This window comes from Meriones unguiculatus, chromosome 7 (assembly GCF_030254825.1).
Source record: "Meriones unguiculatus strain TT.TT164.6M chromosome 7, Bangor_MerUng_6.1, whole genome shotgun sequence".
In the NCBI taxonomy this organism is placed as follows: Eukaryota; Metazoa; Chordata; class Mammalia; order Rodentia; family Muridae; genus Meriones; species Meriones unguiculatus.
The window spans coordinates 18,194,058-18,331,832 of record NC_083355.1 but is presented as its reverse complement, the minus strand read 5'-3'; the positions used below and the strand labels follow the sequence as shown (position 1 = coordinate 18,331,832).

General features: G+C 50.3%; 2 protein-coding genes, 1 long non-coding RNA gene and 1 pseudogene across 7 annotated transcripts; 2 read left to right on the top strand and 2 right to left on the bottom strand.

Annotated features, from left to right (window-relative positions):
- Window positions 1-12,421: 12,421 nt before the first annotated feature.
- LOC110545631 (large ribosomal subunit protein uL15-like) lies at window positions 12,422-12,895 on the top strand (annotated as a pseudogene).
- A 33,996-nt stretch (window positions 12,896-46,891) lies between these two features.
- Arhgap27 (Rho GTPase activating protein 27) lies at window positions 46,892-75,913 on the bottom strand. Of its 4 annotated transcripts, none has more exons than XM_021631907.2 (18): window positions 75,787-75,893; window positions 74,710-74,910; window positions 72,804-73,472; window positions 55,052-55,471; window positions 54,542-54,724; window positions 54,309-54,389; window positions 54,153-54,236; window positions 53,818-53,885; window positions 53,426-53,516; window positions 52,806-52,910; window positions 50,631-50,729; window positions 49,641-49,749; window positions 49,390-49,512; window positions 49,219-49,317; window positions 48,957-49,034; window positions 48,729-48,863; window positions 48,531-48,636; window positions 46,892-48,415 (listed from the first exon to the last, which is right to left on the bottom strand). In XM_021631907.2, the coding sequence occupies exons 3-18, from the start codon at window positions 73,452-73,454 to the stop codon at window positions 48,238-48,240; spliced, it is 2,610 nt and encodes an 869-aa protein (XP_021487582.1). In that variant the 5' UTR covers window positions 73,455-73,472; window positions 74,710-74,910; window positions 75,787-75,893; the 3' UTR covers window positions 46,892-48,237. The 4 variants fall into 4 exon arrangements, 3 of the variants coding, with proteins under 3 accessions (XP_021487582.1, XP_021487580.1, XP_021487584.1); XM_021631905.2 differs by having other exon boundaries at window positions 74,710-74,842; window positions 75,787-75,888; XR_009592751.1 differs by lacking the exon at window positions 46,892-48,415 and having other exon boundaries at window positions 48,967-49,034; window positions 74,710-74,842; window positions 75,787-75,913.
- Window positions 75,914-77,642: 1,729 nt separating this feature from the next.
- Window positions 77,643-126,899, bottom strand: Plekhm1 (pleckstrin homology and RUN domain containing M1). 2 transcript variants are annotated; one of them, XM_021631901.2, is made up of 12 exons: window positions 126,763-126,898; window positions 118,776-118,861; window positions 112,699-112,946; window positions 110,592-111,215; window positions 101,502-101,892; window positions 94,024-94,306; window positions 90,611-91,531; window positions 87,898-88,043; window positions 84,546-84,739; window positions 80,843-80,906; window positions 80,282-80,439; window positions 77,643-79,556 (listed from the first exon to the last, which is right to left on the bottom strand). In XM_021631901.2, the coding sequence occupies exons 2-12, from the start codon at window positions 118,818-118,820 to the stop codon at window positions 79,445-79,447; spliced, it is 3,186 nt and encodes a 1,061-aa protein (XP_021487576.1). In that variant the 5' UTR covers window positions 118,821-118,861; window positions 126,763-126,898; the 3' UTR covers window positions 77,643-79,444. The 2 variants fall into 2 exon arrangements, with proteins under 2 accessions (XP_021487576.1, XP_060242574.1); XM_060386591.1 differs by lacking the exon at window positions 80,282-80,439 and having other exon boundaries at window positions 126,763-126,899.
- A 52-nt stretch (window positions 126,900-126,951) lies between these two features.
- On the top strand, window positions 126,952-136,716 carry LOC132655114 (uncharacterized). The gene is made up of 3 exons (XR_009592752.1): window positions 126,952-127,761; window positions 130,371-134,649; window positions 135,623-136,716. It is a non-coding gene; the product is annotated as an uncharacterized LOC132655114 (long non-coding RNA).
- The last annotated feature ends 1,059 nt before the right edge of the window (window positions 136,717-137,775 follow it).

The following is a 137,775-nucleotide window of genomic DNA, read 5'->3' as shown; positions in this document are numbered from 1 at the left end:
ACAGCCAAGGCTACACAGAGAAACCCTGTCTCAAAACACAACAACAAAAACAAAACAAAACAATAACAACAACAACAAAACCAGAAAGATACTATGAATATGGCCTGGGTCGCAGGATAATGGCTTTCAGTGGAGAGAAGTGGGGGGGTGTGTGTGTGTATGTGTCAGGGAATTCCAGGCAGGAGTTGGAATTTTAAGGAACATGGGTGATGAGAATCAGATTCCTTCCTGGGACTGCAGGCAAATCCACCCAAACACTATTACAGGGAAAATCTTGCTAAGGCAAAAAGCGAAGGTCATCAGTGTATCCTACTGATGTCATGACACAGTAATTGGTGGAGCCTTAGCCTGTGACCTCCCATGGGACAGCAGCCTGGGCTGGATGGGCCCACTAGTGTGTGGATGAATGTGTGTGGAGAGGTACAGGTCAGGATGGAATGGCATTGGGAAGAGCTCTTTGGGGGGCACCAAGCAAAGGCAGGTGACTGTGAGAGCACATCTGTGCCCTCGCTTTGTCTATTTAGCTGCCCAGAGTAGTTCTCTGCTACCTTCCTCCTGGAAATATCCCCATCTCTAAATCCTCAGATAAGGTGGCTTATTCATTGACTCAACAAATATTTATTGAGTACCTGCCGTGACAGGCCTGGGCCCTGCAGAATCGGTGATGAGACAGACTTTCTCTGCCTCTCGAGGCTTTCGATCTGCCATTATTCAGTGATTACAGTGAGCAGTGACAAGTGCTGTGACCCTCGAAGTCTCCAAGAGCTCATCCTACCTGGACGCTTCCCAGACACAGGCAGTGCCTGAGGCTGAGCTCTCCCAGCCAACAGAACCTGAGCTGGGGAAGAGCGTGTGGGAAGCTGGTTTGGAGGCGTTGGGGACCGGCTCCAGTCGCAAGGAGAGGGCAGAAGCAAGGCTGGGCAGGGAGAAGTTAGACAACTGCCTCAGCTAACCCCACAGAGCACCCAGGGCTAACGTGGGCTTTTCAGTACCATCTCAGTTACAGCAGCCCCTGGCTGCTGGCTGAGCTGAGAAAATCTCCAAAGAGAGCCAACAGCTGAGGAGTCTCCGTAGCATGTTCTAGAGCCCAGGTCTCAGGGCATGCCTCCCAGGACGGGCCGCAGGGGAGCTGTGAGCTGTCATGCCCAGCCCATGTGGTAGATATTAGGTGTGTGCCTGATGGGATGCTTCAGCTGGGACACCTGACTGGGTGTCCTTGCTGCTTCCTGTGTGGATGTGGGGTGGCAGGAAGCTCCCAGACATAGGAACAATCTGCTGTTTTCCTTCGCTGTTTCCTTTGAAAGCAAGTGTCTCCGTGGCCATCCACGCACCATTTCACGTCAGCATTTACTTTACCTGCATTACATCATCTGCGTCCCCTGCATAGCATTTGGAATAAGGCAGGTGTCATTATTGTTCTCATCCATCCATCTGAATTATCAGGAGGTCCTTCCATTGTTGCCAAACTGCTCCCTTCCTCTGTCTCACCATCCTGCCCATGCTATTGCCATCTCTCTCATAACTGCTAACAGCATTTTGTTTTTTAGTTGAGGTGGCTGATAACATGGAGCTCCAAAGAAAACAGGTGACAATGGAAACAAATGAAAGCATGGGAGGAGACCCAGAGAGAGAAGATCCACCGGGGAAAGTTCAGAGGTGCTCAAAACATAATGTTTGGATGAGGAAAAGGATTTGGAAGCTTAAAAAAAACAAAACCAGCCTACCAAATAAACAAACAAAAAAACAACTCTGAAGCCTGGTGTGCTGGCACATGCCTTTAATGCTGGTACTTTCTATGAAAGGCAGAGGGAAGCCAGGCACAGTGGCTCACCCCTGTAATCCCAGCACTCAGGGAGGCAGAGACAGGCACGGATGTCTATGAGTTCAAGGTCAGTCTTTTCTATACAATGAGCTCTAAGCCATCCATGGTTACATAATGTGATTCTGTCAGAGAGAGAGAGAGAAAGAAAGAAAGAAAGAAAGAAAGAAAGAAAGAAAGGAAGGAAGGAAGGAAGGAAGGAAGGAAGGAAGGAAGGAAGGAAGGAAGGAGGAAACTGAGCAGGGCATGACCAGGACAGCCAAGGCTACACAGAGAAACCCTGCCTTGAAAAACCAAGAGAGAAAGAGACAAGGCTTTCCTGAACATGCCACTCAGGTTAGAAGGTCTGAACTTGTATAAACTTGGGCCTGGTGTGTCCTATGCTGGAGTGTCCTTGTCTTCTATATCCTATGGGTCCTTGAATTTATGGTCAAGCTGCCCTGTGCTTTGTTTTGCTGGATGTGTAAGGGTCCTTCTGCAGTGTTTGTTTGTTTGTTGTATACAGAGCCTCCCTTCCATAGTCTAGGCTATTGTAGAATTCATAATCCCTTTGTCTCACCTTCCAAGTTCTGGGCTTGCTTTCCAGCTACTTCTTGTCTTTGGGTTTGAGTCTTTGGCTAGGAGTAATGTCATGATGTCTCAGACCAAAGGGGCTTGTCAGGAAAGGGGAGGCAAAGGCTCTGTGCAGCATGAAGCCCTGTTGTCTCATGTGGGCCCATTCGCCACATAGATCCTGACATGGCTGTGACACTGTCCTCAGGGCCTGTGCCTACTCTTCCTGCAAGCCCTGTGCATCTTGGGGAAGAAGAAATGGGGGAGAAATCAATGGAGAGGCCTGGGGCAGATCAAGTGGCAAGAAGGAGTGAAGGAATGCAGGCCAGTCAGGCTAGAAGTGTTGAGGGGATGCTGATGGCTATGGTAGCAGGTTAATTCATTAATTCACACTCATGAGCTCAGCACTATTAGTATCGGGGATGGGAATTGGGGAATAGTATTTCATTGTATCGCCTCTGGCCTAGATAAAACTTATCCTCCTGTCTCAGCTTTCCTGAGTGTTCAGATTAAGGATGCATACTGCCCCACCTGTCTTTTTTTTTTATATATATATTTTTTTTCTTATTTTTATTTGCATCAGTGTTTTGCCTGCATGTATGTCTGTGTGAGGGTGTCAGATCCCCTGGAACTGAAATTACAGGCAGTTGTGAGCTGCCACGTGGGTGCTGGGAATTGAACCTGGGTCCTCTGGAAGAGCAGCCAGTGCTCTTAACCGCTGAGCCACCTCTCCAGCCGACCCCACCTACCTTTATTGTGCCCGTTCTTCAAAGGTGACAGAGACAAGGTGAGCTATGCCTAAAGTCTTACAGCTTGAACCGGCAGAGCTGGGATTTGAACTTGGAGAGGCTAGGCTGTACACCCTGGACGAGGAAGGGCATCCTGAGGAGACAGGTACTCAGCACACGGTAGGCACTCTGTGGTGTTGAGTGGACAGTGGTGCCAGGGTACGGCCTGATGGTTATGGGCTGGCTCTTTGTCTAAGTCCCCAATTTCTGTTGGCACCAGCTAGCAAGGTGTCTCATTGCTCTCATGCACTTACTGCTCAGCCACTTCCATCAAGGCCCCATGATTTAGCCCTAGAGGGACTCCTGGATTTCCCGGGCATTGTCCACACCAGCATGAGAAGGAAGCTGTGGGAACGGGCCGCACATTTGCTCATTTCTGGCAGCTTTTACACGTATCCTCACTTTCCCCTTTGCAAAAATCAGGCTACTAAAGTTCTCATGTGGTGGAGGAGGGAGAGATTCAGGGGAGGTCTCGGAGGTCGTTGTGAAGATGAGATAACAGAGAAAGCCCCGCATGGGGCCAGGATACAGTCAGCAAGTGTTGTTGTCACCACCGAAGCTCCTGTCACAGACCATACTCACAGGTGGCCACTGGGGTCTTTGTGGCAGACAGAGCCTTCTATGTTCCTAACCTTTCGAACTGGAACCTCCTTACGAGCAGGAAGCTCTGTAGACCCCCTCTCTCCATTTCATAGGTTTGTACACTGAAACCCAGGTCAGAGGGGACCAAGTGGCCGACAGTTGGAGTGATGGGGCCTCTGCAGAGGGCAAGGAGGGGCCAGGGGCTGGGCGTGGCTCAGAACCCCCCTTTCTCCACATGCCTGGGACCTGTTGCCCTCTGGGGTCCCGGCAGCCCTTTCAGCAGCGGGCTGACCTTGTCCGCTTGGAGCAAAACAGGAAGCTGGGCTCTGCCAGGAATTAGAACCCAGCGTTCCTTGGCTCTGGGCTGCAAGGAGGCTGGCCTGGTGAGGGGATCTGGGGACAGACATGTGGGCTGGGGGCTCTCCAGGGTCCATCAGTCATCATAGCCTTTGAGACAAATAAAAACCTCTGAGGCCCGGTGTGGTGGCACATGTCTCATGAGATTTCTCACCTTGTTTTCCCAGCGCTGGGTGCCCTGTCCAAGGTCATGTATCTAGATGAGGCAGAGGTGAGACAAGACTTGAGATCTGTCAGTTCTGGCTTCTGTTGGCAGACACCCCTAAAGTGTGTGTGTGTGTGTGCATGTGTGTGCATGAGAAAGCTTGGGTCTAGGTGCTCATGCACACGGGTGTTTGTGTGTGAGGGTCAGAGGTCAGCCTTGAATATTGTTGAGCAGGAACCGTGCACCTTGTTTCTTTGAGATAGGGTCTGTCACTGGGACCTGGGCCTCACTGACTGGCGAAGGCTAACTGGCCAGGAGGCACCCGGGATCTGACTGTCTCTGCCTTCTGGTGTCTGATTATGGGTGTGCCACCGCACACAGCTTTTTACGTGGGACCCACGCTTGCGCGGCAAGCACTTCACCAACCGAGCTATCTCTCCAGCCTCATAATTGTTATTTATTTTTGCTTGTTTGTTTTGTTTTGTTTGTTCTGTATCCCAGGCTGGTGTTACATTCATGATGTAGCTGAGACTGGCTGTACTGATCCTCCTGCCTCCATGTACCAAATTCTGGAATTACAGGTGTGTACCATCGTGCTCAGCAGATTTTTGTTGATTTGTTTGTTTGAGGCAGGGTCTCACTCTGTTATCCTGGTTGGCCTGAACTCACAATGACCTGCTTGCTTTTCCAGAAAAGCGTTTACTACCTTCCAATATGTGTAATTTCGCAGATAGAAATATGACCGGAAGTCATCGCCTGTATAATGTTCCAGCAGATTTTGGCTCAGATGAAATAGTCCCGAGTGTTAATTGCTTCAGTACCTCTAAGGCTGGACTCGGGCCTGCGAGAGAAGCTGACGCGGAGAGCAACTCCCATCTGGCGGTGCTGGCCTGGGGTAAGGTTTTAATTTCATCGAGATTTCAGATGGATGCCTTCCAGCTCTGACCGAGTTAAACCGCTTTGCTGTCTCCTCATTTCCTCATTTCCTGAGAACCGACCGAGGCTGGTGGCACACATGGTCCTTGGCCCGTCAAGCCCTTGACTCCGTGGCTCACCCCTCCCCTGCTGGGAAGGCTGGGTGAGGTGGCAGGGCCTGTCACCCTGATGGTGGGTACGGAGACAGAATCGGCTGGTCGGGGAGGACCCTCGAGGGCTCTGGTCCCAACCTGCCATTGAGCTGCTGGCCATGAGGGTCTTGTGGCGGCTCATCCTGGAATCAAGCTGGTCTCTTTTCCTTGCTCCCTGCCACTGTGGCTAGGCAAACCCTGTGGCTTCTCCCAGGCCCAGCCTCCCGTTGGCTTCCGTGACAGCCCTCGGTGTGGAGAGCTGTCCCATTACTGTGTACGAGAGTGGGTACACAGCGCCCTCGCTCTCTGGTTCAGGAGGACCAGAGGGCAAGTCTTAACCTGCCCAGCTCTCTGCTTCACTCCCAGCGCCAGGCCCTCAGAGGCACCCGACAGAAGGGATTCAGGGAACATTTCCTTCCTGGAAGAAGGGCTTAGCAGAAATCCTAGTCTGGGGAGTTTGTACTTCATCTCAGCAAGGAGTTGCTCAGCCACCTGAGTCTCATGAGCCGGACGTGGTGGCGCACATCTGTAATCCCAGCTCTTGGAAGGCTAGGGCAGGACCGGTTCTACAAGTTTAAGGCCTACAGTCAATTCCAGGCCAGTCTAGGCTGAAAATGAACCCCTGTGTTGAATAAGCAACCAAAATGGGGCTAAGAATTCCACTTAGCTGCAAGGGCAGCTGTGGAGAGATGACAGTTATATAAAACCCTCGGAAGGATGCCTAGTGCAGTGGAAGATCCCTCTGGTGACAGGATGAGTGAGATCCACAGGACAGGCTGATTCAGGACAAACAGACAGAGCAGAAACAAGGTTAGAAGCCTGAGGTGCCTGCACTGGGGAGAGACATGATCTGTGCTGTTCCTCTGAGCTGGAGAAGACCCTCTAGTTTCTCCTGTGGTGGTCAGGAGGGAGGCTCTGAGGGTCAGCTCAGCAAGGGGAGAGAAGAATGGGGAACCGCCATGTAGCCCAAGCAAGGCAGGCCAGGCCTTACTCTTGCAGATCCGTAGAAAGCCACTGTAGGTGGAGAAAGTACCACTCTGTCCTGTTCAGGGGACTCTAGTTCCCCTCAGCTGTACGGGCAGAGGACTTGGTCACTTGCCCAAGGTTCTCATCACAAACTTCAAGCGACTAGAAGAACTTCAGTAAGTCCCGGCGGTGGTGGCACACGCCTGTAAACCCAGCACTCACTGAGGCAGAAGCAGGTGGATCTCTGTGAGTTCAAGGCCAGCCTGGTCTCAAAACTATACAGGATAGCCAAAGCTACACAGAGAGAAACCCTGTCTCGAAAAACAAAAGAAGAAGAAGAAGAAGAAAAAAAGAACTTCAACAAGGAACTTAAAACTCTGGGCCTCAGTTTACCAATCTATGACACGAGGAAAGACATAATACTCCTTTTGCTAGGTGTATCGATGTACACCCATGATCTCAGTATTTGGGAAACTGAGACAGGAGAATCTAGAGTGGCCAACCTGGGCTATAGAGTGAGTCCGTGTCTCACCAAACCAGACACCAAACCCACAAACTCTTCTCAGCAATCAAGGGCAGCAATGAGCATAAATGGCCTATGGTGCCCTGGTGAGTGGGACACTACTGTATGTCACCAAAATACTAGTGACCCTCAGTGATAAGATGCATCTCTTCCGTGTGTGCCTGTAGGCATGCATATGCCACACTGTGCGTGTGGGAGTTCAAGGACGACATTTGGAAGTTGGTTCTTGCCTTCTACTTTGTTGGGCAGGCCTCTCTTGTTGCTGTACCCAAGAGCTAGCTGTCCCGCAAACTGCCAGATGATTCTCCTGTCTCACCTTCGCACGTCGATTACCTGTGGTGGTGTGTGCCTGGAATCCCAGACCACCGCATCCAGCTTTTTAGGTGGATTCCTGGGCTCAGACTGCAGTCACGGCAAGCGGTTTTACCTGCTGAGCTCTCTCCCGACGCACACCTCGCTTTTAAAGATATAAGTAAGTGTGAACAGCACATATCCCTAGAATTGAGGAGAGATGGTTTCTCACGCGGTTTTCATGGAGAACATCAGCAAACACTGGCAATCATGACAAGTTCCCGGACTTCTTCTGTGCACCAGGCACAGAGCCAATCCCTTACACGTAATTGTCATTTAACTCTTAAGTAGCCCTGTGAGGGCATTACAACATTACCTTCCGTTTTCAGATGAGGTGACTTGCCCTTGCTGATCGAAAACCTTTCCCTGCACAAACGGTGGGCATTCATTCACCTACAGCCAAGGCAGCTCCACCCTTAGCTGGCTCCATCTGATTCAGAATCATTCAGCCTGGCACTGTGGCCTGTAATCCCAGCACTTGGGGAGGCAGAGGCAGGAGGATCTCTGTGAGTTGGGGCCAGCCTGGTCTACAGAGTGAGTCCAGAATAGCCAAGGCTACACAGAGAAACCCTGTCTCGAAAAACGAAAACAAAAACAAAAACACAGACTCATTGGACTCCATGGTTCCGAACTTGGCTTGCATCACTGGGGAACTTTAAGAAACCTTGAAGCCCGGTCCCCAACTGAAAGATTATGATGCAATCAGAAAGGGGTATGGCCTGGACATGGGGAACTTTTGAAGGACCTCAGGTGGTTCTACAAAGCCGGTTCAGAACAGTCAGGGCTACACAGAGAAACCCTGTCTCAAAAAACAAAAAGAAGAAGAAGAAGGAGGGAGGAGGAGGAGGAGGAGGAGGAGGAGGAGAAGGAGAAGGAGAAGGAGAAGAAGAAGAAGAAGAAGAAGAAGAGGAGGAGGAGAACTTCAATAAGGAACTTAAACTCTGGGCCTCAGTTTACCAGTCTATGACACAAGGAAAGACACCAATCCAGAGAACTGCTGTCTCCTTTCGGGGTGACTTTAGGGGCCTCCTAATCTTACTTGGGTATCTTCTTGGCTGCCTGAAACTCAGTCCACAGGAAACAGAGGTGGTGGTGTGCAAAACATAAATGACATAGGACGTGGACAGGAAGAGCTAACTGGCTGCACATACAGCTGTTTAAGTCTCTTTTGCCTTCAAAGTGAGCTGGGAAGTAGAAGTGAGAGGCTGGGCCTGGGAGGGAAACCGTGGTGGAAGCTGATGCCTTGAGGTGCCTGTCCTAATCTTGGCTCTGCTCCATGTATTTAGTGTGTGTGTGCGTGCATGCATGTAAGTGGTGGGAGTGCATGTGTGTGCATGTGTGTATGTGTGTGTGTGTGCGCGTGTGTGCGTGTGTGCGTGCGCGAGTGCGTTTGAGAGTGTGGATGTATGTTGGTGCGTGTTGGTGCCTGTTTTAGGGATTGAACCCAGGGCCTTGAATATTTCAGGCAAGCACTCTGTCGCTCAGCCACACCCCAGCTTTAACCCCCCCCGACCCCCATAAATAAGGACAAATCCCATCCCCACCCCCACCTTACAGTCTCTGCTGCCCTCTGGGACAGGGCATTCCTGTGAGAGCTAAGAAACGGGTTTCTAGCAGTTTCTAGCCTGCACATCAGCGTAGCTTCCCCAGGGTCCTGCTTGCCCTGTTTTCTGAAGTTTATTTGTTTAACACAACTGGAGCAATAGCATTGCCTCCTTCCCAGAAGACACTGCTGTGCTCGGAGCATTATGAAGCAACTCAGAGGAAATTTACGAGGTGTCGATGAGCAAAGGCCATGGGGACCAGTGTTTTACCGCAAAGACACTTCTGTGATCAGCTGGAGGCTTATCTGCAGCACAGGGAGAGAGTCCCATCACTTCCTTTTCTTTGCCAATTGTCCATGGAGCCACCATAGTTCAAGGGAACTCTGCTCTTGTTCCCGTGGTTACCAGTTGATCTACAAGGTTTTATAGTTTCTTGGAACGGGGAAGAAGTGGAAATTCCGAGGAAGAGACAGGCGATTTATAAAGCGCCTTTAATGAGACGCAGGAGTGTGTGAGTGGCGGCAGCAGGGCATCCTGGAGTCAGGCGTGGCCAGGAAGTTGTTCCTGGGTAACTTGACTTTCAGCTGTTTTTCCACAGTCAGGGCTGAGGGCCTCCCAGCTCTGGAACCTCATCAGGCCAAATTGCACAAATTGCAAACATCTAGCCCGAGCCCAGTGAGGCCCCAACCGAACTGCTCAGAACGTTACAACTTGCACATTTGAGGTCAAGCTCCATTGGACACAAAGAGGAAGGATATTCCCGACAGGGCAAACTTTTTTCCAGGAATGCTTTGGCACACAGCCCTCCATACCCTTTTACTCCAGTTCCTATCTGGGAACACATCCAAAGTGAGGAGACAGCAAAAAAAAGGCTCCTCAGGGGGCTGGGAAGACGGCTTAGCTTGTAAAGGAGGCACCACATGAGCATGAGGACCTGGGTTTGAATCTCCAGTACTCACATGAAAGCCTGACCCCAGCGACTGGTGTCTGCAGCCCCAGCACTGGGGCTGGGGGTCTGGGAACGGAAGCATTTCTAGATCTCACCGGTCAGCTAGCCTGGCCAAATGACTGAGCCCCAGGTTCTGTGAAAGACCCTGCCTTTCTCCAAGGCTAGAGGGTTGGCCCAGTGGTTAGACCACTGGCTGCTCTTCCAGAAGGCCTGGGTTCCATTCCCAGCACCCACATGGTGGCTCACAACCATCTCCTAACTCCAGTTTCAGGGGGATCCAATGCTCCCTCCGGCCTTCTCGGGCACCAGGCACACAGGTGGTGAGGGCAAAACACTCATACACATAATAAAATAATTAAAGAAAAGAAAAGAAAGAAAGAAAAAAGTCCCTGTCTCAAGAAACATGGCAGAAGTGCAACTGACAAAGACACCGGATGTCATGAACGGCTGGCTTTCACTTGCACATGTGCACACCCGTAACCTTCCCGACTATGCTGCCCGGAGTCCGTGGGGGAGCTTCCTTGATGAAACCCATCCAGATGGCAACAGCTTGCGTTGACCAGTTTCCCTGGGCCTCATAGTGGGTAAGATGCTTCCACAGGGGCTGGGAGGTGAGGAGACAGCATGGAGCCTCTAGGCACATGGGGTCTCCAGTCTTTGCTTCTTCCGAGGTGAGGGGAAGGGATCTGTTCCTCCTCTAATGGGGTTACAGGCGCCGGTTGGGGGGTGGGGGACACAGGCCTGGTCTGACTACCCAGATAGACTGGTGCTCAGGCCGTGGGGATCTTTAAGCGCCTCCTGTACTCCTGGGCCCCACCCCTACACCACCGGCTGCCTGGCAGGTTGCCAATCTGTCTTACCAAGCTGACCTCCAAAAAGCAATTGATCCTGACCATTGAGTTTTGGGTACCTTTGGAAAGTTGGCTTTCGAAGGGAATGCCTAAGTCTCTCCACCTAAAAAAAGGCCCAGGCTGGCTCCTGCTGGATGGAAATGTGCAGGAACAGCTGCAGGCCAGAGGCGATTTCTGAAAAACAAAAACAAACAAACAAACAAAAACAACCTCCCATGAGGCTACAGGGATGGTTAAGTTGTTCCGGGTCTGAGTGTCCCAGAGCGGGTGTCACATACCACCAGGGCTGTGGGTGCTTCTCCAAAACTAAAAGGGTATGTAGACTGCAGAGTTTAGGAAACTGTGTCCTTAGCTGCCCAGTGAGAGAGTCACTGGGGATCGGAACAGCCAAAGGGCTCTGAGGTTCTTGGGTTGTGAAATGTGACTTTTCTAGTTCAGTCAATTTGGGTAGGTCTGTTCTGTTTATTTGTTTGTGCTGGCCAGTTTCATGTTAACTAGGATCTTTTGCGAAGACAGGCTCTCGGTTAAGAAAATTCCTTCATAAGATTTGCTTGTAGGAAACTCTGCAGCTCATTTTTCCTTCCTCCCTTCCTTCTTCTCTCTCTCTCTGTCTTTCTTTCTCTCTCTCTCCCTCTCCTTTCCTTCCTTCCTTCCTTCCTTCCTTCCTTCCTTCCTTCCTTCCAACAGGCTTTCTCTGTGTAGCCCTGGCTGTCCTGAAACTCACTCTGTAGACCGGGTTGGTCTCAAACTCACAAAGATCCACCTGCCTCTGCCTCCCAAATGCTGGGATTAAAGGCATGTACCACCACCGCCCAGCCCTGTGTTGAATTCTTTAAATTAGTGATTGAGTGAAGACCCAGCCCTTTGTGAACGGTGCCATCCCTGAGCAGGTGTCCCTGAGGTGTATAGGGATGTAGACTGTGTGAGCCATGGGGAACGAGCCAGCAAGCAGTGCGCCTCTGTGGCCTCTGCATCAGTTCCTGCCTCCAGGTTCCTGCCTGGAGTTCCTGCCCTGACTTTCTTGGATGATGGACTACAAGCTATCAAATTAAAAAATAAAACAAACCTTCCCCCGCCAGGTTGCTTTTAGTTGTTGTGTTTGGTCACAGCAAAAACTGAGATGTTTACATTCATTTATTTTTGAGGTAGGGTCTTACTAGATAGCCTTGGCTGGCCTTGAACTCACATAGAGATCTGTTTGCCAGGAGTAGTGCTGGGATTAATAGCCAGAGTTTTAAAGGGAAGTGAGAGTACTCATCTCTGGAACCCAGGAACCAGAAATCTGCTTTGAACTGTATCCAGTTGCTTTTGATGCGAGTTCAAGTTGAGAACTCCATGTGCACTTTGTTGGCTTAATTAAAAAAAAAAAAAAAAAAAAAAAAAAAGGAAAGAAAAGAAAAGGAACGTTATGAAGGCCAAGAAATCAGGCTGAACATGAAGTTAGTAAAAAAGAAGCACAGGGACTAGGGAGGTGTCCCAAGTGGTAATGTGCTTGATGAACTGTCAAGAAGACCGAGTTCGAGTCAAGAGTTCGAGTCCCTGTTACGCACACAGAAGCTTGGTGTGGCCAAGCCTGCCTATAACACTGCAAGGGGAGGTAGAGGCAGAAGGGTCCTTGGGGCTCATTGACCTGCCACTAGTTGAATCAGCAAGCTCTAGGTTCAGTAAGAAAAATTGTCTCAAAAATAAGGACAAGAGTACTTGCCGATTTTGTAGAGAATTTGGGTTTGAATTCTGGCGCCCAAACGGCAGGTTACAACCATACATAACTTGAGTTCCAGAGAACACAGTGCCATCTTCCGGCCTTCCTGGGCACCAGGCATACATGTAGTACATATACAGACATGAAGGAAAGACAAACACACACGCACATAAAATAAAAATAGATCAGCAGAAAGGGGGGGGGGGAGAGCTTGGGGTTGGAGAAATGGCTCTTCAGTTAAGAGCCCTGGTTGGCTCTTTCCTTTCTGCTGCTGCCGTGCTATCCAGACTGAGGAAGGCCTGAAAACTCTAGGGGCGCATAAGCCACAGTCACGGCTGCATCGGTAAGCATGGTAAGTACCCAGGAGGCCTCGGGAATGCTGGAGGCGTGCATCACCACAGGACCAACTTCAACAAATACCATCCAGGTCACTTTGGGAATGTTAGTATGAGGCATTATCACTTAAAGAGGAACCAGAGCTTCTGCCCAACTGTCAACCTGGATGAATTGTGGACACTGGTCAGTGAGCAGACACAGGCCAGTGCTGCAGAAAACAGGACTGGATGTTGTGCGATCAGGCTGCTACAAAGTTCTGGGGAAGGGCAAGCTCCCTAAGCAGCCTGTCATCGCAAAGGCCAAATTCTTCAGCAGAAGAGCTGAAGAGAAGATTAAGGAGGCGCTTGTGAACTGGTGGCTTAAAGCCATCCAGGGAGTTTAATTAAGTGCTAACATTAAAAAAAAAAAAAAAAAAAAAAAAAAAAAAAAAGCCTTGGCTGCTCTTGAAGAAACCTGGGCCTGATTCCCAGCACCTACAAGACTGTTCACAACCATCTGTAACTCCAATTCCAAGAAATTTTGTTGTTGGAAATAAATTCCTATCTGGGCTACCTTTCAACCATTATATTATAAATACTTGCTTTTATTCTTCATCTGGGCCTTTCCATGCCACTCCATTCTAACCCACCATGGTGTCCTTCTTTCTCCTCTTTTCCTGTCCGGGTCTGTCTGTTTTCAATGATTCTCCTGTTTCCCAAAGCCTGGGAACCTTAGCAATGCCTACCCCATTCTGCCCTGCCCATATTTTAGGCTTTTTAGTTAACCAGTCGTGTATAATGTCTTCTGCAGGTTTACACAACGAGGATAGATGTAGCCAAACCAATCTTGAGGGCCAATAATTAGCATCAAAATACAAGCATCAGACCAACCCCCGATGGGATCTCTTGTTTTTTTCTGGCCTCTGTAGACACTGCATGCATGTGGTACATGGATACACAACATGCATACCAAATTGCCCCACACAGAAAATAACAGTACATACATCTTTTAAAAAGTATGGTGGAAATGAGTGACATCTGATGCCCGCTTCTGAACTCCACATGTATCCATTGGATTGTCCTGTCATAGAGGGCAGCAGAGATTGGAAGGTGGAGGTGGGATAGGATTTGTCCTTATTTATATGGGCCAAAGCTGGGGTGTGGTTGAGCAGTGGTGTGCTTGTGTAAAACACTCAAAGCCTTGGGTTCAATCCCCAACACAGGCACACATGAATATGTGCTGTGTAAACCGTTTTATCTGAGATTAAAACATTCCACCTTGCAGGGAAGCTCCTTAAGCAGGAAGGCAAACAACTCAAAATAGCTGAAGGGAAGTCCCTGAAACTGACCAGAGTCACTAGGCTCCTCCCAGCCAGAGTAAACAATAAAAGCTGAGAATTCCTCTCAGAGGAAGTGAAACCAAGTGACAAAGAAGATTCAGACAAACGAAGCTGAAAAGATTCTGAGACTGGGACCAGCTGCCTGGAAGAAACAAACCAGCCAAGCTGCCTGGAAGAGGTTTAGACCTGCTGAGGCACCTGGAAAGGATGCTCTCCAACCTGCTGAGCTGCCTGCAGGCTGTGCCCCCGGTTCCCAGCTTTGTGAGCTGTCACTGTGCTGGGGTGAGGTTTGGTGATTCAGTGGTGTCTGAGTGATTTCTGCACCTGTAAGTAACCCCTTGACCGTATTACTGTAAGTAACGCCAATAAAGCTCCATGGTTCACTGTTGTCGTAATGTCCCTGTGGACTGGGTTCAGTTTACCCTCGTTCATTCAAATGCTGGTTTCTCTACCCCACTATCTGGTTCCAATCCCGACACTGCATTGTGATGTTTATTCTAAGCAGCACCTGTCTCAAGTTTGTGTAAACATGTCACCATTTGTTCTCTGTATTGCCAGTAAAACCAACTAGCCAATGCTGAGCAATGGAGAATAGGGTGGGAGGGGAGAGGAGGAAGAGAGAGTACGGGGGAGACCCTAGAGGAGAGGATCAGGAAAAAACAGGAGAAATGAACCAGACTTAAGATATGACTAAAAAGCAAGAATAATTCGGGAAATCTGCTTGGAGGTTTAGGATAGCATAATTATTGCCCAGCTTTGTGCTCTACGCTAATTAAATATCATCTGTGTGGTTATTTGGGTATATAGCTGGTTAAGGAATAACCACTACTTTACTAAAATATAAATCAATATTTAATATTAATAATCCTTCAACAGCTCACCAAGTTGGACTTGGTGGTTTCTGTCTTTGGTCTGTCGTGGGTTCCTTGTGTGGGGTGTGTAGATGAGGGTGTTGCGTCTCCCCAGGAAAAGTTTGTCTCATAACAATATGTGCATCTCCATCACACATACACAAATACAATAATAAAAAGGAAATTTACTCACTTCCCCAGCTCATTCTATGAGTCAAGTATTACCGTATTACCCTGATATTAAAACCAGACAAAGCCATTATAAGAAAACTAGATCAAGGCATATTATGATTGTCAATGTGCATCTTGAGCAAAACACTAGACGCCCAATCCAGCAACACGTGAAAAGAATTAACACCACGATCAAGTGGGATTTATCCCAGAACTCAAAGCTGGCTTAACATCCAGACTGATGTTACCACCGTGTCAACAGAACAAGAGACAAACACCATGTCACCATCTCAGAATATACTGAAAAATGCATTGACAGAATCCGATACCCTCTCGCAGTAAAAGCACAGACCAAGAACTGAAGAGTAAGGAACTTCCTCATTTTCATAAAGGGCATTGAAACCGAGAGAGATTGGAGGGAGGAGAGAGAAACATAAACTAATAGTAACAGACTAGACTTCAGGAGTAAAACAAGGACTTAACTTTTGTACTATCTAGTCAAGGAAACTACAAAAGAAGCGAAGTATCAGGGAAGGGAAGGGAAGCCATCTATACTTTCAGATGGCTTGATCTTTTAGATGGGAAATTATTAAGGTTCCAGTTAACACACAACAGCAAAACCTCTCAGGGTGCTGGGGAGATGGTTTCACCAGTAAAGGGCTTGCTGCAGGAGCGCTGGGACCCTGGGACTGGAGTTCGATCCCCGGCACCGGTGGAAAAGCCAGTCACGGTGGCTTGTGTCTGTAAACCCGGGGCTAGGAGTAGGTGACTGGACAGGAATACCTCCGGGGCGCACGGGTGAACTTGAACACACCACATGCACATTTACACGCAAACACACCCAAACAAACCATTAATCAAGGTGTGATGACACACGCCTAGAATTCCAGTGCCCGGAAGCTGAGGTAAGAGGATTGTGACTTCAGTACATCCTGGGCCGTGTGACCTTTCAGACAGATCAACCGCCTTGCCCCCGAAACTAATAGGACCGATAAGCAAGTTCAGTAAGATCGCTCGTTTAAAAAAAAAAAGTTGTGGGCTGGCAGGATGGCTCTGTGGGTGACGGTGCTTGCTGCTAAGCCTGAGGGTGTCAGTTTGGTTTCTGGGCCCCACAGGGTGGAAGGAAAGAACAGACACCCATAAGTTGTCCTCTGACCTCTACACATGTGACAAAAGTGCACACACACAGGTACATCACACAAAGACACCACACACACGCACACACCCACACACACAGAGAATTAATGTAAAACTAAAAGTTAAGTGACTCCAAAAACATTTTTACTCCAGCTGATGCCAGCCACTTGTAGGGTGTAGAGAGTTTAGCCCATGGCCCTGTTGAGGAAAGTGTAACTTTTCCTTCCTTCTGGTTCTTTCTGATACCGACCATCGCCTGGGCATGTTTTCCCTGACACTCGGGGTTTTCTTACTCACCAGCAACCCCCATTTCTGCCATGTCTCTGCTTGCTGACTTCCGTTACAGCTGCAAGGCTTTCTCCCATCCTTTCCTCCATCGCCACTCTGCCCAGGAGCTGCCAACGTTACAACTGGCCTGCCCTGTGCCTTTCCCTTCCACTCTAATAAAATTCCCTTGAGCTTAAAAAAAAAAAAAAAGGTGAAAGGCAATTCATAGAAAGGGAGAAAATGTTTGCAAATTATGTGTGTGATAAGGGCCCAGAAAACTGTAAAGAAGCCTTTCAATTCAATAAAGATGGTGACTGGGCTGGGGGAAATGGCCCAGTTGTCTGTAAGATGTTTGCCATGTAAATCAAGGACCTGGGTTTACACCCTATAACACCCGTCAGGAATATAGGCAGGTCTTGTGGCTCACGCTTGTAATCACTGCCCTGCAGAGGAAGGGACAGGTGGATTCCTGGGGCTCACTGGACAACCACCCTTGCCCCCTCGGCGAATTCCAACCTAATGACATCTGAAGGATGACAGCTGATGTCTCTGGCCTTCACCTGCACACACAGAGTAAATAAAAGTAAAAGATAGGGCAGCCCAATTTAATAATGAGTAAATGACCTGAATAGAAGTTTTCTCAAATAAGATATACAAGTGGCCAGTAAGCATGTGACGAGACACTCAACAGCGCCAGCTTTCACTGAAATCCAAATCAAAACGTGACTAGACGTTGCTTCACACCGGCTGGGATCCCTGCAGACAGTACCAGCTGTTGGTGATTCGGAGCCAGGACAGATGATGGGCATACAAAAAGATGCACCTGCCTCGGAATGCAACCTCTCGATTTTCCATGGTGAAAATGGGCTACATCTATTTCCCAGTTTCGGTCCATGTCCTGTGGTAACAGGGTCACCTTGTCAATGAGAAGAATGTTACAGTAGCCTTTCTCAGGGCTTTGTGGAGGCCCATAAGGGAAAGCTATTTCTCTAGCCTGGCTGTATACCTAACATTTCATGCCGCCCTGATCAGAGTTACCATGTGACCCGGGAACTCCACCCCAAGGTGTGTATTCAGGAAAATTAAAAACATACACACATACGCAAACACTCATACACGAATGCTTACAGAAATATGGTTCTAAATATCCCAAAGAGCCCAAGTGTCTATCAACTGTTGGATGGCAAATAAAAACAATTATGTGTACAATGGAATCTTATTCTTCAGTGAAAATGAATGAAGTGCTGACCTGTGTTTCCACCTAGATGGACCTTGAAAACATGCTAAGTGAAAAAAAAAAGAGAAACACACCAGGCCATGTATCCTGTTTCCTTGGGTTGCAGCGCTGGAGACTGAGCTCAGGGCCTTGCACGTGCTGCCAGTGCGCTTTGAAGGAGAATGGCCCCCATAGGCTCATAGCCCCTCTTGGTGGAGCTGTTTGGGAAGGATTAGGAGGTGCCACCTCGTTGGAGAAGGCGTGTCACCAGGGGGTAGACTTTGAGGTCTCAGGAGATGCAGATCATTCCTGCTGTTTTCTCTTTCCCTCCTGCTTGGGAATTAAGGTGTGAGCGCTCAGCTGCTCCCGCTGCCAGGCTTCTGCTCCTCCAGCGTGGACTCCGATCCTCTGAAACCTTAGATCCAATCAAGCACTTTCTTCTGTAAGTTGCCTTGGTCATGGCGTTTTGTCACAGCAATAGAAAAGTAACTAAGACACTGGACAAGTACTCTGCCACTCAGCCGTACCCCGAGCCCGATTTATAATCCCTAGAACCAAATAGAACAACTTACATTCCAGGCCAGGGCTCCACCACTGAACTATAGCCGTCTTACTAAGTCAGCCTGGGCGGTCTCCAACTCGTGTTGCCCACTCAGGCCTTGAACTCTTCATCCTCCTGCCTACGTCTTCTTGAATAGTTGTATTAAACAACCCTGAGCCGTTAATCCCATTTACATAAAGGTATACAATAGATTGTCTCTTCCTCCTCCTTCTCTTTCTCTCCTGAGACAGAAGTCTTGCTATAAAAAGCATAGGCTGGCCTTGAACTCATTATATAGCCCAAGACAACATAGCCTCAGACTTGTGGCTATCCTCCTGTCTTAGCTTCCCAAGTTCTGGAATTAACGATGTGAGCTGCCATGCCCTGGTAAGGATTTCTTCCTGAGGTACTGAAAGTATTCTAAAAATTGCTATAGGCTCAAGTGCAGTTGTGTATACCTGTAATTCTGGTGTGTAGAGGGTGGGGGCGGGGTGATGAGGAATTTGACATCGTCAAGAGTTCTTTCGAGTTCCAGGCCAGCCTAGGCTACCTGAGTCCCTGCCTCGAATGAATGAATGAGTGAATGACTGACTGATTGACTGATTGATTGATTGCAGTAGCTGTCAACCCTGTTGATACACTGAGAACTACTTTATTGTGTACTCTGTTGTGTGTGCATACACCTGTGTGTTTGAGAGTATCCGCACACACGGAAGTCAGTGTCTTCTATCGCTTTCCACCTTATCTTTAAAGGCAGAGTCCCTCATTGAACCTGGAGTCACTGATTGGCTAGAATGACCAGCCAGGAAGCCCTAGGGGTCCCGGCTCCACCTCCCCGCGCCGGGATTACAGGAGCATGTGGGTTCTGGGGATCCCAACTCCGGTTCCCATGTTTACACAGCAACCTCTTTACCCACTGAGCAGTCTCCTCTGCCCTAGTGAATACTTTAAACATGAACTGTATCGAGGTCAGATTGTGTCTTAGTAAACTATCACAAAAAGAAGAGAAACGCTCAGAGATGAGCTCCAGTTGCTCCTTACCTGCACGCTGGCGGCCCCATGCTTTCTCCTGCCCTGCCTCTCCTACCTGCGGCTTCACAGCCAGAGCTCCCAACCTCCATGATAAGCCAGCAGCGCTCAGACTGGGCCCTCTGTCTATGCCTCTGGCTCTTGCCAAGCATTCCCTCACACCAGCAAGCATTTATGTAGAGTGTGTGTTCCACCAAGCACTTTGAAGCAAACAGATCCCGGCGTTGCCTTTAAGTCGCCTGCTGCCTTGTGGGCGAGATCAAACATCATTTAAGAGTCATTCTGTTGATACAGGGGAAAATCCAGATGCAACAGTTCATTAGAAGTAAGATTGTTGGGTGGTGGTGGCCCACACCTTTAATCCCAGCAATCTGGGGGAGGAGGCAGAGGCAGGTGGATCTCTGTGAGTTCAAGGCCAGCCTGGTCTGCAGAGTGAGTGCAAAGACAACCAGGGTTACACAGAGAAACCCTGTCTTGAAAAACCAAAAGAAAAAAGGAAAGAAAAGATTGAACTTAATTCTCTCACACAAAATAGAAGCCTGAGGCAGGTAGCCCAGGGCTGGATCTGTGCTTCTTTGAGACAATGGCTGAAGGAGGTTGAAGAAGGAGTGGGAAGTGAAGCAGAGAAAGCGAAGAGTGGCAGTTAGCTGCGTGTCTATGTGGAGTTGAGGGGGTTGAAAGGTTGTCCAGGTGGGTGAAATGATGCAGTTTGGACGGAAGCTGGGGGTAGTAGGGGAGGAGGAACACCCTTGGAGGTGTGCCTCTGTACCCTTTTCCCCTTCTAAAAACTTGTCTGTCTGTCTGTCTGTCTGTCTGTCTGTCTGTCTACCTACCTACCTACCTACCGTGGGAGCATGTGAATGCATGTGCCGCAAGCATGCATGTGGAGGTCAGAGGACAACTTACTAGAGAACCAATTCTCTCTACAGTGTGGGCTTCAGGAATGGAACTCGGGTCTTCAGGCTTGAGGCAAGCACCTTTACCTGCTGGGTGGTGTCCACCTGTTTCTAAAGGGCCAGGGGACACAGCCTGTGAAATATGCATGGAGGAGTGGGACGCTTGGCTGCTGTGAGAAGAGTGCTTTTCTCTCCCTGTGCTTTTTGCAGCTCACAGCCCAGAGTGTCCTAGAACTCCTTCCACATTTACCTTGAACCTGCGGTGTGGGTAGATGTGAGCCTCTGCACCCATCGACGGCTTCTAGTTCATAACCGAAGATTCTCCTTCCTTCTCTCCCTCCCTTCTTCCCTCCCTCCCTTTTTCCTTCCTTCCCTCTTCGTCTCTTCCCCCGCCTTCCCTCCCTCCCTGTCTTTCTTCCTTCCAGAGCATTTATTGAGCATCAACCGCAGCTCCATGAGCTGGGGTCACAGCAGTGACTGAGGCAGAGTTTTCATAGAGCTCACACGTTCCCCTGGGTGGAGAGAGTTGACCAATAGAACGTCTCATTGCAGTTAGAAGGCAGTAAATGTTACTTAAAAACAAACGAACAGCAAAGCGGGCCAGAAGGCTGGGTGTTTTCTTGGGAAGGGAAGAGGGAGTGAGGGGGGCTGGAGAGGAAGAATGGGATGATGACATTAGGGAGGAGGATTGGGATGGTGGCATTAGGCTCTCTCCACAGAGCAGTGGTGTGGGAGGAGGATGAGGGCCAGACCGCAGAGAGGTGGGAAACGGTGTCTGACTTTGGAGTGCTGCGGTTGAGAGGTCAGAGGTGGGAAAGACCCAGAGTGTGCTGTGTGAATGGGCCATGATTTTGATTAGAGTAACAGATCTTTGGAAGTGAGGGGGTCATGTGACCGAGATGCCAACTTCTTACGCAAGTAAAGTGAGATCTCAAGTGTTGACAGGGGTGGAGGGTAGAGAGCAGAATGTCTTGGCGCCCAAGACAGTGAACTGGGAGGCGGGTCAGGAGCACTGCCAGGGACTGCAAGACTTCAAAGGATATAGAGTTCTTGAGTGAGGGTGAGAGAAATGACATGGAGGGGAAACGGGGGTGAAGACAGCACCTGTCTGCTGCCCCTGCTGGCTCCAAAGCACTTGGAGAATAAGAGAGAGAGAGAGAAAAAAAGCATCTTTTGGAGATGTGGTCCTCTCAGGGGAAGCTTGGGCTCTGTGAGAGCCAGGAGGTAGGGGAGGAAGTTTCTAGGAAAGAGTGAGAATGTGTGTTAGAAGGGGAGCTTCAGGGAGCCTAGAGGGAGGAACTGGACAGGGAGAAGAGAGCTGGACATTTCAGCCGCCCCCCCAACACCCTGTGTGTGGGTAAATAACACAAATCCAAGGGTCTCAATGGTCTCTTAAGAAGGGAAATGGCTGGGGCTGGAGAGATGGCTCAAGGGTTAAGAGCACTTGCTGCTCTTGCAGAGGGCTCAGGTTCCAATCCTAGTACCCACACGATGGCTCACAACTGCCTGTAACTCCAGTTCCAGAGGTTCTGATGCCCTCTTTTGGCCTCCTTGGGCACTGCATTCATGTGCTACACATAGATACATATAGGCAAAACACCCAAACACATAAAATAAAGATGGACAAATGAAAGAAAGAAAGAAAGGAGGGAGGGAGGGAGGGAGGGAGGGAGGGAGGGAGGGAGGGAAGAAAGAAAGAAAGAAAGAAAGAAAGAAAGAAAGAAAGAAAGAAAGAAAGAAAGAAAGAAATGGTCCTGATTGTGTCCTGCCTTTTATGAAACAAGTTCTGTGGTGAAAAGTTCCAAGCATAAAAAAAAAAAAAAAAAAAAAAAAGTAAAGGGCCTGGGGAGATGGCTCAGTTGGCTTGCCTTGCTAGCATATGGACTTGAGTGAGCACCATCCCACCAGAAAAAAACAAACAAACAAGCAAAATCCAAACTGATAAAAGAAAAAAAACACTCAAATGTGCACACACTCATACCCACGTTAAAAAGACGGAAGGGTAATGGAGAAACATGTTACACAGTTTGCTCTAATTGCTGAATCATATAGCTACACATCCTCCTTTCTAGCCATCTGTCCATCTATCCATCCGTCCATCCATCCATCCATCCATCCATCCATCCATCCATCCTCCATCTGTTGTTTTGTCTTAGCTGTTTTGGAGAAAATTGCAGCATCAATGTATTCTATCCTCAATGTATTCTATTTTGATATACACCATTGGAGTTCAGTGGTGGTGTGTAGGAGTGTGTGGATCAGCCTGGAGCCTCATGTGCCCTAACACCCTGCCACTGAACCATACCCCGGTCCTTTCTGTTGACTGCTTCCAAGGTTAAAAATCACATACAGGAAGTGCACTGCTCGCTTTATTTTGTGTTTCCCTGATGACAGATGCGATTGAGTGGCTCTTTTGTGTGTTTCTTGGCCACTGGTGTATCTTCCCTTAGAAGTTTCTGCTCAAACGTTTCACCTGTATTAAAGGCCGTTCTTGATCTTTTTGTTACCGCGTTGTGGGGATTCTTTTTAGTTTGCGTACAAGTCCCTTGTCTCCTCTGCCAATTGCTTCTGCTAGCGCAGAGGTTCTCAACCCATGGGCCCTGACCCCTCTCCTAGGGGTCTCATTTCAGATATTTACATTATAATGTATAACAGTAGCTGAATTACGGTTATGAAGCAGCCAACAAAATGATTTTATGGGGGAGGGGTCACCACAACATCAGGAACTGTATTAAAGGGCTGAAGCGTTAGGAAGGTTGAGAACCACTGTTCTGGTGTGACACTTGTATACGGTTTTTTATTTTTGTAGTTTTCACGGAGCCTTTCGATGCATACAGCTTCTAAAATCTCAGGTCAGTGGGGCGGGTCAGCGGGTGGAGGCACTTGCTGTCAACTCTGACGAGCTGAACCTGAGACCTGCATCCTGGACGGAGAAGACTGACTCCTGTTGCCCTCTGACCTCCACATGCTCACCATGACACCTGCGTATGTGTGTGTTCTAAGACACACACCCATATGAGTGGTGCGAGGAAGAAAGGTGCTGGTGCTTACTTTTGCTGGGATGAGCACGCAGCCGTTCTGCTGCAAAGTGGCGCTAGCGTGCACACAAGCGCGCACACACCAGCACGGGAACCCGAGGCTTTGCATACGCCGGGCAAGTGCTCTGCCAGGGAGCCGCGTCCCACGCCGGCTTTGGTCTCCCTGAATACCTCTTAGCAGCCCTTCTTAGTCTCCACTGTAGAGGCCTCAGACGTCTTCCGTGGAACTTATTCCTAAGGATCTTGTGCTTTGTTAAAAAACACACTTGTAGGGCAGAGGTGACTCAGCGTGTAAGGCCACTTGCCACCCAAGCTTGGTGACCGAGTTCCATTTTCAGTCACTCTGCAGTAGGAGAGACTGGACTCCTGCAAGCCGTGGTCTGGCCTCTGCATGCGCGCTGTGAACTGTACATTTGTGTGTGTGGGGGGGCACAAAGTTAAACACATGTAAAAATATTTCTAAATGCTACGAAAGCAGGGTGTGGCACGCGCCTATCATTCCAGCCCCCGAGACTTGGAGGCAGAAGATCAGGAGTTCAAAGCCAGCCTCAGCTATACAGTGAGTTTGAGGCTAGCCTCAACATAAAAAAAAAAAAAAAATTTCACGGTGAATGGAAATTATTTTATAAGTAATCCTGTCTCTAGCCACAAACCAGTAGCACAAGAGACAGTTCGTCAAGATAGTGTAGGTTTGGGGAAGTGGGAATCGGAGAGGGGATGATTACTGGTAGTTGTAGGTCTGAAGGGTGTGGGGGGGAGGTGGTCATGTGACGGGAGGGAGGCTGATGGCGAGTAGCGTGAGACGCTGACTTCCTTATCCCTGGCAGGTGTCCTTTCCTCAGCATTCTCCTGAAAGGAGAAGTCAGGGCCGTGCTGAGGGGCTGGGGTTCTGTTCCCTAGAGGCCTCCTAGAAATGCCATCTGCCCGGCCCTCAGGCAGAGCTGCCCCCCCACCCGGGCTGGGACGAGCCTGGCCCTTGGTGGCTGCGGAACTAGTTGAGTGACATAGGTGGTCGGGTTCGCCCTTTTATGCACCGACTCTGCGCTGGGCTGTCTCCACTTAGGGGGGAGACGGAAACCGAAACCTGGCCTTGCCTACTCCTCACTTGCAGACCGGCTCTTACTGCTCCGGGCCTCTCCTGGTTCCACGGCCACCAGCTCCGTCTCTTCGCAGTGCTCCACCCAGTTCCAGCGTCGGCTGCCCACGTCTCTCAGAGCAGCCAAAACTCCCAGCTCATGCAATGAGGAAAGATTCTCAAGAAGCAGAAAAGTGGGACAAGCCCCAACCCCACCCGGCCTGGGTCCCATCACTGTCTGGGTGGGAAGGGCGTGGTTGAGGAAGGAGAGGAGAAGATGCCAGGAGAGCTTTCCTGTTGGAAGGCAAAAAGGGTTGAGGTGGGGGTGGTGTCAGAGGGGGCCTCTGTCCCTCTATCCCCTCACAGGGCACTCACAGCCCTTTAAGGAAAGGCCCACCCACTGCGTGTTAAGTCCATGCTGGTCGCTGTCACAAACAGACCTTCAAGCATGCCACGTCTACCTCTTAGTCACTAGCAGCTCACCCACTTGACAGGCAGCTGTCCTCCATGCAGTGCCATAGAGACCAGACTTTTCATACCTGAGGCCCTAAGTCTGCCCCTTCTCCACCAGACTTGTGGGAGCCGCCACTGCCACGTCTCAGAAGCTTGGCCCGGGAGGCTGGGGAGGTGGCCCAGTGGGTTCAGCATTTCTGTGCAGGCTTGCTGACCTGAATTCAGATCCCCACACCCACGTCAAAGCTGGGAGTGCCATGGCGTGTCTGCAACCTCAGCCCTTCGATGGTAGTGGCCGGGAGACAGGCCGACACCGGAGCTCACTGACTATAGTAGCTGAATGGGTGAGCTCCAGGCTCAGTGAAGCGAGAGGGGTAGAGGAGGAACTAGGGCTTCCACCTCTGAAGGGCACAATGCCACACATGTGCACGCTCACACAGGTACACACACGTACACACACACCTCGAGCCCAGAAGGGACACATGCCGTTTCAGCTCCATTGGTAAGAACCTGTCATGGGGCCAGAGAGGTCTGGGAATGTCCCAGCTTCTTAACGGTTTCCCAGTGACAACTAGTGCCAGGAAAGGAGCTCAGGTTTTGGCTCCCCTGTCAGCAAGCATGGCAGAGTCCTCGCCAGTCCTGTGGCCTGGCTTTGTAAACTAGAGGGGGCCGTTGGGAAGCCAGGGGTTGTCTGCCGCTCCATTGCCGCCATCGTGGGCTCTCCACGCTCTCTCCATCTCTGACATGGCTTGGGCTGCCCTTCAGCCCCCTCCACTTCCACTCTGCACTCTGCCATCCAGGGCATCACCTAATCTGAGGCCTTCTAAGAAGCTTTTCAGGGAGTGGAGTGTCCGCACGGGAGGCACCCATTCTGGAGGTGCCCCATTTGTCATGAGTGGGAGTGGGAGTAATGTCTGGGGACACAGCCCCCATCTCACTGGCTCCCTGCTTGCCATTTCTTCCCTAGTTACACCAAGGCTTCACCTGTGTCCTGGGAATAGGAAGTAGAGGCACTCCTTGCTAAGAGTTAGAAGGGATCCTTTTAGAAGGGAGGGGAAGAGATCGTGAGACCCCCCCCCCAGGCAGAAGCAGAAAGGGGTCCCACACTTATCTAAACGGAATCTATGTGTCTAATGCACTCGCTGATGTCATCTGTAATCCTCCCCCTTCTCAGTTTCCCCCTCTGTCCCCATCTCCTCTCCTCTCCTCTCTCCTGGTAGTGATTGAAGCCATACCTCCTGTGAGGTAGGCTATTTCTCTACTATTGAGCCACAGCCAGACCTCTGCTGTGGTTTTCAGTCTATGCTGAGCACCATCAACTTTCCCAGAATGAGCTAATTAGTCCCGTCCACTTGTTACTGGCTCCCCGAGGGCTGGCCATTAGCAGGAGCTGGTCTGGTTTTGCAGCCGTTCATGCAGTGGGAACTTTTGCTTCATCCCCACTTTGCACAGAGGGGAAAGAAAGGTTCAGAGAGGACACAGTCAATCTCCCACAGTCCCTCCGCCCATGACAGAAGAGCTTAGCTTTAACTTGGGTATCCAGTGCAATCTGTGTTCCTTATGTGCCTCTGTTTCCCTTTCTCAGAGATCATCTAGTGTGCAAGCACTGGATCTCCCGTGATGCCCCAATCTCCAACTCTCCTGTTTCCTCTGTTCCCCTGCAGCTATGGCGATCAAGGCTTCAAACGGTGGCACCAGTAGAAAGGCAGCTGCTGCTGGGATCCCTGGGTTATTGAGCAAGGGACAGCTGACCTGAACACTTGCCAGATTTGTACTGTCTGGAATGGGTGAAAAAGACACCTGTTTAAAGAAGTTTATGCTGGTTTCCATGGAGATTGGCAGACGAGTCATTACAGCATACCAGAGCCAGGCTCCAGGGCTCTGTTTGTTGGTGGCAAGATGGCCCACACATCACGTAAACTCTGGGTTGCTCTAGAGTGGAGATGGAGCTGAAGAAAGCTGCTGGGAGCAGAGCAGAACACACCAAAGGTCTTCCACTGGTGTCTGGAGTTGCCAGGCCTTGGCTTCCTGATCATCAAGCTGGGCCTTCTGGTCTACCTTCCTTCTGGCCTTCCACACTTTGGCACAGTCCCCTTATCTCTGTCTCTGTCTCAGCTTCCAGAAGAGAAACCTGGGCTCATAAGGCCCATTCCCAGTACTGGTCGCAGCCCCTGGAAGCCTTTTACAAACTGCACTGTCATATATATATCCTCAGGGACACAGGGCACCTATAATCCAGGCAGCCGCCATGTTCTAATACTGCTGATGAGGGAGCCACCCTCTGAATGTTTGAAATTTCCAAAATGTATCTGGGGCTGAAGACGGAGCTAAATGGTAGAGGGCTTGCCTAGCTTCATGCAAGGACATTGGGTGTCAGCCTCAGCACTGGAGGAAGGGTGGAGGGAGGAAGGAGGGAAGTCAAGAGGGAGGAGGAGATGGGGAGGGAGCTCCAGCAGGCTTGTGATGGACTGCTGCTCTTCTAACTCAGTAATGAGACAAACGGCCAGGCATCGTGTCGCACCCCTACAATCCAGCACCTGGCAGGCTGATGCAGGAGGATGGTACTCTTGGGCAACAAACACACTGCGTCCTGGGCCAGCCTAAGCTCCTCAGCTCTGTCTGTCTCAGACAAAGCAGATCAGAACAGAAATAACGGAAGACACAATTTAAAAGCAGAGAAAGGACTCCAGCAGAGGTTTTACCAAAGTTATAGAAAGGGCTAATTGGCACTCGGAAATGCCCAATGCCATCCTTTGTTGGGAAAACCCAAAGTCACAGTGAAATGGCAGGCCCCTGCTTGGCTACACATTTCAAAAAGTTCAGTGAGGTTATGGAAACATTAGGACTCTCATCTGCTCCCGGTGAGATGTAAGATGTTTTAGCCATTCTGGGAAACAATTTGATGTTTTCTTAAAATTCATAGACTTGGGTAGGAAGAAGTAGTTCCATGGCAGAGTGCGTGCCTAGCATGTTTGAAACCCTGGGTTTTATCTTTAGCAAAACCCACATATGTGCAAATGCACCCATGCATGTGTACACACACACACACACACACACACACACACACACACACAGGAACTTAACAAGACAGCCTAGTAGTTTTATTCACTGGCGTCTAAGAGAAATACAAGTATATACCCCAAGGACTTAAACATGAATGTTCCTAATAATAATGACAAATCTGGAAACATCAAAACGTCCGTCAGCTGGCGAACAGATAAGCAAAATATGAAACATATGTCATGAAACACAGCTCCACAACGAACAGGAACAGTGCGGAGTAATTAATAATTAAACATGTTCAACAATGAGGAATAACTCCAGAAGCATGTCATTCTATATGGATGACTCCACTTATATGAAAATTCAGGAAGAGGCGGGCCGACAGAGGCACGGAATCAGCGGTCAGCTGGGACTGGGATGGGAGTGGAAATGAACCCTAGTGGACCCAAAGGAACCTGATGGGACAATGGGACCATGCTCAAACTGGACCATGATAATTGTCGCGTGGCTTCATGCAATCTTTGTTAAAGATTGCTGACTGCTAAGTATCCTTACTGTGGATGACTCCGTCCTTAACGGGGCTGTTTTGGTGGGGTAGACGGGAGGAGGAAGCTAGTTAAGCAAAGGTCCTAGAAAGGTCTCCAAGTTGCATTTTTAATAGGAAAGGCAGAGCCTCCTAGCTCAAGCAACTGTTTGCATTTTTTTAAGGGAAAAAAGGGACACCCTCTGCATAAATTTAGCTCTGCACTAATGTCTGTATGGTTTAGATCTCCCTGGATATACAAAACGGGTGATGACAGGTTACGGTGTGTGTGTGTGTGTGTGTGTGTGTGTGTAGTAGATGGCTTGAAGGTGGAGTTGGGGGAGGGGGATTAGCCCTTTTCATGTTCTCTTTTAAATTGTGAAATACTCAATGCTTAACCCTTGAGTCATTTTTTTATCCCTGTTGTTGGGGTAGGTCCTCATTATAATGCCCTGGCTGATCTCAAACTCTTGTGCTCAAGGGAGCCTCCCTGCTTTAGCCTCCCAAGCAGCTGAGATCACAGGCCCATCTAGGCTTAGCCATTTTTAGGTGTACAGCTCGGTGGTATTGGATTAATTCATATTCTCTCTCCCTCCCTCCCATCATGTGTGTGCCCGTGACGTGAGCACTCCAAACTATGACCACCATCCGTTTAAAGATTTATTTATTTGTTATTTATACAGCACTCTGCCAGCATGTGTGCCTGCGCACCAGATCTCACTGCAGACGGTTGTGAGCCGCCATGTGCACGCTGGGAATTGAACTCAGGACCTCTGGGAAGAGCAGCCAGTGCTCTTAACCTCTCAGCTGTCTCTCCAGCCCCGCAGAGACCTTTTGGTCTTGCTGCACTGAAACACTACGTTTTAGATCATAATGCTGGCAACTGCCATTCTACTTTCTGCCTCCATGAGCAAGGCCACCCTGGGAGGCTCCTGTAAGTGGAATACATTATTTTACTTCATGTGTGTGTGATGAACTTTTTCTTTTTAAGCAGGCTTCATGTTTCATTCATATTATAACATTTCAAAACAGCCATCTTTAATTTTTGAATTAATTCTTAACATCTATCTATCTCTGTCCATCTATATCTATCTATCTATCTGTCTGTCTGTCTGTTTTAGATAGATAGATAGATAGATAGATAGATAGATAGATAGATAGATAGATAGATAGGCTCTCACTCTGGATGCTCAGTCTAGAATAGCCCAGGCTGGCTTGGAACTTGCAGCAGCCCTCTTGCCTCAGTCTCCTGAGTGCTGGGATTATAGGCCTGAGCCATCATGCCCTCGTTCACCAGTCTTAACGCTAACTGATTATACTGCTTGTCTGTACACCCTGAGTCCTGTTAAGGCATTTATCCCGCTGTGGCACTCAAAGCGTCCACCCCTGGGCTCGCATGAGCAGCGCTGGTCTGAACACAGGCGTGCAGCTATCTCTGTGACTGATGTTATCGTACAGTTTCCGAACAGGAATGCATTACGTAAAAGACTTAAAATTAAACCAGGTGTGATGGTGCATACCAGCGCTTGGGAGGTTGAGGCAGGAAGAGCATGGGGCATTCAAGGCCAGCCTGGCCCACAGAGCGAGCCCATCTTAGACAAGAACAACAGCTTGGAAAGGACGGCCCAGAATACATAGAAACAAAGTGTGCCATTTTTCCCGTGGTCCCTTTTGGAGGCTGCTGAAGAGCTCTTAGCCTCAGAGGGGCGTTCCCCTAGGAGCTGGGGATTAGACGGTGTGTCCCCTACCAAGCTCAGCAGCGGCCTGGCCCGGCTGCGCCCCCGGGGGGTCTCTCTGAGTCACCGGGGAGCTGGCCTAGGCTGTGCCCTCGCCCTATGCTCGCCGCCCACCGGCTGCCCTTGGCTCGCCGCCTTCCTGAGCTCCACTCCGCCGCCGCCGCCGCCGCCGCCGCGGGCCGGTGACTCAGGGCACAGGCAGCCCAGGAACGCCCGCTTGCAGGATGGGGGTGCAGCCGGCCCCGCCACGTCGCGCGGGCGCTCGCTGCCACCGCTTTTCCTCTCTGGAAACTCCTTAGCCGCCACCTCCGCTTGCAGCTAGCCACCCTCGCGGGTCCTGCTGCACCCACGCTGGGGGCAGATGGTGAATCCCCATCCAGAATCCATGAAGGAATTTGGGTCGCTGAATCTTGACACGAACTAACTGGGGGACAGGGAGAGGCCAAGATGTGGTCCTCATTTCCCTACTTAATGAGAACGCTGAGGAGGTTCACTGCAGAGACAGACCATGCTGGAATACAGACAGGAGCAGTCAGCACCCCCAAGGTGCCGTGAAATGTTCAACCATGTTCAAATGTGGAGCCATCTCAGCCCCTGGGAACTTTGGGGCCCACAGACTTCTCATTATTTCTCCTCCTCCTCCTTCTCTTCCTCCCTCCCTCTTTTTCCCCTTTCCTCCCTCCCTCCCTCCCTCCTTCCCTCCCTTTCTCCCAGAGTCTTCCTTTGTATCCCAGGCTATCCTCCCTCTTCAAAAAGCTTAGAATTGTCTTAGTTTCTTTTCTTCTTTCGGTTTATGTCGTCCATGCATATGTGACTACAAGTGTATGCAGTCCAGAGACGGTCTTCAGGCCACTATTTAGTTTGCCTTTTGAGACCCGGGGCCGGTAGATCAGGCCAGACCGCCTGACCAGAAATTCCTGGGGTTCTTCTTATCGCTCGGACCCTTTTGTCTCGCCTCTCCAGTGCTGGGGTTAGAAGGGGGCCACTGAGCTTGGCATTTTCCACATTGGTTCTTGGGGTTGGACTCAGGCTCCATGCTTCCGTACCTAGTGCTTCCCTGAGCTATGTCTTCAACTCGAAAGCTTCTTTCCAAAGTCTGGGGAGTTCTGACTTTCAAAACCCACCTGGTCCCAGGGTCTGGAAATAGGGATGCTCCAGATGTGTATATCTGTTTCACAGGGCAGAGTCAAGCTCACATGACTGTCTGCTGCAGGATCTACTCCCCCTTCTCCCTACCCCCCCTTCTTCTGCTTCCCCTCGAATACACTACTTGTCTGGTGACGTTTCCCTGTGGGTTCCAGAGCCTGGCTCTGGGCCCCTATTTATGGACATGGACGCTTAACCTGCTCAGATGAACAATGTCCTCAGGTACCATCTGAAGCCTATAGGGGTGTTTCCTCCACTTGCTGGACACACCTACTTGTGGTCCCACCCAGGCTTTTGGTGAACGTTTTGAGTGACAGCTTTCTTTGTCTTGTGCCTAAGGAAAGCCCCACACAACCACTTCCACTGTGGACTGCTGGCCATGGATATTTAAGTCAAGAGCCATCACTCATTTTCTCTGAGGTGAGAGCTGTGTTGCCCTGTCGACGGTTGCAAGTTCACGGCCTGCCTGGCTGACTTAGTGAGACAGTCTCAAAACAAACAGTAAGGGAAGGCCTGGAACCCCGGCAACTGGGAAGGCTGAGGCACGAGGGTCAGGAGTTCAAGGCCATGCTCGGCTACACGGTGATTTCGAGGCCGCATGAGACCCCGAGTGAAACCAGACAAAATGGCTGAGGGGGTAGCTCGATGGCTTGCTAACCTAGCCTTCACAAGCCCTCAGCTCAATCTCTAGCTCTACAAGTAAGCTTTTCACCGCCCAGGCCTAGCCTTGGCTTGACTTTACACGGATTACTTGTTCCTTCTGTGCCCTTGAACCCTCACCTGTAAGGAGAGTAGTAATAAACAGTAATTTCGCTGTCCCAGGGTGGCTGTGAGTTAGGAAATGTGACTTAGTCCAGGGCTGTCAGAGACCACACGTGTACATGGCTATTTCAGGAGCAAAACGAAAAACAAAAACAAAAACAAAACAACAACAAACAAAAGGCCTTGCTCATTATTTAACTGCAATTCAAAATTATTCTGGTCAGTAATCAGCGTTACCACGTCAAGCTAAAAAAGTGTCTACGCTGTCATGATAGTCAGACACGTTTAATTGGGAATATAATTTTCTTTTTCTTTGACGTACCCTAATGGGTTAGCTCAGTAATAAATGCGTGGAATCTTCTGGGGAGAAATAAAACATATTTAACTGCGCATTTCTGAATTTGTCTTTTGCTAAGCTTGGCAAATTTATCCTGTTATGGATTGAATCCCCAGCATACATTAGCTGGTGTGTAAACAGTTAAGTGTCGAGGGGCTGGAGGGGGGGTTGTCTAGCTCAGTGCTTGAGCCTGTACTTAACTATTCACAAAACCCCGGTTCAGTTCCTAGCACCACTGATGATGATAATGATGATGATACTGACTGGCATGAAAAACTTTTTATCACAACATTTGTGTGTATCTAACCCTCTTCTCTAGCGCTTCAAGGCATTTATTCATTTACTCCTTTAACATCACGTACTGACATGGACACCTCCTGTATGCAAGTCACAGCTGCCAGCCTTGGGGACACAGGAGTGAACCAGCCCCTGGTGCCCGTCTCCGTTGGTACTTCCAGCCTGGCAAGGAAGCAGAATTTTAGATTCCCACAGCGATTAGTAACTGTTGTGACAAGCTCCGAGAAGTCCCAGATGCAATGACGGTCTATCAGGTCTATCATGGGCCCCACGCTGGGCTGGAGGTAGTGGCTCAGGCTTTCCCATTTTTTCCCTCCACTGCTGCGCCTGGCGGTGGCACTGAGGGAGAAATCTTGGGAGGGATACCCTGGCCCAGAGTGGGCGGGGCTCTGCAGTGGCCTACCCTTTGCCAGCCTCAGCAAGCTGGGAGCCGCAGGTGGAGCTAAGGAGTGATCATGTAGAGGGCTTCCAGCTGGGCAAGGCCTTCCTCCAGCCTGCAGGCTCTGGGTGGAGGGGCGGGGGAAGGGGCTCAGTGACTGATCTCCGTGATGTCAGGGCGGGAGAGGACCTTCAAGATCAACCCACCTGACATTTGACGGATGAGGAAACAGCTCTGAAGAGGGAAGTGACCTCTGTAGGTCACACAGATCTTTCTTGGTGGCGTTGTCACCGAAAGCCAGGCTGACTCCCCACCAAGCCTCAGCTGCCTCACCAGAGGTAGAGCTAAAGGAGAAGGGCCTCTGAGAGCCTGGCCCTTTCCCGATCCCTGGGAATCCCCCACGCAGGGTCACCAGAAAGCTCTTGGCCCCTTCTTTCCCACATCCCCCAGGCCAGTTTCACCAGGCCGGCTCTGCCTCAGCGTAGGGGAGTTACTGACAGCCAGCCTCAAATAACAAAGGAGGCCCTGAAGGAGTTTCATTTCCTAGGGGCTGAGGTGGCCTTGATTCCTGATGCTCAGCTAGCCAGCTCCTGGCAAAAACCCATCCCTCTGAATGCCCAGTGCCTGTATCCACTGCCTCAGGAGGAATCTCCTCTTCCCCGTTGCTGAGATGCTGAGATGCTGAGATCGTGGTGGTCCTAGGGCCCAGAGTGCGGACTCCGTCCTGAGTCATCCCACATCTATGTCCAGTGCCACCTACCTCTCTTTGCTGTGTTTGACAGCTCTGAAGCTCACCTCTGGGAGCTGGGGAAGATGGCTCAGCCTGTAAAGAGCTTGGCTGGCAAGCATGAGGATCCAAGTCTGAGCCTCAGAATCCATGGCTCAGAATTCTGACCCTCAGAATTCAGGGCCCTGGCTGCTTTTCTACCTTAGACAGTTGGGGGTAGTCTGACAAAAATGGCCTCAGCCTGGGTCTCTACAGAAACAAGGCTAGGAGGGTGGACCTTAGGACAGTTCATCTGCCTTCATCTTTTTCAGGAATGCCCACTTCTAGAGCCCTGAGCTGCCGTATGAACATGGCCAGGGCACTGTGCTTCAAGGAAACCCCCAGCCATAGGTCATGGTTTGGCCAGCGGTCAGAGCTATGGGCTCTGCTGACAGTGGTTACCAAAAGCCGGCAGACTGGAAAGAGTTGAACTTGCGGAGGAAGCATGAGCAGCTACTAGGGATGCTGGGAGTTCCTTGGTTCAAGCTCAGACCATTTTCAGAAAAGCTGATTAGTTTGTGCCAAAGGCTTGTGACTTCTCACCGGCCTTGGGAACCTCCATCCTCCTCAGTGTGCGTGGACATCTTTGTCCCAAGGCCTCTATATCATTTTTACCATCAGGGTCCCTGACTGCTCTTCTGTTTCAACCAGGTCCAGAATCTGCCAAGAGCATCCTCATCTTGGCCCAGCTCCATCACTAGGCCTTCTTTTGGACTCCTTTGCAGTCCTTTCTGGGGGTCTTCCCACCCACTGGCCCTGTGGAGGCTTCCCAGAATTCCTCCCCAAAGCAAACAACTCAGGGTTGGGATGTAGGGGCTGGTTCTCTCTGCAGAAGTCCTGCTTCTCTCTGCAGCTTCCAAGCCCTTCCTCCTCCTATCTCCTGGCCTGTATTTATTTTGCAGGGCTAGGATGGAAGCCAGGGCCTTGCTTGCGCTAGATAAGTGCTTTTCTGTTAACTATACCTCAGTTGAAAATTATTTTGGGACGGAGTTTCACTGTATATTCAGGCTGGACTCAAACTCAAAATCCTCCTGTCCCGGGTTCCCGAGGGCTGGCATTAGAGGTATTCATCACCATACCTGCTGACTTCTGGCTCTTCGAGACACACGCTAGCCATCCGTGCCCGGGGTGGGGTGGGGGGCGCTCCACTACGTCCCAGCCACTCCCACTCAGGACAGGGGTTGGGGCTTTGGCTCTTAGCTCACTGCCTGGCATTCACCCCAGCCTCATTCTTGATGATTCTGGTGCACACATTTCTGACCTTTTCACTTCTACAGAGTGCTTTTCCCACACTCATCCCGGTCCTCGATGGTAACTGCCAATAGTTCTGCCCCAGATTTCCACTGACATTGCCTCCCGTCCTCAGCTCACTTTCTCTGGAGCAAGCTTCTTCTAGGCTGTTTTCCCATGGGACATCACCCCCATCCTTCTCTGTTCGTTTCCTATGCTGGCATCTATGCTCTAGCATTCTTGATCACTCTTCTGCTGAAATCCTGGCCATTGCCACCCACTTGACAGCCTCTTTGCCTAGCAGAGCCTTGTTCACCTAAGCCAGTTGTCTATGGTCTCCCTAACCTGTGCTGGGGACATGGGAAGGGACTGAGGCCATGCCAGGCAGCCTAGGTACCTGGCATCAAATGTGCACTCAACACTGCTTGGGAGCTCTCTGGTTCTCTGGTCTGGATCCCAACAGAGCAAGCCAGAGTGGGGAGAGTAGGAAGGGAAGAACACAGGTAGGACTCAGAAGTGCCAGGCTGGGGGACACAGGCGCTGCTTCCTGGGCTGATGGAGAGTAGCCAAGGCCCCAGCAAGCAGTGAGTCCTGAAGGTTCAGTCTTGGTCCAGACAGATGTCCACTGTTTCTTGCTCAGCCCCATAGTTCTGCTGACTATCAGTCTAAGGTGGCTGGATGTGTAGACAGAGCCCTTGCCCAGCACGCAAGTAATCTTGGGTGCCATGAACAGTATCACAAACACAAGCCCACAAAGACAGAAAGCCAACCAGAATGCTGTCAGCTCACTTCTATGTAGCCTCTCAACGGGATGACATCCCACCGTAAAAAAGAACCATCAAAAAAGAAAAAATTCACAAGCTTTCCCCATGCTAGCAGCCGGCTTCCTCGTTTTCCTTCCACTTCTTGGTCCCCAAAGAACATTCCAGTTCTCCAGACATCAGTCACCTTCCTTCTGTCCCTCAGGAGCCTGGACGCTGCCCAATTCTCGTTTGTACTCGCTGAACACTTCTCTTCTCCATTGTATCCCTTCCAGCGAGCCTGCTCTGCCAACTGCCCTGGTTACTCCCTAGTGTAACCCCCACCCCGTTTGTTGTGTTACCATAGAACTGTTTCTCTTGGGTCCGTGGTTTATGTGTGTGTCCTCCCCTCCCCCCGTGGGAGGGGGTTCTTGTTCTCCTGGCTCCCTGTCATCATATACTCAGCTCCTGACAAATGTTGAATCCTCAGTATCTATTGTTTTAAATAGATGAACACGTGGCTTAAGGGGCTGGGTGCAGGGGGCGGGGGGGGGAGGGGGTGTGGCTCCCATCTGTTGCTGTAAGGATGCGGGTACCAAACCGGAGGGATGGGAAGTCCTTCCGGAGGCAGGCTGGGCTGCCTGTTTCTGCATCAGTGCCACAGTTGGCACAAAGTAGGTGTTCAGTGGATGCTGGTGAAGGAAGTTAGGCCGGAAGCAGAATTTCAGGGGTGAAGTACCAGATGAGACAGCTGGGGTCTCCTGAGAAAAGGGGAGATCACAGCCTCCAAATGTGCTGCCCCCTTTTTGGCTACCAGCTTTGCGTCTCCAGACTCTGCCTCTCCCCAGTGCTTGCCCAGTACACAAAAGGCCCTGAGTTTGATCCCTAGCACCAACCACACAAAAACACCCCTGAACGCTAGCCTCCAGGGAGCTTTCCCTTGCCCTGCTCCAAATCACGCCTGTTTCCCACAGACAGTTGGCCCCTGTCGTACATGTCACCTTATGGATGACTTTCTGTCTGTGTTTGCCTCCATGTGGGAGGCTGGGACTTCTGCCTCTCCCATCTTACTTCCATCAGCACCACAGCCATTTGTGATTGTCACCAAGCCTGTGAGCTGCACTCCACAGTAAAAAAAAAAAAAAAAAAAAATGTGGCTAGGGATAATGTAGGCAGACGATGTACAGTGACAGTGCCTGTATATTATGGGGAGAAGGATGAACAGACACAAGAGTGTCATGCTGGGTCTTGAAGGGCAGTGAGGGTTTCCTATAGTGCCTTTCTCTTTCTTCATTTCTTCTTTCTTTCTTTCTTTCTTTCTTTCTTTCTTTCTTTCTTTCCTTTCTTTCTTCTTTCTTTCCTTCTCTCGCTCTCTTCTTTCCTTCCTTCCTTCTTTCTTTCTTTCTTTCTTTCTTTCCTTTCTTTCTTTCTTTCCTTCCTTCCTTCTTTCTTTCTTTCTTTCTTTCTTTCTCTCCTTCTCTCCCTCCCTCCCTCCCTCCCTCTTTCCCTCCCTCTCCCTCTCTCCATTTCTTTCTCTCTCTCTTTCTTTCTTTCTTTCTTTCTTTCTTTCTTTCTTTCTTTCTTTCTTTCTTTCTTTCTTTCTTTCTCCTGATGTTAAGACAGAGTCTCACTGTCTAGCCCTGGCTGTCCTGAAACTTGATCTGTAGACCAGGCTGACTTTGAACTCACATAGATCCACTGGCCTCTGCCTCTCGAGAGCTGGGACTAAAGGCTCACGTCACTACACCTAGTTTTTTGAATATGTACTTTCACACTTATTTATCCATTCGTTTATATTGTACGTGCGTGTGTGCACATGCACACACATGCCACAATGTGTGTGGGCAACTTGTGGGAAGCTGGCTCTAGGTTGTCTCCTCCCATGTAGGTCCTGGGAACTGCATTCAGGTCCTTAGGCTTTGACATGCACCTTCTCTATTGAGCCCACGGTCCTTTTATTATTATTGTTGTTATCATTATTAAGAGGGCCTGGCTCAATTTATGCAAGTTCAAAGGGAATCTCAGGCTCATCCACATATGAAATCACATGTGAAACAGTCACTTCCTCCTCCGGAGAAAGCTCAGCACAGAGTGCCTGCTTCTCAGCAGTGAGCACCTGGCTCACAGGGAAGCTGGGCTGGCGGGCGGCTAAGCCGAAGCTGGAGGTGCCCTTCTGGGTGACCTATCCATATAGGGCACTAAAGGGAACCAGGATGGGTCCGGGGCATCCCTAACCTTTTGATGCTGATGTCATCACGAGAAACACTCGCCCGAAACACATCTCGTGGTATGCCAGTTCTCTGTAGAGAGAGGTGAGGGCCCAAACTTGGGGCCACGTGTCTTGTGGTCTTATGAGCACTCCGCCACCACCCTCAAAAAAACTTGCTTGGATTTGCTTCAGCTGAAGAGCCACTCATTCTTTCATTCTGTAAACATGCAGGTCTTAAGAGCCTGCTCTTAGCTGGCTGTGGGGACACACGGCTGCCACCCCGATACTAGGAGGCTGAAGAAGGGGGATCATCTCAAGTTCGAGGCTAAGCTGGTCTACATAACCAGTGCCAGTCTGGCCAGGGCTATAACCGTGAGACCTCGTCTTAAACAAAACAAAGCACACAAAACCACGTCTGAGCTCAAACCACCAACCAAGATGAACTTCTTCATAGCATGAGGCAGAGGCCAGAAAGACAGAAAACTTGAATTTGGTCCCAGGTTGCTAAGCTCCCCAAATGCCTGCCATGGACATTCTGCCAACAAGGCACTTAAGTCTCTCAAACTTTCATTTTTCTTGATGTTTCTTTCACTTTTTTAAAAACCTAAGTTTAAGAATTTTTTTTCTTTTAATTATTTGGTGTGCAGTGTGTGTGTGTGTGTGTGTGTGTGTGTGTGTGTGCGTGTGTGTGTGTGTGTATGTGCGTGTGTGTCTCCTAGGGATGTCTTAGTTATTTGGTTAGGTTGACTGGCCTGGGAGTCCTACCATTTCTCCTCTCTCTGCCTCCTTGGTGCCAGGATTATCAGCCTGTGCCAACACACACCTCGTGATTGTCGAAGCAAGCAATTTACTGCCTGCTGCGCCCCAGCTCTTCCTGCTTTTGAAGTTCACATGCATGGGAGCATAGAGGCTGTTCTCTTTGCTCATCTCTGTCTGGGCCTCTTTGGCTGGTTCACACTTTTGCACAGTCGCCCATCCTGTGGGTACGCCACAGCGCACGCTGCCACTCTGTCTCCATGAGCACGCAGACTGCTTCCAACTTGCAGCTCTTAGGAACCAAGCCATTTTGAACATCCTTGCTCGTGACTTTTGGTGAGTGCTCTATACTCATTTCAGAAATTCCTGGCTTCCTTCATGTGCTCAGCTTCAGTAGACGGAGACAGTTTCTCAAAGTGCGCGAGCGCGTGCACACACACACACACACACACACACACACACACACATGCACGCACATGCACGCACACACACCTTCACACCCTGCTTCTAGACAGTGGAGTTCCAATCATTCTACATCCTTGTCAACATTTGACACCAAGTCTTTCTTTTTCTTTTTCTTTTTTTTTTTTTCGAGACAGGGTTTCTCTGTGTAGCCCTGGCTGTCCTGGATTCACTTTGTAGACCAAGCTGGCCTCAAACTCACAGAGATCCGCCTGCCCCTGCCTCCCTGAGTGCTGGGATTACAGGCATGTACGGTCACGCCCAGCTGACACTGTCTTTCATCCCTGCTCTAGCAAGTATGTAATGAGACCACGAGGTTCTTTTAACTTGCATTTCTCCAATGCCTAATAAAGTCGACACATTTATTATCCTCTTACACACCCTCTTTTGTGAAGCATTGAGTTGTTTGCCAGTATTTCGATGTGATTTTCAACAATTTCTGTGGATTTTTCCTACAGGTAAGTAAGGGTTCAAAATATATTCCAGATATTATTTTTTTTTTTTTTTGGTGTTTTGAGAATGAGTTTCTTCGTGGAGCCTTGGCTGTCCTGAAATCATTCTGTAGACCAGGCTGACCTCAAACCCACAGAGATCTGCCTGCCTCTGCATCCTGAGTGCTGGGATTAAAGGCGTGCCACCATCACCTCCCGGCTCAAATATTAATCTTTTTCTGGGTGTGATTAAGGTATGATATGACCTCTCCAATGAACTCTACTTTATGGGACATTGTTATTGTAAGTAGGAGCCCAATAGCATATGGCATAGTTGCTGTAAAAAAATCAATAAAATATAAACAGAATGTGTTATCTTTACATTCTAGTCAGCTGTCTTGCTAGCGGGCAGCTGTGACCAGCATCCCGGTCCATATTAACAAGAGTGTGGAGCAAGTGAAAAAAGAAGAGGTTGAGGAGATGGCTCAGGGTCCTTGTCCTGAAAGTGCAGAGACAGAGTTTGGATCCCCAGGGCCCATATAAAAGCCAGGCAGGTGTGATGGCCACCGCCTGCACTCCACGGAATCCCTGGAACAAGCTGGGTAGCCAGACTGACCAAATCAGCAAAAGCTGGGTTCAACTGCACGACCGTGTGTGTCTCATTGAGTGAAGTGGCAAGCCAGCCATAGAGGAAGAGAGCCAGCATGAAGCCTTCCAGCTCAGGTCTTCAGGTACGCGTGCACACACAGATACATACACATGCGCGCACACACACACACACTCACACACAAGCACACACGCACGCACGTGCGCATATACCCCAAAGTAAAAGGAGTAAAAGTCAGCTTTAGAAAAGAGGAATGAAAAAAAGGAGGTGCTAAGGACCCCTGGGAACTTTCTCCTTGATGGAACGGGAAAGTTTCACAGAGTTAAAAAAGGAAGCAAAGTCCAGATGGCAACACCCCGTGTTCTCTGTCATCCGCTGCGCCCCTGTCACCGTCACTCTGAAGAGGAGGTCCTGCTGCCTCCTGTACTCAGGTGGTTTGGTGTCACCCTGAGCGTGAGCCTTACACACGGCCCAACCGGCACTGAGCCATGAATGCAGACGGTCTTCAGAAGGGGTTTATAGAACAGATTGGACAATAGAGAAAAGCTGACCGTGTGACAGGAAGACACTCGAGCTAGGAGGGAGCAGGGACTGGGGTGGGGACCGGACACACAGGAGATAGACTTGGAGAGGCTATGGTGATTAGCAGGTGTGAAGGAGGGCAGAGGAGCTTCTGGGCTGGCCCTGGGAACTCTGAGCTGGAAGGCTGAGGAGAGAGAAGGCTTGCTGAGGGAAGGAGATTCTGGACTCAACCTGAAGGAAGAGTCATCATTTCATCTGTTCACGTGTAGGGGGCAGGGCGCCGCAGCTTCCCAGACAGACAAAAATTCCTGTTCTGATGGAATCTCAGGTTTACGGAAAAGTCAGACTGGAAAAGGCAAAGACTTCTCAAGCGAAGAGGAGTCAGTGAGAGTGTTGAGCAATTTTTCCCAGGGAGATGTGAACACATAATCCACTTACCCATGGATAGGGCACCGACAACTTGACTCCCGCCAAGTCTGAGTCTTGTTTGTGGAGAAGGTGCTTATTGGGTTTCCTTTTCAGGAGCATGGGTGCCTCAGGCAGCTGCATCACGAAAAAAGCCCACCCCAGGCTGGGTCAGGTGACTCATACCAGGGACATTTCCAGTTAGTGTCACTTGCAACTTTGTTGTGAGCTCTTAGGCCTTTCTTGAGAATTTCCAGGTCCTCCCTCTATCCCTCCCTCTACAAGGAGGGGTGCTTCCACCTGTGGCGGGTGGAGCACAGGGGGCTGGGGAGAGTGGTTGAGTGGGTGCAGGGGTCTAGACTGCAGGGTTGGCTCAGACCTGGCAACTGAGAGGATGCAGTCCCACCTCAGGGGATGCCTGAGCCTGCCCCTGGATGGGTTGAGGGAGCCTAGGAGTGAGAGAGCTAATGGTATGCGCTCAGGGAAGAAATACGAGGAGACCCTCTGGAGACAGCCACCCCTTGGAGTGAAGGGGTGTGGTGGAAACAGATGACAAGGAGAGAATTTCTAAGATCCGATAAGAGATGCTTTCAGTCCAACTTCAGCTGCTCTTGTGGGCAACCAGAGACGAGAGGGAAGTCTCTTAGGGAGATGGGTGTGTGAATTACAGTTACTAAGCAAAGTGCATGAGCAAGATTCTATGACAACGATCTATGACCGACGTACACGAAACACCCACCGCGAGGTTACACAGGACAGACTCCCATTTGTGTAGGATATGTGTGTGTGTGTGTGGTGGGGGGGGGGGGTGCACATGCGTGCGTGCATAGGTGGGTGCTCGTGTGTACGTGCCTGCGGAGTTTGGAAGTCACCCGGTAACATGCCACCAGCTGGAAAGGGACCGGAGGCTCTGCATTCCAGGGCCCCGGGGACGTCGAGGGCATGGCTTCCTCCCAGGTCTTCCGTGTTGTCTGGTGCCAGCTCTCAGGAAGGCTCATTAAGGACCTTCACCCAGGCGAGATGCACCCGTTGAGAGCTCGGAGCGAAGGGGGTCTCGGCAGAAGCCCTGGGTGGGATGGGAAATAAAGGGCTAAAGGAGGAGCACACAGGCCACGGGGACTCGGGAGACCCGGAGGTGTGGGGTAGGGTGGGTAGGAGGAGCAGCTCAGGCAGCCTGAGCAGCACCCACCCTCTGCCTGAGGGAGGCCCCCACCTTCTCCCTTTCCAAGCTTTGTCTCTTCTTGGGGTGGAGTCAGCCTCACCCCAGGCTTGGAGCTTAAAGCCGGACTGAAACCTGTGGGTTAGGACACAGCGGACAAGATGCTTGGGTTCTCTTGGCTCACACGAAGTCCCAAACCTCCACTTCTGGCTCTGGGTGTGTCTGAGGAGTTACCTCTCGGGTAAAAGGCCTCTCCTGCCCCCTGCTGGCAGCTCTGCCCCAAGCAGAGCAGGCACTCGCCTCAGGTGGTAAAAGGCAAGGCCGGGTTCAGGCTGCAGGGGTGGGGATGGGGAGGTGGGAGGGGAGAGGGAGGGTGGGGTGGGAGCGGTCTGCCAGGGAGGAGGATTGGTTTGAAGTAATTATCAGGACCCCGGGAGGCTTCCTAGTTGGTTCACCTCCCTTTATTCTTTACCCCCAACGGGAGCCTATCAGAGGCAGTCCTGGGAACCGCGAACCTAGGCTTTGGCCCTTCCGGGTCTGAGAAATGGGGAACGCCCGATTGCCTACTGAGTCTTGAAGAGGCAGGGATCTGAGGATAAAGGGACTCCAGGAAGGGGGCAGAAGACATGGCTCAGCAGTTGCTCTTGCACAGGACCGTGGTTCAATCCCCATCACCCTCATGACAGCTCATCCTTGTCTTTAATTCCAATCCCGGGATATCTGGATGCCCTCTTCTGGCACAGGTAGCCGCCAGTCGTGCGTGCAGCGCACATATTATATACACGCGGACAAAACGCACTCATACACATAAAATAATAAAAATAAAATAAAAGGGAATCCCACCCCATTCCTGCTTTCTGAATTTTGGTGCTGGAGATCAGCCCAAAGCCTCTCACATTCTGAGCTCATGTTCCTCATGTAAGCTGCTGCCTGCCAAGAATTTATTTTTTTGTGGGGGGGTGGGCGGGGGGAGGAGCAGGGTCTAACTCTGTAGCTCTGGCTGGCCTAGAACTCACTATGTAGACCAGGCTGGCCTCAGGCTCACCGAGACTCACCTGCCTCTGCCTCCCAAGTACTGCGGGGTTAAAGGTGTGCACCACCAGGTCAGGCAGAAATGGGGTTTTTGGAGCGAGGGAACCACTCTGTTCGATTCTGTGAGAAGGTGTGTCTGCGATAAAGTCTAGATTTCTACATAAAGGCACACTGTGAAGAGTGCGCAGAGGCCAGAGGGGTAGGTGAGCTCCCACAGCGCAGCAGGGTGTATGTAGCCCGTGGCCTCCCAGGATTGATGTGCACGACGCAGCCGAACGGGCGCTGAGACATACAGGCGCATAAATAAAAATAAATACATCTTGGAGGAAGAGGAGGAAGAGAAAGCATCTCGGTGTGCCGAGATCCCAGCCGTTGGGGTGTGGAAGCAGGAGAGTCAGAAAGTCAAGGTCATCTTCGGCCATGTAGCAAGTTGGAGGCCAATTCTGACCCCATCTCACTGTCTTCAACGCATAGTCCTTCTGACATCGCCACCTTGTGGTGAACGTGAGTAGTGCAGGATGAGGCGTGTTCTGCCGGGGCGGGGGGGGGGGCCCTCCACCCCTTTTTAGTTAAAGAAATCTACATGCTCCCTCACCCTTCCTCCAGGCGCTCTTATAAGGCCTATAGCAGGAGATCACCAAGGCTTGAAAGGCCCATGAAGGCAGGCGCTCCCAGCCTTCTTGCCAATCCAGTGAGTCCCCTCTGCTGAGGTCTGACAGCGTTACCTCAAATACTCATGCCTCAAAGCATATAGAGAGTCGCTTTCCTGAGACGCTGCGGGGCTGAGATCTTCGGAAAAGACTGCTCCGGGGCCCTGGGATCAAAGGACTCACAGGCCCAACATGACAGTCCGGTGGCTGTCACTCTCCTGGGCTAGTTTAGAAACCCAGGAATAGAGTCTCCTGCGATGTCACAAATGTCCCCGCACTAGGTTCAGGGCTGGGGAAGCCTCGGGCGTCTCACTGCGCAGCCACAGGCAGCTTCTGAGGCAGGTTTCCAGCTTTATGCATGAGTGCCCTGGTGCAAGCTACCTGCTCAGATCATTCAGTAAGACATGTCATGGGGAGCTGGAGAGGAGGCTCAGCCGTTGAAAGCACTTCCTGCTCTTCCAGAAAGCCTGGGTCTGCCTCCCAATATTGACATCAGTGCCTTGCAACCGCCCGGAACTTCAGTTCCAGTTTTCCCGACACCCAGGTCCTCAAGGTTGGCAGCAAGGGTCTTTACCCACCGAGCCATCTCTCCCACCCGCGAACAACTATTTAGTGATATGTTGGTCACTATATTAAGTACCGAGGATGCAGCAAAGTCTCCTCCCTCTTGGGGCTTGTGGTGTGGTGGGGCGAGGGAATGATAATGCATCGTGATACACGGACGGAAGAGATGTAGTGTGTAAGTCTCTGATGGTGTGTGCCAGGGAAGGTGGCCCAGGTGGGAACTCAGGAGCTGCTGAAGAATGGTGACTTCAAAACAGTGCCGAAGGATGGCTGCCAAGCGAAGGGAAAAAAAAAAAATGGAAATGAACACAGAACATGCAAAAGTCCTAGGGCAGGAAGGAAGGGACACGGGACATTTGGGAAACTGACAGGAGGCCATTGTAGCTATAGTTAAAAAAATAAGGCAGTTGCAGGGTATCGTGGCACACACCTGTGATCCCAGCACTCAGGAGGTAGAGGCAGGCGGATATTTGTGTGTTTGAGGCCAGCCTGGTCTACAGAGTCCAGGATGTTGGGATCCATAAGCAGGCATCTCTAGGGCCAGCCCCAAGGGACCTGACAAACCGGATATCAGGCATCTGTGAAGCCACCTACGGCCCACCTGGAACCACCTGCGCATGCTCTGGGTCACCTTCTAAGAGAACTGGAAGCTCCTCCTCTCTTTTCTCTCCTGCCTTGTCCAGAGCCCGTCTCTGCGACCCCTTCTCTTTCCCCTAATAAACCTCTCACATGGAACCAGTCTCTCTCGTGGCGTGATTTGTGAACCCCCTGTGTAACTCTTCTGCACAATTCTATCATTGATGCATTGGCCGGGAATAGGCACCTCCAGCGGCCACACCGCATGGTGGTTGCCAACACCCCACTTTCCACTTCCCTTCCTCTGTCCCTTCCCTCAATAAACCTCCCACATGGAACCAGTCGCGTGGTGTGATTTGTGAACCCGCCGTGTAACGCTTCTGCACGATTCTATCACAGGACAGCCAAGGCTACACAGAGAAACCCTGTTTCAAATAAAACAAACAAACATAAACCAAGACAGTGTGTGAGTGTGTGAGGGCAGCTCACAAGGGCTTGTCTGGGTGTGTGCTCTGGCCGAAAGGTATTCTCAGAACTTTGGAACTATCAACTCTTTACACCACCCTGTGGAGTAGGCACTGCTTTCACACCCCCATTCTGCAGATGAATACACTGGGGTGCAGAAGAGAAAGGTCAGTCTGGGTCTGGATCCAGGCAGCTTGGCTCCAGGGCCCTGCCGCTGTCATTCTGTGAGACCATGACCGAGGCGAGGCAAGGGCCAAGCCTGGTGGGCTAGCCCCAAGCTTTCGGTCTTGTTTGAGACTTATTTAAGATAAAAGGAAAAAACAACTTATTATATTTTAATTGGGGGGTGGGGAAGCATCAAACGTGGAGGCCAGAGGGCAACTTTTGGGACTCAGTTTTCTCCTACACTCGGGGAGTGAACCCCTTTACCTGCCGACCTACCTCACTGGACCCAATTCCAAGGTTTAAAATCAGGACAAGAAGCTAACCAGGGCTGTGTTTTAAACTGAGGCCGGATGGCAGGGTGGGAGGCCAAAAACACGGGATGGGGGCTACTGGTATTGCAGGCAGATGTTGGCTCCCTAGACTCGGTTGGTGGGAGGAAGAGAGCTGGTAAGGTGGAGGCCAAGGATGAAGATGTGGGCTGGGGGATGACAGAGCTGCATCTGGACATGGGCCCCATCCTGTGGCCTTCATCCCTGTGCACCAGGCTGACCTCCCTGCTTCTACTTCCTGGTAGCTTCCACCGGGCACAACAGCTCCATATGGGGGAATCACGGAGAGCCGTAGGAAAGAAAGCCAATTGGTCATCCCCAGGGAGATGTGGAGAACTGGGGAAAGGAGGAGGTGGGCTGGGCCCCACTGTGGTTATTGTGCTTCCGTCCTTGCTGGGGGCAGAGGCCAGGCATCTGTGGAGAGGGGCTCTGACGGAGATCTAGTGAAAGAAAGCCAACGATGGGAGAATGCAGCCCCCATCCCCCACTGGCTGCTGCTGAAGATGGTGTGTGTGTGGGGGGGGTCCCCAGCAAGTAAGATTCAGGGATCACCGCGGGACCTAGGAACAGCGGTGTAGCCAAGCGGGTGGAAACACACATGGACTGGAAGCTCACATTGATTCCAGAGCCCCAGAGTGACGGTGTTTGGAAAGGGGCCTTTGGGAGTGGCTAGGTTCAGGCAATGTTGATGTTGGGATCTAGTCCTCATCCCACCCCACCCTGCTGCAGCCTCGTCTGTCTTCAGCATCCATTCCTCCGGCTTCATGAGGAATACGTTTCTGTCGACTGAGCCGCCCGGTCTGCAGTGGTACGGCAGCACCAGCCTTCTAAGCCAACGCAACCACGGAGAAACCTGTGCGGTGGTGTCCGTCCTGACAGCCTCCAAGAGGATACAACCCCCAAACCCTCCGGCTGGCAAGTGAACTGAGAAAAGGTATCGGCTGGGCCTGGCGATGCAATGTCAGCACTTGGGAGGTGGAGGCAAGGTGGTCAGGAGTTCAAGGCCGGCCTTTAGCTGTACAGTGGTGGGTCAATAGTTCTCGTACACCTAAGAGTGCAAGATGTTTATGCTAGAAACTAGCCTCCCAGACCATTGTCAAAGTATAGTCGCCAAAGTAGGAGAATAGACATTTTATTTAACAGTTACTAGCTTGCTTTAGGACTTTTAAATATACACGTGTATGGCAAGAGGCCTCCACTTGTTCTCTTCTTGGGCCTACTACCATCAGGGCTGGGCTTGCGTTAGCCCTACGGGGGGGGGGGGGGCTAAGCTCCAGAGAGCACTCGTAGAAGCCCTGTCCTCAGAGCACAGCGCCTGGCACACGAGGACCCACAATAAATAGTGGCTGCAAGAAACCAAGGGAGTAATCCGAGTAAAAGCTGGCGAGGCAGGAACGCTCAATAAATATTAGCTATTATTGTTTGTTGAGTCAGTGAGGTGGGGAGGGGGGTTAGTTAGGGGCTGAGTTCCATAAACTGAGGTGGTGTGTGCCTGAGGAAGAAAGGAGGCGGCCGACACCGGTTCAACTCTGTTTGTCTGAGTCCGTGACCTCCCGGACAGGCCTCTCCTAGCTCTGCATGCTGGGCGCCAGGTAGGCACCGGGGCCAGGGTGCAGCCGGGCGCTGGGGGTTTTCCTCCCCCCAGAACAGCCAGGGTAGGTTTCCTGCTGCCTTCGGGGACCCCCAACCCCTAGCCCACACAGAGGATTTACTCTAGTCTACCCACAGGCTGTGCTGCACTGGGGTTGGGGCACCGCTTCCTCCTCCGGGAGCTGGGCTTGCTGCGGGGAGAGCCCTTGCAGGCAATCGGATCACCTGCGGCACCCTGAAGTCACCGGACTTCCGCAAGCCCCCCTTCCCCGGATCCACATGTACGTAGTCGCTGCCCTGTAGGCATGCGGTGGGTCTGAAGAACCCTCGTAGAGAACAGGCTGGCCCGGGGAGAGGGGGAAGCGAAGGAAAGCTCTCAGGTGGCTCGCATCAGGAGGGCACTGGAGCGCAAGGCTGAGGAAAGCAGTCGGTGGGCTGGGCTGGCAGCCAAGGGTCAGTCCTCCCCTGGCAGCAGGGACAGTGTCAGTAGCTGCTTCATGACCCCATGCACAGCACAGGGGCCTACAGGGTCTCCTCCGCCAAGGCCCGGCCGGGCTCAGGCCTGAGGAAGCCAGAATGCCCTCATCCAATCCCTCCTCCCAGCCGCGGCCCTAGAAAGCAAAAGTTCACCCCGACCCCCAGGCACATTCTCACGTCCACACAGTAGGCGGCGCTGTAATCAGGGAAGGGCCCCAAGGAACCCCTAAAGGGGACGCAACAGGGAGAGATCACATTTCATCAACTGCCCACCAGGGGTCGCCGTACCCTCTGACTCGAGGGGCGCAGTACAAGTCACAGTGCACAGTGCTGCGGGGTGGGAGGCCCTCAGAGGAGGCCCAGCCTTCAGACCTCCGGCCGCCCAGGGTCCCCAGTCAGTGCGGCGGGAAGATGTCTGCGCACTGCTGTAGGATGAGCTCCACCACCTGGTTCTGGAACACCATGGTCATGGGCATGCTGGCCTCCTCCGTCTCGGGCCGCAGCAGCGTGGGTCCGAACACGATGGCCACGTTCTGCACGGTCATGCGGTTCTGCTCGCCGTGCTCGATCACCCTGCCGTGGGGTCGGTGGGATCGAGAGCTCAGAGGTCGGGGGGTCTCTCAAACAGGGGCGCCAGCCGCGACCAGCCCTCCCCTCTTTTGTGCCCTGGGGAGCCTGGCTTGCTCACCGGCACAGGTGCTGGATGAGCGCTCGGAGCGTGTCGTGGTTGGGGGCGGGCAGCGTGCGCACCAGGTCACGCACGCAGCGGCTGCGCTGGGCCGGGTCGTGCATCTCTGGGTGACGGAAGGGGACCCAGAGCTGGTGTGCCGGCTGCGACAAGGGCGGGCCAACCTCCCCACCCCCCTCCTCTTCCCAAGCCGCTCACTGATGGCTGCTATGAACTGGTGGAAGTGCGAGAAGGGGAAGAGGGGTTCCGGCAGCTCTCGGAAGAAGAGCTTCAGCGCGCCCGTGATCACGTGGACGTCTTCCCAGCGCCCGTCGTCCAGGTCCAGACGCTCATCTGCAGGGGGAGTAGGGGCGGGGGCCACGGGGAGGCAGTCAGCATCCAACGAGGCCTTCAGGCCCCAGGGCGGGCACAGGGGAAGGACCTCACCATGATCCACCTTATAGCGCAGCTTCTGGATGGTGGCCAGGTTCCCACTGATGCGGTACAGCCCGTCAATGTCCAGTCCTGCCGGAAAGGGAAGGGCTGACCCTGGAAGGCCTAGGCTCGCTAACGCTTTCTACTCAGGGTACCTACTGAGGGTCTTTCTGTCTCCTCCTTGCCCCTGCGCTCACCACCCGGGGTCTCCACCCTTTGCTCCATCCTAGAAGCCGGCCCTGGAGCGCCGCCCTGTCTGCGCATGCGTACGTACCCCGAGCCTCGACCGTGCGGATGCACTGCAGCACGAAGCGTGGCACGGGGCTCCTCTCGCGCTCACACAGCTGAGCCAGCGCGCATCCAAACACCTGGTCTGGGGGAGAGGTTGGTCAGCGCCGCCCAGCCCCGCGCCGGCTGAGCCCAGATCCCGGCGAAGTGCGGGTACCTTTGATGTAGCCCTTGTCCCGCAGAGACTGCAGAGTGGGTCTTCTCTGTAGAAACTTGCGGAGCTTGTGCCGGACCCTGCTCAAGTCGCTTTCCAGGCCTCCGGGGCTGAGCGAGGGGGAGGCTGCCACAGAGCGAACTCAGTCAGTGGGTGGCGGTGCTGGCCTTGGCCCTAGATCCCAGCCAGGGAATCGCTTCCCGCCCCTCAGAGGGGAGGCTTTGGCCGTCTTCCCACCCGACCCCACTGCACACCTGCATTCTGCGGCCGCACGTCCTCCTCCCGCCAGCTTCCGAGGCGCTCACTGGACCCAAAATCAGCACTGCTGGGCTCGCTGTCCTCCCCCTGGAACAGGTCTGCGGACTGCAATCAGAGAAGCAAGGCCGGGGGCCAGTTGGGACCCCTCCCCAGCAGCTCTGGCCTGGAGACGCCCCAGGAAAAGCCCGCTTTCTCTTGGCAGGTTCATGTCCGGGACTGAGAACTGCCACCTTCCTGGCTGGAGAGTCCTCCGGGGGCCGAAAGCTCACTCTCTCTCCTCCCTTTCTTTCCTATCCAGGCCCTCTCTAGCTTCCCCCCAGCTCCTGGCCTCCGCACATTTCACCCAACTCCGTACATCCCACTAGGCTGGCTCCCGCTCAGGAGCTTGCAGTTCCAACTTAGGCCAGACCACTGCGGATTACAGCAACATCACGATCCCTACTTCTGTTAACAACCGAAATCTGTCCTCGGTGCTAAAGCGTATGGGATCGAGAGTCAAATACGATCGGGCCATCGCCTTAGAAATAGCTGTTGATTTTGTCTGTCAGAGCTGGGGATCAGACTCAGGACCGTTTGCATGTGTGACAATTCCTCTGTCACTAAGCTATCTCTACAACTCATAATTGACAGTACTGGGACTGCGGCTCAGCGGCAAAGCACTTGTCTGGCAGACACAACAAGGCCCTTGAATTCAGTCCCTTTCGTGTTAGAGCTCATCCCTGCCTGGTTCTTGAGAACCATTCCCGAGTATGGTTCTTGGGTATTAATGTCCTTTCCCACCTGTCACCCTTGAGATGAGAAGAGTCTTCGGGCTGTGCCTGGCCCCTCCCGTGGAGTCCTGCAAGACCCCCCCCCCAAGGGCTGGATTCACATGCCTTTGGAAAGCTGCTCTATCGGTGTATGTGTGTGGCAGGGGGTTCTCTGTGCACAGCCGAAGGCCCACACCTCTCCCCTCCCCTGCCCGGGAGGTCCCAGGCTCTGCCTACCAGCTCCTCGATGCCCTCGGCAATGGCCTTGTGCCAGGTACTGATGATGGCTTCTGAGTCATGCTGGATCAGGTACTCCGAGCCATCTCGGCTTCGCAGCTGGAGGGACACAACTCAGTCAGTTCCCTGTCCCCTGGATCTACCTTAGGAGTAGGCTGTGTGTGTGTGTGTGTGTTTACTGGGAGGAGGTGGCCCATCCCTGCCCCAAGCAACTCAGAGCCTACTAAAGCAAAGGCCTCAAGCCAGGCCCAAGTTTTCCTCTTTGTTTAATGCTGTGAGTGACCGTGTTTGTTACAGGTGGACTAAGGTGAGGTCCAGGACATTTGAGTCACTCTCTTCATGGGCCGGTGGCGACAGAACAGAGTTCAGCAGGGCTCATTCCTGCCCACCACAGAAGAAGCAGGTCTCCCCACGGGCAAGGGCAAAGTGATAGAAAGTGCCTTTGGGAGATCCTGGCTGCTGGAACAGCAGAAAGAGATCATGGCTGGCCCACGGCTGGTCCCAGACACATGGAGGCTATGCAGTGTCCCCAGCTGTGGTGCCTGGCTTTAGAAGTCTACACCAGTCTTGCCCTTCGGTCCAGAGAGAGGCAGAGAGCAGAACCTGGCTCAGTGGGGAGCAACTTCTAGAGTGAGAGGAAACTGTCTTTTGGCTGTTCTCCTTTTAAAATTACAACTAAGAGGCTGGAGAGATGGCTCAGCCAGCAGATAAGAGCACTTGTTGCTCTTGCAGAGGACCCGGGTTCGGTTCCCAGCACCCACAAGGTGGCTCATAAACATTGGGTTCCAGGGAATCCAATGCTTTTTTCTGACTTCTGTAGAGTAACAGGCACACCTGTGGTGCACATACATACATACACATACACACACATACATGGGGGCAAAACATTCACGCATATAAAACATAAATCCAGAAATAAATAAAGCTTATCATCGAAAACAAAAAATGGCCCTGCAAAATGCTTGGGCTATGCTTCTGGCTTTCTTCATAATATACTATCTGAAGCAGTCCCAAGTCCCGGCTCAGCTTCCATGGAGCTCTTTAGAAGGACAATAATTCCTCCAGACCCCAGGTTCATAGAGCTACAGATTAAAGCCCTTTAAGAACTGAGGATTAGGAAGCAGCTTAGATTCCCTGGAACCCAGAGCGGATCCCCTCCCTAAGAGAAAAGATCGAGATAACCTATTGCACACCCCCCCCCGTTGCTGCCTGGAGAACTAGATCTAAGTTTCCCTCAGTGGGCACCAGAGCACCTCCTATTCATCTGGGCCCCTACTTCCTCCTCATCCCAGACCATCCTTAACTTGTTTTGCCAGCTACTGGCTACTGGTTTTTGGGTTGCTTGCCAACAGTTCATTGCCTGTGGTGTATGTATGTGTGTGTTTGTGTGTGTGCATGTCCATGTCCATGTGCCTGTGTATTTGTAAGTGCGCATGTGTAAGTGCAGGTGGGAGGCCAGAGTCCAACCCCACGCGTTCTGCCTCAGGTGCTGTCTACTTGGCTTTTTGTTTGTTTTTGTCTTTGACAGGATCTCTTGCTGACTCGGAATCCAGCGTTTAGGTTAATTACCTGACTAGCAAGCCCCAGGGAATCCACGTCTCTACTCCCCGCCCTGGCATTACAAGCATATACCACCACACTAGGCTTTTACATGGGTTCTGGGGATCATCAGGTCCTCCTGCTTGTGTGGTAAGTGCTGGCCAAGCTATCTCCTCAGGCCTCACAGCTCTCAGGGACCATCAAAACCCCTAACACTGAAGGGTGTGGTCCCATTCGATCTTGCCAGAGTCTTCCTGCTTGACCTGCTCGGGAAGCCAGACTAGCTTGCCACTGGTCTATTCACTGGGGACCCAATAAAAACTGGAATCTGGATTCTGGCCAGTGAAAGCAGGTCCCCGGCTCAGCCCATCACAGTGAGCAGCTTGAGAGAGAGACCCTGGTCTCAGGCTGAGATGAAGAAAGCAGTTTCACCTCCCAGAGACCTGCCTCTTACCCTCAGTGGCAAGGGCTATCAAGCCTGTTCCCAGAGCGGGGACTTCAGACAGCGTGACCATGGAAACACCAGGCCCACAATGGCACAGCCTTGACTGTGAGTCTTGAGAACTCCAGCCCTACTTTCCTGGGCCCCGTCTGCAGTGGGATTCACAGGGCCGCCTCCCCTAGCCCACAACTCACCTCTAGCACATTCTTCTTGCTGGATTTGTCCTTGGGGGCCCAAGAGAGAGAGGCCCCCTTCAGTTCGACTGTGTACTCGGGGGTGGAGAGCTTGGAAGGTTGCCTCTGTGAGGAAGGAAGAAAGCAAAATTATAAGGGGCATTCACCCAGGTGGGTTTGCTGCCCGCCACACCTGGCTCTGGCATGCTGGGCTCCTGGTCTTTGTCCCAGAACCTGCTGGCCAGAAAGGAGAGAAGGAAGAAGCCCAACCCCCATTCTGAGGGCAGACATGCCAGCCCCAGCCTCCCCGCTCTCCAGACTGCAGCTGTCCATGCCCAAGGAATGTTCTTCAGGCCCAAAGTGGCTGGAGCGGTTTGCACGGGAGGGAATCTGCCATCATTGCCCCTCTTTGCCAATGCACAGCGCCTGTCCCTGAGCCCTGTCACCCACCCAGCTGCTGGGAGGAAGGGTGATGTCCCTACAGGACAGGGAGATTTCTCCAGGCTTTCCGTGCTCCCCCGACTCTGGGGCTTATAGAAAAGGGAGGAATAAACTCCACCTATCCATCTTTTAGACCAGCCTTTCCCACGCCAGACCAGAAAGAGGGCAAAAAGTGTCCCTTGCTCAGGGACAGGTCTCACCAGGCCGCCTGCAGCTGAGGTCTTTGAGTCCTTGAAGAAGGTCAGGACTCCACCCTCCAGCACCGTCCAGGAGGCACTCCAGTGTTTCTTCCTGAATGAGGAGGGAAGTGGGGGTGGGTGGGGCCTGGATTTGGGCGGGAGGACTCACAGTCCCAAGCACGCAGGCTAGGACATAGAGCTTTGAGAACACTGGTTGGGGCGCTGAGAGGAAAGCAGGATTCTCATCCTAAATAGCTGGTAGCCAAGGATCTTAGGAGCCTCAGTTCCTCACTGGACCTCACAGGAAGTCGTTACCAGGATTCCTAACAGTGTGGCATATGGGAATCTGGCACTTGGGGGACTTTGTCATCGAGGCCCACCCTGCCACGGCTGGGGGCTGGGCAGGCCCTTACCGAAGTCTCTTGCCCTTGTCCACAGTCTTGGTACGATGGAGCACTCCGGCCTTGTCCAGGGTCTTGATCTAAGGGAAGGCGGGAAGAGGGAACAGTTATGGGGGAGCGGGGCAAACAGGAGGGGACAGAAGCTTTGCCCCCTCAACTGGAAGTCCCCCACAGGCGGAGCCCCCTGAGCCCTGTCACCCACCCAGCTGCTGGGAGGGAGGGTGATGTCCCTAAAGGACAGGGAGATTTCTCCAGGGCTTCCGTGCTCCCCCGACTCTGGGGCTTATAGAAAAGGGAGGAATAAACTCCACCCATCCCCGGCCCCAGACGCCACGGCCCTCTCCCACCTTCTCCTCTGGAGGGCTAGCCGGGGCTGGAGTGTCGCTATCCTGGCTGGATTTGCGGAGGCTTCGAGGGGCGGGGATTGGGACCTGGGGAGAGACGCACTGTCACCTATCCTTCCTTCCGGGCTCCCCAGCTCTCTCCCTTCTCCAGGTGGTTACCTGGGGCAGCTCCCACTGAACAGAGGAGTCCTCCAGATTGTAGAAATACGGCTTCCCATGCTGGTCCTCCAACCTTACCCACTGCGGACACAAGGATGGTTAGGGCCCTCAGCCAGAGTCCGGGATGGAGCGCCGGGCTCAGGGCCGAACGGCATAGGGTCTGCGCTTTAGCCCTGAGGGGAAGTCCCAGTGGCGCCGAGGTTGTCTAGGTTTGTCTGCTGGTGACGTCCTACCTGCTCTTGTGTAAACTGGTTGATGTAGAGCATCTGCTTCTCTGGGGTAACGTGACAGGACCAGCCAGGGGGTGCAGCCAAGGGAGAAGCAGGGCCAGGATCACTGAAGGAGCCCACAGGAGAATAGTCTTCCTCGGGGTAACTGGCCAGTACTTCCGGGTAGTCTGTTGCAGGGGTCGGGGGCTGCGGGGACCAAAAGATGGAGTCAGAGGTTCTCTGTCTCCTGCCTCCCGCACTTTGTACCAGACCCACCTATTCCTTCCCAGTCCTTAGGGCCAAGAAACAAGAGATTAGAGACCCTCAGACTCTAGCAAGAGGTGGGGCCAGAAACCGCTCAGAAGGGGCCCCGTCCCCATGCTTTGGTTTCTGATTAGCATGAGAAGGGGTCAAAGATGTTCAGAAATGCTCCCCCACCCCCACCCCCGGTTTCCCCCCACACGCTGTCCCGCCCTCCAGTCCCTGAGAGGCAGGAGGTGGGATGGGAGGTGCTGCGGCGGCCCCGCCCCTCACCCTCTGCGGGCCCGGGCTCCGCGGGCTCAGGCTGGGCTGCATCTCCAGCTGCTCCAGGGGCTCCTCCTCCGGCTCCTCCGCCTCGTCCTCCCAGGCCGTCTCACCGGTCAAGTTGTTGTAGAAGAACACCCTGCGGCTCTCCTCATCCCAGTACTGGCCCCACTCTGTCTCCAGGCTCTCCCCGCTGCCCACGGAGGCCCGGGAGGTGGCCGGGCTGGTGGCGCCTTCGGATGCCTCGAAGGGTGACTCCCAGGTGGTCACGCCCGTGTCGGGGTTGTAGTAGTAGGGCCGCCCCGTGTCCGCGTCTGTGTGCGTCTCCCACACCGGGCTGAGGCGGGAAGGAGCGGCCGCAGACCGCGGCGACGCGGCCTGAGGTTGCCTCTCTACGTTGGCGTATACTGGCTCCGAGGGGTCATCCACCTGCAGAAGACGGAGGAGACCACTCTTGGCGCAACTCCACGGTCACACAGAGTGGCCCTGGACGTTTGCAACCTGGGCAGCCTCCAGCAAGCTCCGGTCCCTCTCTGACTCAGTTTCTCTGGGTGGAAAAATGTGCTTTGGCCATCCCAGAAATTGTGGGTGAAAAAAATAAGGAAATTTTTTATTTTTATTTTTTTTGAAAGTGCTGCGTGAAGCAGTGGGTGCCACAAGATGGGAAGCTCAGTGGAGCCTGCGGTCAGGCGCTAAGGGGAGACGTTGGCAGGAACAGGCCTTGGGCCTGTTCTTTCCTGGGCCTCATTTGAGGTCCTTTTGCGAGCCAGATGGGCTGGAGAATGAAGGGTCAAAACAATGAGTGGCTCCTTTCCCCACAAAGGAGTGGGGCCTCTGGGGTTTCATCTGGTTAGTCATGGAAGAGTAGCTCCAGGTGTGATTCACACTTTCTGCCTCCCGGCTAGTGGAGGGCCAAAGTTTCTCTGGCCCTCAGCCCTGCAGAGGCCATCCATCACCTGCCTGGGCTCTGGCTCTATTTCCGGCCCCTCCCTGCCCCTGGACTTGAACTTTAAGCTTTCACAGCAGTAACTGCACAGCAGTTACTGGTCTCCACCCCTCCGTGCTGAAACTTCTGCAGGCCCAGTGTGTTCAGCTCCCACGCAGCCTGTGTCCACCTCCTCCCGCTCACCCAGCCGACTGAGCCCTCTCCCCACATCCCTCCAGCGTCACCACCACACGCAGCCCGGCAACACCGGCCCCCTAGAAAGACAGAGAACCTCACCATCCAATGCAAGAGAGCCATACCAGGGACTGATAGTTTTCTAAGAACACACGGTTCTCCCAGCAAACCACACCTCAAAAAGCTAATATGGGTGGGCTGGGGAGCTCACCTAGCATGCAGGGAACCCTGGATTCGATTGTAAGCTCTGCACGCGACCAGGCATGCTACTATGTGCCTGTCGCTGAGGAGAAAGGCAGGACTTCACAGGTTCAAGGCCTTCCATGTCTACACGTGGAGTTTGAAGCCAGGTGAGGGTGCGTGAGACCCTGTCTCAAAAAGACCCAAACCAAACCAAACTGCTGACAAAGGATCCATCTGGGCGGTGTGATTATGGGGTTTAGGTGGTTTTTTGGGGGTGGGGGGTGGGGTTTGTAGTGGTGCTGGGTAACTGAGCCCTAGGCCTCAAGTACAACAGGCAAACAAGTCCTTATCCATCGAGCCCTAGGCCCAGGCCTTTTTCCTTTAAAAGTTTTTGAGGCTTCCAATTTCAGTAATTAACACACACACACACACACACACACACATGCAGAGTGGGCTGACAAGATGGTTCATTTGGTAAAGGCACTTCCTACACATGAGTTTGGTCCCTGGGACCCACATGGTGAGTGAAGAAAACTGACTTGCACAGGTTTCCCCCTACATGTACACTGTGACACGCACACACTATGTAATAAAATCATCACAAGCGTTCTTCCTCTGTCGCTGAGACGCCTGCGAGAGGGGAAGCATGTCCCATTCAACCTGGCTTCTCCCAGGGTTTTAGGAAGAAACGTAAAAATCCCTCATTTGGGGTTGGAGAGATGGCTCGGTGGTTAAGAGCGCTTGCTGCTCTTCAGAGGACCCTAGTTCAGTTCCCAGAATGATGGCTCAGAACCCTCTAACTCTAGCTCCAGGGGAACTGATGCCCTCTTCTGACCTCCTGGGGCACCAGGCACACACCTGGCACCACAAACAAACACCCGAGTGTTGTACTTAAACGCATAAAAATAGGTAAATCTTATCCCCACAGTCACTCATCCTACAAAGATTCCTCTGCTCTGTTCCGGGGCCGGGACCGAGCCAGGCGGTGGGAATGAGGCAGAGAACAACTGGACGTAAGTGTTCACATGGCAGGTGTGTGTGTGTGTGGGGGGGGGAGAGTTGGTAAGTGCTGAGAAAGATGGCAAAGGTGAGAGTGATAAATGGCTCAGCAGGTACTTGATGCCAGGTCTGACGGCCTGAGTTTGAACCCCAAGGCCTGTACGGTGGAGGGATAGAGGTGACACTGCCCAGGCTGTCCTCTTGCTTCACACTTGAAAAGGCACGGTGAGGCACGGGAGGCTACAGCTGTGACACGCTGGCCCGTCCCCAGGATGCAGGTGGGCTGAGTGCACCAATTCTTCTCCTTCACCCCTCCAGGCGCCTGTGGTGGAGACGGGCCTTTCTGTCCACTTCTTCTTTCTCCCTCACCCCAAACCTCACCGGGCATCCTGTATTTCGGCTACAGCAGGCTGCTGTTCCCCCTCCTCTCCAGAAGAAGGTACCTCTCCACTTCCTCGTCTTTCCTTAGGCCGTCCCCTCGGCCTGACTTCCCTTCCCTCTGCCTTCCTGCCTACTCTGACTTTGCTCCCAGAGAGCCTTTAGTCCCAGCCTCTCTGGCGAGAGGTCCAAGCTGTTGCCCCATCATTTTGTGAAGGGCCGGTGGCATTCTGCCTTGGAGGTTGGGTAGCGGGTAGCTGCCCACCTATGTGACCACCCTTCCTTCTTTCTATCTTTCTTTCCATGTGTATGTGGTGTGTGTGTGTGTGTGCGTGCACACTCGGATAAGTGTGGGTGCACATATATCTGAGGTTGACAGTGGCTATCTTCCTTATTAAACTCCACCTTATGTATTGAGGCAAGGTCTCTCACTTGAAGCTGGAGCTCGCTGGTTTGGCAAGTCCAACTAGCTAGCTCGCTCTAGAGAGCCCCTGCCTCTGTCTCCCCAGCACTGGGATTACAGACAGACTACCACGCCCTCCTGGCTTTCGCATGGGTGGCAGGGATCCGAACCCTGAGCCTTACGATCACACAGCAATCACTTTACCCACTGAGTCATCCCCTAGTCCCAGGCAAGCATCTCTTGTGAGCGTGATGTAGGATTACGGGCCACCGTCCCCCATCTGATGAAGCAGCGCAGATCTATTCAAACACTGCTTAAATAATAAGAAAGTCAACCCTGCGGCAAGTGCTGGAAACACAAACACACACACGCAGAGAGAGAGAGAGAGAACAGAATGTGAGAAAGGACAGCCCCTGGGACAGGATAGAAACCATAACGACAGGGAGCAGAGAGGGCAGCTACCCTCCTGCCCTACAGGTTGGACGCACCAGGGCTGTGGCCATGCCTATTCCAGCCCTGGGGGGTTGGAAGGGTCTGTGGGTGTTTGCAGAGCTGCTGTGAAGCTGCCAAGCTCTTTGGAGCAGGGATGTATGCTGGACAGGCTACTGGAGATAACAGGGATCTCCCACACAGGACACAGCAGCAGGTATGGGGGATACTGAGGAGAGAAAGGTTTAGGTCGCTAGAGTGACTGGGCTATCACGAGAAGAAGCAATGCAGAAGCATGTGGTGGGGGGCAGGAAGCATTAGGAAGCCAGGCTGCCTCCCGCCCAGAGGTGCGGTAGAAGAGAGGGACACTCCTAGAGGCAAGCAGGCAGAACCCTCTCCTTTGAAGTGGTCTGGAGGCTGCAGCCAAGGAGCTGTAGCTGTAGTTCTCAATGGACTCTCAAACTCTGGACCTCTCCTTTGACTCCCCACCCCCAAGCCCAGTGATGGGCTTAGGGGCTTTTGTCTTTTGGCAGGGTTCTGCTGTGCTCTCATCGCTCCTGCGGGCTGCACAGGCCCTTCACTGTGCTTTCGGGGCTCATGCTGGCCCCCACTCTTGGAGACCGTCATGCAGCCATAGTCTAAAAAATAGTATCTAAGTTGTATCCTGCAGATGCAGGGACCGATTGGGGAAGAGGGAGAGGCCTCCCCACCTCAGGTCAGAGGACTGACAAGACAGACCTTTACTGTCACCACTGAGATCCCCCTTCACTTCCTTATGGTCGCGCGCCCCTTGTCCACAGCGGTGGAAGCCCTGTTTCTCTTTCCCCAAGCTGCAGATCTCAGATCTCTCTGGGCTCCCTAGGACAGGAAACGCCTCCGAGAAGGAGGATGCCTCGACTACCCCAGATGTCCCGTTCTGAGCCTCTACAATCAGCTCCTAAGAGAGTGGGGTGCAGGCCTGCTGCAGCTCCAAACCCAGAAGGCCAGCCATCAGAGGCCGAGCCTGCCCTGAGCCCTCCTAGCCTTACCTGTGCCCGCAGGGCCCGGCTCTTTCTCCTGGCCAGTTTTGCAATCATGTCCACCATCCCGGCCCCTCTGAGTTGCTGGGATGGAGCCTGGGAAAGTTTAGGGGGTGGAGCCCAGGACCACAACTCTGAGCTGGCACAGGGCAACTGGGAAACAAGAAGTTGCCTCGAGATGGCGGGAGGCTAAGGCTGCGGCTGATTTCCTGTCAGGGCTGCGGAAGTGCCTGAGACAAAGTTGCCTGATGGGTGGGGGGTGGCGCAGGTTGGGGTGTCGTTGTGTTTCCTGGGCTCCGCTGGCTGTCCACCTGCGCTCAGCGCTCTGATGACAGAGATCTAAATCGCAGCCCCAGATGCAGCTGGGAGCAGCCTGTAAGCGCTCACATGTGTAAGTGATGGGTGGGATAAAGATGAGGTTCCCACGCGGACAGGAAGGAAACACTGAGGAGGGGGCTTCAGCTCGGGCTAGCCTGGGTCAGTGACTAGCTCCTGCGGCAGACACAAGACAGTGAGTGGCTGTGAACTCCCCCAAGGCCCAGGAGGATGTGACGGGGAAAGAGGAAGCCGTGGAAGGAGGAGTTTCAGATGAGGAAGGGGTTTGGACACATGGGTGTGGGGAAGCTGGTGTCCAGACTCTGCCAGCCAGGAGAGCAGAAGGGTCAGTGACCACACCGCCAACTTCCCACTCGACCGCCCGTCTCTGTCTTCTCCAGACTTGGCCACCGAGCCACACATGCCCTCTTCCGCCTGGGTGGCTACACGCACCCATCCCTGTGTGTGCAAATCAGTGCTCCATCCGAAATCCAGTCCCCAGGGCACACTGTCCACAGCCGACTCCCCAGGGAAGCCAGTGCTAAAGCCGCTTCCCCTCTGCCAGCACCTGACCACAGCCGCTGCCCACAAGCACACCATGCTGAGAGTTACACAGCGGGAGGGGGGCCGAGGCCACCTGCACAGACCAGCTGCCTACCATGCCATCTCCCCTGCCCCCAACCTCTACTCACCCACCCAAGCCTCACTTTCCAAACCCTCTTAGAATGGGGAGGGGTAGGAGACAGTACAAGAGGAAAATCCTGCCCTCTAGCTTGAGAGGCAAAATAAATGTCCCCCCAAAATACTGCAGGGAATGAATGGGGCATGCCCGTAATTCCAGCACCCAGGAGACCGAGGCGGGGCCAGAACTTCAAAGGTAGCCTGGCATTTGCCCATTTTAGCCTCTTGGCTATTTAGTGAGAATCTGTCTCTGAAGAGAAACAGAGGGTTAAAGAGAGATGGGAGGGAGGGAGAAAGAGAGGGGGGACCCAAATTGAAGACTCAGCCAGGGACCTGCCTCTGAGCTCACTGAGCCTGCCTGCTCTTTGCCGCCCAGACTGGGTGGAGGGGCAGCAGGAAGGAACTGTGCCTTTCACCTCAGTGTTGTCCCACGGTGGGTCCCTCCCCCACCACACCTTCTGTAGGCCGCAGACTGAGTCTCCCTCTATATCCTCCTAGGCCAGACCGAGGGCTACACACTCGCTACTGTACAGGGGCCATCCGGGAACAGAAAGGGAGGTTGCAGTGCAGAGTCCTGGACAAAGCCCCTCATGGCTACCTGGAGTGAGTGTGAAGCCCTGGGCAGGTGCCCTACCTCAACAGAACCCGGAACGCAATGGGGGTAGGGCTGAATTATCTTGATAACCTCAGAATGAGCAGACATCCAGAGGTATGGGGGCTCGGACGCTATGATTTGGCGTCTCTCTGAGCAATGGCTGGAGTTTCTGAGCCTCGGCTTTTCGGCTATTGCATGGGGCTGTCCTCCTCCCCACCCCCTGCGGCTGGTTTCTGTGAAAGCCCAGTTAGTTGCCTGAAGACTTCCCACACCCACAGGGCCCTGGGGAGAAAGCAGGGTGTGTTTCTGCTTTTTCTGATTCTGGGTTTCGGATTCGGCACCCTGGGCATCGGACTCTGCCCCAGCCTCTGGGTGACCTCAGGGAGCCTGCTAGGCCTGCTCCTCCTGGGTGGGCAGGATCTGGGTGCGGCTCCTCGCTGGCACATTCTAGATATACTGCTGGCTGACAGCCTGCAGAGTCCATCAAGGAACTTCTGGGCTGGCCAGCGAAGGCTGTGGTTTTGAGCCAAGCTGTAGCGGTAGGAAAGTGTGGCCAGGGACTGCCTTCTACCCACCCAGCCCTCAGACTTCTCCCCCACTGCCATGCAGAAGACAGGGGCCTCCTGTTCAGGCCAGCTTCCCCAGCCTGGATCTTTAGAGCCTCCGCTGGCTATGGCAGCCTCACCTCCAACCTCCATCCACACCCCTCTTTTTTGATCACCCTGATCCTGCTAATGTTTTATGAACTTAGGTTTCTCCTGTGTATGTGTGTGTGTGTGTGTAAGAGAGAGGGAGGGAGGGAGAGAGAAACAGAGAGAGAGAGACACACACACACATAGAGAGCAAGTGAGTAAGAGAGATAGAGTAAGAGAGATAGAGTCTCCTACTCCTCACTCCCTTCCAAATGCTAGAATTACACCTGTATCACCATGCTTGATTTATGAGCAAACCTAGGGCCTCATGCACACTTGGCAAGCATTCTACCAGCTGAGCCACATCCCTACCCAGGTCTGTCTTAAAACAAACAGAAAGCCGGGGGACTAGGGAAAATGGCTCAGGCGGTGAAGAAAGCATGTGCCATGTGAACACGAGGACTGGAGTTCACGTCTCCAGAACCCAGGTGAAAGCTGGGTGGGTGTGGTGGCCCACCTGGAAGCCCAGCAGGGGAGGCGAGGACGGGCCTTCCCCAGATCTGACCTAGAAGCAGGGAGCTGAGACCCTATTTGGTTACATAAGGTAGTGACTGAGGAAGGTACATTCAATCAGCCTGGGGTCTCCACTTGCGTGCCTGTGCACACTCGTGCACACACATACACGAGAACAGAACCACACACACACATGCAGAAGAATAAAAAGGGGAAGATAAGGAATGAGGGCTGGAGCTCAGTGGTGGAGAACTTCCCCCGTGTGAGGCACTGGGTCCAACCACGCAGTCAGTCCTTGGTCCCATTTCTGCAACCCTTTTATTTGCTTGCATTTCTCTCTTTCTCTCTCTCTCTCTCTCTCTCTCTCTCTCCCTCCCCGTGTGTGTATGTGTCTGTCTATCTATCTATCTGTCTGTCTGTCTATCTAAGGACAGGGTCTAGCTATATAGACCAGGCCGGCCTGAGACTCATTATGTAGCCCAAGTTGGCCTCACACTCTTGGTGCTGGCTAGGTTCATGTCACCTTGACACAAGCTGAAGTCGTCTGGGAGGAGGAAACCTCGATTAAGGGAAGGCCTTTATAAGACCCGGCATTTTCTTATCTGGTGAATGATGGGGGAGAGCCTAGACCACTGTGGGTGGTGCCTTCCCCTGGCTGGTGGTCCTGGGTTCAGTAAGAAAGCAGGCCGAGCAAGTCATGGGGGAGCAAGCCAGCAAGCAGCACCCCTCCCCTCCATGGTCTCTGCATCAGCTCCTGCCTCCAGTGCCTACCCTGCTTGAGTTCCTGCCCTGGCTTCCTTTGATGATGAACAGCGCTGTGGAAGTGTGAGACAGATATATCCTTTCCTCTCCAAGTCGACTTTGGCCATGGTGTTTCATCACAGCAGTACGAGCCCTAACTGAGACCTTCTCCGTCCTCTTGTCTCTACCTTGGGCTGCTGGGATGATGCCATATGTCTTGCCTCCTTCAAAGTTTTTTAAGAATTATTTTCCACCCTCACGGCTCCTCCCATTTCATTCATCTTGCTCATTATTTTTCATCTGGCCAAGAGGGCTACTCCTACAGCTCAGCCAAGGCCTTCTGAAAAAAAAAAAAAAAAAAAAAAAAAGACACATAAAGTCCGCCCCACTGACTGATCAGCAGCTGGGAAGAGACAGGAAGGACAGCCAAAACCAGTCGATGCCATGAGAGGCAGGGTGTAAAGCCAGAGCACATGCAGGTAGGTAGAATGCACAGTGCACAGGGCCTGACGCACATGCATTTGCTTTCTGCCGTAACTGCGGTTCCCCCTTCTGCTTAGGGCGGGAACTGTACTGGGAGATGGCTAGCAGCCTCAAACACCTGGTTACTGTGTCTCCTGATCACATCAGAAAGTCATGCCCAGTGACCGACCTGTTTGCCATCCGGGCTTGTTCAGGTCCACCCTCGGACACCACGAGACGATGAAATCACCTAACAGTACAAGTCTCAGAAGGTGTCCCCATGGTAGGTGATGCATGACTGAGTGTGTACACATAAAACCTTGGTACATTTGTAACAGTTTAACCAAGTCTATACTAAAGGGTTAAAAATTAAAAGCCACAAACTAAATGACAATACATTTGCTATTTTAGGTGGCACTTGGTCTTGAACCCAAGGCTTCTTGGAGGCTAAGGCAAGGCCTTTACTGCTCAGCCACACCCCAGCTCCTTTTATTCTTTATTTTGAGATAGGGTCTTGATAAGTTGTCCAAGTTACCCTCCAACTTCAATCCTCCTGCCTCAGACTCACAAGTGCCAAGACTGCAGACGGGCACCAACCTGCTGGACTTACATAAATGTGATTAAGGAATATTTTTTTTTCTTTTTAAATTGAGACAGGATCTTACTATGTGGCCTCAAACTCATAGAGATCCACCTGCCTCTGCGTCCAGGGTGCTGGGATTAAAGTTGCTAACCACACCTGCCCAAGTCTTATTAGGTTGTTCAGACTAGTCTCAAATCCCTAGGTTCAAATGACCCCTCTGCCTCAATCTCCAGAGTTGTACAAGCACATGATACTGTGTCTGGTTTTAAGGAGAAAAAAAAAAATATGTAAGGTAGGATTTGATCTCCAGCACTGAAAAAAAATTCTATAAAAACTAAAAGTAATAAATGGTGGCTGGAGAGATGGCTCAGCAGCAAAGAGCTGTGTTGGTCTTGCAAGAGGATCCAGGTTTGGTTCCCATCACCCACACTGAACAGCTCACAACTGCCTGTGACTCTAATTCCAGGGGCTCTGCCACCTTCTGAAGCATATGGTGCACATAACCCCCCCCCACACACACATACATGCACGCATGCACATGTGCACAAACATTTTAAAGTCTAGGAAAAAAAAGTAACATGCTAGTGAGATAGGGGGAAGAGGAATTCCCCTGGAGCATGGGTGAGGTGTAAACTAGTTGGTATGCAAATCAGCTGAGGACTCCTCAGAAAAGCTAGAAATAGAACTGCCTACCCGGAGGCCACCTCACCACGGGCACATATCCAAAGGAACTGAAGCCGGCCTGTTAAGGAGACTTCTGCACCACCACAACCATTGTAGCCCTGTTCACAAGAACCAGCATACAGAACCAGCCCAGCTGTCCGTCAACGGACAAACGAGGAAGACACGCAGTGGAAGGCCACACACACTAGAACGCTATGCAGCCGCGGTAGAGTGAGACTGTGAAAAACCGCCATGAATGTAACCGGAGGACATTACGCTAAGTGAAATAAACCAGGCGCGGGGCAACAAAATGGTGTGGGTGTGCGTTCTCACTTAGATGAGGGAGCTGAAGGGCTGGCTTTGAAGAAACAGAACAGAAAGGCACTGGTTACCAGGGCTTGGGAAGGGTTGTGCACAGGGGTGACAGGGAGAGAACGGTCAGCGGGTCTAGGGGCTCAGTTGGATGGAGGAGTGAATTTCAGCACTCCAGAGCACTGACGGGCACCTAGCCTGGACAGCAAATAATCGTAGCTCTAAAAATAGCCTGTAGAGAGGATCTTGAATGTTCCCAGCACAAATGAGTGTCTGTGACAACCAATACGATCACACTAACCGTTACACTTTTTATGCGTGTGCGGAATCTCACCCTGTGAATGAATGCTCCGTCAGTTAAAAATATCTGGGCTGGAGAGACGGCTCAGCTGTTAAGAGCACTGGCTGCTCTCCCAGAGCACCTGGGTTCAATTTCCAGTACCCACTCGGTGACTCACAACCATCTGCAACTCCAATTCTAAGGGATCCAATGCCCTCTTCTGTCCACTGTCCACTAGCGCACAGACATCCATTCAGGTAAAACATCAGCACACATAAATGACACATTTTTAAAGGTGCAAAATAAGCATGATGCTGTACACAGGCCTACAACTTCCTTTGTGTAGGAGACACAGAAAGTAAAGTTAGCCAATCCTTTTTTCTTTTTCTGGTTTTCGAGACAGGGCTTCTTTTTGTAGCCTTGGCTGGCCTGGACTCACTTTGTAGACCAGGCTGGCCTCAAACCCACAGAGATCGGCCTGCCTCTGCCTCCCCGAGGGCTGAGATTACAGGCGTGAGCCACCACACCCGGCACCCAGTTCTTATTTATAGTAGTTTGTGTTTGTATAATGAGAAAACAAAAAAGGATAGAGGGGCTCAGGCCAACAGAGGCCAGGCAAGGAAGCAGGGAGGGGCTCAGGTAAGGATTTTACTACATGCATAAATATTAAAATATGATTAAAAAAACCCCAGAACACATATTTCCATTAAAAACCCCAGAACACATATTTCCATTAAAAAATTTAAGGCTGCTGGATGGTCATGGGTCACACCTTTAATCCCAGTACTTGGGAGGCAGAGGCAGGTGGATCTCTGTAAGTTTGAGGCCAGCCTGGCCTACAGAGCAAGCTCCAGGACAGCAAAGGCTACACAGAGAAACCCTGTCTTGAAAAAACCAAACCAAACCAAACCAAACCCAAAACATTTAAGGCTGTTATCAGAAAGAAAGGCTGGTCAAAATGGGGTTACAGCTCAGAACTAAAAATGACAATACTTACAGAGACTCAGATCAAGCAAAAAGTTTTAAAAAGGACTTGAAATATATCCTTGCACTCACTGAAGGAAAAGATATTCACCACCAGGTTCAAATTTGTGGGCTCAAGTACAAGCAGAAGAAATTCTCCCCAATGTTATAGCACAAATAAATACAAAGTGACAGGAATAAAGATGGGAAAAGATAAACCCGGTGGACCAACTCAAGTGAAAGAAAACAAAGGAAACAAACAAACAAATAAAACAAACAAACAAAAAAACATACAATAAGGAGTTTCTTACGCTGACAGGGACCCAGGCTGCTGACCAGCAGGTTTAATACGCACCAGACCCGACACAGAATTCTCATTTGATTAGGGATGCAAGGAGGAAAGCAGAAGCCAGGAATGGAATGGAAAATATAACAGAAGAAAAGGGAAGGCAATTACAACTGGACCAGAGGGGGAAGACCACAAGACCAACCAAGAAATGCAAAACACGACAAGAAAGCCCAGTGGAAATAAAATCCAGCAGAGGGAATCAGCTGTTAAACGTAACTCGAGCAGAATGAACATTCCTATTAAAAGACAGCAGCTGGCTGGGGCTTATTTTTGTGCTGATATGCATTTTCGTAAGTTGTCCCAGCCAGCTTTGAACTCTTGATTCTCCTGTTTCTGTTTCCCAAGCGCTGGCATGACATGTGTGTGCCATCATCCCCAGATCGTACTAAATCTCGGAAGTGGAAATTTTACAAATCTAGGGGACAATGAATACTTTCCTAATAAAATGTCAAACAGCCAAAATTAACTAGAAAACTAGTAAAGGTATTGGAATAGACCGACTACTAGAAATGATGCGGAAAATAGTTGCCATAGGAAAGTGCCCCGGCCTGGAAGGTTTCGTGGGAAAAAAAATTACAGAATCCTTTAGGACTATCTGTGACATCACTTTTGTCCTCTAGGAAGTGTTCTGAGATGTTTCCTGTGAATCCCATCACTGGAGAGAGGGACCTTGGGGACTCATTTGCCACATAACTCCTAAGGGTACATTTGTTGGCTTGACTAGCCTCCTGGACAATAAGCTACCTGCAAACCAGGAATCTTCTTTCTTTCTTTCTTTCTTTCTTTCTTTCTTTCTTTCTTTCTTTCTTTCTTTCTTTCTTTCTTTCTTTCTTTCTTTCTTTCTTTTTTTGAGACAAGGTATTCTGTGTAGCCTTGAACTCGCTCTGTAAACCAGGCTGGCCTCAAACTCACAAGAGTCTCTGACAGCCTCTGCCTCCCACGTGCTGGGATTAAAGAAGTGTGCCATCATCTCACACACCCAGGTTGGCTGGGTCTGTCCCTGAGACCTTAGTTCCAGGAAGCATACAGGACAGGGAAGGATCAGGTAGGGCTTTACTTTCATGGCCTTCCTGGTGCCAAGTACAGTCCCTGCCATTTCTGACTGAATGAGTACAACTGCCTTCCCACATCAGCCAACTGAACGGCCTTGTGGCAAACTCCCAACTAGGAAGCCTGGGGAACAGGACAGATGCGTGGAGAGGACCCCAAAGCTAGCAGAAATAAGACTACAGTTTACCCATTATCCCAATATTTAAAAGGAAGTCAGACCACTTTATAGGGGAGGGTACAGAATTCACACATTCAATCAGGCTGGGGAACATTCCTGCCTGGGGACGAGGAAGAGGGAGGCAGGGTTCGGAGGCTGCCCCTCTACTTTGTAGGTTTAGACCAAGACCTGTAGCCTCCCGGGAGACCTCCGGTCAGGAAGAAAGGATGCAGGATAGGGACCCGCAGGAGCCTGCAGAGGAGCTGGGTGGGAAGGCAGCAGATCTGGGAAACCCCTCGACACCACAGTCCTTCCTCAATTTAGAAGCAGAGCTTCCCCAATTTCACCAAGCATTCTTATGCCCCAGAGCCACGGACCTAGCTGTTTCTGCTCCCCCAGACGTCAACCAATGGCCACTGTGCCCTTGCCCAGCAGCCCAGATCCTCTTTCTGGCATGGAGCCTGGCGCACATTCCAGACCACCAGCTACCAGGACCATGAGCTTCCTGTGCCTCAAGACCTAGCACTGGCCACCCATCCAGATAATATTGGGCACTGAGGACTGGCCCCTCCCACTCCTGAACAGAGTGAAAAAAAAAAAAAAGTCCAGGGTTCAGATGGAAGAGGCAGGAGTGGGCTGGACCTGGGATCCAGCGTTAAGGCTGGGTGAAGGGAACCAGAGATCAAGAATTCAGGCCCCTAGGATTTAAAGGAGATTCAGGGTGATCATCCAGCTTGCAGGGGTGAGGGCAGCGAGGAGGAGCCCACGTAAGTGAGGTAAATAAGGCTAGTGGGGAGAGGGAGGAGGAAGGGAGGCTGCTCTCCCTTAAGGCAGACCATGAGGCTGCCATGAGGTCCTAGGGCTGCTGGCTCAGCAGGCTGGAAAAGATCGGGGCAGGAATGAAGAAACCAGCTGAGCCCACCCAGGGCAGCTGCCCAAGCGAGGGATTCAGAGAGCTGCTGGGAGACTGCGCAGTTGGGGCTGGGGGTCTCCTCCGGTCTCCTTAACTTGGCCTGTCCTCCCCAGCTTTTCCGAGCACATGGTTGGCTGGGTCTGTCCCTGAGACCTTAGTTCCAGGAAGCATACAGGACAGGGAAGGATCAGGTAGGGAATCCAGGAGGAAGGTAAGTAGGAAAACTAGCTTCACCCTTTCTCCCCAAGGACTCTTAATACCCAGGACAGATCACTCACGGTTCCTGACAGCTGAGGTAGGAGAAACGAGGGCTCAGGGGAAGCTCCTTCCAGTCCAGGCTGTGTCCCTGCTCAGGAGCTGTGCCTCCGGGGCTGTTTGCATAAGTTCCACCAAGGCCTATAACCTGTCCTGCCAGTGGCCAATGCTCAGGCAGCAGGGGCGGGCCCTAGTCCATCTGTCCCCAGGGCCTTCCTACCTACAAGGTTTGGACAGGCATTTTTGACCACACCCAGAAATCTACTAGCTAGGAGGCCAGAGGCCATAGCGGGAGGGCAGTATTGAGGACTGAGGCCAGGGTCTGAAACATTCCAGGCATGACCTGAACATCCCAGCTCTTTTCACTCATTATTCCGAGAGTTTTCACTTTGCAGATCAGGTTGGCCTTGAACTCACTCTGCAGCCCCTTGAAAATGGGCTCCTCATGCCTCAGCCTCCTGAGTAGCTGGGATTACAGACAAGGCCGTAGAGGCCACTTCGTTGCCTGGCCTCCTGTGTGGTCCTAACCCTGTCAGGAGAGATGGCTATGGATCCCCCCTCCCCCCTCCCACTGTGCCCTGAATGCAGGCAATGATGGCGGAGCATCCCGGACTGAGCACTGTGCTCAGAAGAAAGCGTATAAACTGTTTGGGCCCAGAGGAACAAGACTGGCCACCTCTGAAGAGCACCTCACCGAGACTAAACTTGGCGGCAAGGGTGGGGTTTGGAGTCAGGAGGCCCGGGTCTGATCTGAACTCACTTCCTCTACGCTCCTGTTTGTTTTTAGGGCAAAAGTGCGTCCCATGCTGCCTTCTGAGCTGTGCACGCAGGCCTCTGAGTGAGAGGACACAGGGCTGCTAGCCCCTGGGGACTGTGTCCTGCTCCACCTTGGGTCCATGCAGTTTACCTCCATGACCAGCACAGACCAGTGCAGAGCGTGTGGCGCTTGCATGAGCCGAGAACACAGAATGCCGAATAGGGTGCGGGCTCCCCTCTTCTCTGGGCATGACTGCTTGCTGAGTGGTGGGCCCCAAGGCCTGAGCTGGTGCCTGACCTTTCACCCTGTAACACCTCACGGTCCACACCTTTGCTCCTGTTCCCAGTCACTCCCTTCTTCCAGGGCTCTTATCTAATCATCCTCCCACTCTGGCCTCAGCCATTCTCTTACTCTGGGATGTCTGACCCTTTCGCTCTGACCACAGTGTAGCTCCTGCTTCTGCCAGCTGCCTCCTGTCTCCACCCACCTCCCTTCAGCCTGTGACGCACAGCCTGCTGTCTTCTGCAGTCCCTTGCCTCGCCAGCCTTCCGGTAGGCATGTCAGAAACTGTCCTTGGCCTTTGGCTAACTTCTGCACATTCACCTTGGCTTTTAGGCTTCTGCTTTTCCTCTTTGGTCCCTTTGTTTCCTCTTGAATTTCTCTTTTCCTCCTTTAGTCAACTATAAAATGCACCTCATTTTTCTTCTCCACCCCATGCCTCCCCGCAGACCTCTGTAAACGGTGCCCCTGGCCGCCCACCGGTGTCAGTGCGAAGGTAGGACTCAGCTCAGCTGTTCTTCCGTGACCCCCTCACTATCACCGTATGTTAGAGCCCTGACTACGGGGGTCATTCTCAAACCCATCCCATTCCCTACCAAGAGCCTTGCAATGGCTGCTGGATGAAGTCCCACAAAGCCCTGCCTGACGGTCGATGCCACAGCCAGCACAAACTATGAGCGCAAGCAGAACTACAAGACCCCCACGAGGACCCGCCCACCACACCCCTCCTCCGCCCTTGCTCTGCAGCACCCTCACCACAGCTCTGAACAGTGAGCGACAGGAATGCCTATTGTCCTGTCCAATCCCAGAGAGCGGACCTCCCAGCCCTGTGATTTCCTGCCACCATCATCCCTGGGTCTGAAGGCAGGTGTCTAATCAATTCATGCTTAATGAACAAGCAAGAGTAAACAACTAGACCCGGGAATCATGGCCGGGGGCTGTAAGGATGTATGAGTGAGGGTTGGGAGTGTGAGTTGTGTGTGTGCATCTGTACTCTCTAGAAAACTGCCAGGCTCACCTTTCAGGAAATTCCTTCCCGTGTTGCCTGGGACAAGGAAGGGCAGGGGTGGGGTTTCCTTCCCAAGGGAGAACAAACTCGCCATCCCGGCAGTTTGCCGGGGACAGGGTGTCAGGGAGAGCCACTATAGTTATAGTTAGTAAACGGGACGGGACGGGAGATGCCAAGCACTCTGTTGAAGCCACAGGGTTAGTTAGAGCCACGCAGCTGCCTCTTTGCCCAGCATCCAGGTCTTTGGCAGGCTTCCCGGTTCCTTCTTGTGTCACTACCAGCCATGCTCAAAGGTGTCCCCAAACTACTCGCAACTAGGAACCTGCTGGGAGCAGAGGAAGGATGGGGACAGTCACTGGTCAGGGACGCTATTAACTAGGGAGATTCTCAGGAGATTCTGGCATCTGGGAGGAGGGGGGTTCTCTTTCTTTTTGGTCCCAGAGCCTGGGCACATTTTTGTTGTTGTTTGTTTTGGTTTGGTTTTTCGAGACAGGGTTTCTCTGTGCAGCCTTGGTTGTCCTGGACTCGCTTTGTAGACTAGGCTGGCCTAGAAGTCACAGAGCTCCTCCTGCCTCTGCCTCCCAGAGTGCTGGGATTACAGGCGTGAGCCACCGTCTGCCTCCTCTCTTCTAAACAACAGTGTGAGAGAGCCCTTGGCCAGACGCTGGGGAATTCAAGCATACCGGTCCATTCCCCAACATTATCAGGACCCACAGTCTGGAAAGACCCGGGAGTTCTCTAGATAAAGGGAGCCTGCTCAAGGGCGCCGGGGAACCGGGGAACTGAGCAACCTCCTAGCTGGCGGGTAGTCAGGACGACCATTATTGATCTGCCGGGGACACTGAAGCCCGACGGGTGTTGTTCTCCGTATTGGCCACTAGGGGGCGGGACGACCCGCGGAAACCTGAGCGCAGAGGCCTGGCGCAGCAGCGAACCCCGAGCGGCCGAGTGCATTTAAGGTTCACAACTCATTCCTTGGGTATCGTTTACAGACGAGGGCGCCGAGCTCGCCAGCAGCTGGCAGGTTGACCCAGCAGAGTCAAATTCGGGTTTCGGTGGCCCTCACAACCTGAAGTCTGCTAGGAGGAGCCCCAGCAGAGGCAAGGCCAAGCAGCTGCCTACGGGGTCGCCCCTTCTGTGAGGGCCCTCGGGGCTCGGTGCCTGAGAGGGGGAGCGAGCTGTGGAGAACGCCACAGCGGGTGGCAGGTGTCAGCCATTTGGGGGCGCCGCCCCCACCTCCTCCCGCAGGCCATCCCTCCCTAAAAGGTTCCAACGTTCGAGATGCCAGGGCAGCGCAGGAGGTTTCTGGGGCTCCCTGTCCAGGGTCTCAGATGAACACAATGGGGTTCCGAAAGCGGGCAGACCTCGCAGGAACTCAACTCGAAACTTGCCCATTAAGAAACGTTTGTTTGTTTGTTTGCTTTTCTTATAAAAGGAACCGAAATATTGGAAGTTGCACCAAAGAGAGGCAGATGCCTGACTTCCACATCCACCGAATCATCTGACCCTACGCTCGGGGGAAGAGAGAACCCGCCACTTTTAACGGAAGCAGGTGGCATTTTAGGAGCGCTATCAGGTGCAGGCACCTGTCACGGGCTCCCTCACCCCCCAGCCGGGCTCGGCGCAGCCCCCTGCGGTCCAGCTCCTTTGCACGAAAACCTTTGGGCTCGGCTCCGCGGTGACCTCCCTCCCTCCCGGCCCCTCGGCTCGCCGCGGCCTACCTGCTTCGGGCTGTCCTCCCTCGGAGGGCAGCGCACGTCCAGGATGGCCTCGTAGACGTTCTCCGAGTCGCTGCGCGCCAGGGACCGCGGGCACACCCAGGAGCCCGCCACGCTGGAGGCCTTGAAGCGGCCCGCGCTGCCCAGGAGGCCGGCAGGGGGCGCGCCGCCGCCCCGCGCCAGGTCGTCCAGGGACTGCGCCGGGCGCACGGGCGCGGCGGGGCGCGCGTACAGGCAGGAGGGCCCTCCGGGCGCCGGGCTGTCGCGCTGGCTCCTGGCGTGCTGTCGCGAGGGCCCGCACAGGGAGCTGGCCCGGCCCCGGGGCTCGGCGGACGCCCCGTCGGCGCCCCCCGGGGTGCTCACGAACCGGTAGTCGTAGGTCAGGGGCTCCGGGACGGCGGGGCGCGGCTGCGGCCCGGAGGGCGGCCGCGGGCCCGGGTCGCCGAGCGCGGGCAGCTCGCGCACGTACTGCGCGGGCAGGTAGAAGGGGCGACCCCCGGGCTCGCGCCGCACGTGCCACCAGTGCTCTGTGCTGCGGCGCAGCAGTCGGTAACGCTCGTTGGGCTGGATGGCGACGCGGCGCCCGTCTTTGCCCGTGTACTCGAAGGGGTGCTCCACCAGCACGTACACGTCCCCCTCGACGTCCGCCGCCATCGCGGCCGCCGCGCTCTCCTGCGGGGCGACAGGAAGGGGAGCGGGCGCGCGTCAGGACCGCGCAGCAGCCGGGGAAGGGCGCGGCGTCCGGCCGGGGCTCAAAGACGAGGGTTCGAGTCCCGTTCTCTGCCCTCGCTCATCAGTGCCTTCAGGCTTCAGTTTTTCCGTCTCCGAAGCGGGGGGCTTGGATGAAAACATCTCCAAAGCTCCCATTCTTACGACTCCGTTCTGTGTCGCTGATTGTGAGATAGCTGTCTCGCAGCGACACAGTACCCGGGGTGAGAAATTGAGGGTGACAGGAAAGCCAGGCTTATTCTCCTTGGTTGAAAGAGCACTTTTGCCTGAAGGTTGGCCGGGCCTCGTTTTCCGGGTTGGAGAAGTGGGAAGGAGGGCCCCCTTTCCGCCGCTCCTCTGCCCCCGTCCCGTCCCACCCCGACGCCTCCAGCCTGCCGGGAATCGTTGGAAAGCTCATAAGAGCCCCCTCCCTGTAGGAGTCTGCGCTGTGGGAGGGCGGGATCAGCTGCTGGGGCGCAGGCTCTGGGGCAGCCCCCAGGTTGTTCTGCCTTAGGGGCGTCCCTCCCTGCCTTACTCAGTCCAGGGATTTTGACGTAGGGGCTTGGGCAGCTAAGGCTGGAGAACCGGTTCTCTGGGTTTCTCCTCTCCCTGTCGCCTCGCCGCACACGTGAACCGGGAGTCTGGCCCGCCCAGCCGAGCCAGCACCGCCCCCCTGCACTCCAGCTCCGGGGCGGCCTCTCCAGAGAGAGGAGGCTTCCTGGCGTGCTCACCTGGTGTGCTCATGGCGGCAGTGTCACCAGGGTCCCCTAAAGCTCTTTGGAGTGGTCATTAGAAGGGACCCTTCCCCCGCCCCTCGACCCAATGCCAGCTCAGCCTGGGGCCTGGTGTAAGGGGCAAGAGGACCGGTCCCAACTGTGTGCCTTCAACAAAGTGAAGCTGGTGGCCCACTCCGGAAGTACCGGTCACTGTAAGACCCTGCAATGACCACTCCGCTCACTGTCCTGCAAGGTGACCCCCGGGACCAGCAGCGGGCAGTCCACGCTCTTGCTGAGGCTGATCTCTCTCTTTCTCTCTTTTTTTTTCAAGAACCCCTTAACGGGAGAAGGGGTGTGAACTGAGTCACTGAGCACCCTCACCCCGGGAGACCGTACCATGATAAACAAGAGCGGGGCGAGCAAACCCTGGGAGTGTGGACATTCGGGCGACGCCCCCTTCCCCACGACCCAAACCACGCACTCACGTTAGCTGGGAGGGCCTCAGGCTGCCCATGGGCTGGGTGGGCGGAGCTGGCCGAGGGTTGCAGGTTAGGTCTCTGCCATCTCTGTGGGAGGGGCTTCCAAGGGCCGAGACTGAAGAAACCGCGCAGAACAGAGCTGACACAGGGAGGAGAGGCGGAGACCGACACTCAGTAGGGCTGTCCCCAGTCCCCAACACAGCTTGCCTGGGAGGGTAAGGAGGAGCCATAAAGCCTGGGCCGGGGCCTTTGGGAGACGTGAGAGACTGGGTCTCCAGGAAAAAAAAAAAAAGCATGAGGGAGGGGCTGCCTGGAAGGGTGCTGACGGGTAGCAAGCAGTGCCAAACGGTCAATGGGTCCAGTTTCTGCCCTCTACCCCCGAAGGGATTTGCTGTCCTCGAGGCCCTGCGTCCCACGGGCTCGAAGCTCTGGGAATGCCCGGCTGGAGGTGGTTGTCTCGTCCTGGCATGCATATTCCGAGCGAGGCTGTTTGCACCCTGAATCGCGCACTGCGAGCCCTTTGCAGCCAGATTGAGAGCACTACCCATTCCTGGCGCACCTCCGCCCTCTCAGGCCCTCTCGGGGAGCAGCCCGTCCGCGCCTGGAAAAAACTAGAGTCCCCTTGCGGGGACGCTCACAGGAGCGCAGTGTCTCGGGCTGTGTGTCAAGGGGACCTGTGTCTCAGATCCTTCCTTTATCCCGGGAGAGCGAAGAGAAGGGGAGGGATGCGAGAGCGGGGAGGATCCCTGGAAGCAAGAACGCACCCTTAGCCGGTAGGTCTCCTGAATCTTCTGCCCGAGTCGCCCCTACCATAGCGTCACCAATGCCTAAGTCAGCACGGGGGGACTTCAGCTGATTCCCCTCTCGGACAGAAGACAGCCCCACGCCTAACCCCGGGGATCGGGCCTCCGGGCCCTCCTCCAGGCTCGCGCTGTTTTAGCCCCAGTACAGCAAGAAGGGCAAGCGGTGCGTGGGGCTGTAGGGTGGGGACAGCCACCTTGGGGGGACCCCTCCCGCCCTCCCACGACTCAGCGCCGTCCTTCCCCAAACCACCCCTCCCTCAGTCCAGCCGGGCCCGGGCACCTTAGAACTTTCGCCCGCTGGCCTAGCTTCCACTTGTCCCGGCAGACGCGCGTGGGGTCGGCGTCCGGCGCTGCCTGCTCCACTGCCCTGCTCCCGCGATGCAGTTTCCTGTTCAACAATACAACCGGCGGAGAGCGCTCGGCAGAACTTCCTCCCAGGCTGGGGCTGGGCTGTGCTTGCAAGAGACAATCCCCGGTGTCCTGGCTTCCTGTCCCCTCTGGGCCGGGCCGGCGCTCCAGGAGCAGAGACGCCACCCTCCCCCCCACCTTCCACGGGATCCTGGGCCACACCTGGCTGTCTCCGGGGAGGAGGTGGCGGCAGGGCCTAGATGGAGATCTGCGGGGGAGGCAGGTTTCTCTGAGCTTCTGGCCCGATCACACTCCCACTGACCCTCATCCTTGTAGGGGGAAGAGTCACCGTCCGACACTCTCAGGCAGCCTGCCTGTGGTAGTTGCAGGATCCTCCCATTTTGGGAACTACCTGCCTCTCGGGAAAGCAGCCTTACACTCTGAGCTGTTCCTGTGAACGTTTCTGATTAGGGCAAGCCCCAGACCCCGAGTACTTATTTTCTCTGGCCCGCAAGAGTGTGGGGTCCAACTAAGTGCTCTCCTCCATAAGCTAAGCTGCGTTAGGCTCATGAGCAGAGAAGAGAGACGCCACACCAGGCATATGTCCCTCCAGCATCATAGGACTGAGGACACGGGTGGACATACCCCACCCCCGTATCTCCTTCCACATTTTGACTTTAGTCTTGTCCACACTGTGGTATCTTAGGATACACCAGGGAAGGTGGATGGGCTCTTTCCCTCTGCCTTACCTCGTCTGTCCCTATTGCCCTAGCCATCGGGCCAGCCACCTAGGTCCTTGTCCGGGGGTACAGCAGCCTGATGCTGAACTCTGCCACAAGCTGGCATTTAGGGTACTGCTTTACTGGGTCTCGCTTCCAACCATTACCTTGTACACTTGCTGGGAAGGTTAAATGAGATACACTGAACGCAGTGATGGTAAGCACATGTACTTTATTAATTTGTTACTTTCATCACAGGCGGTGCTTTCTGGGGATGAGAACTCCAATTTTCCCATCCCCCTCTAGACAGAGGGGAGGAAGGGGAAATGCCCTCAGAGGCACTGTGCTGAAGGTGGAAAGACTGAGCCAAAGACTGGCACCATCTGCTCAAGTGTCAGGACCCTCTCCTGGGCCTGTCTTCCCCAACTTCCAAACCCAGTTCCTCCTCCCTTTCTCTAAGCCTAGGCCCCTGGAGAGTCTGGCTCATGGATGGCCAAGGAGCACCCCATTCATTGGCTGAATGTCCTGAAGGTCAGGAAGCCTGCAATGCTGTCTTTTTCTGTCCCACTTTCCTGCAACCTGGTTTCCCTAGTCTGTTTCCTTCCTTTGTTCTAACATGAGCAGTGGGAGGCTTCTCTCCTGGATCCTCTGGGGAAAGCCAGCAGCAGACAGGCAGACAGGTCTCTTGAGCCTTTAATCCAGGAGTCCAAGAGCCAGGCTCTGCTCTCCTTGTTTGCTCTCTCTGAGCCCCATTCCATGCCCAGATTCAGGTCCTGAGATTTGACAGGTTGTGTGTGTGTGTTAGAGAGAGAGAGAAAACTGTGTCCAGGCATTTAAGACAGAAAGTCAGCTTCAGTTGATATAGTGGAGAGATGGAAATCTGACCACCCCCACCTCCACTCAGGGCAACCTGAATCCCCTAAATGCTGTCACTTACCTCTTTTCCCCTGCTGCTTTGCCTGGGAAGTGTGCTCAGGGGCCCTAAAAAGCCTAGTGCTAAGATTACCAGGAGTGGGTCTGAAGGCTGGTGTCTCCCCAGCAGCCGCAGGGTTGAGATTCAGAAGCCAGATTTTTATTAGAAAGATCAGGTCTTTACTGTAAAATCATTCAAATACCACACAGCAGCAGCTTCTTCCCTACATTGCCAAGGCCCACTTGTCAGAATATTGCATAAAAGAACATTTTTAAAATAGTGTGAGCAGTGCTGAGGTTCACGTGAGCTTTCTTCTGGTGGGAGGTGAGTCTCATTTGAGCACATTAGCAGCTTAGTAAAGGGGCGAGGGCCAGCTCTAATGCTCACAATCCAGGCAGTGGAAGGACCATGCTTCCTAAGTGGTTCTGGAATACACTCAGGTAACAGGTCCAAGGGGACAGACTCCTGCCCATTCAGGATCCAAAAGGAGGCTCCAGTCAGGCTGTAGTTTGGGGGAAGTGTTAATGCTGGCTGTGGGGTGCAGATATGGGTACACTGGGTGGTTTTGGAAGCTTTGGTGCTCAACCACTGGTGAGCACTGTCTTCCATGATGGGGACAGATGAAGTATGTGGCAGCCTATGCCACCTGCCTACTGCCTCCTCTGTTTTATTGCACAATTCTTCAAGCTTCAGGTGACTCAGCTCCTTCACCTCACGGAGGGTGGGGATACCTCTTCTCTAGACATGAGGCACATTTCCAGGGAGGCTCTCCATTCCTGCTAAGGCCTCTGGCTCTAATCTGAGTGCTCTGTGATGGATAGAGGGGCTGCAGGGCCCAGAAGTGAGGGTAGCATAGCATATCCCTACTCCCCTAAATGCCTTAAGGCTATGAAAATCACCTCAAGAACAATTCCAGGACGCTGCCACCAGCCCTGAGAGCCTCTTAAAGACAACCCTGCTCCCAGGAAGTTCTTTGGGTGCTTCAGTGTCCTTCTGGGAGAGGTGAAAACTGAAGTTTTATGAACTAAAGGCTTTGACAACAGGGTTGATAAAGCATCTGCAGGGCAGCTTCTGGGCATATCCCTCTATACAGCTGAAGGACAGAGCCTCTTCCCCACAGCTGGAGCTTAGAGCCTCTCTGTGTCTAGCCTACTCTACCCTACAGGGCTAAGGAGGGCATGGGGATGAGGTGGGCAAGATTGTGGCCTTCCTCAACAAGGAAGGCTCAAAGTGCTGACAGTGCTGGTGTTGGTCATTTCCCTGCTCCTGCTGTGCTGTGCTCCCAGGCCAGAAGGACCTAGGGGCTCTGACAGAGTAGGGGGCTTTCCAGGTGAGAGCATGAAGGTGAGAGGGAAAGGTGGTCGCTGAAACTGACCAGCCTTGCAATGATGGGCCATTTGGCACATAGTACTTGTGCTCTAGGCAGTATGTGCCAGAAAGAGCAAAGGAAAGGCACCCAGTCCACAGACAGGCTGACCTCACAAAGGCCTGTCCAACCAGCTCCACGCCTGCCTCTGGGCTGGGGTTGCTCTTGCCCACCTGCTCAGATGATGGGTTGAGTTTCTTAGGTGACTTGAGTAGGTCAAGAATAAAAAAATATTTTCTGTTTAAATATGAAGGGGGGGGGGACACCTTAAAAAACTAGACCTTTTAATCAGGAATGTGAGTTGAAAATGCTCACCAAGCCTTATTTCCACAGTGTATGAACAGCCCTAACAGAGGTGCCATGACAGGTAAGCCGGGCCTGATGAAAGGCCCTATGCAGAGGCACCTAGTGGAGTCCCTCCTCCTGGAGCAGAAGAGTAGTTGAGTGGCCAAGGGACATCGCTGGGACTTCCTGGGCCTTCTCTGGAGGCTAGAGCTCTGGGCACACCTGAGAGTCTTCCTTAGAGGGAGACAGAGAAGCCTAAGCAGATGACAAGCCCAGGTGGATGCCTCAGGAGGTCAGGACAGCAGGGTTAGCTGACAACGTTCTGTTCCTGGTACTTGCGCCGGCGGGCACAGCGGGGACAGCCATTCCTCACCACAGCCTGGCAGCTTTGATGGAAGACAGTTCTGCATTCAGCACACCTGAGAAGAGAGTGTTGGGTACTGCTGGTGCTGGCCATCTAGGCACGCCTGGGGCCGTATTCTGTCTGCAGCCTGCACCCACATGTGCCGCCCTCCAGTTCTCTTGGAAAGCATTTCAGACACTAATAAGACCCCATGCCTGCTGATACTGTCTTTCTTCATTCCTTGCACGTGCCGCTTGATTGTTTACATGACTTTTTGTGAATCTTTAAAGTAGTTAAACAAGAGCCCAGGCTCAGAGCTGACATTGGCTGGTTTATCTGCTGAAGGTGAGAGGAGGACACCCCTAGCTCAGTCTTCTGGGGTGAGGGAAGACTGCAGTGTATATACCCGTGTTCAGGGGCTTCTAATGCTGTGCAGAAATGGGTGGCAAGAATTACCACTTACAGCAGCTGAGGCCCTGGTAGACACCAACTACCAGGTGCCCACTTAGCCAAGCCTTAGGCTAGTGCTCTAGGGCCAGGGATATACTGTCAACCCCTCAACCCATCTGTAGACTGAGTCAAGGACACCATGCTTCAAGAGGCAACAGCCATCCCTTTTCTAAGGTAATGGGGGTAGGAGGTAGAGGCTGTGAGCTGGGGCAGCTGTGGGCAGGCACAGTTCCCCCGGCACTGGCCGAGCAGATGTGGTATTCACTATATCCCTGCATAACAGGGTGAGGGTTGCCAGGGATACTGGGTCAGGTTATGGTTGTGGGGTAGCTGGCTGTGTATTCCTCGTACCTGACTGTGGTGTCAAACTCAAAGGGAAAGATGATGTCGTGGTGGTGGCAGATCTGGCAGATGAAGCCTCGCTGGGTGCACAGGTCACAGTGGTAGACATGCTGGGAGGCGAACTCAATCAGGGCTTTGAGGAATCCTTCATACACCCCCTCTGCAATCTGCAGGAGCAAGTGGAGACCGGTCTTAGGTGGTTCCACTGCATCACCACAGCACCTACCTCAGAACCCCCCTGGTTCCATATGGGCAGGAGACCTCCCTGCATCAGGCTGTTCGATGGAGGATCCGTCTGCACCTGCGGTCACTGGGGTATGGGACTTATGGATGGGACCCGAACCTACTCTGTTGTCCTTGGAGGAAAGGTCTATCTGCTCTCACCCTTGGGGTGTTGGAGCCCCTGGTTAGTCAGGTGGTGGAGGACAGGAGACTATTCCGAAGGGTGAACTGCTGAAGACTGCTGCAGGGTCCCAGTGAGTTACAGGTGTAACTTCTCTGTGATTTCTTCAGGATTAAGAACCTTCTAGTGAGTCCAAGATTTAGGGGTGGGGAGCATAGCACGCTCACCTGCTGGAGGTCCGCAACACTGAATTTGTGAGGAGACTCCAAGAGATAAGTCCTGTGGCTCAGCCTGAAAAGACAACACAAGCACTTCCTTAGAAGGGCTTCACGGTCAGGCCTCTGGTTTCTGGTTTTCTTCTCCCCAGCCTTGCCCACCAGCCAGCAACACAGGTCTGGGTTACCCGGCAGGCCAAGGGTTCCCGCCCGAGCTCCCTGGAACACTGGTTAGCCCCCAGTGCCTGGGGCAAGCCAAGGAACCCTGAACCTCAGGCAGCCTCCCGTTGATTCATGGGGTTGTTTTGAGGGTTAAATAATCCACTGAACTCATCAGGACACAGTAAACACATGACTAACAAGCCATGGGCATGAGGATGATGTGCGCTGACACTTGGTACCAGGAACTGGGCTAAGTATCTAGTCTTTGTGGTAATCCTGTGAAGCCGGTCCAGATTTTAACTCCCATCTTGAGAAGACAGGAAACACAGGTTAAATGACTTGCCTGAGGTCACAGAGTTAAGAATCTGAGCTATAGCTTGAACATAGGAGTCTGGCCTGTATCTGTATCCTACCCCTTCCCCCCCCCACCACTGAGTCAGTGCCACCATTAGAACAGTTCTGAGGACAGAAAAACATGGATGTAGTTGCTGCCCCACAACCACCCATCCCTCCACCCCTACCCAGTCATGGTCAAGTATCTAGTTTCCCTGAGCTGAGAGAGGAACTGATTCACACTCTAGGCAAAGCAGATCTTATTTCAGGGTTGAGGAGCAAAAGATGAAGACGGGACAACAGCCCTGCCCAGGACCAGTGGCAGGGACCCTGGGTCACATCCTCAGGGATGGAGAGAAAACACTTGGAGAAAATCCCTGGCACAGAACCTGACTGACCACCTGTGTGGATACTACTGTGAGGGGAAGTGTGGGGTCCTATCTGGACACTCGGGACATCTAGGGACAGGACAGTGTCAGGCACCTGGGATACTGGCCATGCCCTACCAACCGCCTTAGTTCTGATTCCCCTGGGAACCCAATCTGGAGCTAGAATGGTGAAACTCACACAGCCAAGCTGGCCACATTGTACTGTGTGGTTGAGGACTCCAATTTGCCCCCAGTGAGTCTCTAGCTTTCTGGGAACAGGAAGCTGCCATTTACAGCCAGGAAAACAGGGGTGGGGGTACAAAGACTGTCCCTGAGTTGGCAGGAAGGGTGGGGCTGATTTGATGGATATTTTTCCCTGTCATCTTTCCTCTGTCCAGTCATAGGAGCCAGCAGGCCCAGGGCCTGCCTTGGGAGTCATTGTACCCTTGGCCTGTCATTCTCAGTGTGGCCTTGAAACTGATTTTTCTGTAAGACTTGGTCAAGGGCATACAGAGAGATGGGCACAGATTGGCCTGGGCCCCAGTTTCCCTACCTGTACAATGAGGAGACCCCTCTCAGTGCTCTGAAACAAAGGTAACTGAAACCAAGGGAGTCTACCAAGGCCAGGTGATCTGGGAGACTTGCCTGGGTGGCCAGCGTTTTTTACCTGTTTCATCTAAGCCCCATGCTTCTCTGGCCAGCCTTCCTATATTAACTTCCTGGGGCCTTCCTGGCTTCCTGGCCTTCCTAAGGTCCTGCTAGGCTGCCTTGGGAACCCTTCCTCAGGACAGTGAGCCCTTCATGTGGCCCTCAGCAAAACTCAGGAAGACCATATAACCAAGACCAGTGGTCCATCTTATGGATGGGTAAATAAGCTCAGGGCACAAACAGTACTTCCTGGAGCCATGCAGTGGTCTAGGTCAGGCAGGAGCTGCTCCCACACTTTCTCTTGCTGTGTTCCTCTAAAAGGGAACTTCTGCTGCACAGAAATGAGGGCTTGAGTTAGGCTCTCAGTACCGATGTAAAATTGCTGGGTGTGGCTGCAATCCCAGCACTGTGAGGGACAAAGATAGGAGGAGCACTGGGATGCACTGGCCAACCAGTCTAGCCAAGGAATGGCAAGCTCTGGGTCCAGTGAAAGACTGTTTCCAATGAATAAGTCAGTCAGTGAGCAGGACAATCCTTTGGCCTCTGCACTCATGTTCATGGGCCTGTCACATATATCATATGTATACACACACACACACATAACGTTTAAGTAAGATAGAAGTTCCACAGGCATGGCCTGCCCTCAAACAGGCAGTTTTGTAGGCCTGTGCCAAGGTGCAGACAGTAGTCAGGGAGATGGAGATGCCTGCCTGACACCGACCAAAGGCTGCTTGGAAACAAATCAGCAGATAAGAAGAGCAAATGGGGCAGCACTCAGAAGCCACACCATAGTCACCCATCCACACAGACCTTCAGGTCTCTGTGGGTGCCAGAGAGGCCAGTGGACTTTTCTCCCACACAGAGATTTTACTCTTTTCTCCCACACAAAGAATTTTACAAATTCTTTGGAGCTCTGGCCCATGGAATCTCTGAAAGGAAAAAAATGGGTCAGCTTCAAGGGAAAAGGAGACCCAGGTACTGGGCTGATATTATGTGGCAGAGTCCCCAAAAGGCTGTCTGTTCTTCTAGGCCTATGGAAGAAGGTAAAACTCTAGGGGATCATTGGCTGTTCTGGGCAGAACAGGACCAGCATTCCCCTCTGCCCTACCCAGGAGCCAGGGTACCATTACTGGACATACCTACCCTCAAGGCACAGTGCAGGCCACCTCTGGGAGAACTGAAGTATGCCTGGGCCTGGGGAGACATGCTCAAACAGTGTTCCCTGTGCTACCTCCTAGGGAAGGACAGTCTGTAGGCACCTCTGGTCTCCAGAGATCCAGCAAAGCAGATAGGAAATCCATACTGGGCAATGCATCTTCAGGCCTGCCCTCCTGAAGGCCCCCAGAGAGAACTGCCTCTCAAGAACCACATCTTTGGCCATGAGTGTAGGGCCTGGTGGTGCATGAGGCAGTCACAGAGAGTCACAGAGAGTAAGACTATCCTCAGGTCCAGGTCACCCCCCCATCCCTTGAGTACCAGAGGACTCAGGCTCTGAATAGCAAGGGATTTTTAGAGGGGTCTCCCGAGTGCTGCCAATTGCACACGCTGTACATGATCTGGAGAGAATGCTGCCAAGGATAACAGCAAGTAACCAAGGGATGTGCCAGGCTAGCATCCTTCTCTGCTCTGCCCTTCACCATGCTGCCTACTTCCTTTTCTTTTTTGGCCAAAGCGCACTCTCCCTGAGCTTTCCATGGACATGCATGCCACTCCCCTGCCAACCCTCTTCCTTTCCTCCTTCCCTCTTCAACTTCTGTTTACTTTTCAGGTCTCATTTCAGAAGTTGCTCCCTTCAGGAAGTCTTCCTGATGTGAGTTCCTGTCCTTCTGGTCAGATGTGTCTCCTCTGTACATCTGGAGCATCCTTCCTGTCTCCCACACTTTGCCCCTGGTTGGAGGTGCTGGGGATCACCTGCCTCCCACCAGATCAGTGGCTTCCTGAAGGGAGGCCTTGGGTCTGCCTCACTCAGTACGGTATTCACCTGTTTCTCCAGGCGCTTGGAACGAATGTTCTCAATACACTTTTGTTAGACCAATGAATGGCCATATGGATGAACGAGACCACAAGCTACGTTCAAAGGGTGCAGTGGTTTTCTGGCCCGGTGGGAAGTTCCCAGCTTAGCTGTGGCATCTCCCAAGTGGACACACTGTCAGGCTTTGGCTAGTGTGTGCCCACATGTGCCCGTGCACATGGAGAGTGCTCACCTTTTGCTCAGCTCCTTCAGGGCGCCACTTCGGCACAGGCCCAGGTAGTCCCCCAGAAGTTTCAGCTGCTCCCGGCTCCTGCCAATGAGGTGCATGCGTTCCACGTGCTCATACAGGGAGGCGTTCACCAGCTGCAGGTTGATAAGGGGCTGGGCCCGGATCTGTGCCAGGAACTTCAGGGCCTGCCGGCAGACCTGGGAAAATCCACAAAGCCCTCGCCTGTTCAGCCAAGGCCTCTGGCCGGATGCTGTGTTACCTAGTTCAAACCTGCATGTGGCCCACCCACACTGAGTGGGACTTTCTTCAAGTTACGGACCAGGCAATAAAGTCAGAGAACTGAGGTCACTTGACCAAGATCACACAGCTCAGAGGATGGTCAAGTCAATATCCAAAACCAGTCTGACTCTCAAACCCTGTTGTGTGAGTCTGACCATGCTGAGACAAGGAAGGGATCCCCTCTCTGTGGGCCTCACAGACTTTTTCCACACTTTCCTGTCCTCCCAGCCTCCCTTTCCTGCTTACAGGAAACATGCGCTCTAACTCAGGAACCAGGTGACTCCGCTGCCATCAAGTTCCAGCTACAGGAAGCTACTGAACAGACAGAGCTCCATGACATTCCCAAGTGCCCTCAGCTCTTGCCAGCACTTCAGGACAGCCTAACAGAGTCTCAAGTGCCAGCACTTTCCACTCTAGAGCTGAATGATCCCTCTGTATTCTCTCATCCTCAAGGCCATCCTCAGCGGGAAGTGGCAGTGCCTGTTGCATAGATGAGGGAAACAGCCTCAGAGAAGCTAAATTGACTTATCTAACTAGCCTGTGGTTGGCAGAGGCCTGAAGGCATGATCTCTCCACATGGAGCTGCCATAAACTCTCTTCCCTGTGGTAAGGTTTGCTGCAGGAAAATCAAAACACACTTCATGACATTATTTCAAGTTTAGACTAAAAGACATAAGCTTTGGCATCGGGCGTGGCATGCTGCACACCCTCAGTAAATGGGAGCTGCTGGCACTCCAGTGGAAGAGCCTACCCTCGTCCCATTGGTCCCTGAGGGTCAGGGAATGCATAATGGGATCCCCAGGAGAGCTGCCCCTATACTTGGGGACAGAAGAGACCTCTGACCTCCTCTCTCCCAACAGCCAGCAGCTATCACCTTCACCCCAGCATAGATAATTTCATTTCCCATGTGCCAGAGCTCTGAGGTAACAGCCCCCAAGCCTGCGCAAAGCCCAGTGGCTAACTCTGGTGGCTGTGGTCAATGCTACTCTCTAGGCTGAGCTCAGCTCTCCCCAGAACTCCGCCTCTGGCCCTGGGTGAGGCTTAGTTGTAACAACATGCAGCAATGTGTGCTGCTCCAGCTCTGCCACAGGGCTTCATGCTCCCCAGAGGCTGTTCGTATCCTGCGGGCATGAAAGAGCCAGGCAAAAGCAGAAACTTGGTCCTGGGCTGATGTTCTGCCAGGTGCCAGCTGGATCTCAATACAAGTGGGTCAGCCAGTGCAATAGCAGCGAACAATGGAGTCCTAGATCCTTGGGCCAACTGCCTTCTGTTTTGAATTTTCCTGTCTTTCCCAAGCCAGTGACTGGTGAGGAAGGAGTGGCTATTTCCTGGTCCCAGAAGCACCTAGAACAGGACTGCAATGTCCCAGTGAGGGAAACGATGATGTATAAAGACTATAGCAGTGAATGAGGAGCTCCACAGAGGTATCAGGCTAGGAGAGCTGTCTTACTATTAAAGGGCTCCTTGCATCTTTGCATTTTGAGGTTTACTCTCCTCTGCATAGCTGAATACTTAATGCAGGGGTGGAGACCAGGAGATAAATTGCCTCAGAGTCACTATCCCTACACTGTGGGGCACATTCAAAGCCAAGACTGTGCAGTCTTAGGCTCTGACAAGCAAACAGTCTTGTGTTTCTATGCTTTCCAGGAAGGAAAGGTACTGTTGACAGGCACTATGAGGTACCACAAGCAAGCAATCTCCTTCAGAAGTATTTTATACATAATAAAGGTGCCCAAGGGCCATCAAGAGGGCTCAGGAGAGGCCCATGGTGGTGGCACACGCCTTTAGCCCTAGCACTGGGGAGGCAGAGGCAGGCAGATCTCTGTGAGTTTGAGGTCAGCCTGGTCTACAGAGTGAGTTCTGTAGAACAGCCAGGGCTGCACAGAGAAATTGGAAATCCAAAACCAAAACCAACCAAACAAAAAAAGACGGCTCAGAAGGTAAGGACTCTGCCTCCAAGCCTGATGAACCATTTCAATCCCCAGGACACACATGGCAGAAGAGAACAGACTCACATAATTAATAATAAAAGTATCCAATATAGAATATTAAATAAACAAAATGCCCAGATGCTTATGTAAACAAGTACATAGAAAAGGCTATCTCCCAAAATACTCTAAAAATTAGCATTGCCATTTTACAGCTGAAACACTGAATAGTGTTAAAACTGAATAGTGTTAAAAACTGAATAGTGATCTCCCCTATCAGTGGACTAGGAAAGGGGGAGAAGAGGGAGGAAGGGTGGGATTGGGAGGAGAGAGGAGACAAGGGAGGGGGGTCACAGCTGGGATACAAAGCAAATAAATTGTAATAAATTTTTAAAAATCCTGAATAGTGGTTATCTTCAGTAATGACACCCAATTTTGACTTGTCTTTGGGCTTCTCTAAGCTGTAGGTGTCAAGCAATAACCACACTATATGACCTAGAAAAATACTTTCCCTTTCCTGTTTCAGCAAAGTGCAGTTGGCCCTAGAGAATCATAACAAGCAAGGCTGACTATCTAAGGGCTGCAGCTTGCTGGCTGGCCCATTTGGCTACACAGCTATCTGTATATTAGTCCATCCATCCATTAGTGTATCCAACCTATTCCATCCAGACTTTCCCCCTGACCAAAGCCCCCCTTTAAAAAAAGATTTATTATTTAAAACAGCATTCTGGCTGCATATGTTCCTGCACACAAAGGGGAACCAGATCTCACTATAGATGGTCATAAGCCACCATGTGGATGTTGGGAATTGAACTCAGGACTTTTGGAAGAACAACCAGTGTTCTTAACCTCTGAGCCATCTCTCCAGCCCGCCCTGACCAACCTTACTGCCAGTGTCTTGAACAGCTCTGCTGCTATGTTAGTTCCAAGGTACTGTCCTCAGGTGGCCACTGGGAACCAAGGCAGAGTTCAAGGGCTGCAGATAGGCACCAAACTTTCAGACCCACATTTCAGGGCCTGAACTGGTGATCCGGACTTCCCTACAGCCAAAGTTCTCCAAATAGACCAACAGCAGCAGCCTAGGGGAGAATGTCCCTCCATCAGTGAGCAGCTCTATGTGGCCAGGGCAGCCTGGCCTACGGACTTACCGGTCGCTTGGTGAGGTCCCAGTTGTGGATGACCCTGGCTGGAATCACTGAGGCATCATCTTGGTGGCAGAAGTCACAGTAATACAGGCCAGAGAAGGCACAGAGCTTGGGTCGTATGAAGGAGAAGCCGATCTGCCGGGAGCAGCCTAGGGAAATGGATGGTTGAGGAGTGAAGAGTGGGGACAGAGTCAGCTTCATGCAATATGGAATCTTCTGCAGTGGGAAGCTGCTGATGTCAGCTTCACGTAATAGGAATTCTGCTGAAGTGGGAAAGACCTGAATGTCAGCTTCATGTAGCACGGAATCTGCTCTACTGGGAAAGGCTTGCTAATGTAAAGATAACAATCAACAATGGGCTGGCAAGATGGTCAAAAAGGCGCTTGTCACCAAGCCTCATGACTTAAGTTTGAGTTTGATCCCTGGAACTCACATGGTAGAAGAGCAGAACTAATTCCTCTGACCTCCTCTCTCTCTCTCTCTCTCTCTCAATAAATACAGATATAATTTTTTAATCACTCATCAAAACTGTCTTTGTTGCTTTTTTGAGACAGGGTCTTACCATGTGGGATAGGCTGGTCTTGAACTCAGAGAGCTCTGCCTGTTTTCTGCCTCCCAAGTGCTGGGATCAAGGGCCTGAACTGTGTGCACCACCACACCTGGAAAAACTGTCCATCGTGACAGCACACTATTAAACCATTGCTGGGTGTGGAAGCACTCGGAGGCTGAATAGGAGGGTTGAGTTTGAGCTCAGCTTAGGGTTGCACAGTAAGAACCTGTCTCAGAACAAACTCACAGGAAGACCTCTGTCAGGTCGCAGGAAGAGTAAGTGGATAGGTGTCACACAGATAGCGATAGCTCACAGTTGGGCTTGGTTGGTCACAAAGCCACCTCTGTTTACTGGCTCCACTGCCTGCTCCCCAGTGCCAACCTGCATTGCTACTTTTCCACCGGGAATCAGAAATAAAAGCAACAGAGCTAGGACCCTGCCCAGCAGTGACGGAGCTGTGGAGAGGGGTCTGGCCATGGAAGTAGATGTGGAAGCCAGCAGGAACAGCATGACCTAGACATAAGATAGTGTCTGCTTGATCCTATGCACATCTCAGGACAGTGGGCATCTGACAGCTTTAGCTGTTTGATCAGCAATTCCTCTACAGCAGAGAGCAGGGACAGTCAGGAGTCGGGAGTTCCTTAAGCATGCCCTGCCTCCCACTGGCATGGGGGGAAAAGGTGTCTTTGGTCTCAGGACCTAAGAGCTAGCTTTCTTGCTGGTCAGCTGCCTCATCCTGACCATCACCCAGTTTCCCTAAGATTCTGTTTTACTGACTTATCTGACAGCTGTTTTGTGAGGTCATTATGAGTGTAAACAATACAAGTACCCCCTAAACTATGAATTCTAACACAGATATTATTGGTTGGCATCCTCCTGGCCACTGGATGGTGCCGTGGTGTGGAAAGCCTGAACTTCCTGGGTTTATTGGTCTCAGATGGCAGGCTGGAGGTGACAGCCACAGGAAGAGTTCTCCTCAGAATCCTCACACCCACACACAGGGGCCTCCTCCTCAAGTGTGATCTGTGAGTGCTGGAGCAGGCAGAGGTTTGCAGGTGTTTTCTGCAGGAAGCTCTGCTCAGCCCACCCTCCAAGGGCTTGCCACAGGCCACTTCCTTCCAGGCACTTGAAGCAGGCTTTTCTCTATGGTCCCCTGGGCTCTACCTGATCACCTCAGTTTATGCTCCATTCTTTTGCAACAGGGCAGCTGACAGCTCCACTGGACTTGGTGTCTGGGGGATAGGTGGGAAGAGTATCAATGGAAGGCAGACAGCAGAACATCATGAAACTGGGAGGCCTCTAGTGTCACACCAATAAGCACAGGTTCTGGGACACAATCATCTATTCTGCTTCTTGCACATACTAGGAGCTTGGACAAGATACTAGCTTTCCTTACCTATAATATAAAAAGAGAAAATAGCCCCTAACTCTACAAGGATGTACTTACCAGAAAAAGATAATCCAAATGAAGTATCTGGCCGTGTGGCCTGCACAGGATCAGATCCCGTGGTGATAGCAACACAGCACAACCCTTCACATGGAATAATATGCATAAGAGGACAGAAAAGCCAACTAAGGGTGGTGACAAATGCCTGCAATCCCATGACTTAGGGGGCTGAGGCAGAATGCAATACCAGCTTTAGCCACATAGTGAAACACTATCTCAAAAAAAAAAAAAAAAAAAGTGTTGGTGGGGCACGGTAAAATGTGACCAAGAGTTCAAGGTCATCCTCAATTATATGTAACCTGTAACTACAGTTGGAAGGCACAGACCCAGACACTTCCATCAGTACAGACGCCCTATTGAATAGCAATGAATAGCACGCCTTACAAAAAGCATGCAAGCATACATGCTTTGGAAGGGTCCTAGACCCTTGCAACAGAAGCATAGACAGTGTAGCAATAATATAAAGCAGGAAGGACAGAAGGGCCCAGGAAGCAGGACTGCCTGCCACCCACAGGTCCCACCCAGCACTAGGAGGCCATCCAGGGTTAGGAGGTGTCAAGAGACAGGGCAGGGGTGTTCACAGAGGGCACTATGAGGAAGCAGGGGCTGCAGTGCAAGCACATCTGCTGTATCATATACGGGAGGGATGAAGGCTTGGTGGGGACCCCACAGAAAGAAGAACACAGGCAGCTGGGGAGGGTGGGAGAGTGCATCAGCACCTGCGCAGAAACAGCCCTGGGAGTCGAGGCCCTTCTCCGTGGGGATGGCCACAAGGTACCGTAGCAGGAAGCCATTCTCCCCGTGGGCAAACTTCAGCACATCCTGACAGTTTTCATCTAGACTCCCCCCGAGTGTCACAGCCTCCTCGGCTGACTCCAGGTAAGATGCCAGCACCTTGCGGACCAAGTCTCTCCACAGGGTGGCTTCCTCAGTGTTCTTGGCCTGCAGTTTCAGAACGGCCTTGGCTGTGATGATTTTGAAGAACGCTGGGCCCCCAAGGCTGGTGTCTGGCAGGATGTCTCGGATGGTCTCCACTCCATGGCTATCACTTAACATCTTCTCGTTGTTTCTCACACGGAAACATTTCAGAGATTCTAAGGACAGGGAAAAGATATAGGGGACCCAGGTCCGGTCTGCATACAGGTACAAAAGGGACTCTTGGATAGCATCTGGCTCCGGAATGTGGACAGATGTCCAGTCTAACTGCATGCCCTGGGCACCTGCAGGCTCTGGGAGATGGGTTGAGTTAGGGGGGAGGCTGTCTGGTGGAGCCTCTGGGGCATCCTCAGGTGGTTCTGGGTACTGGATGTTCACCCACTCATCCTCCTGCTGAGGCCGCACCTTCTGCAGAGCCTCCCTCACACGGTCAAGCCAGTCCTCAGCCTCATCCTGGGAGGAGGCACGGAGTGCCAGCTTCTTGCCAGAGAAAACCAGCTCAAAACGTCCATCACTATGCGCTGGCCCCACAGCCTCACATCGCAGCAGGGAGCAGCTTTCCACACAGGTGCGCTCCTCATCACTCAGGTAGAGGCGGAGCTCCAGTGGGGACAGCTCACAAAAGAATTCCTTCCAGATGCCCATGGCTCCTCTTCGGGCTACTGTTCCCAGCTTCAAGAGGCCCCGGAATGGGTTAGATAGGCCTAGTTGAAGAAAAGAGGCACTTTAGACTATGGGCCTGTCCCTTTATAATTCAAAGCCACAACTGGTGCCCAGTGTTCCTCCATGGGAGAATGACGGTCATCAGAAGCTGGCCTGCCACCTTCAAACGGGACATGAAACTAGAAGGAACAGTTTTTTGCACATCTGCAGCTGTCCTCTCCTCCGCTGGTGACCTATCTCCAACATTTCATTGGAAAGATGGAGGTGCCCAGACTCCTCCATGGGCCTCCTTACCGCACTACCCTTCCCCCCCAGCATCTGTGCCCACACTTCCCAACTGCCTCTGCTGGGGCCAATCCCTCCCTCCATGTGCTGAAGGACAAGGACATCTCTCCAGCAAGTTTCCTTTCCCTTGTTGCCCCTTTCTCCTTTCTCTACTGGATCATTTCCATCAGCACACATGTTGCTGTCATTCCTTCCATACTCAAAAACCTTTCCTCTTGATCCCATCACTAACCACCATCATGCTTCTTGGTCTCCATCACAAAACTAGCAAACAAACCACTCAAGGACATATCCACTACCCTCTACCAATGCCTCTGGCCATCATTACTTCCTGTACGTGTCAAGTGTGTTCTCAGATGATCCCTGTTAACTTTCTTCTCCTTGCTTGAAATGCAGATCACCTCAGGCCTCCTCTTTCCCAACCTGGATGCCACCTCATCTGTGAGGATGGCTTCTGTCACACTTTAAGAAGACTCCTCTCCCCCTGACCACTATTGATCATTCCCCATTATCACCATTTGACCACACAACATTTACTGGTTAATTTTCCTACACTATGATGGTCGAGGAGTAGGGAGGAAGTCTCAGAGACAGGATACTGTTCTCAGCACCAGGGGCAGTGCTGGGCATATCACAGACAGTACCTGGCACGTTCACAGAAATATCTATGTGCACGAATAAGTGGCTGGGCAGGAAAGTGAGTACCTGTGTGCCACACACTACTCACTGTTCCCTACTTCTCTGGACATAGCCCCAAGCAGGAGTCTAAAAGACACGTTATCTCTCTTCCAGTCTGGTCTAGAGTGACAGGGAACCTCACAGCCTGCACATAAAGCACTGATTCTCTGGCCAAGGTAGAGACTATAGTCAGCCGTCAGAGACAAACCAAGAGAAGCCAACATGGAGACCAGGCTTTGGCACAATTTCCTGCTGAGTCCCTACCATCAGAAAATGAGAGATAAAACCAATGACAGGGGAAATCTGTAGCTATGGAGACTAGTACATATAATCTCAGCACTCAAGAAAAAGCAGGAGGACTGTGGCAGATGTGAGGCTAACATAGGTTGAACAATTGAGTTGCAGGCCAACCTGGGCCTGGTGACACAGGCCTTTAATCCCAACACTTGGGAGACGGAGACAGGCGGATCTCAGTGAGTCTGAGACCAGCTGGTCTATACAGTGAGTTCCAGGACAGCCAGCACTACATAGTGAGACCCTGTATTGGGAAAACCAACCAACCAACTACCCAACCAACCCACCCACCCACCCACCCAAAACATTCTGAGGGTTACTGAAACTTAAAGCCAGGATTATTTAATGCTTTCTGGAATGTACAGGGTGTGGAGATCAAGCCACACCACAAACAACATGTGGAATAGACAGCTGGCGTGATAAACCCTGCTATGGCTGTTCCCTGAACCATCCAAGATAAAGGTCCTTAGAACAAGCCGTTAGAAAAGCTGGCCTTTGGGGAGGTTTTTCTCTGAGTTATGGAAGGAGTCGTGAGTACTCTGCAGTCCTAAATGTCTTGGTTTAGTTTTTTTCTGGTTGTTTTTTTCCCCCATGGTACTGGAGACTGAACTTAGGGCCACACACCTCAAGTCAGTGTTTGATCACTGAGCTACATCCCCAGCGTGTCTTTTGATTTTTTTTTTGAAATAAGATTATGTTAAGTTACCCAGATGATCTATAAACTTGAGGACCTCCTGTATCTATCTACTGAGCAGCTGAGATTTGTATAGAACTGAGCTGGGCGTCCTGAATTTCACAGAATATTTCCGTTTCAATATATGATATAAGCTAGGAGCGGCACACACCTGAAATCCTAGCACTGCAGAAGTGCATGCACAAAGATAACTGTGAGTTTGAGGCTACAAAGAAGGACTAGGCAAGGGAGGGCTATAAAGCAAGACCCTTTTTCAAAAGACAAAAAAAATAAAAGTATTTTTATATTCTGTAATCAGGTCTTTTGTTCGTTCTTGTTTACGGAGGCACAGGTATCCTGGCTGGGTGGTCCCTCGGAGAGAGCCTCCTGAGCAGGGCAGCCTGCAGGCAGTTCTGATGCTGCTCTAGTGAGACCGTGCAAGCACAGCACTCTCCAGGAAGCGCTCGCCCACGTGTCTACTGTCAGCACACCTCACCTCTACACTCTGGAAGGGCACTTTACCTGTTAGCAATGGCAAAGAGGACTGAGAGCTGCCTTTGAAAGACACCGTCCCTGGAGATGAGACTCTACAGAGTCACCTACCCATCTGCCTCCGATGCACCACGCAGAAGTTTTTATGGTCGTGTGTCACCGCTGCTGCTGGAGCTGGCTGGGCACTTCTGCAGTCAGCTGAAGAAACACATGCTTTGTCTAAGGCCCCCAGGGAACAGCTCTTTCTTGGTCCTTGGGAAAAATGCCTATGGAGAGCAGGCCTTGGCTCTGGAGTCCCTTGCAAAGGAGATGTGGAGAGATCTGAAGCACTCTTGGGAGTGTGCTCCAGGGGAGGTCGGCAGAAGTCATCTTCAGAAATCCAGCTCTTGCCTTTCTGTAAGAAAAAAAAATAGGCAGTCTTTTAAGAGTTTTAAAATGCTTTGATACAGTTTGCATATAATAAAAATATGAGTGTACTTGGGGCTGGAGAGATGGCTCAGAAGTTAAGAGCACTCGTTACACTTGCAAAGGTCCCAGCATCCGCATCTGGTGGCTCCCAGCCTGCTGTAACTCCAGCTCCAGGGGATCTGAAGCCTCTTTTGCCCACTGTGGGCAACTGCATGCACACGCACACATAGATAGAATACAACTTTAAAAGTGGGTGTGATACTCCATGTCTTCAGTATACTCAGAGGATTACAACCATCTAAGTTTAGAATACTTTCATCACCCACAAAACAAATCGACCTTCTACCCGCCAGTGGATCTGTTTATCTCTCATGCCCCCTTTTTTGGACATACACCTAGGAGTAGAATGGGTAGATCATGCTTAAACTCCATATTTAGCTTGAGACTAATAAGCGCTTTGCAAAGTGGCTATGTCATTTCACATTCCCATCAGCAATGTGCAAGGCTGACATTACCAGGGGAGGGAGGGCGTGCACATGGAGGTCAGAGGACAGCTTTAGTCAGTTTTCTCCTTCCATCTTTATGTGGGCTCTGGGGATCAAACTGGGGATCAGGCTTGAGTGGGAAGAGCCTTTATTTACCTGCTGATCATCTTGCCAGCCCTCCAGTTTCTTTCTAAATGCTCTAGTCTGTCATTAAGTCTTCCTGCCATGCTGATCTGTGAAGTGCTGTCTCACTGTGGTTCTGATTTGCATTTCCTTAATGTCTAATGGCAAGAGAACATCTTTTCATATTGGTTATCAGTATCTTTTCTTTGAATTTTTCTTTTTAAGTGGGTTTATGGTTTTGTTGATATTGTTGACTTTCATCCTCATCTCCAGAAAACCTTCTGAAATCCTAACCAGAATATGTTCTTATTTAGACACAGAGTCCTTGCAAATGTAATTAGTTCAGATGCACTTGTTTTGTACTGATGTTTTTATAAGAAGAGGAGACAGACATAATGGTGCATGCCTTTAATCCCAGAACTCTGAAGGCAGAGACAGGTAGATCTCTGCGAGTTCTATAGCAGCCTGGTCTATACCGTAAGTTCCAGGCCAGACCTCACAATCAAAAAGAGAACACACACACACACACACACACACACACACACACACACAAAGGAAAACGTCAAGTGGAGGGAGAAGCATGGGATGATGGAGGGAGGGATTGGAATGATCCACCTACAAGCCAAAGAACGCCAAGAATACTAAGAACTAAGAGAGGACTGGAGAGATGGCTCAGTTGTTAAGAACACTGAGTTCAGTTCCCAGCACCCACATGGTGGCTCTCAATCATCTATAATGTGATCTGATGCCCTCTGCTGGTGTGCAGGTGTACATCAGATACAGCATTCACATACATAAAATAAATAAATCTAAGAACTAAGGGAAAGACAGGGAAGAAATTATTTCTTAGAATCTGTAGAAGGAACCAATGCTGCTGACATCTGGCTGTGGACTCAGTTTCTAGTACAAGTAAGGAAAACACAGCTGCTGTTTTAAGCCATACGATTTATGGCACTTTTTTATAGGAAACCAATAAAAATTACAAGTGTTTTGGGCAGATTCTGGATACCAGAACCTTATCAGGCTATCTGACTGACCAATCATTTCTCCTAGTTTATGTACTGTCTTTTATCCTTTTATTTATCCCTCTCCCACCTTTTCTCTTTTTGAGACAGTGTCTATAGACAAGGTTGGTTTAGAGTTCATTGTATAGCCCAGTCTAGCTTTGGATTAGCCTCCTGCCTTAGGCTCTCCAGTGCTGGGTCTACAGGCATGAGCCACCATGCACAGCTTCTGTTTTCCTTCTTAATGGCGCCTCTGGAGCTCTGAGATGTTTTAATTTAAAGCCTAATCTGGCCAGTTTTTCTTCTGTCTATGCTTCTGCTGCTTCATCTCAGAAGCTACTGCTGAAGCCAGTGTCACAAAGATTCACTCCTACGTTTTTGCTAAGAGCTTTATTAGCTCTTACATCTCTGTGACCCATTTTGAGTCAGCTCCTTTGTAAGATGTAAGCACAGGGTGCAACCAATTCTCTCTGCGGGTGGAAATACGGATGTCCCAGCACTTCAGGCTCTTTGGCCTTGGAGGTTTGGGGTGAGGGAGGTGTGGTGGGTGCGATTTAGCCCTAATTATTGCTTCTAATTCTACTCCCCTCATTGAACAAGTCCTTGAAGACCCTGCTGAGCGGTCCTGCTCCCCCACCCCCACCCATCTACTATGTGAGTCCGAAGCTGCTCACTGACAGGGGAAGTTGGGACATCTGGAGTGAGAGGGCCTGTGAGAATATTTAGTTCCTATTTTCACTATTGTAAGCTCTCTCTGCCTTCCTATGCCTGAACATGGGAGAGCAGAGTCAAGGAAGCTGGCTGGCTGCACTAAGTGGCTGTCTATACAAAGGAAATGAGTCACACAAGGGCAGGACCGGCCCCACTGCTACCAATCTCACTCTGACATCGCTATTTCCAACCCCTAAATCAAGACTGCCCTTCCTGCTGATGTAGACAGGGAGGAAGGTCAGGCCAGGGCTGCATCAGAGGGTTGGTTTGAACAGTTTAATACATTCAGATGTGACAAGACTCCTGAAGCAAGTCCTGATTCAGGCATTGGGGAAGCTTTTCAGAATTGGGTCTCCGGGGCCTCTTCATGTGACTTTCAGAATTGGTAGGAGCTTCCTTCTACTAGGGACAGGACGATTTGTCAGCCAGGGTGGCTTCAAGGGACCATATAAAACTGGTCTAAACAAAGCCTGCCTGGGTCACCAAGACCCAGATAATTCCCCAAGGAAAATGGGTGTGAGGATTAGCTCCCAGGAGTTCCCTGTCCATCCTGGTGACCTCACACACACCTGGCGATCCTGCCCCGTACAAGCCCTAGTGAGAGAGGGCACTATCCCTTAGGATTCCTCTTGTCACCATCTGGAAGCTTCTTTACAAGTTCAGATCTCTCATTGTTCAGGTAGTCTCTGCTCAACCCCATCCTATAAGGCCGTTCTAAATGATCATTTTTCTTGATAATGTCAAGCAAAAATGTATAGCATTGAGTCATAAAAGATAGGAGACTATGTTTCATTACCACTAGTTTGTGTGAAGGTTTAGGCGTAAGAGTGTAAACAACTGACTCTGTGTAGAGTCAGTTCTCTCTATCCAACTTTATTTAGGTTCCAGTGATTGAACTCAGGTCGCTAAACTTGTGTGGCAAGTATTTTGACTCCTGGGCCATCTTGCCAGCCCAAGGGACTAACTCCTGACTATCCAAATGTCTTCAATGTAAACAACAGAGGCGGGTGGAGGGGTGTGGAGGGATGGGGTCAACTGTGGGTTTACAGGTGGAGGACTTCTCTCTCCACTGGAGGGAGGAAGACTACTACCAATGTTCAGAGTCCACTGCCCTTAGAACAGCCACTGAGAGATGAGTCTCTAGAGAATGTTCTGCTCCTCTAAAGATCAGTGAGAAATTGTGTGTGTGTGTGTGTGTGTGTGTGTGTGTGTGTGTGTGTGTGTGTTGGGAGGAGAGATTCCACTGAGAGCACTGAGGGTGTATCTGCCTCATGCAGAAGGTAGAGAAGGAAAACTCGAGCAATAATGGATCTTGGTAATGGCATGATCACCATCTGTTCTCCTTTTCTTTCGTCTCTTCTGCCACCCTCCCATGTCATCTGGCCAGCTCTGTTCCTTCAGAATGTGAGGAGATCACCACTGACCTGGGATGTCCACCACAGCAGCATTTGCCATCAGGGATCCAAGTCAGCAAAATGCTGCCTTACGTTATTAGGTATCACAAGGCTCTGGACCATTTTCAAAAGGACTGGACTTTCTGCTCAGGCTGTCCTCGTTATGCCAGGCAAGGAGACTGCCTGTGTGTACAACTACAGGAGGGGATTCTATGCCACAAGCAGAGATTGTGGGACAGTGATTAGGCCTGGCTTAGTCACTCCCAGGAGCTCCCCACTCCCTGTACCCTTCCTCCCCAGCACTTAGCTCCAGTGTAATTATAATGTGCATCATCAGTTGTCTAATCTGGTGACTGTCCCCAAAGGCTAGGGCTCTTGCCTGTCCTGTATCCCTAGGACCTGTATCCCTAGCATCTATCATGGTGCTTGGCCTATGTGTCCCTATCACTGTATCCCTAGCACCTATTATAGTGCTTTGCTCCCAGTCAATGCTTTATGTTGAATGTATTATAAATATAACATGAAAAAGAAAAGCTGAATGGTTCCGAGAAGGCTGGGATAGCACAGAGGCAAGAAGCCTGTCAGGAAAAAGACACAAGGGACAGTCACTGTAAAAGCTGGAGGCTATAGGAGCTTGCTTTATCTAGGGAGCTGATAAACAGCTAGAGGGTCAGAACTGTATGGTCAAAACAGTTTCATTGACAAGTTAGTTAGTCCCATCAACTCCTGGACCCTTGCAAGGTACTACATCTGAGCCTGTAAAGTAGAAGTCAGACCCTGGGGCAAGGATGAACTTGGTTCACATGGTCAAGGCCATGCCTGGGAGCACGTCTTAGAAAGCACCCTTCTCTTTGCAGGTTAAGGGAGGAGCTGCAGACCTTCCAATCTTCAGTATACCTTTATGATTGCCTAGTTAGCACCTTCAAGGCCTCATAAAATGCAACTTCCAGAAGTAAGTCTGGAGTTGTCTTCAGAACAGTAAATACAGAGAATCTGACCTAGTTATACATCTACATCATTGCCATAGTCACATTCAATACATTGAGCGATCAGATGTCTACATAGAAAAATAAAACCCAGAGCCAGATAGGTGGCTCAGTGGGTAAGGTGCTTGTAGCCAAGCCTGGCCACCTGAGATTGATCTCCAGAAACTACACGGTACAAGGAGATAACTGACCCCCAGAAGATGTCCTCTGACCCCCATTAGTTTGCTGTAGCACACAAGTGGCCACACATACACTCTCACATGCACACATACACTCAATCAGTAAGTGTAAATAAATAAATCGACTGCTATCTCACACATGGCACAGGGAAGTGAAAGCAGGAGGGTCAGAAATGCAGTCATTCTAGGCATGTTACATGGACAGTATGAGGCCAGCACAGTCTACAAGAGACCCTGTCTCAAAAATCAGAAAGAAAAAAATGTACATGAATTCAACTTTAGAATGGGCTGGAGGGATGACAGTGGTTAAGAGCACTGGCTGCTTTTCCAGAGGACCTGGGTTTGATTCCCGAGTACCCACATGGCGACTTATAGCCAACTGTAACTGTAGTTCCAGGGAATCCAGTGCTCTGTTCTGGCCTCTGTGGATTCCAGGAACACATGTGGTAAATATACATACATGCAGGCAAAAACACTCATACACATAAAATAAAAATGAAAACAAAACAGAATGTGTTAGTGTCTCACAAAAGATAGAATGGCCTTATACAAGCAAATGAAAAAGCCTCTTTAGTCACCAAAGACACAAAGATTAAAAATACCATGAACTACCACTTCTCATCCACCAGGATGGCTGTAATAACAGACTCACTTGAAACTAGATAATTACAACTGTTGGTAAGGATGCTGAGAAATGCATTGGTGGAAATGTAAACTAGGGCAGCTGCTTTGGAAAACAATTTGGCAGTTCCACAAAAAGTCAAATACAGAGTTACTACATGATCCAAAAATTCTACTAATAGAATTTTATGTATCTAAGAGAACTGAAACTATATGCCCATATAAAATCTTGTATACCCATGTTTATAACATTATTTGTAATATCCAAGGAGTGTTAATAATCCAAATGCCCACCAACATATAAATACCACATGACTTAGTCAGACAATGGAAAATACCATGGGCTATCTATTACTCAGTAGTTCCATGGATGAAGAACTGAGACATGCTGTAACATGGGTGAACCTTTTTGGTGGCTTATCTTTGGGAGAGGGTCCTGTTATGCAGACTAAGTAGGCTTCATGATCTTCCTGCTTCTGCCTCCTGTGTGCTAGGATAACAGGCACGAGCTATCATGCTCAACTTAATTAAAATTTAAAATATCATGCTTAGGAGCATGGAAGATGACTCAGTCAGTAAACGTCAGACAAGCAGGAGGACCTAACCTAGGACCCCCAGCACCCATGTAAAAAGATGGATGGAGCAGCATACATTTGGCCTCCACACATACGCACAAAGAGCTGGAGCCAACCATAAAAACATGTTATCTAGTACCTTTTCCATGAAATTTCCAGAACAGACAATCTATTGAGACAGTGTTTATCTGAGGTGGAGGGGAATGACTGCTAATAAAGTTTCTTTAAAGGGGGGCTCTAAATGTTCTAAAATTAAATTGTAGTGATAGCTGCATAACCGAAAATAAACTAGGAAGTGCCGAATTATTCTTCTGCACGGTGTGTGAGTTATACCCCAGTAAGTCAGTTTAACAGTACCATCTAAATGTAGACTGGCCACATTTCTCTCTCTCTTTTGAAACAGCGTTGCTATGGAGCCTTAAACTCACAGTCTTCCTGCTTCTGCCTCAGAGCACTGAGGTTAAAGGTGGGCACAACCATGGCCATCTGGGGACAGGCTATATTTCAGTGCCCACTGTTGGTTTAGTGACCACAAAGTTCACAAACTGGTTCGTATTGAAAACAAGTATTTCAAAACCAGTGTTTTATGCAAATTTAAAGTATTAAAAAGAAAATCAAGTCTCAGGCAGGTGAAATGGCTTCTCCAACGAGTGAATGTTGGTAGGTAAGAACTGAGATTAGAACAGTATTGTGGTGCCTGCCTGTATTCCCAGCACTTGGGAGACTGAGGCAGAGCACGTGTCAGAGGCCATCCTGGGATACACAGTGAGTTCAAGGGCAACCTAGGTTACATAGTGAGACCCTGTCTTAAAAAACAACAACAAAAACCTAAGTAGAGTGTGGTATTTGATGGACTCACTTTTTTCAAGGAGTGGCTGGGAAGACAAGAGGAGGTGTTTATGGGCATCCATTAGCATAATGCCTGGCTCATCTCCACTACTGACACACCAGGACACATTAGCTCAACATTACCATCCTGTTCATACTGCCCCATTCAGGGACAGGGACGCTAATAAGATGACAGAACCACTCTGGGTCACCAGATGGGCAAACTTCAGCTTAGAGTCACCCCCGAGACTCCCCTGAACCGCCTTCTCACTCACCGGACTGGTAGGAGAGGAAACCACAAGCTTCGGTCCGACCCCGACATACTCCATGGCCTTCTGCTGGCCACTTCCTTGGCCAGCTGCTCCATCCACAGGACTAGAAGGCTGCTGGTCTGCAGTGCTCCCTGCAGGGGCAGCTTGGGCAGTGTCTAGCTGCTGCACTTGTGGAGTCTCCTGGGGAAGTAGCTGATGCTTGTGGGCATCACTTGGGGTCCCAGAGGATGTTCGGGCAGGAAAGAGCTCTGCAGGCCCCTCAAAGTGCAGCTGTGCGCTGGCAGCTAGGCTGTGGAGGGAGAGAGGGGTGTGGAGCATGGGGGTCTCTGGCTCGTGGCTTGGTCCGTTGCTTGGCACAGAATTTACCTGGGCTTTGCTGAATTCCGACAACACCCTAGAAGTTTTTAAACAAAAAATCCATGTGGTAAGTAGCTGGCTAGGATGTCCACAGCTACTGGAGCAGTGGTAAAAACAGAAAGCTGCTGACTTTTAAAAACCAAACAAAACAATGTTAACTACTTGCCACACTTCCCAGCTCCCACATAGCCCTCTTCTAATGTCCCCCACTGACACTAGGACTTGGGCACAGTGGGAGGGCAGGTAAGTGGTGGGACCTCTCACCTCAGGTGGCCCATTCACATGGCAGAAATAAGAATCTGATGTGAGTGGGAACCAGCTCCATTCTGAAGAGGGTAACTCTGTGTGCCTGGAGAGTTTGCTTGGCCACACATGGCAATGGCTCCCCTGGTGTCACCCGTGGCAGAGCCTCCTGAACAGGTGGTGTCTCAGAGTGAGGTTCCTCAAGAGCTAAGAGCTGAGGCACCAACAGTCTGCTCTCTGAGAGGGGATAGTTGAGGTGAGGATGTACTTTGTCCATGGGACAGCCATGGGGCACCAGGGCTATAGTGAGGTGCAAAGGCCCCTCAAAGGCTGACTAGATAGAGAGAAGCTCCATGTTCCCCCAAATCACTAGAGAACTCAGTGATTTTCCAAATGGGGTGGAAAATTGTGCACAAGCACACAGGGTGTAACTCACTAATGTTTCCTTGTGGGGTTACCGCCTCAGAGGGGCCACAGAGAGTCAACATTACTGCCTTTGTATACATATATACTTCTGGGCCTTCTGGAATGTGCCCTGGCTAGTGACTGCTCCTCCCTCTCCTGGGCTTCTGGGAATCCAAGTTCCCTTTCTTAAACAAACTATTTGTTCTTTCTTCTTCTACTTTCAAAACAAGTGTGCTATGGATAAATGCTGGCTCAGAAGGCAACAAGGCTGCCTGGAGCCCAGAGATGGCATGAGTCTGTCCCACTGGCTTAGATGGACTGACAGAAATGATCTTAGAATGGAAGCGCTCGCCTGCTTCTCAGAGCTCTGTTCTTACTTACACTGAGCCAATCCCACCTACATTCCAAGTCAATAGAGTCAACAGGTGTCACCAACCCATGCCATTATAAACAAATGATTTTCACATGATGCCAAGACATTTCAGTGGGGTAAGGGAACAATCTTTTCAACAAATGGTGCTGTGAAAAGGGGACAAACACATGGAAAAGAATAAAGTTGGGATGCTATCTCACACCATACCAAATACGTCAAAAACCTATATGCAAGAGCTAAAGCTATAAAACTCTTAGAAGAAAATAAAGGTATAAATGTATCTTTTGAGTTAGGTAAAGCAATGAGTTAAGTAATTCTTAGATGTGACATCTAAACTATGAGTAATCAGTCAAAATAATAAACTGGACTTCATCAAAATTAAAAACTTGTGTGTGTTTGGGACAGGGTCTTGCCAGGTAACTTAGGCTGATCCTTCTGCTTCAGCTTCCTGAGCGCTAGGATTATCAGCATGCACCGCCATGCCAGGCCAAAAAATTAAAAAATTAAAAAAAAAATAAACCAAACCTTTATGATTCATACAATATATCAAGAAAGTGAAGACAGCCTGCATGAGGTGGTACACCTGAGTTCCAAACCTTGGGAGGCTGAGGCACGAAAACTGTGAATTTTGAGATCACCCTGGGCTACACAGTAAGTTCCAGGCTACAAAGTAAAACCCTGTCTCAAAACACCACCACCACTACCATACACACACACATACACACATACACACACACTATAAGGGAAGAAAGGGAGAGAGGGGGCTGGGGTTTACAGCTCAGTTTGGTAGTGCAAGGTCCTGGCGAAGATAGAAAAGACAACAAGTAACACATGGGGAAATACTTGTACCATCCCACACCCAAAATATATCAAGAACTCCTGCAATTCAGCAATAAAATGACACATAACTAAAGATAAAATGGGCAAAGAGACTGAAAATAGCTTTGTGAAGGTATCTCCAGTAAGTACACGGTAAGGTGGCCAGTATCGCTGGGTACCAGGGAAATGCAAGAAAAGCCATAGTGACGCACACTTTATACTCACTAGGATGGCCACAATAAAAAGTGGCTAACAAGTGTTGGCAAAAGTTTGGGGAGATTAACTTTTTTAAAAAAAAATGTATTTACTTTATTATTTTGCAGACAGGGTCTCAAAATTGCTATTTAGCCAAGGCGGTCCTTGAACCTAAGTCTCCTACTTCTCATTCCCAGCTAAGGAATTAATCCTTATATGTCAATAGTATGAATGTAAAATGGTACCATTGCTATGAAAAGCAGTTTGGTAGCTCCTCAGAAAGTTAAACAAACAGTCCCATGTGACCCACAACTTTTCTCCAGGTTGATATCTATGAGAATCAAAACATTCTAGCCAAAATTTGGACATGACTGTTCACAGCACAGCCAAAAGCAAAGAGCAGTCTAACAATGGTTAATGAACACATTGTGACAGATGCAGCAAACGGGGTATTATTCAGACATGATATGTGCTATAGCATGGATGAATCTGGAAAATATTATATTAAGTGCAGGAAACCAGCTACAAAGGCCACCTATCACATGGTTCTGTCTCTACAAATGTCCAGAGCAGGCAAATACAGAGCAAGTGGCAATGTACTGCCTTTTCCTTCCATAGCAATAAAAATGTTCCTGAGTTACACAGTAATTCCGCAGCTGTGAATTTTGGCTCGTGCCTGTGATTCTAGCACTTAGGGAGCAGAGGCAGGAAGACTGTGATGGGTTTGAGGTTGGTCTGATCTACATTGTTTCATGTCAGTCAAATATCTGAAAGGAAAATAAAGGCGAATTTTATGATTTGTGAACTTGATATCTTATCTTCATAAGAAAGACAGGTGGGAGGTTGGAGAGATGGTTCAGCAGTTAGGACCTGTTATTACTGAGGATCAAGCTTTGTTTCCCTGCTATATGCTGGCTCACAAGTGTCTGTAACTCTAGATCCAGGGGATCTGGTGCCCTCTTCTGGGCCTCTGCTGAGACTGCACACATGTGGTTCACATGCCTAAAAAAAAAAAAAACGCTCACACATATAAAAATAAAAATTTTAAAAATTACGTGGCTGATGTGGGCAAAAGGAACCTTTATATAGTGTTGGTCTAGAGCTACGGAAATAAGTACAGGGGTTCCTCAAAAAACAAAACAGAATACTCATATTCCACCAGCCACACTACTCCTGGGTAGATCCCAAGGACTCGAGTCTTTGTGTAGCACTGCTGACAACAGCTAAGTCAGTCAGTCTAGTTACTCACCAGCAGATGACTGGGCAAGAAACAGACACACAACCATAAAAAAAAAAAAACAAAAACAAAAAACAAAACCCTGCACCATTTACAGGAAAATGAACGGGATTGGAGGCAATCGTGTTATGAGAACCAAGACTCAGGGAGACATGTACTGCATATTTTCTCTCACTAATAAGATGGAGGGTTAGGAAGACAGAGAAAACAGAAGAGGGAAAATCACAGGGGTGCTGTATGGGAAAAGGAAGAAGGCCAGGGAGAAAGAAGAGAAACGAGAGGGCAGGGAAGACGGATGTGATCAAAACACATACACATATATGAAACTACCAAAATAAAATTATTTTAAAAATGATTTATTATTATTATTATTGTGGGGGGAGGGGAATGAGTCAGAGGCCAACTTATCAAGCTGCAAACGGCAGTTCAAGGCCTTTTAGTCCCAACACTGGGTAGGCGGAGGCAGGTGGATCTCTGAGCTCAAGGCCAGCCCGGTCACAGTGGGTTCCAAGGACAACCATACTTCAAAGTGAGATGCTGGGGGCTGGGAGGAAGATCAAGAAGAATGGTATGATTGCTCATACAGTAATTCCAGCACTGCAAAGGCAGGAGGAGCCTAGGTTCAAGCCAACTTGAACTTCACAGTGAGTTCAAGGCCAGTCTATAGAGATCCTGTCTCAAAAAATGAGAAGTAAGGTTGGACATAGTGGTACACACCTTTAATCTCAGCACTTGGGAGGCAGAGGTAGGCAGATAGAGCTCTGTGAGTTCAAGGCTAGCCTGGTCTACATAGTAAGTTTCAGGACAGGTCGGGCTACACTAAGAAACCCTGTCTTGAAAAAAATTGAAAAAAAAAAAAAAAAAAAAGGAAAGAAAAGAAAAATCAAAGGAAGGCTAAGGATATCCTGAGTGGTAGAGTTTGCCTAGCATAAATGAGCTCTAGGTTCAATTTTCAGTACTGTCTCCCACACTAAAAAAAAAAGAAAAAAGAAAATCTAACAATGTGATTTCTAGGAAGTGGGAAATGCTGAGCTCTCCTCCTCCTTCCCATTTTGGTGTTCGTGGGAGAGAAACCATATATGTGTACAAGTGTGTGTGTGCAAGCCTGAGGACACCTGCAGGTGTCATTCCTCAAGCATCATCTACCTTGTTTTTTGAGACAAGGTCTCTTATTGGCCTGGAGCTAGCCTAGTTTATGCTGGTTGGCCACTGAGCTCCAGGGACCCACCTGCCTCTGCCTCCAGAGCACTGGGATTACAAACAAGCTCCATCACTCCCAGATTTTTTTCAGCATGGGTTCAGAATCTTGTTCAGGTAAGACAAGTACTTTACCAAGTATGCTATCGTCTCTTGTCTGTTCATATGTATGTATGTGTTCACAAGGGTGTGCAGACAGCACCTTATCAAGCAGTTCTGCCAAGCCAGGCAGGGCTTGGGCTTCCTGACAACGCAGACCCTCTTGCTGCTGAAACACAGTTCTGCTTCCCTGGCAGGAAGGGCCACTGACAAAAGCACAGAGGTGAGCTCCAATGCTAAGACACCTGGCATAAACAAAGCTTTGCAGTGGAAAGACTGTAAGAGCTAGAGGGGATGGATGGCACTAAAAAATGTGTCTTCACACGTAACTGGACTGATGCAAAAAGAACTTACAGAAACCGTGGCAGCATGAACAAAGCCTACATGGGTTCAAGGGGGTCCCAGGGCTGAGAGGGGGAAGTGGATACTGCTCCCATCCCTAACTAAGAAGCTATCTGCAAGTAACAACTGCTTGCAAAGGAAAACGTTTTCTCCAGCTGGGTCTTAGTGGGTGTATTAGCACACTTAGGGCAGGTCCCGCATCCAGCACTAGGTGACCAACACAAAATGAACTCAATGGCATTTCTGTTCTTTGAACTCAAAATGCTTTGTTTTTGCATTTCTTGTCTTACTGGTCTTTTTGCTTGTATTATAATTTTCAAATTTGTGTTTTTATGGTGTTTTTGTGTGTATCTGTGCGTGTTCTTTGTATTTTTCTTTCTTTTTTTAAATTTTGTTTTGTTTACACTTTTGTTTTCTACAGAGATGGGTAGAAAGGGTTATGATGTATAGGGGTAAAGTGGGAAGGATCTGAGAGAAGTTGAGGGAGAGGAAACCGTGATCAGAATATACTGCAGGAAAAAAAATTCTCAATGAATACATATTCTAAAAAGTTTTGCAGTTGTTTATACAAAGACAAGTAATGAGAGAACTGATGTTACATGTCCTACCTAGCAATTACACAATAAAGCTATCTCAACACTCCTGATGTGCTCCCCGACCTGCTAAGCCTTTACATCTTGACTCCTTCTTTATCTTCACAGATAAGGATATCAAGGTCAGAAAGGATGAGCAGGCAGAAGGCTGGTAAATGGACAACCCTCGCAGTCCATCTCCTGAGTCTACAACCCTCCATAATTATAGTACAGACCCAAAGAACAGTCAGTCCACACAGCAAGCTGCAATTCACTTTCTGCAAAACAGAACCCTTAGAGCAAATGAGTATGTTTCATTTTGAAGCTTTGTTTTGTACTTTGTTTAACCTGCAGATGTATTAAGAGTTGGAATATTAAGGACAGTATTTATGCCTAATTAACTTAAATATTGAAGTATTATTAAAGAATACACTTAACTGAAGTGCTGCGGAGGATCTTGTATCTTTAAAACACACTTAGAATGCTGATCTCTGCAGCTTACAGGCTAACATCAAGCCAGGTGTGGTGGTACTTTTCTGTGAACCACCTCTGAGAGATCAAGAGTTCAGGACCAGCCCAGTCCAGGGAGACAGCTCAGCAAGTAAAAGTACCTGCTGTCAACCCTGAGGACCTGATTTTGATCCGCTGGACCCACATGGTGGACAGAACCAACTCCTGAAGGCTGTCCTCAAACCTCCAGGTGTGGATGTGGCATCCCTCCCTCACAAAGAGAGTGACGTTAAGCTCCAGCTCTGAGAGTGACAGCACTAACTGCATATGCATCTGTGTGCTCAAGGCTTCAGTTACTCTCATCATTGTCTGGTGCTGTTTATACATCCTGACCCTCATTTCTCAGTTTCCCTGTAAGAACACGTCAGTAATTCCCACAGGGTGGATAATCACTGAGTCAAAGACCTTATGCTGGAATTTTCCAGTCATAAGACTCCTGAGAGAGAAAGGCAAGACACATGACAGAAGGAAGGGCTGAGAGAGGTGGGCTAGCCTAAGTCACACCATATCACCTCCACCCAATACTTCAAGGCTGAGACCGTTCCCTGGGGTCACTCCCTAGTGTGCTCCATCTAAACTCCTTTTTTGACACCTGAGATTGCCATCGCAAGGACTTGGGGCTCCACCCCGGGGCCTACCATTCTTACTGTCAGGTCTAAAGGAAACTCCAATTCCCCAAACTCCAAAAGGCAGTCCAAATAGCCAGAAATGAGCTCAAGCTGGACCATAGGAGAATCTCTGGTGGTTAGATAAAAGCCAGCATTCCTCAGGAACTTGTGAAACCAGTTTCCTGCCAAAAGGAGTCATTTCCCTTAGCTCTGGTGGAGAGGACCCCGGAGGGACTCTGCTGACATACACCTGTAGTTGTATATTAAGCACATGCTGGCCCCAGGCTCCCTCAGTATCACAAGTACCTGTCGCACATTCCAAAGCCCATGCTGGCATCCTAGCCCTTCTAACCTCCCAGGGTTCCCTCCTCCCACATGCCCACTTGTTCTCTTCATAAGGGCAAGGTTTCCCCTGTCACTACAATGCTCACTATGCTCTCTCTATCCTCTATCTCTGGTTATCCTCCCTTCTCTCACTGATAGCAGCGGCCATGTCCAGTCTGCAGGCCATGCTCAGTCTACTTTCTCTCTCTGCTCTAAGTTCTTTCCAGGTGCCTCCAGGTATTTTCTTTTTTATTTACAACAAAAACCTTCCCCTTAGCCATGGCATGGAGAAGTCATATCTCTTTCCTGCATCCCCCACTTACCACACAGGCAATGATTTGATTCTCAGACAGCTCGAGGAGAAATCTCCATTTTAACGAAGGGAGAAATGGTTCAGAAAGAGTAAGCAATCTGCCTGACATTGCTCAACTTGCAAACTATGAAGCCTGAAAACTAGGTCTTCTGTGAGTCCCACCCCCACATCACTGACCTTGGTTCTATTTATACCAGGTAGCAACCTAGAAGGACCTGAACCAAGGCTGTGGGGTATGCTGCAGTAGGGAAAAGGTCCTAGACATGAGTTGATGGAAAAAAGACTTAATTGAAGGAGGTTAACTCAAAAAGTTACCAAATACCCAGAACCTTGACAACACCTTCCACTGGCCAGATCATTGGGACATTCCTAGCAAGGTGTTAATAGACAGCATTTGTGGAAGCTGTGGATCAGCTTCTTTCTTTCAGGACTTGGCCTTCTGGGGGCTGACTCAACTCAATGTCCAGTGAGTGGAACAACACACATCAGAAAAGAATGAAGAGGCTCTGACACACCAGCTGTACAGAAATATACATGCATCTACCTTTTGTAGAAAAGGGAAGAAATAGGAAGGAAATGAAAAGATAATACAGTAAAAACACACTGTATCTGTTACAGATACATTTAGAAACTTGGAAGCATATGCACTTAGGAGGTGGAATCAGAAGGACCAAGGTGTTAAAGGCTAGTCTCAACTCTAGAGCAAGTCTTCAGCCAGCCTGGCTATAGTATGAGACCCTGTCTCATAAAAATAAACAAAATTTAAACACACACACACACACACACACACACACATACACACACAAAAAAAAAAGCCTTGGGGATATAGTTTAGGGGTAGAGAGCTTGTCTAGCTCACATAAGGCCTTGGTTGGATTCCCAGCACTGTGTGTGTGTGTGTGTGTGTGTGTGTGTGTGTGTGTGTAGAAGGATCTGCCCACTGCTGGCAATGCAGCTCTTGGCAGACAGTTTACTTAGCCTTGAAGATGGAGGCAGGAGCTCTGCCTCACATTGCCCTCTCTGGTTAAATGAGTTAAGCAAGTGGCCTGCATGCTCCTCCACAAACACTAGTCTCCCCTTGGCTCAGGTTTTATCTGCCGGGTCACAGCCTATGCACTCTACTTCATCGTGTTTGCTGGAAGTTATATATGCACTCTGAACTATTAACTCCTTCCCTCTAAATGAAAAGGACATATTTTATAAGGACCTAGAAAGGTCAAAGACTCAGTCTACCTCTTAATACTAAATCTATTCTCCATCGGGGAGTTGTGGCTCACACCTTTAATGCCAGCACTTAGGAGAACCAAGTGAGTCCAGCTAGTCTGGGCCATGGAGGAAAGCCATTTCAAAAGAACCCCAAAGCAATCCATTCTTCCTACTGCGTCATTTTCTCAGTTATGGTGACAGCACTTGTCTCCTTTGACTTTTTCATACCCTACCAGAGTCTAGGGACAAGCCCACGTACAGGAAAGCAGAGCAAGGGTGAGGGAGGGTACTCACTCTTGCAGAGACCTGTCGGAGTCATCAGCATTTGCTGTGCCCAGATCTGAGTCATAGGACATAGGCTCCTCATGGTCTGGACTCTTGGGACCATTCTCTTGGAGCAGGCAGCTGTCAGAATTTAGGCTGCAGGACAGCTGGGATGAACTGGCTGTGTCCAAGCTGAGGGAGGAGGCAGTGAGCTTCCTGTTCCTGCGGATCTTATGGCCCGAATGTTGGACTTCAATGTCCTCAGAGCCTGAGGAATGGGAAATGGAATCCAGAGACTCCTTCCGCTGTAGTTCTGCACCAGAGGTAGTGAGAGGATCGAGTTCAGAGAGGGGGCAAAGCCCGGAAAGAGACAGTGGGGTGAGTGTCCATTCATTTAAGATGGCTGACTTGTAGGAAAGTTCAAAGGACAAGGATGTTAGTCCTTGTAGGAAGCTCAGGAGAAATTCGCCCTCTTCAGCATCTCGCAGCAGGGCCGTGGGCTGATAGTACTCACACAACCGTGCGGGTTCCTGCAGGAGCAATTTCAGATAGCACTCCATCAGACCATCATTGAGGGCCAGCCGCAGCCAGGCCCGGCAGCGGCCTACATCTGTATTGATGAAGTCCAGGTGCTCCAACTCTGAGATAATGTGTCTGGAGGGGGACAGAGCAGATGTGTTTCAAGAAACTATCTCAAATCTCAGAGACACAGTTCAAACTATGTTTATCAAGAACCAGTGATAAGTACTACAAACAAGAACTTAGGTATTTTTTATATTTAGGTATAAAAAAATTCTGGGGCAATGTCTGAGAAAATATAAAAAAAAAAAGCCAAGCTGTTGAGCTACAGTACCAGATGTCATCTACTAACCCAGGACATATTTGCTGAGCTCCCAGCCCCCAATACTGGGGAGCAAACCCATAACCTTGAGCATGCTAGGCAAGCATTCTACTATTAAGCTGTTCGCTCAGCCACGGGTAACTGTGGGAACATGTGGACCCTAGGCATATCAAACTCAGTGTCTTCTGCCTCCACAGCGTTCTGTGCAGGAGTGTACCCACAGTCTTCTGTACTCAGTGGCTAAACTCCTGTTAACTTCAGCACGGTACATGTTGACTGGCTAACTGACCAGACACAACTAGAAAACCATTATCTGGGACTGGAGAGATGGCTCAGTGTTTAAGAGCATTTGCTGTGCTTCCAGAGGACCTGAGTTCAATTCCCAGCACATATGTAAAATGGATCACAAGGACTCATCACTCCAGCTCCAGCGGATCTGATTACTTATGGACTCCATGGGCACCCATAAGCATGTGGCATATATACAGACACACACCCATACACATAAATTTTTAAAAAATTAAAAAGAAAGAAAACCACTGCTACTCAGAAGAGAGCTAAAAAAACAAGATAGGGAGTGGCAACAGATGTTCAAAGTCAAATCAGTCAGACTGACAAGACATCTTCAGGTTAAGAGTGGCATGTAATATGACATGGAGGCAGTGCCAGCTACCAGCTTAGGGCCTAAGCAGCCAAGTGTAAGGTCAGAGACAGGATCCTGGGGTGAATATCAGACACTGTCTGGTATAGTATAAAGTTTAGAATACAGGAGCTGGAGACAGGAGCTGGCTCACTGGTTAAAAGCACTAGCTGCTCTTGCAGAGGACCCAGGTTTGATTCCCAGCACCCATGTGGTAGCTCAGTCGTCTGTAGCTCCAGTCCCAGGGACTTAGGTACCCTCTTTTGACTTGTGTGTCTTGCACCAGACACATACATGGTACGTAGACATGTATGTAGGGAAACATTTATACATACAAAAAAATTTTTAAATATTTTACGTTTAGAAGACAGATACGAATATTCAGAGGAAAGCCAGCAACTTTTCCTGTTAAAGGGACCGGAAACTATTTTGGTCTTTTCAAGCCATATAACTCGGTGGTAAGTACACGGCAGCCTAGACAGTGCTGGGGTGAGAAGACGCCGCAGGCTCTAGATGAGAGCAAAGTGTCTCGAGGACTGGAGAGAAGCCTTTCCTAGCCTTCTCCAGCCCTCCCTCGCACAATGACCACAGCAGAACTCTGCTTCCTGGCTTGCCCACCCTATTCCCTGAGGCCGGCCCTCCCTGGGGTATCTCACTTGTGGGTGACGGCTTTCAGAAGGGGCCAGAAAGCAGGCTGCGGCAGAGGCTTCTGTTGGCCGTGCTTCTTCCTCTTCCCTCCAGCCTCGGCACGGATGTGCTTAGCGTGCAGGCCGTGGATGAACACAGCCTCCAGGGCACTGCACATGGTGTTGGCATCGCCATCTTCACTGGTGACCACCGTGTCCAGAGACACATGCTGCTTCTGCAGGGCCTTCACAGAGCCCACCAGCTTCTTCTTGATGACCTACGTGGCGTCAAACACAAGGGCAGACTTTAGAGGTAAATCCAAATGGAGACCCTAGGACGTAGTCCATGGCCTGTTTTTCAACGTATGTAACCGCATACGCAGCTATGTATACAGTCTGAGACTCCCTCTAGCTACTGTGGCGAGTGAGGATCCAGCACACAGAAGAAATGGTTTGGAACATCGTTTTTAAAATTAAATTATACTTATGTTTGGCTAATGTGTATGTATGTGGGCCACATGTGAACCTGTGTCTGAGGTCAGAAGGGGATATCAAATGCCCTGGGAACTGGAGTTATGGATGGTTGTGAACCACTCATCATGTGGGTGCTGGGAATCCAACCCAGCTCCTCTACAAGAGCAGTAAGCGCTTTTAACCACGGAGGCATCTCTCTAGCCCCATCTTCTGTTTTTTAAAACCAAACTTTAAGCTTGTATTTAAATACTGGCTCCACACAGCCAAAGCTCAGGGATATTCTGCAGAGATAAGCTAGGGAGGCACAGAATATTTCTTTAGAGCAAAAACCAAGAAAGGACTAGGGGTGTGGCTCGATGGCAGAGAGTAGGCTTAGTCGGTGCAAGCCACGGGTCAAATACCCAACGCTGTGGGAAAAAGCAGTACAGCCCATAGAAGCCTAATTACATTTGGATAGAGCCAAAGGCTTAAAGTCGGTCCCAGCTCTGCTTGCAGACATTTCTCTAACCTTTCTGAGCCTCAATTCCCTATAGGTTAAATGGCAATATTTCATGATCTACAACACTGGACATGGCTTCTTTTTTCATTTAGTATTACTATTATTATTGTGGTTTTTCGAGAAAGCGTTTCTGTAGACTTGGCTGTCCTGTCACTTTGTAGACCAGGCTAGCCTTGAATTCATTGATCTATCAGAACCACCATGCCTAGCAAGGGCCATTGCTGGAGGACAGAAATCGATTTTCCATTCCTTCTGGTATCTATAACACTTGCCACTGTGTCTGAAACACATAAGCATATATAAGGCATGCAATTTCAAATGTATACCAAGTGTTGGTGAAATTTAGCATAAAATTATAATCATAATGAGTGTATCAAAATCATATTAGTGTTTGGCAAAGAACTAGACAGAATTGCAGAAAAACTGGTTTAAAACAAGTGTTAAGTTATACATAAATATTTCACTTTTATTCTGACGTAGTTTGAACAGGGATTAATTAACAAGTTGGAATTCATATTAAATTCTCCCATTAAGACTATGAACTCTGCAGTTTTTGTTTGTTTGTTTGTTTTGTGGCTCTTGGTCCTCTCCAGAAGTAACCACATTCCTGAATTTTGGCAACTTTTACTTGTTATTATTATTTCAGATTTACTGACACTGAGCATAGTGGCACACACCTTTAATCTCAGCATGCAGGAGGCAGAAGCAGGCAAATCTCTGTACGCTTGAGGCTAACCTGTTCTACACAGGGAGTACCAGGTCATCCAGGGAGACATAGTGAGACCTTGTCTCAAATTAAACAAACAGACAAACTGATTTAGTTCAATGACTGTTGAGAGGAGAATCAGTCTTCTATAGGATGAGCACTAATCGGCTGTCCAGGCTCATATGTAGAACGATACTAAATGAGCTTAGTAAATTTTATACACAAGGATGTGTTTGTGTGTGTGTATAACAGTAACAATTATAGAAGATATTAAGAACTTGAAAGAGAGATGGGCAGACACAAGAGCTGGAGGTAGGAGGGATGGGAATGATATATAGTACTCACATACAAAATTCTCAAAAAAAAAAAAAAGAGAAAGAGATTTGCTTACTGGGGGCTAGAGATGGTGCAGCTTAGAAGACTGGCTGCTTTCACAGAGGACCAGGTTTGATGCCTAGCATGCACATGGCAGCTCATGTCTGTAACTTCAGTACAGGAAATCTGAGGCTCTCTTCTGGCCTCCACAGGCACTGTATGTATGTGGTACATTTACACTTTTGGACAAAATGGTCATATAAACCCAAAATACCTAAAAAAATAAAAAAGATTTACTTATTTTTAGTTTATGTGTATATTTTGCCTGCATGTAAGTGCACCAGGTGTGTGCAATTAATTACCGATGGAGACCAGAAGAGGGTGCTGGATCCCCCGACCTGGAATGATAGGCAGCTGTGAGCTGACAATGCGTGCTAGGATCTGTCCTTGGAAAAGCAACGCATGAGGCTGGGTGTGGTGGAGCACACGGTTAATCCCCGTGTCTAGGAGGTAGAGGCAGGCAGATCTCTGAGTCTAAGGCTGGTCTGGTGCACACAGTGCGTTCCAGGATAGCAGGGCTACACAGACCGCTTCAAAAGACAAACAGACAAAAAACAGCAGCAAGTGTGCTTAAAGGCTGAGCCAGCTCTCTAGCATTATTTTATTTTATTATTACTTTTACTCATAGATGTATTCCTAAATACCAAACCCCCCAAGGATTTTATTGTATTTTATTCTTTCTATAGTTCAGACTTCTTTGATCTGAAAATTTATAGTCAACAAAATATAGAAAGTTTTAGAAAAGGAAATAAATTTCAGTGGTTTTTAGTATACTCAGAGAATTGCACAATCTTTGCCATTAGCTAATTTTAGAGCATTTCAACACCACTAAAGGGAATAGTGTGTATTAGTGGCTGGGGGTGAAGTGGCTGTAGGGTAATTTGACTTTCTGCCTCTATAAATTTCTCTATTTTGGACATTTCAGAGAGATGGAAACATACAGCATGTGACTTTGAGTTTGGCTTTCCATGACTTGGCATGTTTTCACGGTTTATCTATACTATAGCACATACCAGTATTGAATTCCTTCTTATTGTCAAGTATATTCTACTGCATGGATAAACCATGCTTTATTTTGCCATTCATAAGAAAATGAATACCTGGCTTATTCCTATTTTCTGACTTTAGTGCTGCCATGAGTGTCTGTATTCACATTTTTATGCAGACACCTTTTCAGGTCTAGAATTGATGAACCACTGAGCTTGAAAGGTGATGGGCTTGCAATCTTGTTGCTTAAAAGCTGAGGATTTTCACGTGAGTTGGAGGCTGTCTTGATAGTTAAGTTTGAGGCTAGCCTAGTCACGTAGAAAATTCTGCCTGCAAGTCCAAAGAATTGTTAAATCACATAAAAGCTATGATCCCTATGCTAGGCTGGGGATGTGGCTCAGGGGTAAAACACTGCCTATATTTGTGGGATCCTGTATTTCATCCCCAACACCAGAAAGAGAAGAAATTAAAAAACAAAACAAAACAAAACAAAGAACCTCAAAACCTCTATTTAAGTTTTCTAGGAGACAGAGTTGTTTGCCAAAGCAACCACTGAGAGATATTCTCTGCTGATGAAATGAGCCAATTCAAGTCAAATTAAAGTATAAAGGCTTGTTTATTGGGGACAGCTCTCCAATGGATTCACCAGTCCCAAGGAACAGGGCCAGGGAAGCCGCCTTGCAAAGGGAGATAGAAAGTGCTTGCGCAGAGAGAAGGGGGCGGTGCAAAATGTCTGGTCTGGATTATATAGTGAAGAGCCTCTGGTGGTGAGGAAGGCGAGCCCCTGGGCTGGCAAGTTCAGGTAGGGACTGAGGGATGCCAGGATAACCTGGAGGTCCGCTTTGGCTAAAAACGCACATCAGCCACTTGTCCAGGGTCTGAATCCCAACAACCACAATTTTACATTCCCAGAGATTAGAAGAGAGGTCCAATTTTTCATGTTTTTGTCAATACTTGCTATTGTCTTTCTGATTACCGCCACCATAATGGAGTGAAGCATACACAGCTTTCCCTTACATTTCCCTGGCTTTAATAGTAAAAAGTATCACTTTATGTACTTGCTAGTCACTTATATATTGTCTTTGGAGAAATCCTTTGTCCACTGTATAACTTGTTTTTATGTGTGGTGTATGAGCTTACATGTTCACCGCATGTGCAGGTGAACACACGCATGCGGGCTGAGTGTCTTATTCACTCTACACATTATTCTTTTTTGTTGTTGCCCTTTTTGTTTTGTTTTTCTTTCAAGCCAAGCTTTCTCTGTGTAGCCCTCACTGTCCTGGTACTCAGAGATCCACCAGCCTCTGGCTCCCAAGTGCTGGGATAAAATGTATGTACCACCATGTATAACACATACACATTTTTGTCATAGGCAAGATCCCTAACTGAACTTGAGCTCATTAATTCATGGGCTATCTGGCCAATGAATTCTAGGAATCTGTCAGTCCCTTACCTTACCCCTTGCTGAGGTTACAGATATACGCTGCCACAATTAATGTTTGTGTGGGTTCTGAAGGTCCAAACTTAGGGCTTAAGGCCAGTACATATTACTGACAGCCATCTCCCAGCCCCTGACTCTCTTAATTGCTTTTAATACCATCTCTTTTTCTATGGACAATATCTTTTCATCTCTGCTCCAATACTTTATGAATACTGCCCTTTGAAGCAAAGATTTTAATCTTGGAGTTGAATTTTTAAAAGTTATTTTAAACATATTACATTATATAAAGGCACAATTTCTAACTGAGTAGCTACCAGGTGCTGTGTCAGGGAATGCAGGGATGAGTAGACATACACCTCAGGGTGGGTCTGTGCAGCCCTTGCTAGAAGGCCAAGGCTCTGCCACCCTAACAGCTCCAGAGGGCCCGGGAGGGGCAGGGAGGACTACAAAGGCCTAGCTGGAAGCTGGCAGGGAGACAGGTAGAGCTGACCCTCTAGTGGTCAGGAGGGGGAAGGCAGCTGTCTGAGGGCTGCAGCTCTTGTTGACAGTGCTAGGAGGGAAGGATTCTCCAAAAAAAGCCACCACAGAATTCCACTGAGGTCCAAAGCCATCTGATACCCTGCCTTTCCAAGGACACAGACACCAGGCCGGAGAGCCTGAGCAAGTCCAGGTGCCTGAAGTCCAGGGCCAAGCATAGGAAGAGTTCACTGAGAGAGATTGTTGCAGGGGTTCTGGGAAACTGGCACAAACATATGTGCTTAAAAATTTCCTGGAAAATAGCACATGTTCAAAGATGTGTGTGTGTGTGTGTGTGTGTGTGTGTGTGTATGTTGGCAGTTTAACCCCACTATCGAAACAACTAGTGAGAGGAGCTACTTCAGACAAAACTAAGGGCTTGAGCAAACAGTAAGGTGCTTGCTGCACAAGCATGAGAAACTGAGTTGGGATCCTAGGCACCCACATTAAAAACAACAACAACAAACACTGGGCATGGTGACATCTGCAGTCTCAGCACTGGGCAGGAGGAATCAGGAGAGTCCCAAGGACGTGCTTGCTGCCCAGCTAGTTTAACCAAAGCAGCAAGCTCCAGGTCCAGTGAGAGACCCTGTCTCAAAAAGCAGGGGTGGGGGTGGCAAGAAGACTCAGTGGGTAAACATGCTTGCTGCCAAGCCTGACCTGGCTCAGTCCCCAGAACCCACATGATGGGCCCTCATAGGCTTTCCTCTGCCACATACATGCGATAGGGCACATGTACAGGCACACAGACAGATAAAGACATACAGACACAGACAATGCTCCAGTAAGGTCAGGATCTTCTGGAAGCCTGATTTTGCTATGTTTTTCCATCTGAAGCCTCTCTCTAGACAGTGCTCATTTACTTCAAAATAAGAAAAGGGCATGAAAGCTGGGTGTGGGGACACATGCCAGCAATCCTAGCACCTTGGAGGCCGAGGCAAGAAAATTGGGAGTTTATCCTTTGCTATGGAGTGAGTTTGAGGCCAATCTAAGCTACTGCATCAGACCCTATCTAAAAATAAGAGAAAAAAAAAACATTTAAGAGAAAAGCTGACGACCTAGTGGGCCTGTGTAGCCCTTTTCACCTTGATCCTATTTTGCCCACCTACCTGGATGGCAGCCCGAGGGTCCAGGCCATTCTCCACTGAGAGCATTTCCACTCGGGCAGCAGCTCTCAAGGAGACTCACATGACACCTGTAGGACAGAAGGAGAGGTGAGCATGCTCCCAGCTTACCCCAACAACCACAGTCCCCTCCTAGCAGGCAGCAAGTGAGGTGGTCAGGCTCTGTAACTCAAATTGCAAATAAAGGCCTTTGAGCAACACTGAGAAAAAACTGAGGCGGGATTTTAAGGAAGGAAACTGGCCAGAGGCTCAGTCTTTGGGAGGAAAGCCAGGGCCTATGGGATAGGAAACTGCAGCTTCCTTAACAGTGGGTTGAAGCCTCTGTTGGGTGGCACAACTGAATGCGGGGGTTGGAAAAAGCTTACCAACAGAAAAAGGTTTCTGAATGCACAAAAGCTAAAAATTAATTCAAAATCAGTGTGTAATGAATCTGGGTTTTTCTGGCAGAGCTCACTTGACTTCACATGACTTCAACTGCTGCATTGGTTCTGAGCACATAACACGGGTATTTGCATTAAGCAGGAAGTCACAGTAACACAGCACCATACACCAGTGAGCATTGCCTGAGCAACCTCAGCTTGGATTTGAGCCAGTTTCCTTCCTTCCTTCCTTCCTTCCTTCCTTCCTTCCTTCCTTCCTTTCTTTTTCTTTCTTTTTTTTTTTTTCAAGACAGGGTTTCTCTGTGCAGCCTTGGCTGTCCTGGACTCACTTTGTAGACCAGGCTGGCCTCAAATTCAGAGATCCACTTGCCTCTGTCTCTGTGTTGGGATTAAAGGTATGCACCACCATGCCTGGCACCAGTCTCTTCTTAACAGGGTCTCTCGATATAGCCCTGGCTGTCCTGGAATTCTATGTGGACTAGGCTGGCCTCAGACTCAGAGATATTCCTGCCTCTGCCTCCTGAGCCCTAAGATTAAAGGTGTGCATCACCATACCCAACTCTCAGTTCAGATTCGAGACAACTTGTAGTCTTGCAGTGTTTACTGTACACAATTTTTTACTTTTATAGAAACATAATGCTTTAATTATAAAAGCAAAGGCTTTTAATATTTCCTCAGCACATAATTATCAAATTAGTATTACCTTGAATTGGATTGATAAACAAGCACAGCCTTATCAGCATGTAAATTTACTTTGTCTTTAACAAATAGTAAAACTGTATGTATATCAAAGACCTATCTTAAAATAGATTTATTTATGGTTTATGATGATTAAATGTTTGATTTGTCTACCTTAAACACCTACCCATTGAGTCCTGTGAAAATTCTCAGTCAGAAGGGGTTGTGAGTATGAAGGCTACAGAGGTCTGCTAGGCCATGAAGGAGGGGCTTTCACTGAAGAAGCTAAGAACTGATGGGGACTAGGTGCTGGGCCTCACAATTCACAGTCGAGCCCTGGGTCTTATACCAGTACCCAACTCCTGTCCCAGTCCAGAGTTTTAAGCACAACTGCAGCTTTAGGAGACGTTTCTCTCTCCACACTTTGGCTTCTGCACTGGGCTGCAAAGCTTTACGTTGGGTGTCACAGATATATGTCTAAATGACCTACATGGGTTCTGACATCACAATTTTCTACTAGCTAGGCAGGACCATGGAAGCATGAGATTTTATTTCTCAGGTGCAAAGTCTGAACATGACATGTTGGGGCTTTAAATGCTATCTGTAATTCCAATAGATGTAGCTACAAATCTATGAGAATGAGTGTCACTGTCCACAATGTATGTATGTATCCACGGTTGAAGATTCCAAGGGCCAGGCACCTTCTTCCCTTGGCCCAAGCCTGAGCACTCAGATTAGGTAGGCATATTCAGATCCAAATAAGTCTCTAGGGAAAGACTACAGAGTGAATGTTCAGGGTGTCTCACTCAATCCTGGACCAAAGAAGTTGCACAACCAAGGAATGCTACTCAGATTGCCTTGTTTATACTTCTCCTATGGATAAACCATAAGGATGAATGCCATGTCATTATTTCTACCTGATAAAGGAGGAAAAGGAAGCTGAAACAGGTCTAAGAACAAATTTACATGACAGTGGCTTGGCGCTACCATTCAGAGCAATGCCAGCCCCAGCTCAGAGGAAACCCCAGACTCCTAAGTAAATGTCATCCACAGAGCTAGACCTTGAGGGGGCTAGGAAGAGTATACTTCAACTGTAGTCCAAAGGAACATTAAAGCCAGTCTGGCAGGCAAGGTTTACAGAACAGATGTGGCAGGTGAGGCCCGGACAGGATAAAAACAGGGTGGTCTTCAGTGATGGGACCAAGCCAATCTCTGGCTTCTTAGATGTTGGTAATCCAAGGGGCACAGGAGCCAGGACCCAAGTTGGATCTCTTAAGACAAGCCTTGTACAGGGAGGCAGGTATGTGGAGACGCATGGCCCTCACAGACACAGGCTGCCAGCAAGAGCCCTTGGCTCTGACTACAAACTCTGGCTTCACCCTTCTACATTGCTCCACTTACCCAGAGGTACCAGAAGGCCAGCCCATAATCTGGTTTTCAGGATGGTAGAAAAGGAGGTGTATGTTAGAGTCAAGCAGCCACCCTTCTCAATGTGCCTATCCTGGAAGTTGAGTTCCTTCTGCCATTACCCTGTGCAGCCTGGCAGGCAAGATCCAGACGCTCAGGCTCCAAGACTCTGGCTTCCAAGCCCCCATACCTCCAGGGCCCAAGCGTCTCTCAGCCTCAGCACTGCTGTTCTAGACATACTCCTCAAACTCCAGTTGCCTTCTCTCAGCCAGTGTGAACAGGACCCTAGGGCTTTGACCTCAACAATAAAAATAATAGCCTGCATCAATTAAAGCTCCTGGAACTAATTAGCTGAAAGTAATAGAGTAGTCATAGTGGGGGGGGGCACGATTAATAAGAACTATGGCCCAGTAATAGCTTTTAAAAAACAAACAAACAAACAAACAAATGGAAAAAATAAAAGCAACCCCAAGCCCTGAAATCTCAGCATCTGGAAATAGAGGCAGAGGGATCAGAACTCAAACCATGCTAAAACAAATGCCAATAGGTTGGGCTCATTCTTGTAATCTCAGCTCTCAGGGGAGTAAGCTGAGGCAGGAGGACTGCTGAGTGCAGGCCTACTCTCAGCCATATAAGGAGTTGCAAGCCAGCCTGGCTATAGACACCTCCATCTCAAAAAAACCTAACTCGGGCTGGAGTGATGGCTCAGCAATTAAGGGCACTAACCACTCTTGCAGAAGTCTGGGATCTGGTTGTTAGGTGACTCACAATAGCTTGTAGCTCCAGTTTTGGGGGATCTGATGCCCTCTTCTGTCACTATATATGGCATACGCACACAAATTAATTACTTAAAACAAAACCAAAACCAAACTAATCCAAACCAAAATAAACTGAAGTTAAGAAAGTCAGAATATACAAGTTTCAAGCAGAGAGAAGTAGCTGCTGGCCGAAACTCAGAAAAGCCACAAAATGACTGACACTAGCTCAGGAGCCCAGAACAACTATTTCACAAATTACAAAATAGGTAAAAACAAACAAACAAACAAACAAACAATTCAGGTTTAGGCTGTCATTCAGAACACCTTTACTTTTTTTTTTTGAGTCAGGGCCTCTCCATATAGTCCTGCTGTCTTATAGACCAGATTGGTTTAAATGCAAAGAGATCCTCCTGCTCCTGCCTCCCCAGTGCTAGAATTAAAGACATGTGCCACCATGCCCAGCACCTTCTCTCTTCTTTGAAGGAAGCTAAAACATTAGTTAGTTGTGTCTAAACTACAGTGTTTCAGGGAAACAGGAATGTACTTGCTCATGGAAGTTGTTTTGACTGCTGGGTCACTGACCCATTGCCCACCTGGTGGCTCAGACCTCAGATCCACCAGCATGTCGGACTGGTGTCACGTCCTGTCCTCAGCTACTTTTCACTGTCACCAAGATGAGACTGAAGAGAGTACAGCTTTCAGGACAGCCATGCGGAAGGAGTAAGAAAACTTGGGCAACAATATTGAGCGTGCAACACTACTGGGGAGAGTTTAGCAGGGGAGGCAGCTCTTGCCACTTAGAAAGTCCCAAATGGTACTAGTTCCACCTCTCCCAAAGGCACTGGCTCAGCTTCTATGGCTTTCCAGAATGAACAAAGCTTCTCTGACTGCATCCTCCAGCTTTGCTTAATCTTCGAACAGCCTTGGGAGAAACAGTCGTCTCTACTGTGATCACTACACAGGCTCGGTAGAAGCCAGTTAGAAACAGAACTCTCAGGTCTCCTCAGTCCTTTTTTGCAGCTCAAATTGCCAAAAGAACTCAGAAGCCCCCTTATATCTAGTGAAAACTGAAAAAGCAAGACTGTCTTACCAGGACAGATTTATGGCCCCAATCAGCCAAGCCCAGGTCTTCTAAAACACCCAAGTTTTATAGAGCTGCCCTTTCTGAAATATTCAATGTGGGAAGGATTTGCCTCAGTTCTAGCTAGTACAGTCATCTTACTACATCTACACTTTAAGGAAGAAAGGAGAAAAAATGGCTTAGTCGAGGCTTGAAAGAATGGATAATGGGGCCTTAGTGCTCTCAAAACACTCTATTCATCAGTAAACAGCAAGGGCTTCTCTTCAGAGACACCTCAGCCACTTTAGTAACCCTTTTCCCACTACCTGCATCGTCTACCTAGCCATTCTGAACAGCCTCGCTGTGCTTGTGCCATCCAGCTGCCAGCCCAACTGATGAGTCACAGTCGGAGAAGAATGACAAAGTTATCTTCTGATTCAGAAAGGCAGCTGACCTCTCACACGTGAATGCTGAGTGAGTAAATAGCACGCCCTTCCTTCTGAAGGAAGCTGAATTTCTAAACAAGTGTCCTGAAACGGTAGGACGGGGTAAGGAGAACAAGATTCTGAAGCAAGAGCTTCAATTTAAATACTGCTGGAGGGGGAGAATCCAGACAAACACTAAGTTTGGGAAAGAGCATCTGTCCCCACTGGACACATTTTTCCTACAACTTGCCTTACGTACAATACCACCCATCTCTCCCATATTCTTATTCCACACAGTACAGGATGCTTTCCTCTTCCCATTCTTTTCTTTCTTTTTTCCTTTTCTTTTCTTTCTCTCTTTCTTTCTCTCTCTCTTTCTTTCTTTCTTTCTTTCTTTCTTTCTTTCTTTCTTTCTTTCTTTTTTATTTTTAGGACAGAACCTTGCTGTGTAGCTCAAGCTGGCCTCAACTTACAGCTTTCTTCCTGTTCTCCTCCCTCAATGCAGAGATTACAAAGTCTGGCCAACCATGTCTGGCTTTTATATTTTCCCCTCAGATGGAGCTTTGTACCCAGCAAGTGCTCTACTGCTGAGCTGTATCCCCAGCCCTTAATTTTTTTATTTTTATTTTTGAGACAAGGTCTTGCTATGTAGCATAAGCTGACGTTGGACTCAATATTGTAGCCTAGGAAGCTCTTAAACTCCTTGGAAAAGCATTGAACTCTCTATTCTCAGCCTCCTTAGTACGTAGGGTTACAGGTGGGTAACACTGTGCCTGGCTTTGCTATAGGATTCCAATAATGTGTATACTCTGAACGTTTGAAAACCAGAACTTTAAAGAACTCATTAATTGCTGTTTCTAGGACCTACGACTATGGGCACAGTGGTACTCAAAAATCAAAAAGAAAATAAACAAATAAACAATGACAACAAAGCCAACTCTTGAATGACTTAATAGATAAAGGTAAGGTATATAGAACAGGTACATCTATTTGACAGACTCTGAGAAGTTGAGGCAAACTGCTTTCACGTGAAATTTCTGCCAGTACACTAAGGTGCCAAAAAGCTGAAAGCCATTCTGAAGGTTGCTTCATCATGAGAGGATATTAAAGACAGAATTACATTCAGCCTTCAAAGAAAGATAGCACTGTGGCAATGGTGATCTCTCAGGGCCCTTTACAATTGCTGATAGGGCTGGAAGTGTAGCTCAGTGGTAGAATACTTGCCTAACACGAACAAGGTCCTGAATTCAATCTCCAGCTTTGGGGGAGTAGGGGTAGGGCTGGCATTGAAGACCCTCCTGAAGCAAGCACATCAGAACTCGGAGGAATGTGTACCAAAAAGCCTCCAGGGGACTATAAATGCTGAGCTCTGGCCCTTTAAGACACCCATCTGCCTCAACTGCTGACAGGTAATTCTCCTTTACATGTTCCTACAAACCCCAGTGGCGGCTAAGACTACATGATCCAGGAACTACAAGAAGAGAAGCGACTTTATAGCCCCTGTACCCACTTAGTCCTCCAGCCTCCTCTTTATGACTTCTACTTCTGATGGCCATTATGTCCCTGGATTCAATAATGAAAAAGATCTGCATGCAGCTATGCAGAAAGGAACAGGGAGAGAATTCTTCCACACAGGTGCTAGGACACATGGGCAGGACTCTGTGAGCCCAAGCAACTTCACAATGCTCCCTCCCTGAGGCTCTCCACTGCCAGAACAGCAGCTGAAAGGAAGGGCTGGTTTCCACTGCCTCAGGATGAATGAGATGGATGAGAGGCCATCTCTCACCTTCCAGGTATTTGAGTGACACCTACCATTACAACAGCAGGCACAAACGATTTAATATGAATGCCAGAAGAGCCTACTGTGGAGATCAGACACCAGGGAAAACCTCTCCTCCAAGAATCCAGGGAGTAAAGCTCTATATTCATTTACAATCTGAGGCACTACACACACACACACCATTTCAGCTGTTCTGTCTGCTGGGCTCTGAGCAAGGAACAGATGTGGCTATTGAGGAATAGCAGGGAGCTGTGCCCTCTGTTCTCAAAGTGGAAGAGAGCTGGATCAAGGAAGGAATTGAAAAAGTTGAGTAGGTCTGGTTAATAGTAACTGTGGGAAGCCAGACACGGTGACTCATGCCTATGACCCCAGCACTTGGAAGGTGGAGGAAGGGAGGATTGGGAGTCCAAGGCTAGCTCTGGCTACTTGGAGAGACCCTGTCTCAAAACAAACAGTAACAGAAACAAACAAACAAAAAACAAAAACAAAATCATCCCCTCCCCTATCCAAAGGAACAAAAAACAAACAAAAGCCAGGAGTGGTGGCCCAAATGCCTTTAATCTCAGCACTTGGAAGGCAGAGACAGGTGAGTCTCTGTGAGTCTGAGGCCAGCCTGATCTACACAGTAAGTTATAAGGCTAAATAGAGACATCCTGTCTCAAAAAACTACCACCACCACCAACCACCACCAAAATAACAGCGATGAATAGGGGGTTAAATATGATCAAAACACATTACATGCATGTATAAAATTCTCAAGAGTTAATGAATATATATTGAGTTTAAAACAACAAAAGGACTGAGGAAAGGTGGTAGGAACTGAGAGGGCAGAGTTGGGGACAGTTTAGAAAAGACATAGGCAGCACAGCGTCCTCGGGATATCGCCAGAGAGAAATTGCCTCTATGATCAGCTAGGAAATTAGGGTGAGAGATAAAGCCGAGATGACAGTTACCAGGAAGAAACGGGCAAGTTCAACAGGAGACCACTTCAGTAGGGGGTCAGCGGGAGAGATACAGACCTAGGGTGTTTGGGATGCGTGAGCAGACCCCGGCTCAGGCCCGAGAGGTCTGCTCACGCGGTATGAGAGGCTCAGATAAGAACTCTGAGCCAGAATGGTGGGGTCGAGGGAAGGTTCAGAAGAACTGAGGGATGAGCGTGACGTTAAGGTAAGAGGCTGAGAAGGATGTGACTCGGATCGGGTTGCAACTGGGCTAAAGAGGGGTCACGAGTGAGGCTACACTTACGCAAGACCGGTGGCTAGGGGACCCGGCTCAGGGCTGAGGTTGTCTGCCGTGGAGACTGGGGGAAGATGTCCACCCGGCGGCCGCTGGCTGCGGTGGAAGCAGGCCGGGGTGCGAAGGGCCAAGGTCCCCACCCCAAGGCTCAAGGCACCCAGGAGTCGGGAGTGGCCGCGAGGCTGCAGGCCCACAGCCGGTTCGAGCCGCCGCCCCGCACCTCCTCCACGTCCAGACCCCAGACTCACCAAACGGAGCAGGAGCAGGTGACGGCGCTCCAGGAGAAGCGACCCCTCAGCTCAGAGCAGAAGCTGCGGCTCCTGAGGCACTGACAACAGGAAGCGGAGGGCGGCGTCTGACGCCATCACGTTGGCTCGCCGCTCCGGCCACGCCCCGGCCCGAGGAACCAATCACGGGGCCTGAAGGAGCTGCGGGGCGGGACCGGCAGTTCTTTCTAGCCCCGGGTTGCGGGGATTTTTGGCTCAGGTGAGCGACCTTGCGGCTCGCCATCTGGGTTCTGGCTAGCGGAGAGGCTGGGCCCCTGGAGCGTCAGGACCGCCTGCCTCTCGCAGATCTGCGTCAGATCTGACCCTCAACCCCCTAGGTGCGACTTTGGGGCTGTCGCTTCGCCTCCTTAAGCCGAAGATGTGCACCTGTGGCACCGTTAACTCGGGTGCCTCCCCAAAGGCATTAACTAGGACTGAAAGGAGCGGATCGTGGGCCCAGGTTGTACGCTCTGGTCTGGTTTTTCCGGAGCCAGGGAACAGTTGTTTTGACGTGCCGTAAACCACGTGATCGCCCCGAGGCCTCTCTTGGAAGTGTTCGTTTACTTTGCTTGTGGTCAGCCCTTTGAGGCATGAAGCCGGGAGGACCTGCATTTTTGTCTTTTTACTATTTAATTGCTTTTGTTCCACTGCAGAAAGTGACACTGATTTTCCGAGCAGACTGAAGAAACCGGCAAATGTAGCTGCGTGGCTAATAAAGGGCAGGGCAGGCGGTGTGACTTCTGTACCCTTGGCCTAAAAGGGAACCTGGGGCCTAAGTGCAGGCTGAAGAGGTGGGAACTGTGAAAGAGAAGGGTTCCCCCACCACCACCACCAAATTTTACTCTATGTACATTAGTGTGATGGTATCACATCCTTTGGAACATGTGGGTGCAGGGAATTGAAACCTGGTCCTTTGGAAGAGCATCCGGTGCCCTTAACTGCTGAGTCATCTCTCCAGCCACGAAAGAGAAGCCTTAAAGAGTGCGTAGTAAATATTCTGCTTTAGTCTCTATGAGTTCTTGTGAGCTTTGTTCACATTGACTTTAGAGGGCCTTGTTTTCCTGCTGTCCTCCAACCTCTCTGGCTCTTGCACTCTTTCTGTCTCTTCCTTGGGGTTCCCTGAGCTCTGAGAGGAGGGATTTGATGAAGCCTCCCCATTTAGGGCTGAGCCCTCCAAGATCTCTCACCCTCCGCATTATGTCTGGCTGTGTGTGGGTCTCTGTGTTTGTTCTTAGCTGCTTCAGGAGGAAGCTTCTCTAATGATGGCTGAACTATGAATATAGCAGAGTATCATTATGAGTCATTTTTATCACTACGTCTTTTTTTTTTTTTAACCAGTATTATTGATTTTACTCTAAGTCCCTGAGTTATCCAGTCTTTGGTTCTTGGTCACCGCAAACATGTCGGGTACAGGCTTCATCTCAGGAAGTAGGCCTTAATTCAAATCAGTTACTGGTTGGTTAGTCCGACAAGCTTTGCGCCACCGTTGCCATAGTTTATCTTGCAGATAGTACGTCATTGGAGAGCAAAGGGTTTGTGCTGGCTTGGTGTTTGCATTTCACATTAGGTAGTGTGCAAAGTACCAAAGACACTAGAATATAGGGGTGAAGGCTCTGTCTAGGCCTACTCAACATCTCCAGGATCAGTGAGTTGTGCAGACACTGTCTTCAGCCAGGAGACCTTGCTGTCGCTTTGTGGAGAGCAACCTATAGTCTTGGCGACAGCGTGGGTTGTTAGGGGATTCCCATGAGGACCAGTTGGCCAACAATTCAATTAGATGTAACCCAATCCCTGTGCTGGAAGCTTCGCTTGGTGACAAGAGATGGCCAGGTGGGACTCTTGTCTCCTGCGTTATTTAGATTTCAGAGTTTTCATTTAGATTGCCTTCATATATGTATATATTTCAGGAAGTTGCTCCTGTATCAGGTTTCCATACTACCCCTCAGATGCTCCTTGCTTTTAGCTGTGTCTCCTCGTGGATTCTCTCCCAAAAGCTCCTCTCACCTTCCCATATGGTTCCCTCCTTCAGTCCCCCCCCACCCCCCATCCCCCATAATCCTTTTCAGGAGATCTGTCTGTTTCCTCTAGTCTTTACTCTATACCCACCCTCTGGGCTTCTACAAATTGTAGTTTGGTTATCATTGACTTAACCACTAATGTCCACATAAAACTTAATACACACCACATTTGACTTTCTGGATCTGGGATACCTCACTCAGGATGATTTTTTTTTTTTTCTTTCTAGTTCCATCCATTTCATTATGTCATTTTTTTAATGGCTGAGTAATACTCCATTGTTTAAATGTGCCACATTTTCTTTATCCATTCTTCTGTTGAGGGGCACCTAGGTGTTTTCCAGCTTCTGGCTATATGAATAGAGCAGCAATGAACATGCTTGAACAAGCATTTTTTGTGGTTAAGTGTCCTTTGGGTATATGCCCAGGAGTTGTGTAGCTGGATCTTGAGGTAGACAAACACCCATCTTCCTGAGGAACGGTGAGCATGGGTCTGCACCAGCTCCTCTAGGTTTATGTTATGACTTCCAGTTTATGTACATTGGTGGTTTTGCCTGCATGTATGTCTGTGTGAGGGTGCCAGAAACCCTGGAACTAGAGTTGCAGACAGGTGTGAGCTGCCACATGGGTGCTAGGAATTGAACCCTGGTCCTCTGAAAGAGCAGCCAGTGCTCGTAACTGCTGAGCCAACTCTCCAGCCCCACAAACTATTGTTTTGGCGTTGAACACTTCTTTTGATTGAACCTAGGGCCTTGCCTGTTCTAAGCACTCTTCCACTGAGCTGTATTCTTAATACTTACAATTAAAAAAATGTTTCCAAGGAGCTGGAGACAGCTTAATGGTTAAAAGCACTTGTTGCAGAAGACCCTGGGTTCAGTTCCCAGCACATTCATTATTTCTCTCTCTGTGTATATGTGTATGTGTGTGCATGCATTCACACTTGGAGGTCAGAGGACAACCAGAGGGAGGTTAAGAGTGTGTACTCTTCTTGCAGAGGACCTGAGTTCAATCCCCACCACCCATGTTGGGAGGCTCACAACTGCCTGTGACTCCAGCAAGGCATGGCGGTGTTCACCTTTAATCCTAGCGCTCCAGCGGCAGAGGCAGGTGGAGCTCTCTGAGTCTGAAGACAACCTGGTCTACATAGTAAGCTCTAGGCCAGGCAGGACTGCACAGTGAGAGTAAAACAAAAAATATGGAAGGGTTCTCTTCATGAAGACAACTGCTATTCTCGGGGTTTTGTCTGTCCTTCCAGAAGGACTCTATAGAAGCATTATCTGTTAGACATGAAATAGTGAGCCTGGCCTGGTGACATTGCCTGTAATCCTAGCCAGAAGTTCAAGGCCAACCTGGTTTGCATAGTGTGTTCCATAGCAAGATGCTTAAGACAAGCAAAACAACAACAAAAAACCAGACAGAAGTGTGATGATGAAATGGTCTACCATGTTATTCAAGATGATGATAACTGTTAGCCACCTGTGGGTGCTGAACACTTTAAACGTGGCTTGGGTGATGTAGAAGCTGACTTTTACATTTGATTTCGTTTGCACTTAACTTAAATTTCTATTTAATTAGCTGGTGGCGTGGTGGCGCACAGCTGTGATCCCAGCAGTGGGAGAGGCAGAGGCATGTGGGATCTCTGGAATCCAGACAACCCTGGTCTACAAGTCCAGACTTGTAGTCAGACAGAGAAAACCTGTCTTAAAAAACGCAAGACAAAACAAATCTATTTAATTTATATAGCAGTGTGTGACTTCTTTTCTCTCCATAAAATACACGATGCCTGGTCTCATCTGATACCCACTGTACTGGTCTGGCCTTACTTGCTAGCCGCTATATTACTTAGGCAGATTTTACTAGTCTCTCCAGGATTAAAAAAACAAAACAAAAAACTGTGGACTCAACAAAGACTGAGAAGAACATTCCTAAAACACAGGATGAGACTGCGGCCCTCTCTTCAGCTGTTAGAATTCTTCTCCCTAGGGACGCCTGACCTAGCTCGAACAGAGGGAGCTGACCAGGCCAGCTGCTACAGTTTGGACTGGGATGACTTGCGAAGGCTCCTGTGTGGCTTGGTCCTTAGCCTGGTGCTGTTGAGAGGTGGAGGAAATGTTAAGAAGTGGGGCTTAGAGGGAGGTCTTTCAGTCATTAGGGGTTTAGCCTCAGAGGGGACCCTGGGACCATACCTGTTCTTCTTTCTCTGCTCTATGCCCAGCTGTGAGCGGGCCTCCTCCACCGTGGGCTCTCACCATGTCAAACTGTCCCACTGCAGGCCCAAAAGCAACAGGGCTGGTCAACGATGGCTGAAGCATCCAAAAGCACATGCCAACATAAACCTTTCCTCTTAAAAAAACAAACAACAATGAAGAAGAAGAAAAAAAAAAAAACACTACAAAGGGCTCGCGGGGGCCAGGGGCCGTCAATTTTTATAACAAGATCTAAAACCATCCATATATATTATTAATCAAGACACCTTACTTATGACACACTGATCGTCCCTCTGTCAGCCTAAACCTGAAATAGCTCCACACAGAATAACCCTCTGTAGGGGCTGGGGAGTAACTGTCACAAGTCACTGCCCTAGGGTGCGCTCTGGGTCTGGCCGCAGTGGCCCACTTCAGGGCTCATCACAATCCTCCTTCGGCGGTACTCCTCGGAAGGCAGCAGTTGCAGCAGGACATCTGGCACGAGCCTTGCTTTTGCCTGATGGATGCCCGAAGGAGCTTTGAAAGGAGCCGTAGGTGTTGCTGGGCAAGCTCGCTATCTGGACCCTCTCTCTCTATGTAGCCCAAGCTATTCTCGAACTGCGTAGCCCAGGCTGGCCTGGAACTCCCGATCCTTGGCATTAGCCTCCTGAGTGCAAGGATTGAGAATCCAATTTCAAATGGAGGTGGAAGTGTCATTAACCCATTTTGTTCTTCAGCCCTTTCTTCTGGAATTCTCCGTGGAAGGCAATAGATTGAGGCTTTGGTGTCAGACACTTCTGGGCACAGATCTCAGCTTTGAAGGGTGCAGTCCTCTTACAGTTTATCACGGAAGTATTGAATGAAATGGATTGACCTTCAGTAAACGGGTCTATATTTCATGAGTCACACATGGAGACTGAGGAACAGAATGAAATGTACTCGGGAATAGTCCCAAGTCATTCATGAGGTAGGGCTCATGAAGGAAGGGTTGAAGAGAAAGGAGATAAGGTTCTTGCCCTGTCAGGGTTTCTGACCCCAGTGAGAGCTGAGTCCAGAAGGCACTTCCTGTCACTGGTGAACACTAGAGGAATGAGCTTAGGTTGTGCAGCCTCCAAACCAGGAGAGAGTTCCTGACTCCCTGACACACTGAGAGAGTTCCAGGCCCCAGTTTCCAGCACTTCCCAGCACCCAGTACCATCGGATTGTCCTTGCCTGCCCCCTGGCATTGGGCTTCCCCAGTGGCTCACTCTGGCCTATGGCATGAAGAGAGCCTGTGCTTGTGGAGACTTCCTCAGCTTGTCCTGGTCTCTGCTTTCACAGAAAAGCTTCTCTTGGGTAGCAACTGCCTCTCCAGTCTGGGTGGAACTGGGCCGGAGGGAGTTGGAAACCAGCCAGCATTGTGTGCTTGTCACTGACATTGTCAGCTGAAGACTGGCACAGATTCCTGTCCTCTTGTCCTAACCCCTACATTTTGGGGTGGTTTGTTCCACTATGTTGAACTAGCGGCAATAGCTAACCCATTCCTTTGATTAGGTTATAAATTCAGGCTGAAAGAACCGACACCTTGCTGGGGGATGGTTTTCACACGCTGATTTCTGTGCCCAGAGATCTGATTGCAGTCTGGACGTGGGCGTGGTCATTACTGTGAAGAATCTCCTGTCTCAATGTTATGTGAAAAAAAAATTGTTCGACATCATCTCTGATTATAAATAAAGAGATGAACAGCCAATAGCTGGGCAGGAGACTTGAGGAAGGATTTGCAATCCAGGGTGGAGGGTCGGGGAGGAGGGGAAGAGAGGGATGAGAGGAGATCACCATGAGAGGCTCGCCATGGGGACAAGATGGAGCAGGAGCAGCCATGGTGAAACTAGATGGCAAGTAGCATGGAGCACATGGCTGGGAGATAGCCAGATTAGCCTGGACAGGTTAGGACAGATCAATATCTGCCCAGTTATGGTGCTTTAAAGCTTATTAATAGTAGTAATGGGTCTCTGTGGCATCATTTGGGAGCTAGAACAGGCATAGAAAAAACATAACTTTTATTTTTACAACACACAGTGGGTTAAGAAAGAAGCTTATTGAGTTCTCATGTAATAATCTGGTTAAGAAGCCCAGGGCAGGCCACCCAGATGGTTCAGTGGATAAAGGGGCTTGCTGCAAGCCTGGGTTTGATATCTGGACTCCATGTAAAGGTTGAAGGATAGAACCAACACCACAAAGCTGTGCTCTGAGTTCTGTATGCGCGCTGTCTCCCTCTGTCACATTTTTACCGCACAAGTACAATAAGAAAAAGGAGTCCAGGTCGTAGCTAACTTGGCAGAGTGATTGTCCAGCTCATGAACCCATGAGATCCCCCCCAGTACCGAGGCATGATGGCACCGTCCTGTAATCCCAGAACTCAGGAGGTTAAAACAGTAGAGTCATAACATCAAAGTCTTTCTTAGATACATGGTATTAGGGCAGCAGCCTGGGCTACATGAGACCCTGTCTCCAAAAATAAAAAATAAAATTTATTTTGGAGCAAAAGCCCATCATTTACAGGGGTGAGGCAGGATGATCATACCAGCCTGGGCTTCACTGTTGAGACCCTATCTCAACCCCTTACCTCAACAACAAAAAGGCCAAAGCATGTTCAGTAGGCCATTTATGAGGCTCCCAGCTTTGTCTTTTCAGAGTTAAATTACACACACACACAAACACACACACACACACACATTAAAGTTGTGTGTCATTTTTGTACAGGGCCATGCTAGTGTCTGTCATTCCAATTTTACTATATATGCTGCTAAAGTGAGTCCTTAAAATGAGACTTAATTGTGTGTATAGGCTCAGACTTTTCACCAAACCCACTTTATTTAGGGTTCTTAAATACCTTAACCTCCCTTCCAACACCTCCCCCACCTTAGAGAGGAGATGAGCAGGGAGAAGGGCTGTGGACCTCTTTTATCTACCTCCTGCTGACTAGGTCCTTAGGGGATTACCTCCTGCTGACTAGGTCCTTAGGGGATTACCAAACTCAGTCGACCGTTTACCAGCAGTCCAGTCCAGTCCAGTCCACCAAGCAGCAACATGATTCAGAAGATCAGGACAAGTCAGCAAAAGCCACAAGACTCAGTTGGATTGTTCCAAGAAGCTCTCTGGAATGTTTCTCTCTTCAAAGCTGTGTCAAAGCATGAAGATCAGTACAGCTATGTCTATCCAAAAAGCCACGCCTCACTGTAAATGGGCACCTGTATATCTGCTCTCCTCAGAGTCCACCCACAGATATTCTCAGCTGGCCAAAGTCACACCCCTCACATGAGAGAGCTCACAGCAAAGAATCCCGCGCCCTCTCACAAGCGGGATTTGCCTCAGGCAAAACATCACATGACAAAACTGAGTCTTCAAAGAAACCAGAAACTTCCACCTCCCTGCTGCGTCTTCCTCGGGATGCTGTCCTCCTTTGAGGTTTTCAGAGCATCCGCAGGGCTCAGCCTCAATTTCTTTCAGCTGCAGAAGCCCACATTCTCCACAGTGTGGCGCCAAACCCTCATTCAGTGTCAACGTCTACCGAAAGCTTCTTTTCCACGTCTGCTGTAGGCTTCAAGTCGTTATCTGCCTCTGTCCTGGCCCCCCAGGATTGGGGACCAGGGATGGAATGCAGGGCCTCATGCATATTAGGATGCTAGGTAAGAATTCCTCCTTCTTCATTGCCCCTCCTATTTTGAATGGGTGTGTTCTCCTCTCTGTTATCCTCCGGGTCTCAAGATGATAGATCTTCATCCCCACTAAGGTTTTAGCAGCCAGAACTTGTGGGGCACGGTTGGAGGCCCTGAGCGACAAGGTGTCTGCCCATCTGTGTTGGGATAATCTTCTGCACACTGTGTGAAGGGTGTCTGTGTTTATTCAATTGTTGATTGCTAAACCGGCAGAGAGCTGAGCACTGTCCAGACTTTGGCACTGTTATTCTTATGGCTGAGCACCTGCATCGTATTTTATAAATATTCTTCCTTCCTCACCCACAGATTGGTTTAATAAAGAGCTGATGGTCAATAGCTAGGCCGGACTTCTGGGCTGAGAGAGGGTCACCGTGAGAGGGATGCAGAAAGCTTTGCCAACATGGCACGGGACTGAGTGAGAGAGAAGCAACAGACCATGTGGCGAGACATGGGCCAGGATTGGTCAGGTTGGGATAGCTGAGGATCTGCCCAGCTATAGTGCCTAAGGTTTTATAAATAACAATAACTCTCCAAGTCTTTATTCATCCACTAGCGGGTCCAAGAAAGTCCCGCTATACATCTGGGCAGTGTTTCTGTGCTGGGAAGCCCAAAGGTAAGAACCCAGCCTCCCTCTCAGACTTAACTAGATGCCAGTCTTCCCTCTACCTCCCTGTTCTGCCCCCCCCAACTCCTCTCCCTGGTGACCTTCAGCCTGAAAGAAGCCAGAGAACCTTTGCAACCTGCCTGCCTTGTGGTAGCTTGGTGTTTGAGTGATGATAAAATGCATCTCCATGTCTTGGAGAGTGACTTAGGAGGGAGCATGTGAGGGTGGGAGGGGGACCAACCACTGAAAGAAGTAGCCCAGTGGTGTTCGAGGAGAGACAGCATTTGAAGACGTGGCGCTGCTTTATAGACACTTACTATTATTATTTTTTATCGGCAGTGATTTGAAAGAGAACCATGCTTTCAGGGACCTGCAGATCACCTGGCTCTCCATTACAGAAAGAATAAATTCAGGACCAGTGCCAGGCACTCCAGCAGTCAGTACATCACCTGCTGCCTGGCTGGAATGACACCTTGTTGGGCCTCTGACAGGCCTCCCCCACGTAACTCCTGTGGACTTCCCTACTCTTATAGAGCCTCTGACATCCGTTAGTCTACCAAAAGCTGGGCAGGTACAAGAGAACCTTCCAGCACAGGTGGGGTTTTTGCATCACACCTGGATATAGGAGTGTGGTGCAGAATGACCCTCAACTTCCACGCTGTTCTGTTCAGGTTCAGGGAAGCCAGGAACCACATTTCATGATTCCTTGGCCAGAAAGATGCTGCTGGCAATATGTACTTTGTGAAACTTATAAGGGGGAGAGGAGGCGGCCGGCATGGGCTCCTTCTCTGCAATATTAACGTGCAGCTCCAGGGGCGGACTGGAGGCACACATCGGTCAGGAGCCTGGGGACCACAGGACTGAAATGACCTTAGCAGCTTTTATAAAAGATTACAGACTCTTTGGCTTCCTGGAAAACAGCTATGACAAAGGAAACAGCTAGAGGCACAGCAACTCACTAGTTGTCCCTGCCTCCAGCACTTTGAACAGGAAACACTAATTACCTGGACAAAATCCCTTTGGAGACACGAAAGGAGAAGATGGGCTGTTTTGGAAGGAGAAGAACTCTGGTGGGAGAGGAGAAGACAGGGTGAGAGAGAAGGGGAATATGCTCCATGTATATGATACGCATGTGCGGAAGTCATGATGAGGGGCTGGAGAGGTGGCATGGCAGCCAGAGCCTGTACAGCTTTTACTGAGAGGCTAAGTTCAGTTCCCAGCACAAGGATGGGGGAGGGGACAGGATCCAACGAGGGAGGCAGAAAAAAAGCCTCTCTTAGGAAGCGAGAGCTAGAGACAGACTGAGAAGCCTCAAGCATCTGAACTGATGAGGTCTATAAGGAAAGCTGAGTAGAAGAAAGTAAAGTCCTTAGGGAGAAGTTTTGAAATTAATGAAGATTACTTTCTATATTGAAAGTGGAGGAAGACAGTGACACAGTGCTTCTGGATTCCATTTGTGTTTGTTTCTCTTAGCATACAAGGCTGGCCCCTTCCCTCCCATCATGTCCTACCTTCCTTTCATGTCACATGTATGTGCACATACATATATATACATATATATATATACACACACACACATATATGTGTTTAAATCTAGATCCCACATATGAAAGAAAACATTGCATTTGTCTTTTTCCCATTATTCTTTCTTATTTTCCATCTGCTTAGATGCCTTTCTTACCCCTCATAGTCCATTTTCTGCTTTCATGCTACATGTAAATCGAAGGGTTAAGGACTTAGCTGAGTGGTAGAGAATGTGCCTAGCAAGTAAAAGAGCTTGGTTCCAAACACACACACACACACACACACACACACACACACACACACACACACACACACAGAGAGAGAGAGAGAGAGAGAGAGAGAGAGAGAATAACTCATATTCTACATGTGAGAGAAATATGTAATACTTGTCTTTCTGAGTCAAGCTTATTTCTTTCCAGTGACGTTTTAATCATATGTGTTAAAAGCAGCAAAGGGGGTTCTACGATTTCAGACATGAAGGACTTACATGCTTCAGAAAAGAAAAAAAAAAAAGATAACAATCCAAATGTTTTTGGCAACTTATTCAAGAACAAAATAAAGGTGTGAGCAGATTTCTAAGCAGCAACAGTTCAAAGCAAACCACAGACACAAAAAGGAATACAGTCTCAAAGAGTTAGCCCAGACCACATGAGTGAGGGTAGTCAGGGCCTCAGGTTATTGCCTGAGGGTGGTCTATAGTTTGACAGACACGCACTCTGTGTTAGGGTTTCTATTGCTGTGAAGAGACCCCAAAACCATAGCAACTCTTAGAACGGAAAAACGTTTAGTTGGGGGCTGGCTTACGGTTCAGAGGTTTAGTCCACTGTCATCATGGCAGGAAGCATGGCAGCTTTCCGGCAGACATGGTGCTGGAGAAGGAGCTGAGAGTTTTATATCCAGATCTGAAGGCAGCAGGAAAAAGAGAGAGTGACACTAGGCCTGGCTTGAGCATTGGAAACCCAAAGGTC

What these genes read in the sequence shown, in the direction of transcription:
- Plekhm1 (XM_021631901.2), bottom strand. Translation starts at nt 118,820, where the DNA reads ATGCTCTCAGTGGAGAATGGCCTGGACCCTCGGGCTGCCATCCAG. An exon ending in CTGAAAGCCGTCACCCACAA is followed by an intron (nt 111,216 to 112,698) that starts GTGAGATACCCC and finishes GTCCCCCTCCAG; the next exon opens with ACACATTATCTCAGAGTTGG. An exon ending in TTTCCTCTCCTACCAGTCCG is followed by an intron (nt 94,307 to 101,501) that starts GTGAGTGAGAAG and finishes TTTTTCTTACAG; the next exon opens with AAAGGCAAGAGCTGGATTTC.
- Arhgap27 (XM_021631907.2), bottom strand. Translation starts at nt 73,454, where the DNA reads ATGGCGGCGGACGTCGAGGGGGACGTGTACGTGCTGGTGGAGCACCCC. An exon ending in GGAGCCCGGGCCCGCAGAGG is followed by an intron (nt 54,725 to 55,051) that starts GTGAGGGGCGGG and finishes TGGTCCCCGCAG; the next exon opens with CCCCCGACCCCTGCAACAGA. An exon ending in GCGCTATAAGGTGGATCATG is followed by an intron (nt 48,864 to 48,956) that starts GTGAGGTCCTTC and finishes CTCCCCCTGCAG; the next exon opens with ATGAGCGTCTGGACCTGGAC.